This window comes from Xyrauchen texanus, chromosome 16 (genome assembly GCF_025860055.1).
Source record: "Xyrauchen texanus isolate HMW12.3.18 chromosome 16, RBS_HiC_50CHRs, whole genome shotgun sequence".
In the NCBI taxonomy this organism is placed as follows: Eukaryota; Metazoa; Chordata; class Actinopteri; order Cypriniformes; family Catostomidae; genus Xyrauchen; species Xyrauchen texanus.
Window position 1 is genome coordinate 26,050,363 of NC_068291.1, and position 137,207 is coordinate 26,187,569.

Here is a 137,207-nt window from a genome sequence, read left to right on the forward strand (position 1 = left end):
GCAGATGAGGCAGGAGCAGTCTTATTACTGAATGGGATTAAATGCGAGTTCATTTGAGTGCCAGAATAGCATCGTATGATTTTACGGTCCGACAGACCTGCGCATCACTGAATCCCACATCAGTAAGCAGACGTGTGTAATGAGAGAATATTGTGTAGGTCCCCCTCGTGTCGCCAAAACAGCACCAACCCGCATCTCAGAATAGCACTCTATGAGATACTATACTAACCACAATTGTACAGAGCGGTTTATCTGAGTTAGGGCCTACTGTATAGACTTTGTTCAAATCAGTCTGCCCATTCTCATTTACAGCAATACTCAAACCAGCCATCTGACACCAACAATCATCCATGCGATTATCTAATCAGCCAATCATGTGGCAGCAGTGCAGTGTATAAAATCATGCATATATGGGTCAGGAGCGTCAGTTAATGTTCTCACCAACCATCAGAATGGGGAAAAAAATGCGATATCAGTGATTTGGAGCGTGGCATGATTGTTGGTGCCAGATGGGCTGGTTTGAGTATTTCTGCAACTGCTGATCTGCTGGGATTTTCATGAACAACAGTCTCTAGAATTTACTCAGAATGGTGCCAAAAACAAAAAAACACCCAGTGAGCAGCAGTTCTGCGGATGGTTATACCTTGTTGATGAGTGAGGTCAACAGAGAATGGCCAGACTGCATTGAACTGACAAAGTCTACAGTCACACAGACAACAAGCTCTGTACAATTGTGCTGAGAAGAATAGTATCCGGGTTGGTGCTCTTTTGGCGGCACGAGGGGGGCCTACACAATATTAGGCAGGTGGTTTTAATGTTGTGGCTGATCGGTGTATCTGTGCGTACTTACGCAGGTGGTTGGCGCATGCGTGCTACGACTGCTATGAGACTATTTCCCCTCAGGAGTTTAGACCCATAATAATGTCTTTATATTCCTTCAGACTCGAGTTATACAAATGCAAGTATCTCAAGACCACCTCACACGAGCTCTTGGCTTGTACTTCCACTTTTAGCCTATTGTTTTAGATGTTTGGAAGCGAATACATCTTCTAGCACTTCATAACAGCAAAGGCTCTAATTTGAATGTTGCCACCTTGTAGACTCAATATTTATTGCAAATAACTCCAGGCGCATGTGCGTTCACGCATTTAAATATACGCTCTTAGAAAAATTTGGCCGTGCGCATTCAGTGCTCGAGCTCTCAGCTGATGACGATTAATGCTTAACGATTCATGTTACGTCACACCTCTTTCGCATCTGACCGAAGTATACTTTGGGTTTTACAGAGAATTTACCACCAATAAAAGCGTTTTAGAGAACACTCGGGTTAAAATCAATGCAATGCAACTGATTAATGTTCTCAACTGGATGACATGCTGTGTATGAATCTTCTTCAGCTTGAGATTGTTTCCCTCTTTCCAGTCATGAATGATCCGATTTCTCCTTCAAAGAAGTCCCCTATGAACACAAAAAATTAATACAGTAATTGTTTAAACATTAGAATGCCATATAGCAGAACTATAAATAGGGTTAAAGATGCTATGTCTACAGCCACTAGACTGTTCAGAAGAAAACTGACACTGCCAAATGACAATCACTGTTTATTTCAAAAACCAGCAACACACAAATTCTTGAAACTGGATGGTGTCATCTTGCACCACATTTGGGAGATCCAGAATTCTCACAGAGAAGGAAGGATACACTTTTGCCAGCTCACGTGCTGAAGCACCAAAGCAGCCTGCTAACAGTCTCAAAATAACATGCCTTTGAATGTGATTGCAGCTGTCTCTTGCATATTTTGTATGAAGCAAGAAGTATGGAGCACACACAAACCCAACTGGAGGCCTCTCAAAAGGTGAGAACCAAGGAATAAACTGCATTAATTCTCACCTTACAGATCTAAGATAGACTTGAAGCAAGAAAGCTCAAATGCTGTCACTATGTTTTGGCCGTCAATGACTCATGTAGAGTTCATTAGACCCATGAACTTCAGTATCTCCTCTTCTGACCTGAAAAACCCCCCACCCACACCTGTGTCAACATACGGATCCTTTCCAGCTGGATTCATTCAAAATACGGAAAAAAAACCAATCTTAACTAATGCCATCTGTCATCCAACATGTGCACTGACTCTCAAAAGATGCCAGGGAATAAAAATTTGAGGGTAAGATTAATACTAGGAGATTAGAAAGAATAATTTTACTCCCAATAACACTAAAACCTCTGAAAACACAAACACATACACACACAATTCAATAATCTTTACATGTATAAATGTGAGATGGGAATTCATACTATCAGTCTCAGTACATCATCCGGCCAAATGATCAAACCCTGATATGGACTTGTGCATAATTGCAGTACAACGTCACTTAAAAACATACAATCAGCCACACATTTTATTTACAGTTAATTACACAAGCTGGTCATTCTTTCACAATCACACACACATATTGCTTAGATAACACTTTAGCACTACACTATTCCTCTAAAAATGAGAACAGCCTGTCATAAAGCCTTAAATTTGAGCTCTATATTAGGGCTTAAAAGTCCATGACAGTACCAGCAGCTAATCGCTTAACACTGTATCACTGGAGTCAAAAAAATTCCTTTCAATCCACTGACTTCCTAAGAAAGCAAATAATTCACCTGGCAGCACAGCTAATATTATATAAAACTCAACTGAAAAAATTAATTGTCTATTAACCTGTATAAGGCAGAGAAAATCTCTTCAAAGAGGAGGTCAAATGTTTTTTCATTTTGGTTCTTCCCTTCCCTGTGACGTTTTTTTAGATATGTGAACACATTAGGTTTTTTTTTTTTTTTGCTTGTGAAATATAGCTAACATCCAAATGCTCTTTAGTTTCAAGAAGGTCAGGATATTTTTGGACCTCGATTTCATTGATAATTGATATTTGGAGTCAAATCCTGCATATAAACATCATCCAAATTAGAGGCACGAAATACAATTTTTGAAGTGCTGAAAGTATTAGTTCACCCAATAATAAAAATGTTCTCATCATTTACGCACCCTCACGCCATCCCAGATGTGTATGACTTTTTTTCTTCTGCAGAACACAAATTAAGATTTTCAGAAGAATATATCAGCTCTGTTGGTCCTTTCAAGTGAATGGTGGCCAGAATACTATAAATCTCCACTTTCACATAGATGTCACATGTGGCACCTGTTTAGTCAAAAACATGTGAAAGTGGAGATTTATAGTTTAAAAAAAAGACTTAAAGGTCGATCTGTATCTTACCAACACATATCCTATTGCTTTCAAGATATGGATTTAACCACTGGAGTTTTATGGATTACTTTTATGCTGCCTTTATGTGCTTTTTGGACCTTCAAAGTTCTGGCCACCACTTGCATTGAAAGGAACAACAGAGCTGAGAAATTCTTCTGAAAATCTTAATTTGTGTTCTGCAGAAAAAAGAAAGTCATACACATCTGGGATGGCATGAGGGTGAGTAAATAAAGAGAGAATTTACATTTTTGTATGAACTATCATCTAAGGATCAAGTGTCTCTTATCAAATCTAGTCAAACAGAAATATCAAGGGCTGGCTACAAACCAACACCTACCTAACAGCATCTACCAAATTATTCCAGAGAGGGTAGATGGTCTGAGAAAAATACATGATCAAATTTGCATCAAACCCACTGGTGTCCCTGCTGTCCCAAAGGCAAAGATAGCAGGAAAACCACCTTGGAGACCCATCAGGAATGCTCCACTTTGAAGTCTCCTATGACCTCCCATCATCATACTTCAAGGAGTCCAGCAAGGTCGTGATATGTATCCACTTAGGCAGCTGGAACTAAACTGAACTGGTGGGCTAAAGGCCCCTGCATTTATACCAATATTTATATCACTGGAAAGTTCTAGAAATTTCTAGAAGTTACTCCAAGTTTATTTAGCACTGATTCTATCTGGAGTGTTCTGGAAAATAGGTACATTTCAAAATATCAATGTCCTGGACACAAAAGCAAAGTTTTGAGGGAATAATAGCCATTTTCTATACCTTTGAGGCATAAGCAATAAGGAAATAACACTTACTACCCAGGAACCAAAAAAATAAAATAAAATAATAATAATTTGTTACACTGTTACCCGCCAAACGGCAAACAATCTAGTCTTGGGTTATTTGTAATTTAGGATACGGAAGAGTCTCACTTACAGGTGAAAAATAATCTGCCATTGGAACAAAGCAAAATACAATTTAGCTTCTCACGTACATTTCTCTTTAAGTATGACACTGATTAAGAATATAGTTTTTGCAGTGTATCTAAAGTTACTACAGGAACTGTCCTACCGGGGTTAAGAATGTCAAGGTCACAGCAGTGATAAGGGAGCTGGTTAATTCTCCAGTTCATGGATAACTCTTTTTTTGGGTTTGAAGACCTAGAGAGACCCATGGGACAACACAGTCCTAATTAATCTCAATGTTTGTTCCAGTGACTTGTAACAAATCAGAGGTTGGTCCCACTGGAGTCTAGATTATATCAGCTCTGTGAAAGTGATAAATGAGAGAGAACAGTCTGTGAGACATGTGACCAAGCTGGAGGGGACATGCCATAAATAACTTTTGCAGTCTCATAAAACAGTTATAAACTCCAAGAATAAAGCCATGAGTGGCAAATACTGACTGCCAATGCATTATTAAGATAGTAGGCTCATGATGCTTGAAGTGATTCCATGTTACAAGGTAAGCTCTTTGGAGATCTAGGAAAGCTGCACAAAAGTACTGATTTAACAGACTGATTGATCGGAGCTTGAAAGGGTAGTCCAAATCACTTTGGAATAAATGTTCAGCAATGTCGAGAAAAATCCTTCCTGTTAAAGTCAAAGCAAATAACACCATCAGCATTTTGGGTGAACTATCCCTTTAGCTCATTCCACTCTTGGTGGTACATAAAAAAATATTAAAGATATACTGTATATAGGAGGTCTATGTATCTTCTATGAAAAGCTCTTGCATACTTGTGCTGCATAAGCACAAGTTGGAAACATCAGTGTCAGAATTCATATATTTTTTTATTAAAATAAAATATCTTAAAGTAAATGTTAAACGATTAAGATGTTCTTTAACATGATTTATTGAACACAACAGCAAGAAAATAGATTTATATAGAAGGATTTGTTTAAGAGCGATTTTAACCATTTCACATGGTAACATCTGGTTTTCCATATTACGTGGGACATTGGTGTGAATGGGAACTGGAGATTGCATTTGTAGAGCAGTAATTTTTTTATTTGCAACTCTTAAGAATCATATGCTGATATGTGTAAATCACATACTTTCAGTTGCTTTTATTTCTTTATAATGAATAATGACTTAACTATAAAAGTTTGAGAAACTTTCTCCGACCAATAAACATAAAGTGAATGAATAATTATAGATGGGACACTGGTCTAGATGTTAGTCATACTGGCAGTAAGCATAGTGACCCGGGTTCAAATCTCAATCAGGGCAAATTGTAGCTTTGCTGCATATTATGATGTATTTTTAACAGGTCTATTGAAAACAATTTTGTAAATCACATACACAATTTATTATATTGTTTTAAATAGATTAATCAAAACTGCAACTGCATCTGACAGCCAGTAATTACAATATACTACACTGAAATTTCTGAGAATGGTTGAATTACTGAGAAGAATAAATAAAACTATTTTCTTTTAATTGCAGATTCACAAAGGGAACTGAACCCAGGTCTGTATGCATGGTTACCAACCACACTACCCCTACCAACAGACCTTCTACATGAACGGTAACATTTGTTTTAACAACTTTATCAAATCAAATCACTTTATTGTTTATTGTTTTAAATAAATACAAATAATTTAAGAGTATAGGTTTATTGTTGACACATATCACCCTATGATACTTAAGTGTTGCAAATAAAAGTCTTCCACATGCGAGTTAGTGCTCTGACAAGTGTAATCTCAAGTTCCCATTCAAACCAATATCCCACATTAACATGGGCAACCATGTTAAAATCGCTCTTAAACTGTCAAATTCATTTGAACAGACATCGATCCAACATTATTTTATGATGTGTAAAACACCTTTTCTTGGCTCCTTGGCAACTCACAATGAATGAATCTGCTGAAAATGCAAGTAAAATTATTCACGTGCACGTCCCCAGTTAACATGATCCCGAGCTGATCCATAACACCAGCGACAGTGAAACAATGTATTGTATAACCACAAATTCATTCATGCAAACAAACTCTCAACAAGACAAGTATGAACACTTATATTTAGGCAAACCACAATCGAAGACCTCAAGAAGGTGAAGATATAAGAATTAATTGATACATAAAACATTACAAGATTTTTTGCAAATGCAATTTCAATAATTATAACTAGTGTCAAATACCTCATCCAACCACAAATGTCCACCCATTTGATCCAACATGTAATTTGCACATTAAATGAATCACTTTGAAGGTGCAAAATCTTCCAAATGCAAAACTAATAATGCAGACAATGTTACGGCGTAACCTATGTTGCACATTCTAGGGATAGGTCACCCAAAAAATACATTCTCTCATATTAACTCAACCACATGCTATCCCAGATATGTATGAATTTTTTTTCCTCTGCTGAACGCAGCTCTTTAGATCCGTACAATGCAAGTGAATGGTGACTAAATCTTTGAAGCTTAAACACTTAGGCAGCATGAAGTCATCTATATAACTCCACTGGTTTAATCTATGTCTTCCTAAACTATCTAAATGGTCTTGGTGAGAACAGACCAAAATATAACTCTTTTCATCGTAAATCTTGCCATTGCAGTCTCTAGGCACGATCATGATTTCAAGCTCGATTACACTTCCTAGTGCATGACACATGCAGAGCACTAGATGGCGCTATAGGAAACGCAATCAAGCTTGAAATCATGATCGCCAAGGAGGCTGCTTTTGTCAAGATTTATAGTGAAAAAGTAGTTACATTTTGGTTTGTTTTCACCCCAAACAGATTAGATTGCTTCAAAAGCAATGAAATTAAAACAAAAAGTCATATGGATTACTTTTATGCTGCCTTTATGTGCTCTTTGGAGCTTTAAAGTTTTGGTCACCATTCACATGCATTATATTATATTGGAGGACCCCCTCGAAAACGAGATGCTTTATCTCAAGGGGTTAATCCTCGTAATAAAGATATGTTTATAAATAAATATGGTCCTACAGAGCGGAGATATTCTTCCAGAAATCTTTGTTCTGCTGAAGAATGTCGTACACATTTGGAATGGCATGAGGGTGAGTTAATGAGTAAATTATTCTTTTAACTAAATCAAACTCTCTTGATTGGGTAGAAGATTAGAGCATATTTCTGCTTTTAGTCATTGTAAGTCATGTGTTGCCACAAACACACTCCATTGTTTCTCAATGCGTTTGACATTTTAGTGGTTGCATTCTCTGCCAACACAGTTAGTTCTGTCATTTGAAATAATGCAATTTGTTAAAAATTTTTCCACTCAAGACCAACACAACAGAGGAGCAGAGAGGATAGTTATTATCCAAAAGTATTTATTTCTGCAATAACACGTTCTTGTTCTCCTCCCCTGAACGCGTGCACACACACACCCTTGCAAACTCCACATTTAAATACATGACGTGAGAGCCAGCATTACCTCACTGTTTGCTGCACATGCTTTAATAAAATGATACACATATTTACAGAATCCACAATTTGTTTGAATTTTGCCTCATCCCCCTCCCCCAGCAGACACAAAATATTCTTCCAACCTCATTGTTCCCCTCTCCAGAAAAAAAATTACAACACAAAAGGTGCTTTTGAAAAGTACCCACAATTAAAATAAATTCAGCAGAGAAAACAAACCAAAAAAAGATGGAGACAAGAAAGAGAGCAATGGATCTTTTGGCCAGTACAACACAGCAATGTGTGAAGTTTAATAACAGCGCAGATATAGCAGTAACACTGAAATAGCTCAAAGTCTATGTACAAGATCACGATACAGGCTGTCAAGCCTCCGTGTCTGACTCACTTATAGACACAAGCATGCCTCTGTCATCTGAACTGTGTGAAAATGGAGGAAAAAATGCCTTCCGTTTTCAAACAGCTCTTATGAGTGGGAAATAAGGAAAGGGCAGAGCAGATCACGTTTTTCTTAAACCTCTTATCTTCACCTCTATTTAGGACTGTTTTGAAGTAGAACGAAACAGAATTAAGGCACAATAACTACACAGTTTCATTAATGATTGAAGGGAGAGTTTTGTTGACCAATGTGCAGACAAGCCAATCCATTTAAACTGCAGATCTGATATTCCCTTTGCATCCCAACCAGCCATTCAGATTTATACAATTCAAACAAAACAAGTGTTTTATGGTGATAATGCTAACAGACACCCACTCAGACCACTCTTTGCAATCCCAACAGCATCCCAATTTTCTTACAATCGCATTGTGACAGAAATCGCTACAGACGTGTGCTGCACACAATACAAAAATTGCTGAAAGAGCACCCGCCCACCCCAGGACCTTTCCACCTTTGGATTAGCTGATGGCAGACACCTCTTGCTTTTGGACTGGTTACTATTTGACATTAACTTTGATTTAAAATGAGAATGTTCACAACTTGACAAACAGGCATGAGATTTAAATGCTTACGTGTTTGAGATGTGTCTTGTGGTACAAAAATAATTATGCACAAAAAAGTAACAACATGAAGAGAAAAAAAAAAAAATTACAAGAGACCCCAGTGGCAATTTTTAACCTACTGTGCACTCCCAGCATCTGCCCCTTTTTGCTTATGCAATGAGCATATGGCCACGTCTGCGGTAATGAACAGTGATGTCCCCAAAGAAAAAGTGAATAAAAATGTATGTGCATTCAGTGTTTCCTTCTTCCTCATTTGATTTATCGTTTCACATTTTCAGTCCAAGCCAGAACACATTAATGTGCAGGGTTCAAAAAAAGCCTCAAGTCTGTTTCACATTCCAATTGTGATGTAGGATAATATGGCAGAGTTTAGGGTACAGAATATGTGCTGGAGGGTTTAAGATGTAGGCTATACATTAGAGTTTATGGTTCGGGATTGAGCGTTTAAGGTTTAGACTGCATGACTGAGGATTTAAAGTGTAGATCTGATGGCTTATGGTGTCAAGTATATAAATGAGTGTTTTTAATTGAGTGTTTAGGTAGGCCAGGAAGATGAAAGCTGAAGGGTCAACAACACAGGAGCTGGAGAAGTATTAAGAGCAGATGACAACAGGAAACACTGACAGGCTACTGGTCTGTTTTGGTGGAAGGTGAAGAACAGCTGGGGCACTTCTAGAGATGTTTAGCCCCTTGGTGATGGCGCATTAATGAATGTATATGGCATTGACTGTTTTGGGGACACTGAATGATAGAGTTATATGGCAGATTCTCAGGGGTGTTTTGCTGGGGTTTAACAATTCTGGATGGTGGCCTTCTCAGTCCTAGGCTGTGATGATTCAGCACATCATTCGTGTTTTTGATGATCCTTCATGTCCTCCTCATCTGTGTACTCTGACGGCTCATCTCCCGGCTTCAACAAACGGCCAACGTAGTCATATTTTTCTGAGCGAAACAGAGAAGGAGAAAAGAAGAAATGAGAAAAGGAAAGAGAAAGAATTAATAAAAGGGTGGTAAGAGAGTGGAAAAATAATAAATAATTTACTGTCATCAGACAGTGTTCAAGAAAATTCTGTTACATCCACTTAAATCTTTTTTTCCTCTCTCCCCTTTTCTCCCCAATTTGGTATGCCCAATTCCCAATGCGCTCTAGGTCCTCATGGTAGCGCAGTGACTCACCTCATTCTGGGTGGCGGTGGACGAATCTCAGTTGCCTCCACATCTGAGACCATCAATCCGCACATCTTATCACATAGCTCATTGAGCGCATAACCGCAGAGACAAAGCGCGCGTGGAGGTTTCACGCTATTCACCGTGGCATCCACGCACATCTCATAACCTGTCCCACTGAGAAAGAGGACTACATTATAGCAACCATGAGGAGGTTAACCCATCGCATCTCTACCCTCCCTAGCAACCAGGCCAATTGGTTGCTAAGGAAGCCTGACTCAGCATGCCCTGGATTCGAACTTGCGACTCCAGGTGTGGTAGTCAGCGTCTTTACTTGCTGAGCTACCCAGGCCCCCCACATCCACTGAATTCTTCATTTTTCAAATCGCATAAATCTGTCGTATAGGGCTAGGTGGTATGATGGTATATACCATACGATGATAGAAATTGAAGAAACATGAATCAACGTGAAAATACAGGTGCAAGATGTGGATATTACTAATCATTTGACAATTTAATAAATGTCAGCCCATAGCATGTTTTACCCAGAGGGACACATCAGCCCATGTGGGAAAAGGGGCAGTTGCTCGGGCCACTGTAGCTACCCCCTGTGTACGTGCTTGGAACCAATTATACTACAGAGAAATTTTATATCTGGATTTGAGCAAACACTTTTTTACCAGCGAGCGTGAGCGTTACCTGAGCGGAGCGTCTGCTTGGGACGTGAGTGGTGCTCACACACACATGGAGCGGGTTGAGCAGAGTGTCACACTGCTCCGCTCACATGCTCTGTTCCACACTAAGATTGCAGCCTTTAGCAGTTTAATAATTCACACTAGGACATGTCATGATTTAACTTTGTTCACGTGCTCAAAATGAGCATTTTAAGCAGTTGTGTGTCAGTCATACTGCACACTGGGACCGGATTGATTCGGTTCTCGGTTCTACAGAAACACTGGTAGCGGTACTTTTGACAACACTTGTACAATTGTAGTGAGCAGAACAGCATCTTGGAATGCACAACACTTCGAACCTTGAGGCAAATGGGCTACAACAGCAGAAGACCACGTCTGGCACTTTAATGAGGACCACAGTCCTTTGAATTCATCTGGCTTACCCATGAATTGCATCTCCCATTCTCGAACACTCTCCATCTGAACAGCGTTCAAGTCTGAAAGATCATCGTACTCGTCACGTAACGCATCCTTCTCCAGACAGAATGTTGCCAAACCCCGAGAAGCATCTCGTCCTGCAAAAATCCCATAGGGGCCATCTGGAAGAGGAGAGATATGTTAAGTTAAGGGGTCACCCAAACAAATTCAAGAACATTGTGACATTACAGTTACAGAAAGCAGTTCTGAAAATGCCCTCTATTGCAATGCCACTGTATCGCCATCGCATCCTCCAAAATGGCTTGCTGTATTCAATTTGGGAAAGGAATACTCTAAATACAGGCAATAAAAAAAATAAAATAAAAACAATATCAAATGTCAACTGTTGCTGCTGCAATGGTCCCAGCCAAGAGTGGAGTAGCAATCAAAATCCCATATAGGGGTGGGCGATATGATCAAAATCCTCTTTCAAAATACGAGTAATTTTATAATCACAATAACATTATATATCACGACAGTGTTAAATTTCTCTGAAAAATCTACACATTTGTATTATATCTTAAGCCATGTCGCAATGTGTAATATTGAGTAATCCACTCAGTGAATTAAATACTTTATAAATGAAAGCTTATATAATTTTCTCTTTATTTTGAACTTAAACAGTCAAAGAAAGCCACATTTCAATCTGATGATGTGCACCAATTTCCTTTTTATAATAATTATTATTGTAGTCGTTATTGATATTATGATTATTGTGATAAGTTTCTTGAGGAAAGTTTAACATCTTCTCAAAGCAATGCAAAAAGTAAAACAAATAAAAATATCCATAAATAAAACAACCAGGCTCTGTGTTTTTAGCAGTGGCGGCCCATGCATTTTAAATCTAGGCTTTCAGTGTGATTCATGCCATTAAGAAAACACAGTTTCACAATAAGACACCATACATTGCGTCGCAGCCAACTAATAATACCAATTGACATTTTAAAAACACGTCCACACACGAAAGTTAAAACAAAGGAGCTCTACTATGAGGAAAAACCATTTAATATTTGCGATTTAAATGTTGCTTGCAATAAACGGTTTCTTTTCAAAGCTTGATCCGACACTGAATGCTATATTCAGCCTAATTTGCTTGGTGAAAATCAGCACTCCTTTCCTGTTGAATTAATCAATCGCACGATCATCTCAGGTTTTAAAGCCATAAGGATCTCTTTTTCAATGGCAATAACAGATCTTGTGCTCTTCACTTTCTGTGTGTTAGCCTTAAATGTCTTGCACCCTTTAAAAAACCACAAACAAGATTATGGGAACCAAAAGAAGAACCATTAACTGGGACAAAAATGGCTGCAATGTATACCTTTAATGTGGAAGCTAACTTGCCTGCATCTAAAAGATATTGCAAAAAACTCAAAGCTCTTGAAACCTCACAGTGTGTAGAATCCAACCAATGATCCCTGCACCATGAAGAGAAAAAATTCCAACGTGCAGCACGGAGCTGACGTGTGGATGATGCCCTAGCACTAGTATGAAAAACAGCAGGTTCACAATCAGTTAGAAGAGGATTGGACCCAGAGGACAAACCCAAAGCTCAGAAGTATGGGGAAAAAAGGCATCGGCATCGGGGTGCTACAAGAGCACCCTGTAGTTGCACAGGGAGATCCTTTGTAATGTCTCCCACAACAATGGAATAAGAGAAAATGCTTTAAGTAGGCAGTTCAGCCAATGATGCGACAGCGCATCATGCCCCAACGGGCTGGATGTTTCAGTCCTCGCAAACCACAAGCGACAATGGGTGGTCGCCTCTGACACGGAAAAAAAAATCCTCTTCTGCTTCGTGGAACTGATGCCATATGCTCTGCACCATATCCTGGTGAAGACTTCATTCACCCGAATGCAGAAGATCCTTTGATAGAGCATCTGCTACCCGATTGCTCGACCCCAGGAGGTGAATTGCCCTCAGTGATGCTAGTTGGGGAAGAGACCAGGTGAGAATCTTGTGAGTGAGATGCAAGGACTTAAGCGACTTTGTGCAACCCTGAAGCTTCAGGTGGAACACCATATAGTAGTTGTCGGACAGAATGAGCACATGACGGCCTGCCAGAACTGACATGAAATATTGCATGACTGTGCATAACTCCAGGTGGTTGATTTGGTCTGAGGACTGATCTTGAGAGCAATGGCCACAAATACCCCTGTGATTCCATATCGCACTCCACCCCATGAGGGAAGAATTGGTCGTGACCACCTCTCGACGAAAAGGAATGACCCCTAGGGGTATACCTGTCATTAAAAACTCCCGACGATTAAAATGTGTCAATACATGAACACAATGGTGGGAAACAACAATCAACCAATGACGATGTCTCATGGGGTTCAACTGCAAACTGTTGTTCCACCGCTGGAGGCCTGAGAAGGAGTAAGTCCAGTGGAATCACAAAGTGGTGACAGTCAGCATCTCCATAAGCTGTAGTAACATTCAGTATGGCAACATCGTTCCCAGCAGGAAACGAGCAAGGAGCTGCAGAATATTGTCTGCCTGTGAATGTGACAGAGTGGCAGACATTGCAAGAGAGTCATCCCAATGAAAGTAACTGATTGAATCAGGCAACTCTTTACAGCAAGACCCAGTTTCTGCACATGATCTGGTGTTTGCAGACAGCTTGATACTTTGTGGGGTCACAAAGCAGCCAGTCATCCAAATAATGAAGGATCCGCTTTCCTATGAACCATAGAGGATACAGAGCTTCTCTCAAGCACCTCGTGAAAACATGAGGGGCCCGAGACAGACTGAATGGTAGGACCTTGAATTTGGTAAGCTTAATAAGGTAAAAGGCAAAGTTTTCAAGAACAAGTTTAGATGCCTTAAAACGAGAATTGGACTTTATTCGGAACTAGAAAATAAGTTGAATAGAAACACTCCCTTTGAACTCGGGGATGAACCTGTTCCATGGCTCCCTCCTCCAACAGGTTGAACGAATTTCCTGAGAGCCACTGAACTAACTGCATCCCTGACCACTGTAGGGACAATCCTTGAGAACTTGGGGTGCCGGCCTTGAACCTGTAAAGCATTACCCCTGCTCAAGGTAGTCAAAACCCAGGGATCTACTGTCGTGCTCCTCCAGTATTGTAGGTGATGCATTGAAAAACACTCGACCGCAGGCCCAAGCACCTCAGGCTTCATGGGTGCGACCTTCAGTGTGTGTGGCCTTTCACGGGGCCTCTGAGGCTGTGGAGTAGGAAGCTGGCGGAAGTGTTGTTCTGGAGTTGGATTGCGAGCTCGAGCTGTTGGCACCTTAAATGCAGAGGTGCCCAGGAACGATTGGGAGGTCCAGTAGAGTCTTACAATCCTCATTCAGTTTCGCCTGAGCAAGCCACACTTGGTGGACAGACATCATGGCCGTCATCAGGGAGAAGATTATTGGGACACAGCTTACACGTCAGTTGGAGGCCGATGGCAATAGAACAGTGAGCCATGATCACTTTATTAAAAAACACCCCCATATAGAACCGAAAGGCTAAGGTGAGCAGAGCGGTAAATAGCTCAGGGGAGATAACGTGATGATGAACAAAGCAATACAATTCCTCTGGATAGATCCGGAAGGCAGTTCAGCAAGGAATGCTCGCAGAATAAACTTAAAAGAAAATATTCACACTCTGATAACTGACCATCGGATTGCACAGAAGAGCACAGCCCATCACAATAATTTGAATATAGATCATAGATAAAAAGTTAGCAGGGAACCACAAACTTATCAGCACAATAAACACTAGACACCGGATAGCAGAGAAGCACAAAGTGTTACCGACAAACCGTGAAAGTATATCCAATAAAAACAAAACTCACCAAACGACGAAATAATAAATGAATAAAATAAAATAACAAATAATCCAATCCGTATCCAAAAGGTTTAGGAGCAAGCTGTCACAGCTTGCAAGAACAATACTTCACTGCTCTAATAAGCTGCACTTCACAGCACAGGATCACACGAAGAATCACAACCTATCTCTATCAGGCGAGAAAGCTAAAGAGGCTGAATGCTGAGCTAATGAGGTCATTATCCTCTAGGCTCAGCCTGTCACTTTGTTGGTATATTCTTTCAAACCATCTAGCTGGCTCTGCGATATCCACTAGTGTTTAAGCACTGCCTCTGGCGGTCAGGAGGAATGCCAATTCAAAGCCTGCTAGTTAACGCCTGACGATTACTGGGCTGCTCTGGCATGTGAAGATTCTTAAGATCTCTTGAATGTCAGAAAGGGGGATGACAGAGACATTATTTGTTTAAAACAGACGGCAATATGAGAGGAAAAAGAGCCTCTTTTAATACTACTTTTCTGACTCATCATCTGACCACCATGTGCAAAAGCAGCTGAACATGTTGACACAAACTCTTTTCACTCTTACAGTTGTGTAATTGTCTTAAGGGGTGGTGATGGTGTAGTGGTCTAAAGCACATAACTGTAATCTCATAATCAGAAGGTTGCTGGTTCGATCCCCACAGCCACCACCATTGTGTTCTTGAGCAAGGCACTTAACTCCGGTTGTTCCTGTAATAAGTGCACTGTAAGTCGCTTTGGATAAAAGTGTCTGCCAAATGCATAAATGTTAAAAGAAATATGTAGGTCCAGCCAAACATTGACCTAAAAGGGTAAGCAGCCCTATGGTCCAGTGATAAAAAAAAAAAATAATGGCCTACAAACCAGTTAAAAAAGCAAAGCAAGTCACAAATGAATGGAGTAACAGGTAAAAATTGGTCTAAATGGACACACTGGTAAGAGTCTGGTCTACAGCTGACACCACACCTTAGCACCCATCACTGTCCCATAAACTCCTCAGATGGACAGATAACATATCTCATATACAAATATATCCATGAGATATCCGAGGCCCAATGTTATACTACAAATCAAAACCTGCACCATAAACGCTATCAAAAGCTGTGATAATACCAGTTTAAGCTCCAAAAGGCAAGTTTTATGTGCATTTTTGGTTTCACTTCTGTGCTGTCTCCAAAAATAGACTCAAGACGGACAAAAGACAGCAGTTTCTGCTTTTAGGAAAAAATATTTCACATATTTATGCAGCATTGTACTGCAGGGGGACAGAGAAACGAATGAAATGAGTGTTTGTTATCTTACATGCACTATACTTAGCTGACCTAGTATCCATCATGGCAAATCAAGCTGTTAAACATGCATATTTAATATTGCAACACAGAAGGCACACTATCCAGTTCCACTTGTACTGTACAAGTCTGGTGTGTCATTAGGAGATTTTAGGGAAAGAGGAGATGGGTGTGTACTCAGCACATGGCTCTAACCCTGTTTGTCCACGTCACACATGGCTCGCATTCAAAATATTCACAAAGCTGCAGATTGAAGCCTGGAAAGAGTTCTGCAAGGCAAATATACAACGCTTTAAGAGAAAAGTACATGCAAGCTGCGTGTAAATATGAACAGAACAGTTCGTCACCAGTGATAAATAAGCAATACACTAATAACAACTCCACCACACTTTTCAGTAAAGCTAAATAAATCTTGTTTAGAGTAGTGGTTGGCAAACTAATGCCAAACTCGGATAAGACACGAGTACAGCCTGTGTGCATCATCACAGCAGAAGTCTCTGGAGGTTATGTGCACACTGACCACTGTTTTTACCAGTATGAGCTGCTCATAAGCTTTGACTACTGTGTTTACCTGTATAAGCTGGTTATGACACAAGCTCTACTTTTTGCTTAAGCTAAACACAAGTTAGTCCAAGCACTGCAGTCTCATTGCATCCTTACCGCGTCCATAAAACGTTTTGCCGCTGGTCACGTCGAAGACCTTGGTGTTAACTGCCATGAGGATGCGCGGGTTCTGAACACCATCGTACTCGCGCAGCTGCTGCAGGGTGAGGTCGCGTTTTCTCATCTTGGGCAACGGCGAGGCCTCGCTGCCCCGGCCTGTCTCCGCTCCCACCCTCCTCCAGAACCGCGCGTAAATCACATAACACACGACCAGTACGGTCGCTAGAACGCTCAGATTGAGCAGCACGCCGCTTATACCGAGCCCGGGCCCCGGATCCAACTCCTCTGTCGTCCCTTTGCCGACGATGGTATCCGCCGCTGCACTCCTACTTTCCACATCGTCCGCCATACTGCAACGATAGCGCCTTCCCACTGCGCGCGCCCGCCCACCTGGAACGCAGCAGCGCGTTTGATTGGCTCCCCGTCGCCGGAGGAGCGCGCTCGCTGCCGGGATTTGTAGTTTTCTATCAGACTGGCAATGCCGTTTAAGATGTTACGCCTACAAGACCACCAAGCACATGCTTTCAGACAGATAAGAAAGGGAGTTAACAGGTCGGATTATTTTTGGTCATTCCATAGAAATACAAAAAAAAAATTAGACACAAAACATGATTTCTAAATTACCTGCAACTTTATACAAGTTCAACAGAATTCAGGTTTTATAATTAAATACACTGAATACACATACACTTAAAAGATTCCAGTATTTAATATTGAACACAAAATATGGCACAAATTTTGTTGTTGATTTAACGGCTTTAAATATTGCATGGCATGCTATAATATATTCATAATTACTAATTTAATTAATCCAAGATAACAAGATTTTGTAATCCTGTATAAAACATTTCTGTCTCCACAGTTATCTCCATAACTTGACATGAAGTACAACACACATTTTGGGGGTTTTATAAAGAGATTTTAATATATTTTGTATTTTTTTTTTTTACATTTTACAATTTATGGGGAAAGAATTTTTTTTTTTAACCGACATGCATACCAACACACAAGCGCACACAAACAAGAATATCACAATAAAATTAATCAATAAAAATGGATTGATTGAAATTACACAATTTCTTTATGTACAGTTTTCTTAAGCAAATATGATACAATCGAGACATCAATTCAGTGTCTGATTAAGGATTATAAGTGATAAAAAGAACACTGATTTAATGTTATCAGCCAAAATCCAACTTGGAAATAAAGATAGAATGTAAATAAAATTATTCTCCAAGCCACCACATTTGCAGTCATCTACACTCTCAGTAAAATCAATAAAAAATATATATATAATCAATTAAGCTTTCAAAAGAGAGGAAACAATAAATTAAACTCTAATAGAATTCAACATTTTTAAAAGAAATTCCTTTCAAAGAGATAACATTTCAAGTACAGACATTTTCCAATTTAAGTCAAAAAGAAAAAAAGTTTTCTCTGCACCTAATCAGGAGACATGGTGACTTTGAGATCACCACCTCTGTGAAGCGAACGGCACAATGTTTGTTTAAAAGCAGGAACATATTTAAGCTCCTGATGATGTTAACAATTTTCTGTTACAATCCCTCACCACTTTGGCTCGATATCTATGTACTTCTCCGATCTTCAGGTCAAACACTCAGCTAATCATAAAAGCATAAACAACTTAGTATTCCATCACTGTCATTTTTTCTACACAAGCTAAAAGATCAAAAATGCAATAGTCTATATAGTGTGTTAAATTGTGTCAACCTCAATTCAAGTTAGCATTTTGGATTGTCTGTTTGATGTCAAATTATATGTACTGTTGTCAGACACACAAATAGGTGTGATGTGCTGCCTGAGACAGGCACATGCACAAATTAAAAATACTTAAACAATAGAGATAAAAAACAAAAAACTAATAATTATGAATGTCGACAGCATTGTAAAATAAACATATGTTTGTTTGCTTTTTAAATGTAAGGCATTCAAAAAGGTTAAACTAATTTTAAAAGCGATAAAAACTGCATTCGCTGTAGGAATGCATCTTCTGTAAACTGCACAGGTTCACCATGCATACTGATGAAACTACAAACTGCGGGTAAAAACAAACAAACAAAAGAACAAAAAACTAAAATGAAAGATATTATGGAAGTTAACCTATCCAGAAGAGTCTTGAACAACACCAAAAAAAAAAAATTCTGGTGTACTCTTCAGTTTCTGAATACAACGGTATGACAGTTGCTCTTTGCTCTAACGGTTTGACTGGCTCAATTCCAAGGTTACGGTGTAAAAGGTTAGACTGAACCAGCACTGAAAATCCTTTCACAGCTCTAGTTACAATCACTCAAATACTGTATCGTGTAGTTAAGGGCTTCATTTCTTTGGCTGTTGGCTATCTTTGTTTTTGCTAGTTGCCGCCTCTCTTTTGCGAGCATCTGATGAGGTATTCTTTTTCACATTCTCTTTTGGTGCAGATTTTGTAGTATCATTAGCCATGCTGCTCTTGGTGGTCGAAGAGGTTGCCTTCTGATTGGCTGAGGCTGCCTTGGCTGGCCTAGCATTTGATGTTTGATTGGCTGTGCCGGTTTTCGTTGCGGTTGAGGCAGCGGTATGATCAGTTGAGGTTGTTTTTGCCACTCCTCCAGCAGCAGGTTGATTGTCTGAAGATGTCTTGGTAACTGGGGTCTGCTTTGACGACGATGAGGAGGAAGAGTTGTGTCGTCTACGTTTTGGCTCGTCTCCTGCAGAAGACGAGTGTGCTTTCCTTCTTACTCCTTCCTCTCCTATCGGTGGCTAAAAGTAGGGAAAATGGATTTAAATTGCAACATACTAATCATTTATAAATATTTAGAATGTGATCAAACATTATTAGGATCAATCTATGTATGGGTTATCCTGGACCAAAATTCTCATTTTCCTTTACAGGGCAGTTTACATTCACAACACCAATGTTTCTACTCACATCTACTCTGAAATCATCAACGCTCTTGAATTTGTTGAGGTAATCCTTAAGTTTGGGGTCAATAGGCTGATTCTTCATCTGAGAGTATTTCAAGAAAGCCCAGAATTTCTCCAGTCCATATAGCTGACCTATACAAATACAATCCCAAAAACAAAGCACACAGAGATACATCTTTTAGCAAGCAGTATTCAGATGCTTGTTTTTAATGCACAACTTCTATCAATGGCCTTCACGTGTGTCTCTTTTTAAACGCAGATGCCTGACCTTTCTCATAGTCAAGTATGGTCTCCTGCTGGAAGTCTTTAAAGATGTCAGGTCTGAACCTCCGTTCCAGCCCATAGCTATAGTACCGAAACAGACACTCCAGTCCATACCTGCAACGATCATTTGAACAGAACACATTAGGAAACTACTGTTGGCTTTTTCAGGTAGCACAGCCAAAAAAATAAAACAAATTTCTTTTTTTTTTTTTTTTTACACCGTTTACCAATCATTTGCATGTATAACAATTTCACAAATACAACACATACCCGGAAGTGGGGGATGTATAGTTTGCATATGTACATGCCTCAAGGCCTTAACCAAGTCAACCAAGGTTTTAAAATGAAACGTGTCTAAGTCTAGACATCGCCCGCTCAAGGCACTAATCGGGTCAATGGAGGTTTTTCTCCAGCACCGTCTCCATCCTATTATACAGTACATTCCCTGTCAAGCACCAGCTATATAAACAAAGACAGTACATTCATAAGAAGTTGGTATGGCAAATGGATTGTTTCCAATTAATTGTAAGAATAAAAATATGGGTTTACATTATTCTGTGCGTCCTTGTTAAATGGGAAAAGTTCCTTTGATACGCATGGAAAATGTGGTTCAGAATATGGATGTAGGCTCTGATAAATTACAGAGAATGTAAGTAATCTTTTTTTATCAACTGACAGAAATCATGGCTATTATTAACAGTGATTGTATCGGCACGCACTTCTACCAGTGTACATTGATTTTGAAAAAGGAGATATATTTCTTGAAACACAAAATGTTTTTATAAAAATTCAAAGTACACTTCAAACGAAATGGAAATAATCAAAATAACGTTTTTGCGGTGAAAAAAAAAAAATCATACCAAAACCATACATTTTACTCTCCTTCCAAAGTCCCCTTTTGCAGTGACTTAAACATAACAGTAAAAAAAAATAATAATAAATCATGACCTCTAGAAAATCCAACACAAATTTCATAAATTTTTGATTCAATCATTGATTCAACAAAAGGCTTCAACAGCGATTGTCAAGGAAATTTTTTGATGCTCTGTACTTTCAAAATTTGGACATTAACTTTATTACCACCTGCTGGTGAAATCTCTAAACTGCAAATGCAAGAAATGAATTTGGACTTTGCACTGAGTTAAGAGGTGGCATTGAAACGTCTCGGCGCAACAACCGAATTCTTAGGAAAACAAAAATTCTGCTTGGAATTAGCGCTCACAAAAATGGGATAAGACGCTGTGCACAGTCATAGTGGATTGCACTGCACTTTGCACACTCTCAAAAATAGAGCACTGTATTTGTTAACGTGTTAAATTCAACATATAATAACACGTTTAAAAAAAAAATGAAACCTCGGGGCCTAGGTAGCTCAGCAAGTATTGAGCTGACTACCACCCATACTACCCCTACCCCACTACCGCGAGCTCAAATCTAGGGCATGCGGAGTAAATCCAGCCAGGTCTCCTAAGCAACCAAATTGGCCGGTTGCTAGGGAGGGTAGAGTCACATGGGGTAACCTCCTTGTGGGCACTATAATACGTGGTTCTCGCTCTCGGTAAAGCACGAGTTGTGAGCGGATGCCAGTAACGCGCTCAACAAGCCACGTGATAAGATGCGTGGATTGACTGCCTCAGACGCGGAGGCAACTGAGATTAGTCCTCCGCCACCCGGATTGAGGCAATAGGCCACCACGAGGACTTACAGCACATTGGGAATTGGGCATTCCATATTGGGGAGAAAATAAAACGGATAAAAAAAAATAAACCTTGTACGTGTTAAAATCAATAAATGGGTTATGAAATAAGTGGCGTCAGTCGCAATTTTATATATATATATATATATATATATATATATATATATATATATATATATATATATATATATATTTTTTTAAATCGCGAGTAATCGCACAATCTTTTGTAATCTTTTTATATTGTTTATTTTTTTTAGTAAACGAATCTTGACCGTGTAACGGTTCCATATCACTTTGCCAAATTATTTCAAAAGAACCGTACAGGCTACAAAAGCAAAATAACTAAATAAAACGTTGGATAAGAATGACAAACAATGTCTATAATATCCTAAATGTATTTTAACATCTGTGGAAAGCACCCTCGCGCTCCCTCTCTCCTCGCATACCCACAAACAGACACTCACAGGCAACACACAGAGCGCGTAAACGCACACCCGCGACTTAAAACAGTTTAGCAATTGAAAAGGTCCATACAAGAATGGCAATGCTATCAACCTGCTGCTGAGAAGTGTAGTTAAACTAACAGCTTAGTGAGTTGAAGTGATAATACAGCTGACGAGAGCTGCGTCAGACGCAGGTAAACAACACACCCGAGTGCTCCATCTCTCGCCATTATCTCACACTCACACACACACACACACACACACACACACACACACACACACACACACACACACACACACACACACACACACACACACACACACACACACACACACACACACACACACACACACACTAAAGTGACGCATGAAGCTGAATCCGAATCGGAGTGTTTTAGCAACAAAAACCCCAAAATGCCTTGAGATAAAACCCTGAAAGAGGTCTTTATGTGGGGTAACCATTGTATAAGCAGATTAATTGACTCATTTAATTATTATTATTATTATTATATGCGTTGTGACCACATTTCTATCTCGGTTTGTGCATTATTTTTCAATAATTCAATTAACTATTCCTTACATAAATTAACAAAAAAAATTGCTGTTAAAAATAGTTAATTCTCAGTTCATTATATCTAATCCACTTACCAATGTTAACAAAAACAAACTTATTGTAAAGTTGAACCTATTTTTAGGTCTCTTAGTCTTTATGTGAACAGGCTTTAACTGTATGTGTCTGTGATTGTGCTGAATTTATGATGTTGCTGGCATTTAAAGTTCAAGTTTCTTTCAATAATGTTCATTTTATTACGTCAAGCAAGTGTTTTGTCACATTTTGCTAATTGTTCCGAGAAGTTCCTTATTTTCTCAAAGTTAAAACTAACCATCAATTCAATAACATTGTTCATGTATATTCACAGCTGGTCGCAGGTCTATTCGGACTGGATCATGGACATTAGGGACAGAACGACATGGTTTCCCTATTGAAGACATTTCGGCGGCGGCCGCCCAAGTGCTAGCCTATTTAGGACTGCACTTTTCGCATGAGTGTAATGGAACCAGCTCATGCTAATGATCTGCTCTGCTCTCTGACGCGTTCGTGCAACAACTGGCTTCCCTCGATATTTCAATTCTATTAAGACTTTTCTAGTTTAAAGCATTACGGAGGAAGTATAGTTGAACCTCTCAAACAGTAGGCAGCCCTGACATGCCAAAAAGCACTTGAGGAGGAAAAGAGCAACACTGTGCTATTTGCAAATTTTGAAAAAAAATAAATAAACCTTTACAGAATTGTTGCACGATTTTACTTGAGTAAAAGTAACGGTTATATTTTTTTTAACAAAAGTTATAGTTTCATATGAAATAATCTAAAGGTAGACCTCACTTTTATATCAGCAGTGGCAGTTGTATTTAAAGTTCAAGATGAGTTTTTTCATAAATACTATCATTTGTTATTATTATTACTATTATTTAAGACTAGCTTCACTGACCTAACCATGGTAATGAGGAGCCCTTCCTCCGGTGTAATATGAATGTTCTGTTTGAATTATGTTTGAAATTAGTAAACAAATGGGATAATAATGGGCTTATATAAGTAAATATGCTCTTCAACTTTTAGAGAAAACTTCCTGTAGATTTTGTTGTTGATGTCAACAACAAAAAAAGCTCACACAACTGATGTTATTTTTCATTTAGTAGTTAATTTAACATGCTAACATGTAAACTAGCATGCTTTAGTTATATAACATGATATAGTTACATGCATTTTTTTATCATGATTATAATTCTGTTTATTATTATAATTCCGTTAGCTTTCTTATTTATTCTATTTATTTTCTAAAGGGAGACTTTTGTTTTTATACATTTAAAAAAAACAAAAGTTTCAAATATAAGTGTTCACTCAACCCAAAAGAAATAAAAAAAAAAATACAAAAATAAAACACTTTTCCATTTTCACTCCTTTAAGGGTCATTGTAACTGATAATAATAATAATAATAATAATAATTATTGTGTAATACTGCATACCCTGGCATTAATTTTCTGAGACTGTTAGCGTACCATGAAAATCTCATAACGCTGCAAACCTACTATGGAGATACACTCGAATCCTTAACTACGAATACAAAATGATGTGTTAGTAGACAGTACCCCTGATACATGCACGGAAGGCAAAGTAGACAGACAGACCTCTCACCTCAGTGTAACTGTTCAGAATTGGCAGCCATTCTCAAGTGGGTTTGTGTGTGCATGTTGTAAAGGACAAACATTCATACCAGCTTCCCCTTAAAAACCTTTTCTAATGACACTTCTTAGGATTATTGTCTATTCTCTCTCTCCTTATTATCAGCTTTATTTTTGGGCTTTTGCCACTCTATTATTCAAAATGCAGAAGAGAAATACTAGTATAGCTGATGTATTAATAATTCAAATAGATTAAAAAAATATTATTTGCCTTTTTTAGTGCTACATTCTACATTTCTGAGAGAATTCTTAGACAATCACTCTCACCTGTAGTTCTCTTTGGCATCATCCAGGGCAAACTGCTTGAAATCCTCGTACATTTTCCTGTTGAAATTGTCTCTTAGGAAGAAGGACCAGAATCTGAAGAGAGTGTTCATCTCCTGAGACTGACCGACACCTAATCGCTTCCTCTCTGTGAAAAAAGGAAATGATTTAAAAGCATATAGTTTATACCAAATACAGAGGAGATATACAGAAGCTGATTGTATCATACAACCATTGTACCATTGAGGCAGCGACGGCGGTATTTGTGGTAAACTTGCTGAGTGAAGCCATTTTCTTTTAAAAGCTCATGGGATGGGTGCCAGAACTTGGGCAGGGACTGAGGGGTACAGCCGTAACTGCCCGACAATACCGGGGCTCCTTCTGATGGAGATGCATTAGAGCTGCTGTACAGATGAAGAGAGACAGCAAGAGGAAAATGGGAGAAAGAGAGACTGTTGAAAGGAACCAACTCTCCAGTAGAAGACTTGTAAATCAGTGTTATAACATCAGTATTAGAGTGCATGAAAAAAAAAAGCCACGGCCAATGGCACGTCCGTTCCATCAATGCAATCAAACTATTAGGGCTGTCAAATAAAAATTAGGCCAACAAATTATAGACAATTAAAAAAGTGCCTTCAAAAGTCAACAAATTGTTTGTGAGTTTGTCTGGGCAGGGGGTGTTCCCATAAAACACGTTGTTGCGTTCAACATCAGCTCTACGCAGTGCAACGCAATGAAACATAATGTAAGTTGTTTTTAAAAGTTTACGATCTTGTAGCTCAAGAATGTGTAGTTCGCTGACTGCGGACTCATAAAATCATGAAGGTTTTTAAATTACTCAGATGGTAGAAAAAGTCCATATGGAATTGATGTACGGATCAGGGGGAATGATTCATGTTTTGTTTTTTTAATCTAACATAAGAAAATAAGCAGCACTAACCTGATGGAGGAAGTGCGAGGTCTGTGCTCCCGTGAGTCCATCACCCAACCTACATGGCACTCTAGCGGAGGGTTCGAACTGTGACGAGTTTTCCTCTTTCTGGGGGTCTGAAATGGGAAGAGAGTAGTAATTGGGGTATTGCCCTGAGCAAACACACTTGCACAAATGTTTATGAATACTTTCACTTTCTGGCAAGCATTTATAGCCTTATGGTACACAAAAAGATGCAACTTGATGAAATTTGTTTGACTGGCACAAACATACTTTTCCATCAATGTTGCCACTGTCTTTGATAACAGGGTAGAAACGTGGAGTTTTGGTGGGGTCCTGTCTGCCAGGGGTGCGTGGGGTATGAGGGGTCCGGGGCATGCTGGAGGATTCTGGGACGTCCGTGGGTAGAGAATGAGCCATGCTAGACTCATCTACAGCACAATGCAAACAACATGAAAAAATAGAAATCGACATGATTATGAAATAAAACAGGGCATACAGTCATTTTTTTTTTTCTTTTTTCATTTGGCAGACGCTTTTATCAAAAGCGACTTACAGAGCCATTATTACAGGGACAATCCCCTCGGAGCAACCTCGAGTTAAGTGCCTTACTCAAGGACACAATGGTGGTGGCTGTGAGGTTCGAACCAGTGTCCTTCTGATTACCAGATTACCAGTTATGTGCTTAGACCACTACACCACCACCACTCCACGTCTGTACAGTGAATCCATGCGATCCTTTTTTATTGTAAAAAGAGAATGATGTGTGCATTCACCTGACTGGCATGGTGGAGGGGGTGGGATTTCTTGGTTGTTGTCAATGGGCAGTTTTGGCGTCAGAGTTTCAAACTCGTCTTGGCTGATCATGTTGATTTTTTTAAAGTTCTCCACTTCCTAAGAATGAAAAATAAAAAATCAAAAAATAGGGCTGTGAATAATTACTTTTTTTAAAACGTATTAATTGCACCGTTTACTGTGAATAATCTAGATTAATTTAAATTGTCTCGGCTGATCATGTTGAGTTTTCCACACCCTTACAATTGAAAAAAAAAAAAAAAAAAAAGCAGGGCTGTGAATCGATGACATTTTTAAACTAATTAATTAAACAGTTAATCATGGTAACTGGTACATTAAAACAAATATTAAAATGTAATCAGAAATATATTTACTCCATAGTTTGTCTCAAATAACTTGTAAGAAATTGGTTAATCAACATTTTAATTATTTAAATATATACACATGTTAAAATGTTCAGTTTTTTGCTTTGCGAATACAGAATATCTAATTAAATTAGATATTTTTTTTGAGATATAAATCTTTGATACAAGTATCTGTTTGCATTCAATAAAATCAGTGGACATGCTGTAATAAAAAGTTGGGCAAAGTCTTCTGCCGTTTTCCAGTTGACTTTTTAAAAATAGGCTCAAGTGAGCAGATTCAATTCATATCAAGCTTTATTGGCAAGATAAATTAAGTATTCATTGCCAATGGATTATAAGACTCTAAACAAAGATGTGCATGCGTAATGAATAAATGGCACTGCTCCACACAAAAAGACATGCCATTTAACAAATAAATGCCATTTCTGAGATAATTATTCATTTAAATACAAATATAAAAGCCTTTATTTAGACTTTACTGATTTGACTCCTCTAGAAAGTTTGGTTCTCAAACTCTGCTAAATAAGAGGGGAGGAAAAGAGTTTGCCCTGAGAGCACAATCTTCCAGCCAGGAAGTATATCCAATTCCAGGCTGCAGAAATAATTAGGTGTACACAAAACCAGCCACTAAAGGCTTCCTGTTTCTACTTCTATGAACAATGAGATCATTATTGCTCTCCATATGACAACAGGCAGTGCACTTCAATAGATCGACTGGTCGGGTATTACCTGGAGCAGTTCACAAAATGACATCTTTACAGTCCATCACCATCTCAAAAACTTTTAAGCTTGGCATTAATTGGCATCATGTGGCATTAAGTCAGACATCATGTGGTTTATTATACTGTAATGAGCAACTTCCTAGAACACAATTTACATTCCCAGTGGAAATGTATAATGTGATCCTCAAACAATGATGTTGCAAATTTAATAAGATCAATGCATTAGCCACAACCAAATCTATTTAACTTATGCATAATTTAAATGGCACACAGATAGCATTAATGCAAAAAGGCCATGCTGGCATCATTGCTCTCACTCATTTCAAAGAGAGATTCCAAAATGTGAAATCTTTTCATTTTAATTGAATAATTCTACCAAAGACAGAATTGACCTCATAAGTTCCAAAAGATTCTGAAGCAAAGCACATGTGCAGATTTCTGTTGTTGTGTGCAGCTGTTTATCAGGTGTCTGTACTTCGGACTTCAGACCAGTGTGTCATGGCAGACCTTGGCACAGTTAACACAGGTGTTATGACTCCCATGAATGAGAACAGATGACACAAAATGTACCCAAGATATGGTAGTACTATTGTACAGTGCAAACAAACATATATTTTGGCACATACATAAATAAAGCCTACATTTAAATAACAAAGACAAAAATTTTAGAAAGTCGATTTTCCTTCAAACATGGTTTTACATGTTAAATGCACCAAAAGAGGGGTACATGCAGGTTGCTATTGGAATCAAACTATTACAGTGAAACACATTAAAGGTCTAAGGCTGTGATAATGCAATTTTGTGTATGATGATTCAATTCGGTGTGTTGATTCTTATTTCAATATTTACATTTTTCTTTTAATATTTTATTTGTGATTTTCCAATGGAGTACAAATTATAATATACAGCTCTGGAAAAACGACCACACGAGACCACAGCAAATGTATCAGCTTCTCTGAATTTACTACTTATAGGTATGTGTTTGAGTAAAAATATTTTTTTTGTTATATTCTATAAAGTACTAACAAAATTTCTCCCAAATTCCAAATAAAATGATTGTCATTTAGAGCATTTACTTACAGAAAATGAAAACTGGTAGGAACGTATGCGATTAATACATTTTTTTTAATGTTGTGTTGGTGCTGGCTTGTGAATGGAGAGCTAGATCGGGAGATGAGAATGGTAAGGATTATCACCCGTCAATGATAGTCTCTAACACCTGTTTATCATTGCAGTGAGAATTGGAGATGGATTTAAGGGCAAGCCAGATGCCAGTGAGTGAGAGAGAGACCTACCCACACACAAACCCAGAGACTGTCCAATTATTGCTGCTGAAAAGCATGGTTTTGAGTTGTAAAATAAAAATACCTTTGAGTTGGATTTGCCATCTCCTGCTTCCTCCTTTTACCTCTTAGAAAACTTGTATTTTTCTTTAACGCGATTAATGCATTTACCAATTTTCACATTGGATACCAATTCAGCACCATTCTGAACACTGGCTAACCACACGATAAATGAAATGGGATAAATGTAGAGTCTGTCGATGCACTGTTCAAAGTTCAAACAATTTCAATTTTCAATTTTGAACCTATTGCAGCTGATCTTTCGAAGCGTCAGCTAATGATTACCGGACATTTCGGATGAAATATCATTACGTGGTCAGTGCCAGTGCTAACAGGAGGAGAACAAGACATTGGACTTGTTTGGAATAGCATACTACCATGCCACTCTTACCATTTCTGCTATACATAGATATGACAGAAACAGTAAGCGTATTATCGGTTGTATTGCCTTCAGCAGTTTTCATGTGGAGGTCAAAGTGGCGCTTAATTCTGGATCTCAAGTGGATAGTCACATCCTGTCAGTTGATTAATATTGTGGAGGATGAGGGTTTAAAAGGTTTAATGCCCACTGCAAAGGATACTCAACCTATGAGGACTTGTGCTTTCATTTAGTCAACCTTCCCCTTAAGACTTTGGGAAACATTTATTGTTGCTTGAATTTGGTGATATTTTAGTGCATCTTTATGTACTATAGAAGGCTTTGTGTGGAAAATGTTGGTCACAATTTACAATAAGGTTCCATTAGTTAACAACAGTAGTTAACATGAACTAACAATGAACAATACTTATTAAACATGCATCAATCTTAATGTTAAATTCAACATACAGGAATACATTTTTTTCAAATTGTATTTGTTAACATTAATTCATTAGTACAATGTGAACTAACAATGAACAATAGTATTTTTATTAACTAACATTAACAAATATTAATACATTATGTAAAAAATATATTTTTAATTGTTTGTTCATTGTACCTTATGCATTAACTACTTTTAATACATGGAACCTTATTGTAAAGTGTTACCAAAATGTTAATAAAATCGATTACATATTTAATTTTCCTTAGTAGTAAACAAAATCAATTTTACCAGAAAAAGGTGTATATATATATTCAGCACTACGATTAATCGCGTTTAACTATGAAAACTCATGCAATTATTCACAATGACATTAATACAAAAATAAATGTTCGCTTGCTTTCACCTTGGGATTGGTACAATCTTGCTGTCCTTCTTCCTCTGTCCAAAGATCCTGTTCATAGTAGAACAATCCGTCGTTAATAGCTTTGGCAAGGTCAGCTGTAATTCTGGCACGAGACACGTGATTCCCTGTTCTGTCACCTCCAGGGTGTTTCCGCAGGTGAGGGGGGGTCTGAGTTACGATAAGGATCTTGTTTACGTCTCGGTCGTCAAGTTCATCATCAGAATCGTCATCTGACCAATCGGTGAAGGTGTTCTTGCGAGGTGCTGCAAGGCGTTCCATTTCCTCATCGAACAGGAAGTCCAGTTCCTCCTGGTCTGCCTCAGGCTGCTGCTTTGGGCTGGACTGAACCAATTCAGAGCACTCCTGAAGCAAACACAACATTTTTGATTTTCTTCTCAGGTCATGCAACTAAGCAAAGATTTCTGCCACTTCCACACTAATCAGTTTCCAAACGTCATCGATTGCCAAAGTAGGCAAAGATTTATTGTCTCAGTTTTCAGAGAACTAAAATGGATTAGAGTGGACGTTTAAGAAGTACAAATTCATGGATATGAAAGACACTCCACCATATAATCATTTTCATTCACTATGCTAGAAGAAAAATCAGAAAGAGAGGGGGGAATACTCAACTGCAGATGGGGACAACTCAAGATGAGGAGGATGAGGAAGAGGAAGGGGAGGAGGAGGAGAAGTAGGAAGAGGAGTTACTGAAGTCTGCACACCCACAAGAGAGATGGATTAATGGATGGAGAAAGGAATTGATAAAAGGTACATGTAGGAGGAGGAAACGGGAAAAGGTGTGTGTGATTAAACACTGCAGATAGAGTTAGAATTCTACAAGCAGACTTGGGAGTTATTAAAGAAAATGGCGTTTTAAAGAATAAATAAGAGAGAGTAACAAATATACATCTGTTAAATGCTTGTAAATCAAATTTGCAATAGAGCCAAATACAATTACATAAATCTGAAGATGGATCAAATCAAACTCCACACTGAATCTGGAAGTACCTTGATTTTTCCAGAAGAGGTTCTATGTCGTTTCTCCACCTGTATCCACGGCTGGCCGTCTGGATCAGACAGACTGCTGGAGCGCCCTTTTGGGGAATACACATCATTGTTAGAGTTACTGTTTGACTTTGAGGGAAAGGATTCTTTGGACTGATGTTTGGCTGTGTCAATGTCAGTGGTATCGCTTAATTGGCCGTTCACCACAGCGGGTTCATCCATTTCCTGACTGACTGGGGAGGATGACACTGTGAGATGAAGAAAAGAAAGACAAAGAGAGGTTACAAGTGAGTGAGTTTCTCTCTGAAACTGTTTTGATGACTCACTCACTCACTTAACTGCAGCTTATTATGTCCTGACTGTAAATGTAAAAATTGCAGATTTGAAAGGTTAGGTCAGGGATACACGGTGCAAGTTCTGACACTCGAGAGGTCGTGAGCCCTTGCACATGTTACAAGTCAGTTTATTTGATAATTGTACAGGTGTGCAATCATATACGACACAACCTGCCAAATTCTGGAGCAATCACGCTTTTTATCATTACAAGACATAATGCCAGAGGAGGACATTGCTTTAATTCCTTGTTGCTTGCGATTTAGAAATAAAAAAAGTCTGGCATAAATCAGTGTAATTACCAAATGGATGATCATATAACAAGATGTAGTCTGCAAAAGAGTCTTGTTGCAACAAATGGAATTAAAAAAAGAATTCTGCAAACATAACATCTTGTAAGAAACAAATACAATAAAACAGAGCTAAAATAACAGAGTTGAACCTGTGCTGAGAGAGGTGAACATCTGTCCTGGGACAAACTCTGGGCAGTTAATGAGTTGGGAGAAATCTGTGCGCAGGGAGTCCAGAGGGGGGCCCGGAATGGGCCAATGCTCTGGCTCAACTTTCCTACGAATCTGTTCATCAACCAGCTCCACAACTTCACTCTTCTTCACTGCCTGTGTATACATAAAAAAAACTAGATATAATACGTGTGTCCTGAAGGTGGGGTAGATCAGAGGTGAAGGGTAGGGGTTAAAGGTCACCTCCTTAATGAGGTTGATATCAGTGGTGAGGGCCTGAACTCTGTGGAAACTGGCAATGAGAGAGATGGGCAGGAAGCCTTTGGAATCCATTTTCCTCCGCAGGAAGAAGTCTCGCTCCAGGTTTGGGAGACTGAAGTAGTATTCACTAAAAACATACAAAATAGACATTGTAAACTCCAAAATTTTAATTGCATATTAAATACACAACTGTACCTTTCATGAAAAAATGTATTCATAGTTCCAGTAAGGCACTCAGTAATTGAATCGGGCCAGTCCACAAACATTAAAATAAACACTGATTGAAAAGAACAGCCACAAGATGTAAACACGATTTGAGTGTTATAAATCTCTTTTCTACATGATTTGAGTGTGATAAAACGGCACCCACAGGGTTTACTGGCGTTACATCTTCATGACAATGAAGCTGACAACTTTACATAGTTAGCAAGGTTAGCAAGCAATTTTATCACACCAAAATCATGATAACATATGTTTTTGTCATGTGGCTAAACTGGCTATACTTTTTACAACAGTTTTTATTTGAATGTTATTGGACTGGCCCCATTAAAATCCTTTGCAAGTAACCACAGATCAAATTAAAGTAAAATACCTGAGAAAAAAAGCTTTTAAGAGTTTATAAACTGTAAAACAAATATATTTTGTCACGTTTCGCTTGCAACGTTTCATGAAACACAAACAGAACAAAAACAGCAGACACTCCTGATAGAGACAATTGCTTTAATGGTCCCGAGTTCAAATATAAATATATATATAATGGTTAAATGCGCAGTATTTTTTTTTTTTTGAAGAGGTGCACATAAGGCTATGTTGTAGGTTCAATGCATACATATAAATCGGCTTTAACACTAGCACTAACCCATAATCTAACCCCAATTTAACCCCTACCCCTACTCCCAAACCTACCACACCTCAACCTCAGTAGCAGCAAATGTAAATCTTGTAAAAAAAAAAAAAAAAAAATTGCAGAACAACATGCAGTTACACAATAAGTACATTGTAACATTAAAATACATACAATACATAATAGTTAAAGACAACAAATATTAAGAGGGACCCATTTTCCCTTTGGTATTACAAAAATGTAGGGCTGAACACTTTGGACAAATAAATCTAATTGTGATCATTTTGAAAAATATTGCGTTAGCAATTTGAACTGCGATATGATTAACACACACACGTGCAAAAAACAACTAGTAAGTGTTTCCTTTTGAACAAAGGGTAAAGTCATGTGCAAACATGCTCTACCACAAATAGAAATACTGTTCAAGAAAGGGTGTTCACACTTTCACAAAAAAAAAAACAGAATGTTGCCTTATGAGAACACATTTCTTAACTCTTGCTGCAATTGTCATAACAATGGCAAAGTTTATGATGGCTGCTTATTTAATCTCCAGCACACACAAAAAAATTCCACCCCTGCAAATGATGAGTACAACTGGATTCAATTGAAGCGTTCAGATTTACATTCCTTTACCAGCAATATTTTGCCATTTTTAAAACCTAAATCTCAAGGTGGGCTAAAAGAAGACTTTGTTGTGCGCTGCCCATTGCTGATAAGCATGGCTCACATTCTCTAGAACTACAATACCCATCAGGCACACACTACAATGCCCATGATGCACACACACACACATACTACTACATCATTGAACATCTCTAGTAAGATTCCCACTCTCTAGAACTACAATGCCCATTATGCCCCTCCTCGAAGTTTGCACAATTTTACTCCTGATTTATCACAATATGGGGAAAGGAGAAGTGTACAAAAGCAACACGTTACTTAGTTTAAAAAGTAAATCTAGTTAAAAAGTATTATGGTCTAAAATAAAAAATATTGTGTTACTATACTCACTACTCTAAATAAGTTATCTGATTACGTAACACAAATTACTTCTATTGCGTTATCCCAAACACTGAAGGAGATCATAGGCTAATGATCCAAGGCATGCCTTGGTAACCATTCACTTGCATTGTATGAAAAAAGGTGCAAAGAGAGTGAATGGTGACTGAAGCTGGCGCTCTGCCCAACATCTCTTTTTGTGTTCTAGAGAATAAAGGCACAGGTTTCAACAACATGAGGGTGAGTAAATGATAAAAAAATTTGTTTAAATATTGTTAGAATTTTTAGAATGTTTGTCCGACTCTTCATGCCACACTTTCAGCACAAAAACTTCTGTGAGTGGCATATTTATTCTGGGAGAAACGGTGAAGCCTCCACCCACAACACACCTCACATTCCTCCAGCTTTAGTCAGATTGGGTTGAGATGCCACATGTGCTACACTGCAAATGATTCTGGGGTGTTTTACTGGAGATGTTGTGCATCACACAAACTGGCATGTAAAGCTTTGAGAAAAACTGGACGAGGAATTTACAATAGTGCTAAGTGGACACATTTTCCACTTTTTTTTCAGAGTTATATTAAAATTCCCTTTTCATATAAACATAATAAAAAAAACTGATAAATATATTTAAAGACAATAAATATAACAGCAAAAAAAAAAACTCCATTGAGTTAGTTCCTGTAGCTTTTAACCAATCCATTTTCAAAAATTTTTCACTTCCAAGTTTTTTTATATTTCTTTCTTTGGGGGTATTTACACTTGCATTTTTTCTTATCAGATTGTGCACCAATCATGAAAAGATCAAGTTTAAATAAAAGCACTCCAAGACGGATTCGAAACAGATGAAAATCTGATCCCTCAAAGCACCTCCAGAGGTTTGTGACACATTCCACTTGAAACTCAGTCAAGTGTAAATGCATCTGGCAAGCCACATATGTAAAATCTTAAACATATCAGCTGTTACAGAGTATTTTCATGCGTAATAAGACCAAATTAAGAAACAGTTGGACATTGTGGGAAAGACAGAAATTTTTTCGTGGTAGATCGGCGTTCAAACTGAAATTAAACACTGATAAAAAGTGTAGCATAACGTATCTCATAACGGCCGCACACATAGCTACCCGCACACAGGGCAAAGTCACTTGTAATCAAATAATGAATCACACCTTTTTCAGTTGCCCTGAATTAGCATAATCAAAGAAAAACTATAGCGCAGAAATTGAAGATCAGATTTTTACATCCGTTTGGAGGAAACACATTTAAGTGTAAATTAATAAGCTTATTCAATCTGATAGCAAGCCAATCAGTAAAAACTAGGGCAGTGAAAATAAATGCATGTGATTAATAAAAAAATTTTAACGTGTTATATATCACAAGCCTATATGGGACTTGTGATATTCAGCCTATGTAAGGTGTATTTTCATGACCACAGAAGCATGGCAAGTTGTGACTATCACCAAAACGCAGAATGAGAAAAACATTTCTGTAAGTGCTTTTCATGTGGAGCTCAAAATGGCGATTGATGTTGGTGCTGAAGCCCGGACGTGAACCATGAACGCAGCTTCATGATTTTTGCAGGAAAAAGGATAGCCACAGTGTACCGGCTAAAATTTGTTTATAGAAGTATATTTAGAGTCAAATTTCTGCCCTTTCAAAATCTGTGCTGACAGCACTAGTAAAAACACATGGAATGACCAAGTGTAAATACCCCCATTGTTTCCCTCACTCCTCAACCTACAAATGTTTTGCCTACCTATTTAAAAACAAAAAATACTCTATAACCTTTCAGCCCCAACAAAACCTTTTTGTAACAGGAGTGTTGTTGCCCTTTGTGACCAGTGTTCTCTCATTTAACATTGATCTTAAAGGTTCTAAAGACAAAACAGCAATCAACCACAGAAAAACATGTATATGCTCACTTCAGTGATCTTGGATGAACTCAGAGAATAAGATTATACTGGTAAAAACACACACACAAACAAAAAATAACCCTATGCTGTAGAGGGAAAACATGATAAAACCCCACACAGATTTACATTTTCATTCACACACCGAATACAAAATAAAATATATTATTTTGTATAAAAAAAAAAAGGAGACACTCCCACACAACACACCCAGTGTCCTCTGCCCTAATCTCTCTGACCCAGATCAACTGACCTCTTCCCCATCATCCATAAAGCACACTAAAAAAGCTAAATTAAGGACTCATCGACAGTCAGTGTTAGGCCTCCCCCGATGCAGCAGCTGCTGGTGGTAATATGTGAAGCACATTTTTAAAAAGCACGGTTGATTCAAATGTAACTATGCAGATTATTACACTGATCCAAGCATAAACCTGGAATAAAGTGTCTACAAAACCTTACACTCTTTATTTGTCATGGCATTGCCAAAAAAGGCAAAATCTTCAGAAGTGATTAAAGATGAGATGGGAAAGCTTGTGCCAACTATACACAGTAAATTAGTACAGTGCCATGCTGGAATTTTGCTTAAATGGAAAGAAGAACTGAACGTACATTTGCCGTTTGATGTATTCTTTAAGTAAATTCTCCTCGATAGTATACATCTGCACGCGATTACCGTCATCATAGTAATAGACCATGTTATTGCCGAATTCAGCTGGAACCGTGGACCCATCCTGGAAAGAGTCCCGGTAACTGTGGGAGTAGTCATAGCGACCTGTGAAGAAAGAGAAAAAGAAAAGGAGAAAAAGGTAATAAAGTAAAGTTTATAACTAGGCTCTCGTGAAGAATCTTTTCTGATTGGTAAAATGTGGGATTCTGCAGGCAACTATTTGTGTACACCATTCAGCCACAACATTTAAACCACCTGCCTAATATTGTGTAGGTCTCCCTCATGCCATCAAAACAGCGCCAACCCGGATCTCAGAATAGCACTCTGAGATACTATTCTTCTCACCACAATTGTAAAGAGTGGTTATCGGAGTTACCGTAGATTTTTTCAGTTCGAACCAGTCTGGCCATTCTCTGTTCCCATACAGGAACTCAGATAACCACTCCGTACAATTGTGGTGAGAAGAATAGCATCTGAAGGGAATCTACACAATATTAAGCAGGTGGTTTTAACGTTGTGGCTGATCGGTGTAAAATGACCGTTAAACTGTATAAAAGTTCCAGACAAGCTGTGCTACATTTATGTCTCTTGTATGTCTTTGCAGTCTCATTCTCTTCACATAATAAAACTCAAATCAATATATCATAACAATACTATATATGGATAAGCAGCTATGTAATAAATGGGATAGTGCACAGTCATGTGGGCATTATCGCAAAATTAACCCCGACAGGTTGATGAGAACCCAATGAAAAGTGGAGGGGATATGTTTCACCCTAAAAGGGTTATAATGTCCGGCATATTTTGGGAGCCTTTTCTTTCGCTCAATACAGACAAAAATAAATATTTTATTTTTTACCTGGGCTCCTATGGGAAAAAACACATACAAATGAAAATCAGATTTAAATCACCATCTCTGAAATTGTCTGATTGGTGAGATGAGATGTTAGGTTGTTAACAGATGTTTGTTGGTTACCTCGCCCACGACCTCTGCCCCGGCCGCGACCTTTCCCCCTGCCCCTTGGGCCTCCGCGGACATTGCTGCCCTCGCTGCGAATACTTGCTGTGTCATCAAAGAACTCTCTCTCTCGTCGCCAGCCTGAGGACAAATAAAATAAAATTACAAAACAAGAGCTGAGATTACCAGTGCAATTCAAGGTAAAGGGCAACTGCTGATAACCCTCTCATTTTGAGGGACAATTTGTCCAATCTTTGGTCTACACTGAGTGACTGGAGTCCATCTCACCCTCGTTCATTCAGTCGTTCATTCAGTCATAACTGATCTCAAGAGCAAAGCACTTCATTCACCAATAATTTGTATTGTAAAACGCACTAAAAAAAATTATTGTTCAATACCTTTCACTCGGGAATGTATCACATTATGAAAATAAACAGGCTGCAAATGTAATTTCATGTGGACTTCAACAAATTAACGACTTTAGATAATGTAAGAAACAGAAAGAAACTTTCTAAAAGCAGATGGGGGTTTCTTGTATGGCCATGCCATAACATTCATAAATAATAATTCAATGCCAATTACCTCACACTAAAATCTAAAATCACATAACTAGAGCTTTTTAACTAATTAAAGAACCATTAAATTAAGAAATCTGTATTGTAAAATAAAAATGTGTGTACAGTTGAAGTCAGAAGTTTACATACACTTAGGTTGAAGTCATTAAAACTAATTTTTGTAATCACTCCACAGATTTAATATTAGCAAATTATAGTTTTGGCAAGTCATTTATGACATCTACTTTGTGCATGATATGAGTAATTTTTCCAGCAATTGTTTACAGACAGATTGTTCCACTTTTAATTGACTATCACAATTCCAGTGGTTCAGAAGCTTACATACACCAAGTTAACTGTGCCTTTAAGCAGCTTGGAAAATCTCTGAAAATGATGTCAAGCCTTCAGGCAATTAGCCAAAAGCTTCTGATAATAATAATAATAATAAGTTTTATTTATATAGCGCCTTTCCAGAGCTCAAGGACGCTTTACAATAGACAAGCAACAATAAAGGCAGAGGACAAAGACAGCAGACAAAACAACAGCAGGTAGATAACAGTGAAGGTACAGAAAATGAGAAGGTTAGGTAGATGGGGCAGCACCCAGCGGAAAAAAAAAAAAATACAGTACAAATAAGAGTTATGACATTCAGCAAATAAGTGAGTTTTGAGCATGGATTTGAATTCAGAGATAGTGTTAACAGAACAGAGTGATCGGGGTAGAGAGTTCCATATTTTGGGTGCTACAACACTGAATGATCTGCCCCCATCGAAACAAGGCGATGCCGAGGGACGACTGAGAAGGCTAGAGTCGGAGGATCGTAGAGAGCGAAGTCGGTGCGTAGGGGTGAAGCAGATTACAGAGATAGGAGGGAGCCAAGCCGTGCAGAGATTTAAAAGTGAGAAGGACAATTTTGAATTTGATACGGTAAACCACAGGAAGCCAGTGAAGATCATGCAAAATTGGGGTGATATGTGCAGAACGCTTGGTGTGGGTGAGTATTCTGGCAGCAGAGTTTTGAATGTATTGCAATTTGGAAATGGAGCTAGCAGGAAGGCCAATAAAAAGTGCATTGCAATAATCGAGACGTGATGTGATAAATGCATGGATGACAGTTTCAGCGCCTGAGATACTGATGAAGGGACGGAGCTGAGCGATGCGACGTAGATGAAAGAATGCTGATTTAGTGATAGAATTAATGTGAGAATGGAAAGATAGAGAGGAGTCAAAGATTACACCAAGACTTTTAACAGTACTAGATGGTTTGATGTGAGAGCCAGCAAACTCGCAGGTGAAGTTAGTAGGAATTTTGTTAGTGAGTGACGGAGGACCGGTAAAAATAATCTCAGTTTTGTCCATGTTAAGTTTTAAAAAATTTGAATGAAGCCAATCTTTTATTTCATGCACACAAGCAGAGATTTTGTCAGTTGTGATAGATAGAGTCGATGTACAGGTAGTATATAATTGAATGTCGTCAGCGTAAAAATTATAATTAAAACCATGACGGCAGAGGATCTGACCAAGAGGTATTATATAAATTATGAATAGTAATGGCCCTAAAACGGATCCCTGTGGGACACCTTGCTTCAGGGGGACAGTAGGTGAGCGAAAATCTTGAACTGAAATGTAGAACTGTCTATCAGAGAGATAGGAAGAAAACCAAGAAAGAGCAGCACCAGAAATACCCACATCCAAAAGACGAGAAATGAGTAGTTGATGGGAGACAGTATCGAAGGCAGAGCTGAGGTCCAGCAGCAGGAGCATAGACAGAGAACCAGAGTCACCAGAGAGAAGCAAATCATTGAGTACCTTAACTAGTGCAGTTTCAGTACTATGTAGAGGGCGAAAACCAGATTGAAGAGGATCAAAAAGATTATTTTCGACTAGAAAAGACTGAAGCTGGGAGGCAACAGTACTTTCTAGTAATTTAGCTATGAAGGGTAGATTTGAAATAGGACGATAGTTAGATAATACTGATAGGAGGTGTACTGAATTGGAGGTGTACCTGTGGATGTATTTTAAGGCCTACCTTCAAACTTAGTGCCTCTTTGCTTGACATCATGGGATCATCTAAACAAATCAGCCAAGATCTTATAAAAAGCTGCTTTGAAACGATGTGTGTTGTGAAAGGCGCTATACAAATAAAATTGACTTGAATTGACTTATAAAAAAAAATGGTGGACCTCCACAAGTCTGGCTTATACTTGGGAGCAATTTCCAAATGCCTGATGGTACCAAGTTCATCTGTACAAACAATAGTATGAAAGTAAATACACCACAGGACCACGCAGCCATCACACAGTTCTGGAAGGAGACACATTCTGTCTCCTAGAGATGAAAGTAGTTTGGTTTGAAAAGTGCAAATGAATCCCACAACAACAGCAAAGGACCTTGTGAAGATGCTGGAGGAAACAGGTAGACAAGTATCTATATCCACAGAAAAACAAGACCTATATCGACCTGAAAGGCTGCTCAGTAAGGAAGAAGCCACTGCTTGCAAACTGTAGTCTGGCATTTTTTATGGCAGTTTTGAAGTACACATGGGGACAATGATCTTACTTTTTGGAGAATTGTCCTCTTGTCTAATGAAACAAATATTGAACGATTTGGCCATAATGACAATCGTTATATTTGAAGGAAAAAGGGTGAGGCTTGCAAGCCAAAGAATACCATCTCAACTGTGAAGCATGTGGGTGGCAGCATCATATTGTGGAGGTGCTTTTCTGCAGGAGGAACTGGTGCACTTTACAAAATAGATGGAATCATGAGTAAGGAAAATTATGTGGATATATTTAAGCAACATCAAGACATCTAGAAGGCTACCCAAAAGGTTTGACCCTACTTAAACATTTTAAAGTAAATGCTACCAAATAATAACAAAGTGTATGTAAACTTCTGACCCACTGGGAATGTGATGAAAGAAATAAAAGCTAAAATAAACAATTCTCTCTACTATTATTCTGACAATTCACATTCTTAATATAAAAGTAGTGATCCTAACTGACGCAAGACAGGGATTATTTTTCAACAACTAAATGTCAGGAATTGTGAAAAACTGAGTTTAAATGTATTTGGCTAACATATATGTAAACATCTGACTTCAGCTTTGTGTTAAGACATGAGTGTCTAAGTGTCTGAAACCTGCCCAGATATCAGAAGAGCTTCTAAGCTCTCAATCCTTTGAATGACGCTATCGGTCTCTTTTTGGCTGGAGGCTGCTGTTAGTACATGTGTGATCATGTTCAAGTTCTCACGTTTTTTTCCTATGGTTTGCATGAGAGCTGAAAATGAGCACAAACTTGTTCTGATTTACACCTAAAGTAATGAACTGACAAATGTGTTTAAAACAATGAAAATTCACATGAGATGAAGACTTACAGAGTCATTAAGTGCCCTAGAAATAGCCGCTTTATTCTAAATAAGGGTGGCCCACTCTCATGGTCCCTTCCACTTTGAGAAGGAATTTGTTGGTGAGCCACAAAACTGATGCAAAACAAGGGACACTACAATTTTCAAAATCGACTAGTCAGTTGGTTGATTGAACGACTAGCCGTGTTAAAGATAATAAATAATAATAGCACTTCAGCATGGTAACTAACAGATATTCAACAAATAAATAGGCTTAATAACTATAACATCTTATTGCCCAAAACTATCAAAGAAAGAAATAAGGCTCCAAAAAAAAAAAAAAAAACTGTACAAAACTGCTTATGTGCATCCTGAACACAGAATGATGTGCTTCAAATGTAAACAGAGAGCTAGGAAGTCTCAGGGCGTTCCTTGGAGCGGATTCAAAAGCGCAGAACTGCAAGATGATGCGGGTAAACATCTAGTTCACAACATTGAGCAGTTTAACCACTAAAAATATTAATGTTAGTAGTTGACCCTACTAATCGACTAGTTGATTATTCGACCCCTGTAGCAAGTCACAAATCAGGGTTCCTAATTGATTTTCCATGACTATGGATGTTTTGACACAAATCGAACATCACTATGGCTTGTGAGCAAATTTTAACTCAACACAAGAGCAATATCCAGGTGATTCAATATTTACTTTTCCATCATTTTTAAGGGGGGGTGGTGTATTGCAGAAACCAAAATATCCTGGGGCTTCTGTGTAACTTATAGATATTACCGGTAAAATAAGATGAGTGTGTGAGAGGGTCATCACTTATGCTGTGTGGAACAGAGTGTGTTTGTATGCGCTGTGAATGTGAGAGCATGTTTATATGTATTTGTATTGTGCCCATCTCACCTCCTCTCCTGCGGGGTACACTGCTTTGCATCTCCTCTCCATCTTCTGCTTCCTGATTGTTTGAAAGTCCTTTGATTGGATATGAATTCGCCTCCTTGTTCTCCTTACTGTCACTCCCATCACTTCCACTCTCCTTCTCTCTCTTCACTCCTCTGTGATCCTTCTTTCTTTCCCTCCATCCAGACGTACCCTGTCTCCCTTGTGCGTTTATCACATTCTGATGCTGCTGAGGAGTGCAATCAAATTAATTAGTCAGTGAATTACATCTCAACAAGCCAGCAGTGCGGTCAGTGAAACCAAGAAAAAAGACATTTCTGTAACAGGTCTGGAGACACTGTTCATGAGGGTATTGATAGGATCACTGACCTCAAAATGAAAATATACCCATCCTCATGTAGTTCTATATCAGTAACACATTCTTCGGTGGAATTCTGTCAGGCAGAATTTTGATAAATGAATGTCAGCATTCATTTATTATTTGCAAAATGATGGAATGAAAGAGAATGATGACTGAGGCTGACATTCTGCCTAACATCTCCTTTAGCGTTCCACAGAAGATAAAAAGTCAAACGGGTCTTGAACTACATGTGGTTGAGTAAATGAGTAAACTCTGATTCTGTTTATACATTGTGTTAAGATGTGTCTCGGGTAGAGCTGGGCGATATGGACAAAATTGTTATTCAAAATTATTTTCATATTGTTGAATATGAAGATATTTATCACGATATACATTTACACATTGCACTTTCTTTTTTTTATTTCAAAATTGACAGAAGAAAAAATAAATTCTAAACGGTCAAAATAGACTCTACAAAACTGCACAGGGGGTCCAGAGATGGCCAAAGCAGTGGGGTCCGGGGGTTCTTTTACCGTTTATCAATTGAAAATGAATGTTAAAAGATCATCTGTTTGATTTGAAGCATAGTGACAGCAGTCTAGTATTTGTTGGAATATTTTTACATTAAAATGAAATATTTTTTATTTCATTAGATTCAGATACACAAGTATAGGGCATATAAGCCCTTGTGACTGTGTGCTGAATGTGGGTTCAGGGGTGTCCCGAGAGAAAATTGAAAACGTTTTTTAAAACATTTAAAAAACATTTGTATATTTTCATTAAAGTGAGAGACTAGTCTACCAACTAGTAATTTTAGTCTTTCCTTATCCATTCTACATGAATTAATTTTTCACAAAATTAGAACAGAAATAGATTTGTTTATTCGATTTGTTTATTCTTAAAAGCTGATTAATAAAGATACATTTAGAAGGGAAAAACTTTATGGTTTAAAAGGTGCTTTGAAACCACGTGCAGCGCTTCATGTCTACACACATGAAGGGAAAAGAGGCAACACGTGCGGAGTGGGATAGAGCAGAAATGATGCATGTTTGTTGCTAGAGAACAATATTCAAGATTACAGCGCAGAAAGATCAGAGCTGTTGTCCACATCACTGTTGTTCTGTCACGCTCTTCACTAGAGAGGATGAGAGGGTGCAACCGTTGTCATGAAGTCTTGCGGTGCGGATGGAATCAATCCGGTGTCCGACATAACCTAATTGTTAGCAAGGCAGCTACTAGCATTAGCAAGTTCATTCAGTTTGACCCTACGTTACCACTGGCACGTTGTGAGCAAAGCTGAGAGCGTTTTCAATTAATTCCTATGAAAGCCGAGCATCATGCTCACAAGGTGGATCTTAGGATTGGCAGCGGTGTGGAGCAAGCTCTCTCCTAGCGCTGTGAGCGCCTTTGAGCGGATTTCGTCCGCCCCAGTACAAACGCAGAATGAGAAAGCTGAACTGCTTGTGTTTTAGGTACACGCAGTAAATATAGAAAATTCCTCAAAACCTTATCGTGGATTTTCTTTATCATGATATATATGGATATCGTTTTATCACCCAGCCCTAGTCTTGGGTGATCAATTCACATGTGGTCAGGTGAGACACATCGCTGTTTACACCTGGCGCTTAAATGAGTCTACTGTGACTACTTCTGTTCAAATCACAAGTGTCTCTGATTTCATGAAGACATACAATTCCCACTACTTTAAGGTCCTTGTGGTGGCACGGTTACTAACCTCAATCCGGGGTGGTGGAGGACAAGTCTCAGTTGCCTCTGTCAATATGCGCATTTTATCACATGGCTCATTGTGCATTCAGGCTCATGCGACTCTCCGCGATTCACACACAACTTACCACGCACCCCATTGAGAGCGAGAACCACTAATAGTGACCACGAGGAGGTCACCCCATGTGACTCTACCCTCCCCAGCAACCGGGCCAATTCGAACTCGTGCCTCCAGGGCTGGTAGTCAGCATCAATACTCACTGAGCTACCCAGGCCCCTGTACTTATTTGCTTTTTAAACTGTTCTGATCTGAATTTTTTCTTCTTTCAAAGCTGCACTTATGACTAGATCACCAGAAATGAATCTTTATACCAGGTGTAAACGTGGTGTCTAACTTGATAACAGACAAACACACAGGGAGATGCTAGAGGCAGGAGAGAGATACTTTTTAAAGGTATAATTCATGGAAAATGTACAATTACTCCTTCGAAACCTGTATGCTTTTTTTCGGTATTAATCCACAATTTGCACATGGTTTCTTCTCATTCTACTAATATGCTGGGTGTCTAGTTTCAGCTGTATGAAAATAAATACGTTCTCCCATGTATCATGAACGGAATAAGCCGAAGACAAGATTTTCAGGACACATTTATTTCGATATATTAACACCTCCCTTCCACACTAGAATGGTGCTTTCCTCTACTGAAAATGGAGCATTTTCAAAATCGCTCTCCAACATCGCAAACTTGGAAAAGAAGACATTAGGAAATTGAAAACGTTGAAAGTTTTCCAACACAAATGGTTTAGAGTGGATGTGCCCTTGAATTAAAAACATTTCTCTCTCACCTCCTTATTGGCAAGTTCTCCTGGGGTGGGCCAGTTTGTGATGTCACTGAAGTCACCAGACTGCAAATGAGAAGGGTTTAGAGAGAAAGAAAGAACATGAAGGTTAAAAGAAGAATCTGAAAGAAGGTATAAAGGCCTGCTCACACCAAATTTGTATGTACATCTTAATACATATCATTAAATTTGATTATTCAATATATCAGTATTTTATCAGCCATCAACCACCCTCCACTGGAGGTACTGGTATTAGACATGGAAAAATTATAATTCTAAAATCAGTTTGACTTATTTATGTATACCAGTTGCTCCTATCTACAGAAGTACGCGAGTAAAATACTCCTCAAATGGAATTTCCACCCCACACTGCAACTTTGACACTATTTATCACATAAAGCACTATTCAGACACTATGGGGGAAGTGTGGCTGTCCCTTTCTCTGTGATCAGCTCTCCTTCTATTACTGGAGGAACGTCAATCATTCCTCACGCCGCAAAGCAACTCAGAACTGCAAGTGCCATATCGGATTTCAGTACCGTCCTAAAAATGGGTCCTGGGTGTCCCAGATGCTAAAGCTAGATGGTACAGTCTGCATCCTGTGAGGTAGTGTCTTTGAGTTTAATAGTGCAAGACATAAGTTGACCAACTAAACTGTAACTTTTCACATGTGACTTAAAAACGGTGAAGTATAAGATTCAAACACCAACAAATGTGCTGGGGTCAAGAATGTAAAGGGGAATCTGTCAAGTGTTGTGTGTCTGTGTGTAAGTGGAGACAAACTAACATGCCTTGGAGTCAGTCATGAGGACGACTCTACTGCCCACGTTAGGACTGAATTTGAGCCCTCTATGTGCTCTCACTGGAATGTCCCGCTGAGGTAAAAGTCAAAAACTCTTGTTCTACTCTGTAGACTATCTCGCCCACACAAAAGACTGAACAGAGGGAACAAATATTCACTTAAATGCAAACACAAGCAAAGGCTGCTCTATGACTGGCTGCTGCTGACCCTAGATCAAGGACACCCAGACACTAGACTCTGTTAAAAAAACAGAATGCTGAAAAAAAAAAAATGCAGATTTACACAAACCGACAGAAGAACAGAAATCTGCATCTGCCATCTGAATTCATGTATTTTCTACATTAACAGCGATTTATTGCTTATTGTTAACCATTTATTACAGATAAGGCAGTTCAAATTGCCTTACCTTGCCCATCTGCTATGCAAGAGTGTGTCTTACCTTGCTGGTCTTTCTGGACCTGGGTTTGCTGGCACGGACAACTTTGGCAGGACTCTGGGGATCTGTGGACACTAAACAAAAACAAGAAAATGTGACTATTTGATTTAGTTCATTAGAGATGGAAAATGAGAGAGGGTTGAGAGATATGATGCCTGTGGCATGAACTATTCAGTAATAGGGTCACTGACAAAAAGGACAAATCTATTAAAAATCTAAATTAATACACGCACATTAAGTTTGTACAAATCTAATCTTTTTTCCAATTTGGTTTCATACATTTATAGCCTTTTCCTGAAAAAATAAAATAAATACAAATACACATCGACTCATGTAATGTGGTGCAACCATCAAGTAAAAGGTATTAAAGTACTTTCCTTGCACCTTGAAAGTGTACGCAACCCAATCATTTATTACAAAAAAGTTTTCAAACATATTTTAAGGTATAAATATTTCTTACAATATCATGAGATTTTTAAGTACAAAATATAGAAGGTTCTCAGGGATACACCACATCATCTGAACAGAGGGGTATTGAGGGTCTCTCTGTTTTATAATTTTAGTTAACATGAACAAATTGGCTACATATTGGTTACACCATGTGACTAATGTGGTGGACAAGAATTTCAGCTTTTAATGAGACCATTTTTTTTACTGTCACTGGACAGTTACATCACAAGACATGAACTCACGTTAATCATAGAAGAGGTGTATTCAAGTAATTGTTTTGTGTGAATTGCATTTATTATGTATTTTTTAATTATTTTATCTATCTGGACAAAAAGTTTGCATCACATCATTGACCCAATAGCTAACCTTTCTAAGTTTAAAGGGATAGCTCACCCTATAATTACAATGATCTCAACATTAAGGGTATCTTCACACTTGATTGCTTGTTCAGAACCATAGTTTGATTCTTCCCCTTCTCACTGCTTGTTTCAGTTCACATTGTATTTTTTGAGTCCACCGTACGATTGCGCCATCAACGCAAGTACCAAGTAAGTAGAGCACAGACTCAAATTATACACCATCAATAGCAAGTTCACTTCCACAATTTATGACAGATTGCGCTTATAGCAGCAGTGAACTGTACCACAGTTCAGATGAACCATAACCCAGTCCACCTTTTTAATTGGACTCGGGTATGGTTCACTGGTGGAAACCAGTTTGGAAAACAGCATTTCACACTAGTGCTGGCATTGATACAGATTTCCTGTTATCTATCTCCCGATTAGATTCTGATCCATTTGGGTATAATTTTTTGTAATAATATCAATATTGCTTAAATATGAAAGAAATTATCTTGCTAATACTGTTAACTATACAAGGAGCCTTCTAACTTGGTACATTTTTTTAAATAATTGTTTTACTAATTTTATATTTCATCATGAATTTTTTCATTATTTTTGTCACATTTAAGCTTTTTAAATTAACAGCTGATTTAAATCGACCAAGTTACTGCGTTCAGTAAGCCCTTTGGTGTCTAGACAGGGGACCATTCATCCTGTTAGATCTTCAATGTTGATCTTGTTTATGTAAGATCATCGTTAGATCATTTTTGGCCTCAGTGGTCAAGTGCTCAGTGCACTTTGGAAAAACAGTAATTTGCTTTCGGAGTTTGTTCAATTTGTGAAAATGTTAAATCTACCAATCTGCGTGGCAAATGGGTCATATTAGAGCAGACGCAATAACAATGATGTTGATTCCTGACATATGCTATTCATGTCATATTCTTTATGTTGGCTACACCTCCAAAACACACAACAGTTAAGCTGAATTACTTTATTGCTATTTTGTACAAATCAAAATTCACTTTGGCCCACTTATTAACGTGACAAAACTATTATTACATTTTTAATAAATTGTACACAGAAATCGCGCAACGTGACAAACTCTCCCATTACAATGACTGCTGTCACTCACTGCATATTTACACTGTTTGAAACCTGCATTTTGACACAAGTTCACGAAACTCCGCTCTATGTTCTGCACTTTCATGAATGCTCTCATTAAAAACAAAGCTGTCTAATCAGCATAATAAATCAATTATTTACACCGTGTCTGTGCCTTGATTAGAACAGGATCATTTTAGTTTTGTCGTGTTTCTCATTTGCAGTGTATTTAACATCTATGTTCAAAGCGAGCGGTGCAATATGCAAAGAATCCAAAAAATTTACAAAGTTCTTTTTGCTCTTGTTCTACGGCTTATTTTCAAGTGGCAGGTGATGTTTCTTCAGTATTCATTTTCGTGTGCTGCGCGAACAGAGCTAGAACATAAAGCAAGCATCTGGGCATTCAGACAGTTTAAAACTTGCACATTAGGATCAGTAGTCATTACTGATAGGACGGAGGACTAATCTAAGTGGCTCTGATTGCCCATTGCCTTTTGACTGCTCAACGGACATGTTAGTGATTGATTAGAATACTAAACTGCTGCAAAAACACATTGTAAATAGAAACCATTGATGCAACAGGAGCAGACTTCAATCGAAAGCTGTAATTGTCAGTTTTCATGATTATATAATCAGGCTGGTCAGGGTTGAAGGAAAGCTGAATGCAGCAAAATACAGAGATACTCTTAATAAAAAACCTGGTACAGAGCACTCAGGACCTCAAAATGCGAGGTTTACCTTCCAACAGGACAATGACCGTAAGCACATAGCCAAGACAATGCAAGAGTTGCTTAGGGACAACTCTGTGAATGTCCTTTAGTGGCCCAGCCAGAGCCCGAACTTGAACTAAATCAAACATTTCTGGAGAGACCTGAAAAATGGTTGTCCACCGACAGTTCCCATCCAACCTGACAAAGCTTGAGAAGATCTGCAGAGAAGAATGGTAGAAAATACCTTTTCGTTTTCACATCATACCCTAAAAGAATTGAGGCTGTAATTGCTGCCAAAGATGCTTCAAATAAGTAAGAGTTAAGGGTTATGTCATTGTGATATTTCAGTTTCTTTTTAATACATTTTTAATGTTATCAAAAATATTTTTTTTGCTTTGTCATTATGGGGCATGGAGTGTAGATGATGTGAAAAAATGATAATTTAAAGGATTTTATCATAAAGCTGCAACATACAAAAATGTGAAAAAGTTTCACATTTGAATACTTTCTGAATGCACTGTAAATGTCCACATTTTTAGGCACAAGAAGCAAGATTTCAAAAAAGCTGGTGAAAAAATATATATATATTCTACAATAAATGATTACACATAATTTCAGTTAATTAATAGCTCCAAGTAAATCCTTCATATCAATGCATGTGACATAAAGGACAGCACATTTTTGCCCTCTAGATATCAGAGGTCTGCCAAAGTTTGGAAATGTAACAAATCAACAAACATCCCTCTCAACAAGCTCTTGGTCTCTACTATGACAGCTCAATGCTGACTAAGTGTTGAGGTCAATTATCAGGTCAACAGCTACATTTCGACAGATTGTAAAGCCACACGCCAGCACATGTACAGCAAGGTCATATATCCACACACGTAAAACATTAACTTCCTCTGCAAGATGAACACAATTTCTAGGAGGGCCAGTGAATGTGGAGTGATCCATGGTATTCAGATCGCCCCCAACACAAATGACATGGCCCCTATGGGTATTTGTGCTTCGGTTCACACAACCAACAAAGCATTAGGCCTTGTCCCCCACTCCGTCGATAATAGCAGATCTACCAAGTCACAGGAGCAGATTTAGACAGCGATTTTTAAAAACGGCAAAAGTAATAATATAGCTGCAAGCAGCGTTAATGGGCCCAAGCAAAACTTGTCCATTTCCAAACTGTCGTTTTCGGAAAACAATGCAAGGTGCATAATACAAGGTGCAATTGGCATTTGACATTATTCTATACAATTTTGAAGCAATTTAATATTAGAGGACTATTTTAAAGTCTGTTTTAAAAGCCACACTTCCTGTTACCAGGTGGTGGCACAATAATTACATGTAATTTTGATCTAAATTACACACAGAAGACATGAGACACTTCCTGTTTCCCATTTTCACCATTAATTTAATGCCTCGTCAACAACTTTTTGCATTTTAGCATCTTCAATGTCTTTGTATAATGTTTTCTAAATATGGTGACAGTCTCATGACTATATACAAGTTAATAGACTGCTAAATAAAAAATTAAAAAACTCTCCCTAGACTTCCTATTGGACGGACCTAAAAACAATATTTATGAAAGTTGTCCAGCTTGATGAGAACTATATATGTACTGATTTTGGTGACTGTACATGAAAATGGGGGGTACTACAAAGGCAGTCTTACACACCCATTTTAAAGAGGGTGCTACCGGTGCTTAAGGACAAGAAAACAGATTAATTGTTAAAATAGAATGAAATCATAGTTTTACTATCAAAATGCTTCATCTGTGATCATATTTTTAAAAGACATGGCCAGATGTGCTGTCCACCAGTAACGTTAGAGCGACAGCGGTAGGAACTCCCACTAGCGACTTCACTGTACAGAGACTAGCGACATCAAGCGATAAAGTCACTGCATGCATGTACGGGGCTTGAGGGGGACACAAAGATCCTTTGTTGTTAAATTGCCAACAAAACCAGTTTTTTTTACTTTTTCTTTTTGGCGAAACACAGAAACTGTCTGGATGAAACAGGAAATAGAGAGGGACGCCCATTTTTCTGGGAGTGTCTGGGGTCCTTTATCATTACTGAAGGGATGGTCTGTATGATAAGGTACTGGGCGCTTGCTGACAGTGTGGGGTGTGAACAAACACACAGACTCACTGATACTGTCCTGATGACACCTTTCTGTCACTTAAGTGTCCCCTGAGGAAGAATAACTTTAAATTATGCAAATAATCATTTAAATCACTAAATGTTAAACCAAATTAACATGAAACAAAGCCAGTTCGATCTCTATTCAAATCAAAGGCTGCAACTGAATAAAAGCTAAACAGAGAAACGTAATAACGACTGCAAGAGAGCAAAAACGTTTCCAGATAGTTTAAAGCTGTGGTGCCCAAAAGTTTTCCTAAAAAGGAAAACTTGACTGAGAGCCATGGGTCAAAAGACATCATTGCAGTATAATAGTGATAATTACACCGAAACAAATGCGATAAACCACCTCTTGATTTATGAAATAATTTGATTAGACACCATTTTGATGATGAAATTTAATTAAACTTTAAAACATGGAATGAAAACAGAATTTATTGATTTTTGAGTGGGGTGGGGGAATTTAAGGGGGAAAAAAAAAATGTCATAAAGTCCTACTTTAAAACAAAACTTGAAACAATGTTGAAATACCTTAAAGACAGACTTCAAGGAAACAAGCAAATGTTTTAATTATGATTATTTAATTATTATTTACATTGATAAATTTAACTTTGTTAAATGGGCTAAAGGTGTGTTCAATAGCATATTACCTTTACCATTTATTACCATTATTTTGTGGTATGAAAATTGGTATCGAGAATCATGAAATTTTACTGGTATTGGTACAGAATACTAATATTTTGGTACCGTGATAACCCTAGTTTTTTAAATTCCAATATAATTAATCATCACCTTTGTTGGAAGCATTTGTGTTGTGTTTGAATATAATAGAATATAATACTGGTGATCAGTCACTACCACAGACTAAGAATCCTCAAGTACCAACTAAATATGGACTATTTTGTTTTTACACACTTTGCCTCCCCCAAATGTTTTTTTTTTCTTCTTCTTTGTTTTGTTCTAAATGAAAAACTGGATGTCAGAAGGAAAATACAACTACATTTGTTTTGTAACATGTGCTAATGTATATGCTGCAACACCAAAATAAATAATAATAATAATAAAAAAAATAAAAAAAAGAATACTGGTGATATTTCAGTGAAAAATTCCAATTTAGTTTCTTAGACTTGTTGACAGCTCTAATCTTTTTCCTATTATACTCACTACAAATGCATCTAGAACTGGAAAAAGTTTGAAAATGTGACAATTAAACTAACCCAGACAACTTTTTAAACTGATGGTAAAGTACCACAGACAGGTATCACTGCAGTCAAAACACAATTGTGCTTACAATAAAGATGCGGTCACAACACAACCCCCATAGTTGTCTGACAGGGTGGCTGTCTTTTGTCAAATGTTAGCGGGCGTGGAGGGCGTGGCTAGGCTGCGAGGGTGCAGGCCGGCACTGAGAGAGGGACACATACATGGATGTTCATGTTGTACTATAACCACACATGGACATGTTTTAATGTTAAAAAAAATTTATTTTTTATTGTAATAGTGTTTTAATATAATGTTTTACATGTTTGCCTATGTCCGTTATATCTTCCTTATAATTGCATGGTATGCCTTTAAATATTGTTGGTCTACCTTTAACATGGAAGTCATGTGACATGAATAACAAAGTGTTTGATAAATGGTATACAAGGAACCAGCACTGAACAAGGGGAGGCAATGGTAAAGTGATCAATGGACTAAGTTTGGACTGTGGAGTACTATCAATTGAGGATCAAACTCTGTGGAAGTACTTACCTTTTCCAGGACTGTTCTCCTTTGGTTGGATTACGTTATGGCTGCACAATTAATCAAAAAACTAATCACGATTACGATTAAGGCTGCCAAGATTATGTAATCATGATAACTGACGATTACAGCATTAAATTTAAGTCTGCTCCTGTTCCATCAATGGTTTCTATTTACGTGTTTTTGGGTTTAGTATTCCAACCAATCACTAACATGTCCGTTAAACATTGAAAAGGCAATGGCCAATCAGAGCCACTTAGATTAGTCCTCCATCCTATCTGTAATGACAACTGATCCTAATGCACAAGTTTTAAACCATCTGAATGCCCAGATGCTTGCATGATGTTAAATACTCTGCAAATGAGAAACACGACAAAACTAAAATGATCCTGTTCTAATCAAGGCACAGACACGGTGTAAATAATTGATTTATTATGCTGATTAGACAGCTTTGTTTTTAATGAGAGCATTCATGAAAGTGCAGAACATAGAGCGGAGTTTCGTGAACTTGCGTCAAAATGCAGGTTTCAAACAGTGTAAATATGCAGTGAGTGACAGCAGTCATTGTAATGGGAGAGTTTGGCACGTTGCGCGATTTCTGTGTACAATTTATTAAAAATGTAATAATAGTTTTGTCATGTTAAAAAGTGGGCCAATGTGAATTTTGATTTGTACAAAATAGCAATAAAGTAATTCAGCTTAACTGTTGTGTGTTTTGGAGGTGTAGCCAACATAAAGAATATGACATGAATAGCATATGTCAGGAAACACCATCATTGTTATTGCATCTACTCTAATACGACCCATTTGCCACGCAGATTGGTAGATTTAACATTTTCACAAATTGAACAAACTCCGAAAGCAAATTACTGTTTTTCCAAAGTGCACTGAGCACTTGACCACTGAGGCCAAAAATTATCTAACGATGATCTTACATAAACAAGATCAACATTGAAGATCTAACAGGATGAATGGTCCCCTGTCTAGACACCAAAGGGCTTACTGAACGCAGTAACTTGGTCGATTTAAATCAGCTGTTAATAAGTTTGAATATTGAATATGCCATATTATTTACTGTATGTGGACTAATAATTTGGCAATAATTCAATTTATTCTATACCATAGATATCAATTTACACTAATTTTAATTTGCCTTACCTTAACAAACATTATTACAATATAAAATACAGTACAATATAATGCTTAAAAGAAACTGGAGCGCAGCTCATATCCACCATTGAAATCTGCGACTCTGAAGAACCACATGGTTGCTTTGTGACGTCACAGTAATTTAATATTTTAATAATCACTATTACAAAAATTGACAATTATGAGTTTTGCTATAATCGTGCAGCCCTAGATTACGTGCACTATTTTGGATTGCAAATACACTGGTGGTGAGCTCACGTTGGATTACAAACACTCACCATCTCAATGACTGTTAGTTGTATATACACTTAAGACTCAGCATGTATTTTATCGGTCTGAGAAGTATTGCTGTGTGTTATGAAGTGTTGTCATATACACCAATCAGCCACAACATTAAAACCGCCTGCCTAATATTGTGTATGTCCCCCTCGTGCCGCCAAAACAGCACCAACCACATCTCAGAATAGCATTCTGAGATGCTATTCTTCTCACCACAATTGTTCAGAACGGTTATCCAAGTTATCGTAGACTTTGTCAGTTCAAACCAGTCTGGCCATTCTATGTTGACATCTCTCATCAACATACGTTTCAGTCCACAGAACTGCTGCTCACTGGATGTTTTTTTCTTGGCACCATTCGGAGTAAATTCTAGAAATTGTTGTGTGTGAAAATCCCGGGAGATCAGCAGTTACAGAAATACTCAAACCAGCCCATCCGGCACCAACCACGTAGGGAAATACTTAGAAACATCACAAAATAACTTTGCAGAAAGAACAAAGACCACAAGTTCAGTGAAATCTGTTCATTCAGCTGCACAGGAGCTAGTCACAAACTTTGAACACTGTTTGCCTTAATGAGTACAGCGAGAACAACACGTGCAATGCATATGGTTCTATGTATAGGCCCAACTCATATAACAAAAGCCTGTGTTGACTTGATCAAACCACAATGAGGAAATGGTCACATACTGTATGAGAAGTCTCCATTCAAACCCAACACTTAGGTCATGAAGAGGAAGAATCAGGAAATGGATCAAGATCAAAATAATTTTAGATGCTCTGTATTTCACTGAAATGTGTCATAATCCAGAAACTGATACATATGAATTTAATCACCATACACAGCATTGATTGCCCCAAAGTGGCTTGAAATATCTGCTCTACTTGACAAAATGATCATCACCCAATATGGATACAAAGAACAAAATAAATATTTAATTGGTGTACTTTGAAAATGTCTTTCCACATAAAATAAAACATCCTTGGCTAATGCTACCTGTTGAAAAAGTTATTGGCAAAACTAAATATTTACATCTCCCTAAGAAGAATACTTTATGTAAGAAGAAATTTGCAAAGAAAATCATCATGCCTATCTACTGAGGGCCCACAGAATCCTGTAGCGATTCTGATCAGACACTGAAATTATAACTTCAACACCCAGTTTATGAACAAAATCTGCAGATATGGATCTTGGCCTTCTGGTCTGCAGAACTGCAATTGTTCTGCTTTCAGTGACACTCAAAGTTTAACATTACGGGGCAATATTTGCACTAGGCATGTGACGATATTCAGAAATATGCCACATCAAGTAATTAACATGCGTAATATTGTTATCGTGAAAACCGTAAATCATTCTAGATAAACTTTGACAAATTGTTTAGATTTTTCTGATCACACAGTTGTTGTTTTTCCCCATCAAAGAATCAAGATTCACAACACTTCATGTATGCAGCATAAATTACACATGTGTACACTGATGTACACAAACCAACGTGGATGAGAAACATGGCTTAAGGAGTAACGCAGCAGACCCTTTATCCACCTTCTAAAATTGTTAAGTTAGAAGTGTGGAAGTATTTTGGGTTCCATAAAAAAATTGAGAAATTGTTGGTTGAAGACGTTTCACTTTGTGTAAAACAAATGGCTGAAAAGTGTCAGCTAAATACAAACACCTCCAACATGTTTGCTCATCAGCAGGACAATAATTCTGTACAGTTCAGTGAGATAAAAGGAGAGTTGTGACAGTTCTGCTAGCTTTTGTTTTTGAAAACTGAGAGACGACAATAAAAGACAACTAGCTAAGTGACAACCAAGACAAAAAAAGTGAACTGTTGTTGCCTTTTGCAGATAATGTGTAGCTTGATTTTAAGTGTCCGAAGAGTAGTTTGCTAAAACTCTGCTAGCTACACAGTATAGTTTACATCTCGTAGTAACAACTGTTAAATTTGTAGCTGGTGCCTAGCTATATCTTAGCCACTAGCTTTCGATCCAGAAAAAACATGCATACTATTGTTGTAGCCAATTAGATATTCAAGAAGTTTTTTTTAATGTTCAGGGTTCTCATAAAAGGTCTTTGTTATCTGTTCATTTAAAAAGGCCAGTTTGGTATTGAAAAAGTAGTTAAATTTGCTATAATTAGAATAACAATAAAATGTGTTTACATTTCAACCCCTTATTGTAATGTAATTCAATACCATGATAATACAGCATACTGTGATAAAAGCTTCAGCAATTATAATTTTACTCACCACTGTGTTGTTATCACCCTAGTTCTTTCTTTTTCTTATCACAAAGGTAGAAATTGGGGGGAAAAGTTTTTTTCTCAGTGATGTCATACAATGGCAGTTTATGGTGACCACTGCTTTAAGCTTCAAAAGAATCCAAAAGTATAATTTAGAGGTCTAATAAATGATTCCATGAGACTTATGGTTGTTATGAAAGCATACAATAAGCTTTGGTGAGAAACAAACCAAAATTGAATGTATTATTTAGTCAAAATGTTCAATGTCCGTTGATCTCCTGTGCACGATTATGATAGGGCACGAGAGCAACAGTTCACGCAGCCCCCTTGCAACATTGGGGCATTCAAGCAATAACTTGTTTATCTAAAAACAAGTCAAAGTGCAATTCATAACCTAAAACAAGTACCCGCTGTATTCTCAGTGTTGCCACAAGGACACAACAGTAGATTTTCTTTTTTCAATCAACAAATGTCTTGGCGGAGCAGCAATTTGAGGAGAGTCTTGCCGAACAAGTTAGATGATACAAACATATTTTTCTGTACTCTTATCAGCAAATACAAAAGCAAACACTCCTCAAATGTCGACATGTTGACTCCACCACATCCGGTTTTATGGCGCCAATAAACTATTTCGCCCCCTTGTGGTTCAAAATTTGTAACAGCCAAAGCAACGCACAAGCACACGTTATGCATGTACAACGGGACCACACGTTGGTGAAGCACTCGTGTCTCCGTTTGTGTACTTGCGTTAAGTATGTTTGGGCCCTTATCGTATGCTTTCATAACAATCATGAGTCTCATGGAATAATTTATTAGACTTCTGAATTGTACTTTTGCATTCTTTTGAAGCGGTGGTCACCATAGACTGCCATTGTATGAACATTTTTCACAATTTCACCATTTGTGTTAAGAAAAATACAAAAGTAATATAGGTTTATAACAACACATGGTTAAGTTAACAATTACTGAATGTAAATTTTTGAGTGAACTATCCCTTTAACATAAATTCTCAAAACTGAGAATTGAATACCCTTAATAATTAAATCAACATTAACTCATAACATAGCCTAATATGTACAAGTAGGACTACAATAAAATATTAAGAACTATATCAGATGTTACAAAAATGAAACAGAATAATTTATTATGAGGGTATTTTTTGTCCCCACATTTTGAATTTGGGGTGAATTCTTGGTGGCACTTTGCCACAATTTTTTATTTCAGACTCTGCTCAAAACAACATTATAAAAAATAATTAAAAAAAGACAATGATCATACAGTCCATTTTCAGGCAAGTTCCAAAAGCTGTTGTTGGGTGATCAACATTAATCAGACAGGTCTTATCAGTGTACACAGTAATTTACAGTTGTAGGGAGTGGTCCAAGTGCGTCATAATTCATTAACTTCTTAGTGTTCATATTTTAATCATAAAACAAACAACTCAACAGGTGAGCAGGCCATGCATTTCTACAGTAGCCACTAAGGGGTCTTAAAAACAAAACAAGTGTTTAGCAGGAGTTTGAGAAGGACTGAAACTCCAGTTCACTGCTACAGGGTTGAAAGGCCTCCCATCAGCTCCTGTTGGAGTTGCAGTGCTCAGCACTCCACGTGCTCCCGTGCAACTCGATCAGATAGGGTGGGGAGGGGTTTTTAAATCTGCCAGCATCAGCAAGTCTGTCCATAATCCAGGCACAAAAGCGTCTGCAGGCCGAATGATGTGGGAACGGGCGTTTATTCCCAATACCACCATATTTGGTCATATCACAAATGGCAAGCTTAGAGCTTCCTGACAGCAACAGGTCGTGTTTTTAACCTTTTAATGGCTTAATTAGCCTAAACTGGGTTAAATTACCTTTATAATCCCACATGAGTGTCCAAAGAGAATATTTAATTTGTGTGCATTATGTTTTTTCCAACTTTGACAAACAACCATGTTTTAATCACGCGATTTAACACAGCACAACCATGTTTGCCAAACCGCCCATGACTAAAATACAAGTCTAAAATAGAATAATGACAGTCACAACAACTGATGCAACATTTACTCATACATGTGAATAAATCCGAGCAATCTGATTTTGAAATGCTGTTATAAACTCTTTTAAAGGATTAAACGGGTTATCGGGCTGTTAGGCTAGCGCTGTGCTAAAGCTAACAGACCACGCCCCCGCCTCTGATTGGTCAGTTTCTCTGCCCGTGTATGAAAAACACACTACGGATATGGGCATAAAGTTTCTGAATTTATATTAAATTAGAAAACTTCCCGCCGTTATTATATGTTTTAAAGCATGGATGCTCGAGCAAGCTAAAGAGCTCGTGAACGTGAGTTGGCCGGTGTTGAATGAGTTTATGCACCGCTGCTGGTTGAACTAGCACGTGCGGGCTAACCGAGCACGTGTGCACGAGAATAAATGCTGTTAGAAACATAAATCTGTCTGTAATCCGCATAAACGCAGTTACGTGCATACATGCGTGGCGTCTAACCTGTTTGTATGGAGCTGTTGGGGGCATTATTGGGAGGGCATGCTTTCTTCGTCCACGGGTTCACTTTCGGCGGAGGAGCCTCGATCACTTTCTTGGCAGAGTCTGTGGCTTTGTCGCTTGATGCATTCTGCTCGTTCTCCTTGTCATTCGTGCTGTCCGTGTTCAGGCCATCCACTTTGCAGTCCATGACCCCGTGTTTTTGATGTTTCGAGTCGATTTGAGGAGGATCCTGCTGCCCCTCCTCGTGGCTCGCTCGATCGGGTTTCATGGGTCCGTCTGCGTCTGACTTGTTTTGGTTCCCTTCGTCCAAACAACTAAATGTCACGTCCAACTCGCTCGCAACCTCGGTGGACATGGTTCAAAAGAGCAAACGCCCACACGTTGCTATGATTTTTCTTCACTAGTCCCGTAAAAGTTATTTCCCCAGTCCTAATAAAGAGAGCAAAGCTGTTGCAGCTCGAGCGCAAGTTGACAGGCTGCAGCTTGAAACACGGCGGAGAGCTACATCGGACTTTTTACTTCTTAAATGTCAAAATGCTAGGTCTCTTAAAGAAGCCATGCCGTGCAATCACACCATCTGATAATTATAATATTAACGTCAACAGAGGAATAGAAACGTTGCCAATGTTTTCAAGCCACTTCACGATTTGACTGATCAGCAGCTCACCTAAATAAAAGGAAATACTACGAACAGCCACGAGTCATTGGACGAGTGTATAGCGTCTCTCTGTTGCCCCTGTCGGCCAAACTGCGGTACTGCAGGAGGGGCAGTAGAACGTGGTTTATCAAAGGCTGTCTGACGTGGCCTTTCCCCCGGTCAACACACACACACTCACGCTACTGTTACAAAATCCGAAAAACAAACACCGGGCAACGCACAGATCAACGGATTTAAACCGTCTGTCGAATTTTGAATAGTTACAAGTTTAGAGTTAAAATGAGAGAAGTTAGAAGCAGCACTGGATTTCGTTGAGTATCATAGTAAGAGGAAAACATACACATATTGCTGAAGAATAAAGTTACTAAAGGGATTTGTGCCTTTAATGGAATAAAACATTTAATCCCAGGTCTTTTAAGTGGGATTAAAATGGTTATTCATGTTTTGTAAACAGTGTTTCACACCAGATGGTGATCTTTCACTCCCCTGAGCAAAAGAAAATTATTTATATGTTGCTCCTAAGTGTTAAAAATACATAACCTAATATACTCAACAAATTTTATATATATATATATATATATATATATATATATATATATATATATATATATATATATATATATATAAATTAACGAAATTAATCGCATGGAAGATAAGAATAAGGAAGATTACTGAGAAATGCAAGCTTGTAGTACCACCTGTTTACTCCAGAGGGCAGTAAGTGAAATTTCAGCTGTATGAGCAACGCAAAGTTTATACAGTGAAGAAAACATTACAGTAGGCAGAACAACACAAACATGTTTTACATTTTTGCGTTCAAAACATTTGATGGAGCGCAAATCCGAACTATGGATCTCAAGATGTGTTTAAAGATTGAGTATTAAACTATATTTAACTTGAAACCGTGAACTAAACATTTTATGATGCAAGGCACCCGAGACGCTACACAAGCATGTCTGACGTAGGTGTAATTTGACGTGCCCTTAAACAAGCCCTCATAATAAATCTGGAACTGATTGACAAATTCACTTGTGAAATGGATTGCTGTGAACTGGATGCCAATGATTGACTTATGATCAGTAATATGGTAGTAAACAATACATTGTATTCTAAAGCCGCTTTTTGTATTGTCTTATTAATGATTAACTCTTCTGCTACAGGAATGCAATGTAATTACCTGAATATGTTTTATTTTATATATATATATATATATATATATATATATATATATATATATATATAACACACACACACACACACACATGTGTGTGTGTGTGTGTATATATATATATATATATATTTATATAATTTTGTAATATTTAAAGATAACTATGTATAATTATATATTTATATAAATATGTATAATCATTATATATTGAGTTATTGTTATATGAGGGGCTTTCTCGTCAAATATTTGTATATGTGATTAATCACGATTAATTAAACGGGACACCATGTACTTAATTTGATTAAAAAATGTATCGATTGACAGCCCTAATATATATATATATATATATATATATATATATATATATATATATATATATATATATATATATATATATATATATATATATTATTATTATTATTATTATTATTATTATTATTATTGTTATTATTGATGATTATTTAATTTGTGAATATTTAAAAAATGCATATTTCATTTTTATTTTATAAATATATAATATATTATAAAAAATAATCATGCATTTGGCGTTATAATAGTATAAAAACATTTAAATATTTGTTAAAAGCCTAAACTAAAAGGCCAGTAAATAAGATGGCATTTCTGTGTTGGCTACGAGGAAAAGCCTAACAATCGAAAGGTTAATATTTTCTTACAGTATTTTCACATTTCATATTTTCCTTTCTATGGTTGTACCTAACAGCATAGCAACTGGTGTGACATGATATGTAGAAAAATATAAGGATAATTGAAGGCAAAATGAAAATTCTCTCCAGAGAATTTGAAGTAAAACTTTGAAGAAAATAAAAAACACATAAAGGCAGCATAAAAGTAATCCAGAAGACTCCAGTGGTTAAGTTCGTCTTAAGAATTTATATGATTGGTGTGGGTGAGAAACAGATCAATATTTAAGTCCTTATTTTACTATAAATTCTGCCCAGTAGGTGGCAATATGCAATGCGAATCGACAAAAACAAAAGAAGTGAAAGTGAAGATTGATAAAAAAAAAAAAAGGACTTAAAAATGTACGTTTCTCACCCAAGACCTATCATATCGCTTATGAAAATGTAGATTTAACCACTGGAGTCTTATGGATTACAATTATGCTGCCTTTACTTGTGTGTGGGTTTTTTTTAGCTTCAAAGTTCTGGCCACCATTCACTTGCATTGTAGGGACAAACAATGCTGAGATATTCTAAAAATCTTCATTTGTGTTCAGCTGAAGAAAAAAAAAGTCACACATCTGGGATGGCATGATGGTGAGTAAATGATGAGAGAATTTCTATTTTTGGGTGAACTATTCCTTTAATTATTTGTGTTTTATTTAAAACACAGTGTGCTACTCTGTGGTCATACTCTGCAACTACAGAGTCTGGAGTGTTCCATTTTGTTACGTTTAATGCACATTTTCAGGCAAACAGCAAAAACAAAAAAAACAGCAACAAAATTACAAAACGTAATGCAGCATTACATTAGAGTACATCATGTGTTCAAATAAGCAGTATATTAATGAGCACTACTGATTTTCAAGTATTGTATAATTATATATATATATATATATATATATATATATATATATATATACACACACACAAATATACACAATCTTTTAAAGATTTTCAGTGTGTTAGTCATGAAAGTTAATGATAATTATTCAGATTAAGTAATTATTCACTGTACATTGTGAAACATGATAAGGAAGCTGGTTTGGGACTAAAGGAACCAGAGTGCTTGAAGAGAGCTTGCAGATGAACTTTCTTTAGGTCTTGTGTATGTAAAGGTGATCCTAGTACAACACAAGATGTAAATATTTGTTTTTGTGTACTGAACAATAAAATTAAATTGACCAAATTAAGTTGACATTTTTGTGTATCTTACAGGAGGCGGGCAGATGAGTTGAATTCGTTCTGAGAAACTGTCAGAGATTGTCTTCTCTCCCTCAGGTTCAAACTGTTGGGAAAGAGGTAACATGATAGGAAAGTGTCAACTTTCAAATGGCATACTTTACATTTAAGCCCCATTAAAGTAAAAAAATAAGACAGTGAAAATGGTCACAGCTAAATACATTTATTTAAATTTGAGGTCTGAGATCAAGCAAAGATGCATGGAGATCAGCAAAGGTGTCCCCTTTAATTCTGGAATCACAAACATTATGTGTTCTGTAAAAGAGTGATCAGGATATAAGCAGCAACAGTGGTTGATCCTTAACATGTTGTTCCAGAGCCCTTTTGCAAACTCATCATGACCTTTCACGGTTAAGTGAAAACAATCAGTTGTGAAGAAACTAGTGTCAATTGTGCCATTCTGAAAAAACACCAGTAAGATGCTGTTTGATAAAACCTCATGAGACAATATATCATGCATTCTTAACTCATGCAATCTTACAAGATTTTGTGTCCAACAATTTGTGCACTGCACAATCACACAAATACTAGTTTAGCTTCAACTGAAAACTTTATGCTAGAGGATGAACTCACAGGCAGTCTGGGAGACTTGGCATAATCAGTCTTCAGCTGGGTCAAAAGACAAAAACAGCTGTCGACCAGCACCAACATTTGTACGAGTGTCCCAACGTCTTCACGTCTACTTGCACACTAGTGGCCAAACACCAGAAATACGTAAGACAAGTGGGTAAGTAGGCAAGACCAAAACCGCAAGTGGGGGTATTGGGACAGGGCCTAAGTGTCATTTCTGCAACCCTAGCATCACCAAACAAAATAGCAAAAATAACAATCACATACATTCAATGAATGTTTAAATTTGAGACATAAAAAAAAAAACACCTGTAAAGTTTCAAGGTCAAAATGCACCAGTAACTCTTATTTGAGAAAAAACATGTTGCCAAATCTGTCACAAGAAAATCTATCCCGGACTCTATTCAATGTACTTTAACATTTGCATCTTATTTGGAGACTTGTTTTTACATAACGTTCATTATATATGTTTGACATGTAATGTATTGTATGTTACAAGTTCACGATGTGGCTGATGTTCATAAAAAGACCACTGATAATGGTATATATGATCATGTCATAAAGCCTTACAGACTTTACACTATGCTACTTTAGCATGACAGCACTTAAACAATTACATTTATGAACTTCTGCTGGTAAAATTGGATTTTGTTTCTGTTATAATCAGTGTTGGGTGTAATCCAAAGTAATTAGTTACTGTAAACTAATGCATTTTTGGTCAGATATTAGTTAAATGCATTACATTTCAAAATTCTTACTAAATTCTTGTAATCAGTTAACAGTTACTTACTTTCAAATAATTGAATTACTTTTCAGTACATTTTAGGGTTATGCTAATTTCTAATATATTATTTAAGAAGATACATAAACTCATACACCAGCACTTCACATTTCTCCTTCAGAATGATTCATTATGTGGCGATAATTATTGTATTCAACATAAATAATATATTAGAAATAAGCATAACCCTAAAATGTACTGAAAAGTAATTACATTAATTGAATTCAGAAACTGTAATCTGATTACAAGAATTTAAAATGTAATGCATTGCACTACTTTTTTTCTTACTAAAATTTTTGTTTCATTACAGTAACTAATTACTTTGTAATTGGATTACACCTAACACTGTGTAAAATACATGAGTTATGGCCCCGCAACGAGTCATTGTGAAGGAGAAATGTGAGGTGTGACTTGTGTGTAACAATGAACAATAAATATAGACATTATTTAGAATTTGTTGAGCAGAAAAGTGTTTTAGAAAGTAACTTAAAACATTTACATTTACATTTATGCATTTGGCAGACACTTTTATCCAAAGCGACTTACAGTGCCCTTATTACAGGAACAATCCCCCCGGAGTAACCTGGAGTTAAGTGCCTTGCTCAAGGACACAATGGTGGTGACTGTGGGGATCAAACCAGCAACCTTCTGATTACCAGATTACCAGTTATGTGCTTTAGACCACTACAACACCACCACTCCAACTAATAAAAGTAACGTAATGAGTGATTACTTTTTCAATAAAGTAATTAGAACTTAGCAAATGTATTGATTAGTTAATTAACTAAATAATTAGGTAAATCTTTGAGGAAATAATTTGTAATTTGCAGTGGATTACTATTTTTAAGTTACTTACCCAACACTGCTTATAATGCATTAGACTCTTTAATGTATAACTATGAAAAGGTTAAGTTTTATAATGTATTATAACTGTAGTTACAATAACTGAGTTATAACATATTATAAGGTGTATTATGAGAAATTATAAGTATAATGCATTTATAATGCCTTTACAATGCCTTAAAATAATGGGCTTCATTGACAGTGTAAACTAAGACATTTGGCTACATGTGTGATCAACATGCATATTTTTATTATTGAATGAGAGTTACTGGTGTGTTTTAACCTTGAAGCTTTGCAAGTGTTTTTTCTTAATGTCTCAAAATTTTCACTGAATATGTGTAAATGTTATTTTTGCAATTTTGTTTGGTGATGCTAGTGTAGCAGAAATTACACACTTCGAATCGGAAGTTTACAAACTATTTTTGTCCAGTAGAGGAAATTTTATACGATTACATTTATTAACTTCTGCTGATATAATTGGATTTTAATTGTGTTATAATACATTAGACTCTTTAAGGTACAACTACTGTATAAATAGGCTAAGTATTCAAATGTATTATAACTGTATTTACAATTATTTATAAAAAGTTATAACATATTATAAGGCATATTATTGGACAATAGGAATGCAGTATAATAAAATAATATTTTTAGTGTCTTGAGTGTATGTGTGCACTTCAGTACACATACTTCTGAAGTATACAGCCAATGATGGGGATCTCAACCTCTCTGAGTGGCTTCATGGGGAAAATTTGAACAACGTTCACTATTAATAGGGACGTTAAAACAAAACAGATGTTGAGTCTCTTCCTCTTCCTCTATGTCATTCATTGCAATCAAGACAGTTAGGAGTTTCCAGTCTTCTTTGAAATGTATGTCCTGTAGAGAAAAAGTCAAACCACAATTAATGTGCATAAACACATTTAATCCACATTAAGCAGCCCAAAAAACAATAAACTAAAAAGGGATGACCTAAATGATAAATTATTTTACATAAAGACAATATATAGAGGGAAAAAGGAGAAATAACTCTAATGTACTGGGTACATCTTAAACGTGTTGATCATGTGCCTGGTCTGCTCAGAGAAATTTTTGTAAAGGAAATGGTCATATAGAATATAAAATAATACAGACTCAAACACACAACATCCACATGGCTTCTTTTGGCTCTAAAATATTCTGGAAGGCCTTTGTCATGTTAAATTGACTATGAAGTACAAAGCGTGGTTTAGTGTTATTGTCAACCAGAAGCATGTCATTCTTTTCATATTTGTCACATTAAGTATTAAGGAAAGATGTTGACAATGTATTGTGTCCAGTAACTGCAAAATTGAAGTTGGTGTCATTAACTGTTGTTGGGTGTCCATGTAGGTTCGGCACAGGTGATGGTCCTAGAAAATTGGGGTTTAAAAGTTTCACAATGTCTGAGGGAGTGAGGGAAAGTTAGACAGTGAATAAGAGACAGTGATAAAAAGAAAGAATGAGAGAAACAGGTAACAGTGATGACAGATTAAAAGTGGTCAAAATTATTGCAACATTTTCAGAGTGATGTATATTAAACATATTTACAATTTCAAGTTCAAATCTTACCCGCAAGAGTGATAACATCCTGATAGGTTCCATATCCTCCAATACTGCACACAAACAAAAACATTAGGCCCCCTTATTACATTCATGTTTCTGGCAGATTTACAAGAAAGTGCCTACACTATTACAATTTACCTCAGAAAATAAAGGAAGATTCTGGGTTTAATCGAAGTTAAGCTCAATGGACAGCATTTGTGGCATAATATTGATTACTAAAAAAATTATTTCAACTCGTCCCTCCTTTTCTTAAAAAATAAATAAAAGAAGCAAAAATCGAGGTCACAGTGAAGCACTTACGATGGAAGTGAATGTGCCAAATTTTGGAAGGTTTAAAGGCAGACATTTAAATTAATTCTTCTATTAATACTCATGTATTATTTAAGCTGTAAAGTGTTTTAAATCCTCATTTTTACAGTCATTATAGGGTTTGTTGACATTACATCATCATGGCAATGAAGTTGTAAAGTTGGCTATAACTTTACACAGAAAAGGTTAATAAGTGATTTTATCCCAATAAAATCATGTTAACTCACAAATTGTTTATGCACTTTTGAAATACTGAGTATTTTAAAGTTTACAGATTGTCCAACTTTCACTTCTATTGTAAGTGCCACTAAAATGGAACCTCAACACACGTATATGAACAAAGTACCATTACACTTAATGTGCTGTATAATACATGAGACAATTATGTTAATACGATTAACAGCTTTGTAAAGTCATACAAACTATTAAACTAAATTACTGCAATGAAAATGTTTTGATTATGACAAAACCATAATCAGTCAAATTAACCTTAAAGTTGATCAGCAACTATTCAACTGATAAGCTTTCACAGATTGTGAAGTATTAATAATAAGGTAATCTTTGTGTTTATGTATGTGTGTTGGGGGGAGGGGATATTGACAGAGAGGGTGTGGTACCTCCATGAAATATGATGATACTCAATTGGAATTTCCAAAACAGTAGAACAATTGGCACCATAGCACTCTGACAGTCTTTGAGAAACAAGTACAAAACAATAATAAAAAAAGTGTTCTAGGCAACACATAGTGAACAATAACAAAACAACAACAACTTAAAATTTACATTTTCAGAAACAATTTAATTTATGTATGTATCAAAATAGCACCAAGAATATATGGAATATTTCAACATGAGCGATTTCATACATCATATCATGGACAAACATAATTTTATAATTTCTAACAAATTATCTCTGAACATGTTTTTGAGAATGAATCTATACTCACAGTCAGTGAGTCTCCATACTTGTAATGTCTGCTGGTTTCACTTTCTCTACTGCAAAGTACATGACACGTTAAAGACAATTTTCCAGCAAAAACCACAACATCCGTTAATAATTACGGTTGCTGTTGAAAATGTTTCCTTCATTCAATTCAGTTTTTCCTGTTAAATTCTATAAGATTACACCCATAATTCCAGTGTGCATTAGTCAGGGAATGCTGGCTGCATATAGACTGGGGTTTAAATATGAATCTCGTAACTTTCTGCTTTCTGATCAGATAACAGGTTGCAGCAAAGCACCTAGATCTAATGCAGTGTATGGAAGGGGCGAAGTCTGACCTGAGGTGGGGGACTGTGGGGGACGGATTCATGTTGGGGCAAGCTGGAAACCCTGCAGTCTTATCTTTTCTGAATGTTCCTAAAAGAGAATAATCACACCGCGACTCAGTCATAAATGCTTCAGCACAGATAAACAATTCTTAATGTAAATCCACAAAATAATATTTTATTAATCTGCTGATACAATGGCAGTGAAATCTTTGGTTGTGCATAAGATAATAGAACTGAAAAGGTTATTCCCTATTTCTTTTCAGTAATTCCTAACCCTGTATTTATGCCATACTAAATGGAAGCATAACATCATTTTATAATTACATTTAATATCCTAATCATTTTCTTTAATAGTTTAATCTGCAAATGGCAATGCAATGTCGTTTTGTGAATATAAACACCCATGAATTTGAATTCGTTGATGTCTGTTTTGCTCTATTTGTTGATGTATGTGTTGCTCTGTTTATCTTGTCTGACATTGATTAACGTTTTCCTGTTTATTCCTGAGATTGTCAAGCATCCTTGAGCCATGGAAAGGGGCTTTATAAATTAAACATATTATTATTATAATTGTATTGTATATTTATTATTACATAATTTATTCTCCCGAATTTCCACTTCCCTTTGTAGTAATTTTACACTTTCGTTGTTGTTTTTATTTACTGATTTGTGAAACCATTTGAGCTATTTGATGAATGGGAGGTGCTACGCAAACCAAGTTTATTATTATTATTAATAACAGATTTATTGTTTGCGGTTGTTGCTGTTACTATTGTTTCAGTCTGTTTGGACAGTAAAAGCATCACAGAATTGTGTACACAAAGAAGCATCAAACCTTATGAAGCTCTTCTTGGCTATAATTCTTCAAGACTTTATGATAGTTCTCCCAGCAGTTTCCTTAAGAACACAAATAACTAATTTATTACAAACTTAAACATAGCCAGCAAGAATAATATTGAATGAAATAACCCAGCAGATCAATGATTGAATACATCAACAGAAAGCCAGACTGATAAATTAAATAAGAGGGGAAAAGTCAAGAGAAGTTTGTGCATAGAACACTAACCTTTCACACTGCAGTAAGACAAACATAGTAATTGCAAAACTGAGGATCTTCAAAGTTTAAGCAGAAAAAACAACAACGCAAAAAGTAGGGCATAAAATATAAACAACATTGCTTCTGCTAATGTGATATGTAGTCTTTAAGATGAGGGTTTGGAAGGTGATATGGTATCTTAATACAAGCGCTGCAATTCATTATATGTCAAAAACCTTCAATCTTTGCTCTTTCAAAGTCCTTCTTTTAACCTCTCATGCCCCCTTCACTCTTTGCTGTTTATGCAATAAATGCACCCAAAATTAATGAAACTATGACCTAGAAGAAATTTGTGTTCCTGTATCAGAGTTCAGAATGATATCAGAAAATTATTAGATTCTCAGCATTTTACTGTCAAACAACATAACTCAGTTAAATTGCACTGCATATTGATTATGGCCCAGACGACACCTTACAATAGCCATAACTAATAACAAACATTATTATATTATTAATAATATATAATGCTTAATAGTGCATGAGTTTAAGTGCATTAACACTAACAAATTACAAATGTCATGAGACATTAAAAATCTGTTTTCATACACATTCATATTTGAATACATGAACTACTGATGTATTAAAGGAATATTCAGGGTTCAATACAAGTTAAGCTCAATCGACAGCATTTGTGGCATCATACTGATAACCACAAAAAATTATTTTGACTCGACCCTCCTTTTAAGAAATGGAAAATCAAGGTTACAGTGAGGCACTTAAAATGGAAGTAAATGGGGGCCACTCTGTAAACATTAAAACTCTCACTAATTACATGACAATGTAATGTCAACAAACGTAATGTAAAAATTATGATTGAAAAAACTTTACAGCTCAAATAATACACAAGTTTTAAAAGAATAATTAATGCAAGTGCTTTTATAAAACTATAAGCTTCATATTTCTGCCTTTAAGCCCTCCAAAATGTGGCCACATTCACTTCCATTGAAAATGCCTCACTGTAACCGAGATTTCTGCTTCTTTTTTTTTTTTAAGAAAAGGAGGGAATCATTTTTATGTGGTAATCAAAATTATGCCACAAATGCTGCCGATTGAGCTTAAATTGTATTGAACCTGGAATTTTCCTTAAATATTATATAATGCTTGTTAATGACTTTATCAGAAAAAAAATTATCACCCAGGATACTCAGGTAACTGTAATAAACTAAACAAGCAATGATAATGCAAGCATTTGGTCTTATTTCATAGTCACTTCATTCAAATAAGGACATACAACTTAATATTTCAATGAGCTCTCATTTATTCCCAAACATACTGGAAAAATACATTCCACAAAACACAAAAAAATAAATCTGTAGTTTTATTTTTAATGTACAGTTCTTGTTCAGAGAATTCTGGTGGTTTTCTGGTAGGCAGCAAAGATTGGAATGCTCTAGTTCCTAGTGCATTATGGGAAGGGTTTTGATGGCTAGTCCTCCAGCAGTATGTCCACCTCCTCCGCGGTCACTCTCAGATGCAACTCCTTCTCAGTCATTAGGTCTAAAACTCCTGTACGTGCTCTGGAAACAGATGCACAGCGTGCATGTACAAACCCTGCAAGTACCCACAGATACTTTTATCTAAACACTCTATGCTGCATTGTATGTAATTGTTAACAACAGTCTGAAATATATAGTTATCTAGCAAGTTTTACACATTATAATGCTGTAGTGTTAGTTACTTCTCAGGTATTTTTTCATCTAAAGGAATTTATAGAACAATAATGACAGGATTGCATCTGCAACATCTGCAGAAGAGAAAGCGACCTTACCTTTACCAAGGGCACTTCTTGTAAAACCTTGTAGAATATTCCACTGCCCCTCTCAGCATTTCCATCAATTTCCTGTGAAACATCCACAGGGCATCAGTACACAATCAAGTGTCTGTTTATTGCTGGGAATTTCTGACCATATCTAAATCATGCTTTGAGGTTTCAACTTTACCATGAAGTTCAGATATATTCTCCACAACAAAGGACAGTGTGCCCCATGTTCTGTGCCTTGGCAGTTTCAAACAGACATTGGATATGGTTGCTGAGGCCATTTTCCAGAAGGGTTGGGAGGGCTTCTCCTGGAAGACCAGACCTTTAGATGAATGAATGAACGTTACATTTATATAGCACATTTCTGACATTACACTCACTTTACACAGTGACATTACACTCGCTTTACACAGTGAACAGGGGACTCTCCTCAACCACCACCACTGCGCAGCATCCACCTGGATGATGCGACGGCAGCCATAGAGCACCAGTACACTCAACACATACCAGCTATTGGTGGAGAGGAGAGAGTAGAATTTTAGAGCCAATTAGTGAATGGAGATTATTAGGAGGCCATAATTAAGAGGGGCCAATGGGGGGAGTTTAGCCAGGACACAGGGGTTACACCCCTACTCTTTACAAGAAGCGATCTAGGATTTTTAATGACCACAGAGAGCAAGGACCTCGGCTTAACATCTCACCCGAAGGGTGAGCACACCCTGCTGGCCTTATTTTATGCTGTATTTATATGCTTTATGGAGCTTAAAAGTTTTGGTACCCGTTCTCTTGCATTGTATGGACCCACAGAGCTGAGATATTCTTCTAAAAACCTTCGTTTGTGTACAGCAGAAGAAAGTAATACACATCAGGGATGGCATGAGGGTGAGAAAATTATGCAAATTTTCATTTTTGGGTGAACTATCCCTTTAAGGAAAAGCAAAACTAAGAGACTAGGGAAAATAAAGCAAAGCAAAGGAAAATATCAGGGAACAGAAAAGGAATAAGCAAGAACAGAAAAGGAAAACAAACAAAAAAGTAGGGCAGGGTACAGTAAAGCAAATGAGAGATAATTTCTCTCTCACCTCTGCACATAGTCCAGCAACAGGTTGAGTCTTTGCTCAGCTGTGACTGCAAACAGTAAGCAATAATGTGAGGGTATCAGTAAGCGCCAGTCTCAGCCGGGAGAGAGGGAATACATTGGTGCTGGCGTGGTGGCGTAGCAGTGCTATGTGCTGGATGGCAACAGACTCCCAGTCTGCAAATGCTTTGGATCTCCTGAATGAGCATTTAGTTACATCTGAATTCACAGTATTAGGAGTCAGTCTTTGTCTGGCTTGGCTGTACACAGCATCAACAGCATCTATTCCCATTGTCAGGTACTGAAAAAGGCCAAAACATGCAACCAGACAGGACATTCTTTGGACCTGCACTCAGCTCAGGTAAAGAGCTCAACAGGGCCCACTCATAGGCCTTTCTGGCCTTCAATATGGCCACTGGGTTGATTTGGCCTGAGAAAGGGGGTGTAGGCTGCACCCTCCATTAATGTATTAAGAATGTAAACAGTTGGGGAGGAAGTGAGGACCGTCTCACTCCTAAAGACCTGCTCTACCACTAACTGGGTATAGAGAAGGCAGAGGTATCATAGGGTGGGGTCATTTAGACTGTTTAGTCATTTAGATCTAATACTTTCAGTGCCTATTCCAGATTACCCAGGATAGTCACCCCAGATTGGCTTACTAACCCCCCATGCACCCCATAACAACCATGCAAATACAGAAGCAATGCAAAAGTAAAAATGACGATTTAAACAACTTTACAGCTCAAACAATAAATTTGTTTTAACAGAATTCGTTTTTTTTTTAAAGAAAAGGAGGGACGAGACAAAATAATTGTTTGTGGTAATAAACATTACACCCCAAATCTTTCTATTTTAGCATAACTTGTTTTGAACCCAGCATATTCCTTTAATGACAATTTGGTGGGGAAAAAGCAAGCGTATCTGTCTGCATCCCACAAGACTACAAGGAACACACACTTCACGACACGCACACTACACGTAAAGCCCCCTTGGATCATCTAGTGATTTTATTGGTCATAAAAACTTTAAATTGCAATATGCAATAGCTATATGATTCTGTGGCAGGGCGGAGGGTGGGGCCGGGTCGTGATTCTACACACCCGGTCCCTTATCAGGCTAATCAGGCCTCCGAGAGGGATAAAGGCTGACTGCGGAGGATAGTGCGGGAGAGAGAGTTCATTTACGGACATGTCCGTCGTGTGTGTTTGTGTCTTTTTAAGTTTATCATTAAAACTATTATTTATATTGTCAAGCCGGTTCTCGCCTCCACCTTTCCATTGAACTACGTTACAGATTCATTTTCAACTCTTTAAATATGACAAAGAATAACTTTTAAATTATGTCACATATCACATTATTCAATGTAAGATGTAAATGGTAAATCGAACTTACTTGTTAAATGTGAGATTTTTTGGAAGTGCTCTTTACTTTATTCCTGAAGGTATTTGTACAAAAGATATACATGATAAGATAAACATTTATCTGTTCTGGTTTGTCCAGCTAGCTTAAAGGCTAATTGGTTAGCCAATTAGCTTAGCATATGCTAGCTTCTTCTGCTCTTCACTTTCATTAAATGTATCCTCACTGTTGCCACCAGGTGATCCGGCAATATGAATACATTTAAAATAACTTTTAATTTGCGGTATTTTACTAACTTTTCATTTTTTTTAATTATTGTTATGGTAAGGTTTATAGTCATGTATAGGTAAAGGGTGAAGGGCTGCTGCAGGACTCCAAAAATGTGGCATCTAACTGATCCAAGACTTAAGGATTTCACTGGTTATTTTGAGGGGACATAACTTGTAGAGGGCTTGTCTTGTAGTAAGTAGTGTTGCAGGAAGCAGACAGACCCCTTTCAGGACATGTGCTAAAATATGTCACAATGCAAAAAATCATTGTAATTGTTTTTATGGTGAAATATGACCAGGACATTTTTAACCCTAATAATACACAGAATCAAGAAATGTAAATAAATGCTTTTTTTTTTTGCTTTCTCATACAGACCTCGAGTTTCTCATACTGCAACCAGCAGAGTGCAATGACAGCTCTCTCCTGCACTGAGATGAGTGTGAGAGTTTGCTCCAGAACATTCCGCGGAAACTCCTCACCTGCCTTACACGACCCCGCCTGCTTCCTGCGGTCACTTAGAAATGTCATGTGACCCACCGCACAGATCCCAGCTGTTGGTAGGTCATAGGAGGTCAGAGGTCGCTCTGAAAAGGGCCTTCTTCAAGGTAGGAGATATCACCCAGTAGTAAGATGGAAGGTGTAGAGAACCAGCCAGAAGGTCCAGCCAGACAAAGAAACTGCAGGAATGACAGCATTCAGCAGAGGTTATAATGTGAGTATATGAGACCATAAGTCTGAGTGGTCGTCCATGACATGCAGAGTCCCTCAAGGTTCAATTCTTGCGCCACTCCTGTTCAACCTGTATATGCTCCCAATGAGCCAAATAATGAGAAAGAACCAAATTGCTTACCACAGCTATGCAGACGACACACAGATCTACTTAGCCCTATCACCTAACGATTACAGCCCCATTGACTCCCTGTGCCAATGCATTGATGAAGTTAACAGTTGGATGTGCCAAAACTTTCTTCAGTTAAACAAGGACAAAACTGAAGTCATTGTGTTTGGAAACAAAGATGACGTTCTCAAGGTGAATGCATACCTTGATGCTAGGGGTCAAACAACTAAAAATCAAGTCAGTAATCTTGGTGTGTCTCTAGAGTCAGACCTTAGTTTCAGTAGTCATGTCAAAGCAATAACTAAATCAGCATACTATCATCTGAAAAATATTGCAAGAATTAGATGCTTTGTTTCCAGTCAAGACCTAGAGAAACTTGTGCATGCTTTCATCACCAGCAGGGTGGATTATTGTAATGGACTCCTCACTGGCCTTCCCAAAAAGACCATAAGACAGTTGCAGCTCATACAGAACTCTGCTGCCAGGATTCTGAGCAGAACCAGAAAATATGAACATATCACACCAGTCCTCAGGTCTTTACACTGGCTCCCAGTTACATTTAGGATTGATTTTAAAGTATTATTACTGGTATATAAATCACTCAATGGGCTAGGACCTCAATATATTGTAGATATGCTCACTGAATATAAACCCAACAGAATACTCAGATCATTAGGATCACATCAGCTAGAAATACCAAGGGTTAACTCTAAGCAAGGAGAGTCTGCTTTTAGCTATTATGCCAGCCGCAGCTGGAACCAGCTTCCAGAAGAGATCAGATGTGCTCCTACAGTAGTCACATTCAAATCCAGACTCAAAACACATCTGTTTAGCTGTGCATTTACTGAATGAGCACTGTGCCACTGTGTGTCCGACTGTTTGTACTGTATTTTATTTTATATTATAAACTGTTTCAATTATTCTTATTTATTTTTTTTTATTCTTATTTTAATCTCTTCTATGTAAAGCACTTTGAATTACCATTGTGTATGAAATTTGCTATATAAATAAACTTGCCTTGCCTTGCCTAGCATCCACTGCAGCTGAAGATTTGGCCTGTCCACACGGATCATAGATGGGCCGATGTCATCAAACAAGACCTGCACAGAGAGAGACAGAGCATAATTCAGATTAAAAGTGCTCATCTTTCACTCATCAGCAAGCCCACACAAAAATTGTACCCAAAACGAGAACACCTGTCATCCATAAAAAAGGGCTGGGCAATATGTAAAAACATTTTTTTAATCTTTATATTTTTCAAAACGATCATGACTTGATATGTTTCATGATTAGATTTTTAAATGTACTGAACTAAACAGTAACTCCAACATGATTCAAATAACATATTTTTATTAATGCAAGACAACCTGGTTAGAGAAATCAACATTCTTTTCATTATAGGAAACATAGGTGTGCAAATAAAATCCACAAAAAAAAAACTGCACCACACAGCATGAACATGAGCAGTTTTTATTCTTTATCTCATTACATGACAAGCAATCCATGTTATCCTATGCAAATTAGTAGGAAAAAGGTATGAGAATAGCCAAACATCAACATGCTTTTGTACCCATTGCCCAAACACAAGCTAGACTGTAGTGCATTATCCAGGATGATGCATGTGTATGGTTTGATCACCTGGCGCCGGTGGAAACACCTATCCTCCTCTATCCTGCTGAAGCATCGAGGCCTCCAGCCCCTTGCTCCCTGATCCTAGGTTCTCCACTGTCCCAAAATGGCTCTAAGAAACACACACACACACACACACACACACACACACACACACACTTGTTGTGTTTCCATGTTTTATGGGGACTTTCCATAGACATAATGGTTTTTAACTGTACAAACTTTATATTCTATCCTCTAAACCCAACCCTACCCCTAAACCTAACCCTCACAGAAAACTTTCTGCATTTTTACATTTTCAAAAAACATAATTTAGTATGATTTATAAGCTGTTTTCCTCATGGGGACCAACAAAATGTCCCCACAAGGTCAAACATTTCGGGTTTTACTATCCTTATGGGGACATTTGGTCCCCCACAAAGTGATAAATTCACGCTCACACTCACACACACACTTCAGTTTTTGTGTGTAACACAACAGCATGTTATTCAGTCAAGGCATTAACAAAGCAAAGGCACAAACCATGTAAGAGTGTGCTCAGCTGAACGATGAATATTGTTCAATTTGAAGTGATCACTCAAAACTTAACTTAGCGCCAAATCTGCTTCACACTGCAGCACCAAAGCAAACCAGCATTGGGAACCGGCTCAGCCAATCACAGCAAGAGAATGGCAGCAGCCAGCCCATTACATTCTGACTGTATGATTAATGCTGCAGTGATGAGGCACTCTGTAAGTTTTGAGGACTGAGCTGTATTATAATAACTCGAGCAGCTTTAAAAACAAACACAACAAAAATATACATCAGAGAAACTCTGAAGTTAAATAGCCTGGCATCTCTCGACATCTCCTTTTGTGTGCCACAACAAGAGGTTGAGTAAATGAAGACACTTCACTTTCCATTTTGGGTGAAATATCCTTATTATTGGAATCCCCCAAAAGTGAAAGCAGAAATTCACAGACCTATAAAAGAATTTAGTTTTTAATGTGGCCAATACAACCAGCTTCCAAATGTATCAAGTTCATGTTGAACTTGTCTTGGACAGAGAGCATTCGAACTCTCTAGGTTTCTGTCTTACTCAGCAGAATGTGTATGTGGCTGTCAACGGGACAGATATTTTGCTGCTAAAGAAAAAAAGTTTTTTTAAAAAGCAACAGTGCATGTGAAAATGCCTCTTCAGCAATTCCTCTGACCTAAAAGGAAACAGACAGAGGGCAGAGCGAACACAGCTTCACATGAACACATAATTCATACACATCTCATGAAACAGTAGAATTAATTGAACTCTAATCATACAAAAAGTTAGTCTACATAATTTTTTAAATGTATAACATTTTTACAAATCAGTAAATCCCATGTTTTATGCTTAATAATTAAATGGCATCATGTGGAAATGCAGAGTTATCTTTTATGCTCTACAGCAGATAATCATATGTTGTTGGTCATCTGCATGTTAAAGAAGTGTCAACATATGTCTGGTGGGCAAGTCTTTCACACTGTCTGGCTTGAAGAAAGTGAAGTCCAGCAAGGCTTGGAGGAGACACACAGCTTTCTCGGTGTGACCAGCCTGCCGCAGGAAATGGACCTGCTGAAGGGAGATCTCTGCCAAAGCAGAGAAAGAGCACAAACTGCCTGTTAGTGTTTTACATTTACGCATTTGGCAGATGCTTTTATCCAAAGCGACTTACAGTGCACTTATTACAGGGACAATCCCCCCGGAGTGCCTTGCTTGACACAATGGTGGTGGCTGTGAGGATCAAACCACCAACCTTCTGATTACCAGTTTACCAGTTATGTGCATTAGACCACTACACCACCACTCCAATTAAATAAAATTGAGTTTGTGAATTTCCTAAATCAGTATAATATTCCAACTTGTAGCAAAAAATAATTTCAACAAAATCAAAGAATTCAAAACAGAGTAACCTAAAGATTGTCCAGTATAATGCTAATCTTTGACACTGCACTGCCACCTTTGATAACAAGAGGGCAGCACAGAGTCAGAAAGCCACTATCTTCTTTGAATAGTTCTGTCAACATCAACCTCATCCTGACTTTCCAAACCCATATGACTTTCTATTCTTGTGAAACACAAAAGGAGAAGTTTAGCAGAATTTTAACACTTATCTTTTTACACAACAAAAGCATATAGTGACTACAGGCTCCTTAAAAGGTCAAAAAGCACCTTAAAAATTGTGATGAAAGTAGTCACCTGTGCGCTAGATTCCAAGTCTTTTGCAGTCACACAACAACTTTTGGTGAAGAACAGAATGAAATATCAGTCTTTGATGAAAATCTTACCCTCACCATCGCTCTTGAATTTTATTCACACTCCTGCATATAAAAATATGCATGAGAACCAATTAGGTTTATAAACATCGACATCAATTCTGGTCCAGCTCTTCTTCATCTGCATTTCTGAATATATGCAAGCACAAAAAAAAATCAGAACTGTGGCATGAGAAAGATTAACAGGAAACAACTTAAATTTCAGCTTGTTCCTCATACAAATCTGTTGAATGGCTTCAGAAAATCAGAATATATTCATATGGACTACTTTCATTTTTGGAGATTGACAGCCCATGCTTACTGTATGCTTTCATTTTATGAAAAAGAGCTGCATCAATATTCTGCTAAATTTCTTTTGTGCTCCACTGAAGAAATAAAGTAATACGGGTATGGAGCATCATTTTAGTTTTTTTACTAACCCTTTCTATGCATCCCTTTAGAGGACAGGGAGGCAATTTATTTTCTGAAATAGTTTTGCATTCCTTCGCAATTATTGTGGGTTCCCTTGCAAAGTGTTATCTTTCCCTTACAAAAAGTAACCTTGGTTTTAATATTGTAACATCATTGGTGTAGAATTGGGGGAGATGGTGGGAAAATAAATTCCCTCCCTGTCCTCTAAGAGGCTCTGTACCCTTTCAACTCAAGCCTTTCGCAAGCTCACTAGATCTCTTAATCTCACAGTCTGGTCCAATCTGTGTAAAAATCATTGCATGTAAGCCCCTGAAAATTTTTGCTACGTTCAGCAAATGTTGGCCCAGGGAATGCTGATCCAAACACAAACATGCAAAACAACAGAACCAATCTATTGAGGTAATTGTTTATTTAGGCTAACTGAGAGCACAAAACAGCCTGGTTCAAAATCTGACCGATGATTAACACACACACTCTGGAGTCACAGAGGTGTCACAAGGAAGCCTAGAACAGTGATGTTTGTGTTCAGAGTCACTATCTGCCTCTCTCTAAACAGATCCATACAATACAATGTCTAAACTAGCTGACAAACAACATGCCAATCCACTTCAAAAACACCACATCTTCACCTTTAACTGCTGCCTGTCAGTCGATCTCTGGCACACACACACACACACACAGACAGAGGGCCACTCCAAAACACACACACACACGCCCAAAATATGACAAAGAGCTGAGGACACTCCAGTGCATAACTTCATTGTAACATTCTGTGATCAGATTTGTCTTTCAAAGACTCAATGAAATAAAAAATTGGAGTTTGTGGCTTTTAGTTCCTGTCTATTTACATCGAGGCCACTTATATGCATTTAAAATGTACAATTATTCTATTCAAGGTAAACAACCAAACATATTGATGACTCATCTTGCACTACACAGCTTTTTGTCCAATCAAATGCTCTCTAGAATGGGAAAGTACCATCTGCCTCTTAATAGCAAGTAGTAAATCATAGATCATGGTTGTGATGTAACTAAAGCAGATTGGCTATTTAAGTAAAAAAAAAAAGAGTGATGTTAGCTTCGATATGTCTCACCCAAACTTCCTGTTTCAATAGAAAATACGTCAACACAGAAAAGAAAACAAGTGATCAAGTGATTTCATGGGGTCTTTGAAAATGTTAATAACACTATCCACATTCAGTATGAGCATCCACGGAGTCAAAAGATGCTAAACGTTAAATGTTTGATGTGTACATTCAACAAGTATCAAATATAATTTTACCCAAAATGTCTTCCTGTGTGCCTGGCAGTGGAGGGTGAGACACCATACTGCCATCCTGAACTGCACTGAGCATGACACTTTCCGTACACACTGTTGACCTCTGACACTGAGAAGGTGCTGAAATGACTCTGCGTGAAGAGGAGATATTTCTTCCATAAGGGGGCACTGTTTGGGAGTACGAATACAAGTTTCTTCTACTCTTTCAGCAGGACTGCAGGCTCCCAGAGTTCTTTGCAAAATGAAACAGGTACACTCTCTGTATATCTTCCTTCAACTAACCAAAAGAACATGCATTATACCTCTCTTTGTTTCAAACTACTGCTGCCCGCATTACAGCATGCTTGCAAATTGAACATCGAACAGTCGAGTATTAAAATCACTACTCGATATATCGCAATAAAATGTTTTCTTTGCGTATTTGTGTGACGTTGGCAACACTGAATTATCCTGCACTTTACTCTGGACCGCTCACCAAATCTCGCAGTTACAATTGAGTCCACTGGGGGCACTGTGGATGTGTTTCATCGAGATGTTGGAGACAAGATGCTGTCTTTGTGTGCTTTGAAGCAAAGCCAAGTGTAGAAATACTTGTAATATTTTAATTTTTATTTAATTCTACTCTATTGATATTTGTTTCTTGTTGGAGTAATGCATACCAATGGACGAGGATCTGCCTTTATGGTGGAGAGAAAATGCTAAACAGTACGAGAAACTCAGAAGCTTATCCGACCAGTATCTGCGTTAAAGTCGGCATGAAAATTCACCCGATCTATTTTTTAAATGCATGTTATTGATCTTATCGTGAACGATTCATCCATGCAGATGTTTTATTTATTTTTTATGGACTACGTAATCTTTAAAATTTCACAACTTGATCTTCTGTTGAAACCACAACTTGATCTTCTGTTGACGAATGCAGGATTCTCCAATCATTTAGTCCGCTTAAACCCTGCCCCATTGTTATTAATACCACAGCTTTCAATCAGTCGCATGTTGGTGAAGACAGTAAGGTGTATTTTAGTCTGTTCTCCTTCAAAACTATCGTTCCTTAACCCAAACTTCCTTTGTTACGGGTCAGCTGGCTTGAATTTACATTTCGAATGAGGAGAAATAACGGTGAAATCGCGGTTGTGTTCGAGACATTTCATGCCTGAATTGCTGAGGAGATCACTAATGAATACAGCTCTTCAGATGCACCAGGAGTTTATTTATAGTTTTGAATGCAGTTATCCTGGGATGCACAGCACGAGTAAGTGTTTTGTGATTCAAAACGTTAAATATGGTTATCTTTTACTCACTCATTTCTCAACGGCTACAGCCTCTTCATAAGCAAAGACCGCGATGTGCGTTTATGTTGTCATATTGATAAATCTCATCATGTTGAGATCGATGATCAATTTCACTGATAACCGGCTCTGACTCAAGCAGCATGGTGGTAAGGGTGTGTCCACTGCAAACTCGCATTTAGATCTGCCTCCGTTCCGCTATGCAATGCCCATATATTCACAATCCAATCAACAACCAATGGATAAACTCAAATCCCGCCCTGTGTTTTTTTTTTCTTGTTCGATAAGCTGTTTCACTCGGAAATACGTCAAAATACGGAAGTAAATTCTGTCTCAACATCCGTTTCATGCAGACTTCAAATATCTGAACTGGGGCAGAGCACATTGTATAAAAAGCTAACTTACACCACTTGTTTTTCCTGAATAACATGTGAAATTATTAAAATGTGGTAGCCTTTATGTAGATTCAGAGTTTATTTATGTGCATTACCCCAATGCCACCATTACGATAATGGTGTCATTAGGGAGCTTCGATGTAAGCTCTGGGAAAGTTTAAATCTTTTTTACTGTTATTTTTAAATCTTATTTTTTAAATGTAATTTTATTAATGCATCATGTTAATTTCATTTTTTCCCCCCAAAAGAAAAGCATAGTTTGTTGAAATTAGCTTCCTTTGAAACAACAACAAATCATAAACTTCACATACGTGTCATACTTGATATTTTTAACTGATACCATTTAATTGTTTATCAGCCTTTTCCACCACCTTAGCTGTTGTACTGACAAAATCGACTATCGTTCAAACTCTAGCCTAGGAATGAGCATTTTGTAGTAATTTTGTAGCCGAGTACTCTAACCAACAAAATCAAAATAAAATTGGATCGATTTCAAAAATATTATTTTACACAATGAAGGAGATGATGGGGGATGTTTCCATATAGTCATATTTTTATTTGCATGCCCACACTCCAATTTAATACACTTGATTATATAATCAAAATAACAAAATATGCATTGAAGTAATATGGATGAATATTGTCAATGCTAATTTTTTAGAGACAGCAAATCCTTACATGATTGTATTTATTTCACCTCTAGATGACGCTGTAATACTGTAGAACCAAGACGTTCTACCTGTAGACTCCTCCAGCACTGGTCACAGAGGAACACGGAGAGGGGGGAAAAAAACCTAAGGGCAATTATAATATATATAGGTTTTTTTTCCATTAACCGATAGTTTCAAAAAGCACCGATTTATCAGTAAAACCGGAATATCGGTCTATAAAAGTGGCACAAAATCCCCTCCATGAAATTTCACTGTACCTTAATTGTGGAATGATCTTCCCAACTCTATCAGAACACCTGAATCACTCTTCAAAAAATGCCAAAAGACACAATTCATGCTTTGGTGTCTCACCTACAACTCTGTACAAGATTATACTTTTGTACATTGCTGATCAATTCTGGGTCCTTCTCATTTCAAGGTTTTCCATGACCGTGGGAACCCTAATATAAGTGTCTGCTAAATGATTACATGTAAATATACCTGAAAGCGTACAAAATCCAGCCACATTTGCATGTCTGTAGGATTCTCCCGCAGCTTCCTGTTAAATTTCTCCACGCAAGCATTAAGTAGGGTGCTGATGCTTCCCTGAGCCTCCACACCCTGCTGATCTCCCTTGACCTCTGGCTGGCCCTTGTCCTCCAGCCACAGATATGTTCCTGGGTCATAGATGCCCAGTAGATTGACCCATGTTACAGGTGCCTGGGTGGATGAGTCTTGTTCCTCAGTGCATGCTGGGAGCTAGATGTAGGAATCAGAGTTGATCTCAGTGCCCTCAGAGAGTGCAGGCAAAGCCGGCTGGGCATCTGAACGCAGCAGCTGACGGGTGGAAGAGGAGAAATAGCGCTCAGGTTTCTTATTTGGGCCCCTGTCGACCCAGCTCATGGCCTGTGTCTTTAAGTCCAATCCGAGGCATGAGCTTCCCTTCCTCTTATATCTTTAAAATGGAAACACATTACATAAGAAAAACTGACTCCCAAAAAGTTAAGACTTTCAGTTGGTGGAGAAACTTGTTGAAACAGCTGCTAGACTTTGGTTGCCAAGGCGTCCCATAATGCCATTCAAAACAAAAAACTTTTCGTAAGCAATATACTGTATACATTTTTAATTGATCAATTATATTACAGTATATGTTTTGTCTGATCTTATTTTTGGAGTGCTCTTAAAAGATTGAAATTGACTGTCTGCTGACCTCACAGCAGATGCACAAGCAAGACTGTCACTAGTGAAAGGCTTGGAACAGTGCACATTATTATGATGTCATCAGTGTTGTCATTACATAATTTTCCTGCAGCTACAGAGTGATTAGTTACTTGGCATTTATGGCTCAGGTCATTAGCCCATAAAATGTGTGCCCAGAATGGAGAGTCCATGAGCAAAGATGGCAGCAAGAAGAAGCAACATACATCCACAAAAAATTTACAAATGCCACGCCCATTGAGTTTGTTTATTAAATAATTTGACAAACTTGATTATGCTTTTAGCTAACAATAAGAATGTAGTACACTAAGCTTTAACATATTTTAGTATGTTGAAATGCATTCTGCAGAATTCTGTCAATTTTCTCCCAAATGAGCACTGAAAATGCCTAAAAAGTCTGCACATTTCATCTGGGCCTGGTGGCAGGTGAAGGACAAAGTAATAACAGGATCTCTCAGGTGATTGTGGGAGGATGAGATAACATGAGAAAGTAGCAGTGAGGAGGCGATTGACGGCAAAGGATTTGTATCCTCATTTGAGCAGCATTTGACTTTCTCAAGAACTGTGCAAGGGTGCACCTCTGCAGAAGACACACTCTCAACGCATGATATGGATCAGCTTTAAAAGAGTCTGTATGGGGGATCTTTGTAAGAAGGGGTTGTCGGGAGAGAGAGACAAAGAGAGAGAGAATCTGAGTGTATTGATTGTGGTCTCTTCAGTTACAGATGGCAGCTCTGACACCAGATTAAAGCTGATAGGAGTTGGTGAACTGCCAGGCATGATATTTGTTGCCTCTGAGCAGCTAATAAACCCTTCACTACAGCCTACAGTGCCAGAGCACTTGGAGTAAATAAGCCCCAGAACAACACTAAAGAGAGTAGGGGTGCAGAACTTTAACTACAGAGCTGCATGCTGATATCAAGGAAACAGGCAGCAAAAGAATAGTGTTAAAAGATTTAGGGTGATTCTATGTGAATAAAATATACAATTTATATAAAAAAATTATAAAATCTCCACTTTCATTTTCACATTCTTCTTATTGTCATTTGGCGATTCACATTCTTTGTGCATATCACCTATTGGGCAGGGAGGAACATTTTTTGTAAAAAAAGACTTTTTATTTTGATCTGTTTCTCACCCACACCTATTATATCGCATCTGAAGATGTATTGTAGATTTAACCACTGGAGTTTTATGGATTACTTTTACACTGCCTTTATGTGCTTTTTGGAGCTTCAAAATGTTGGTAACCATTCACTATTCTTATAAAAATCTTCGTTTGTTTTCTGAAGAAGAAAGACAGTCGTGTAAAATCTGGAATGGCATGAGGGTGAGTAAATTGAAATTTATAGGTAAACTAACCCTTTAATTAAGTAATTTGTTATGCGTTAATGTCTGCAATTAATAGTTGACTATTTAATGTGTTGAAACTATTAATGCAATTAATGCAGTATACATTTTTTTCCACTTCCTGAAACGTCACTAATATTTTTTATTTCCTAGCCCTAATAATAAAAAAAAAAGCGTAAAAGATTTTTTGGACAGTTCAACATTTATTCAGCCCAAAAACGTTTTTAGTCAACATGACACAAGACCCTCTTAGTAATGTAAAGGTGGTAAAATAGAGGAAAAGAAACGATCAATTGCAATTCAGTGTGTAGATATTATGATTTTATTGTATAAAGCAGTCAACGGAAAGGAGGAGGCGAGAACCGGCTTGATTATATAAACAATATTTTAATAATAAACTTAAAACAGAAGACACAAACACACATGGCGGACATGTCTGTAAACTATCTCTCTCTCCCGCACAATCCTCCGCAGTCGGCATTGATTCGGAGGAGGCTTGTTTAGCCTGATAAGGGACCGGGTGTGTATAATGCCCTCCGCCCTGCCACAGATTGCTTAACATGTAAATCAAGAAACTTCATCCTATAATTTTATATTTGATAAAATATTATATCTTTAAAATATATCTTATATATTCTACAGACAGTGACTGTCAAACAGTAGTGGCACATAATCCTAAATAACTTCTTAAATAAATAAATCCTAAATAAATTAGAATTCTATTGGCTCTGAATGAAATAATGTAACAAACATGTGAATTTGATGTGAAAATAAATATATATTATGCGTTTTGTCTTTTTGTCAACAATTTCTAAATAAAACAACTAGTGGGTTTATGGTACATGGGATTAATTGGGTCACTTCCCCTAGATAGCAGGCTTATAGGGATAGTGCACACAAAAATGAAAATTCTGTCTTCATTTACTCACCCTCATGCTATTTCAAACCCATATTACCCTTTTTCTCTTGTGGAACACAAAAGATGTTAAGCAGAATGTTAGTTACTGTTTGTGAAAAAAAGTGGTGATTGAGACTGTCGCTGCCTAAAATCTCCTTTTGTGTTCCAAAGAAGAAACAAATGTCATACAGGTTTGGAACAACATGAGGGTGAGTAAATTATAGGGATGTCATAAAATATCGATTATTGATCAGCATGTTATTTTATTGATATATTTTTGAGGCATCGATATATTAAAATAAGAATCCTAATTTGTGTGCTTTCCAATTCACTCAGTTAGCCTTCTGTTTAATAGTCGGGCTTAATAGCGTTGGGAGATGCTATTATAAGAGGGTGATGTAACATTTACTGAAGCTGGAAGCGGTCAGGAAAGGCACAGATATCACACACACAGGACAAACTGATGCAGCGCAAAAGTCCAAATTTATGAAGGTTTTTGTACTTCTTCAGAAATAACAAAGTGAAGTTGATGAGTTTGCAGGTTAGTGTATGAAACGGGTGCAACCACTATAAGAATTATACATATACACAATATATCATTCAGCAATGGCTAAAGTAAATAATCTTTGTCCTTTGATAATGATTTGGGTACATTTTAATGGAAAACTATGTGAGTTGCGCTCCATGGCACAGCAGAATTTGAGAGTTGGCGATGTGTGCGTACCTTTGTATAAAATAATTGCTTAAAATGTTGGAATGCGCCATGTTGTCTGCTAGACACATCTGGTGCGCGACTACCTTTAATATACCCTGATGATCGCACTTTACCAAAGTGTTGAGAAATATGTTTGAAAAGACAAAATCTATTGTGCAACAAGTAGCCCTATTTATATCTAAAAAATTATGTCTATATATATCGATAATCTTCTAGAAAATGTTCTGACTATCAATGCGTGAAAAAGGCATTAATCCCAAGCCTAGTAAATAATGATAGACTTTTCATTGTTGGGTGAACTTTTCCTTTAAGGCTAAAATTACCTACAAAACAAAGTTTAAATGAAGTCTCATTATGCAGATTGAGGTGAATTAATTGCAGAAAATGTTATGAACATTTTAATACAGTGCATGCCTTGCACTAAAAAATGGTGTGTGCGCCAAAGGCAGGTAAAAACAAATATGATGCTATTGAAGGTGAAACATAGAAGATTTAATGTAGATTTTTATGTGGCAAACAGAGGCTGGGGATGTAAAAGCAGCTCAAAGAGACAGATGACCATAGTACACACCACATCTCACTCTCTCTCTCTCTCACACACACACACAAACACACACACACGCACACACAAGCACAGTCGCAGTATTCCCCTGCATTATGGAGAATCTGGCACCTGCTGCAGCTGAGACTGGCTGACCTTCAGAGAGCCAAAGAAAGAATGTAAGAGGAGAGCATCTGTATATGTGAGACAAACACAGAGAAAGTGATTCAAGTAAAGTTACCTGGCTATGTCTCCCCTATAAAGGGGATTTGTATTCCCAGTTGGCACAGTCAGCTCTCCTGTTGATACAGAGTGGGAGTCTGGAGGTCATCCAGCCACATAAATGTCCCGCTCACCTGAACATGAGCTTCCTGACTGCAATCAAGAGGACGAAAACAAGGACATTATAACACAAATGCAAACACCATCAGCATTCAACGCAGGGTTAAAAGTGTTTTATGGACTGTTTAGAAAAGTGGTGAAAGATCTGTGCATTTCAAAAAAGACAGGCACTAACTACCAAACAGAAACTCTGCAGAAAGTTTAATTACTTAGTATGCCGTGGCCTGGGTAGCTCAGTGAGCAAAAACGCTGACTACCAACCCTGGAGATGCGAGTTCAAATCCAGGGTGTGCTGAGTGACTCCAGCCAGGTCTCCTAAGCTACCCTCCTCGTGGTTGCTATAATGCGGTTCGCTCTTAGTGAGGCGCGTGGTGAGTTGTGCGTGGATACCGCGGAGAATAATGTGAAGCCTCCACACGTGCCATGTCTCCGCGGTAATGCACTCAACCAGCCACGTGATAAGATGTGCGGATTGACGATCTCAGATGCGGAGGCAACTGAGGTTCAGTATCTGCCACCTGGATTGAGGAGAGTCACTATGCCACCACGAGGACTTAGAGCACATTGGGAATTGGGCATTCCAAATTGGGGAGAAAAATAAATAAATAAAAAATATCAAAATGTACTTAACAAGTCTTTAACAATAATGTTAATATGTTCCTTTAAAAATCCTTTTATCCAAATAACTAGATGAGATGAGGTGATGTGATGTGTGTTTTACTTTAATAGATATGTTCAGTAATCTAAAAAAAATCACTGTCACACATAAAAAGCCAGTTGGGTGATGAAGGGAATTTATTGAGTCAGTAAATGCACTGCACTTTAGAGATCAGATGACCTTGTGTCTGCTGGAACCTCAGCCTCTGCTCTTGCTCTCTCTGTGGCATACTGGTGAGTCTTCAAGGCATCTTCTGTGCTCAAGCTCTGATTACTCAGCCATTCTGGATGTGCAGGAGCTGAGAGGAGAAACAATCAATTAAATCAAATTAGCTCTGCTGGCCTCAAAGAACTGAATAAATCAGTCAGTCATGACAGCCTGTCCAAATGAACCAAACATCAGAGGAGCGCATCTGATGTGAAACGCTGTTGGTTCAAAAGGGCTGATTCCCTTATGCAATGAAAAAGTCTGCAGATAGTCTGGGAAGGAGCCAGATGCGTTGCTGACCTGGCCGATATTCTGCACAAATTCTTCACGGCAGCAGAGGTGATCTGCACGCAAGAGCAGTTTGTTCTTTTCTACTGTACTGCTCGATGTGCAAACAGTCCTTTCCCAATAATTTGATATTGATTAGTCAGGATGTGTGTCTTCATCTATCTTATTAACTGTTTAAAGATCAGAACAACTCATATAGAAAACCTGACAGATTACAGTGAGTTGAACTGCAGTCAAATCCATAAAAGAGATATAAACACATTTCACATAACACATCTATTTACAGCAGATGGTAATATGTATATGATCTGAATAGAAAATAAATCTGTGCTAGTTTACACAATAACATTGTTTTTTAAAGGACAAAATAGTACACAATTGTTTTATAGGCTTCAAAATAATAAATTCACATTTTAAAATAATATCTATATGAGACTGTTTTTATTTTAAAGTGGGGAGCATGACATATTTTTGCAGAGCCACTATGTAGATCATTAAGAAGTGGTTAAGGACTCACTATAATGTAAGCATGAGAGGCTTGTGTTCTACTATAGTACTTTAATTTCTGTTGCATTTAACAGTAGAAGAAATCTGCTACACATTTTGTTAGTTAATCAAATGCAGTACCGGGGCGTATTGTTGCAGTACATCTACAACACCCAGTTATTTATAACCAGTTGTAAGAAAAAATTAACATAACTGCCAGTTTTCCTATTACACTGAGACTTCTTTCAAAAGTTATCTTTTATTGATGAAACATCAAGCTCACATGACCTGATTCTATGTGGAGCTTGTAGTAGATAAATTATCTTTTATTGTTGCTATTTTAGTTCAAGCCGAGATAGTTTTGACCGCTTTTATCTCGGATGAGCCGTTAATGTCTGATATATCTCAGCGCAAAAGGGGAACCGAGCCATGCTGCTGAAAATAGAACAAAACAGACGCGCGTCGATTATGTCATCCAACTGCGACCTAACAGCATGGGCTTTAGAGGTTGTATTTTGAGGGAAATCATAATATCAATTTATCATCTATTTTGATTAAAACATTTCTAAATTCACACTTTTGTGCGATTTAGAAGCTTATTTTACGGCTGGACAAGAACAGAAAGACACGAAATTTCAAATAATTTAATAGTTTTTAAAAAGTTCTCTAAGATGATGTATCTAGCAAAATTTGGATTTATAAATGTATTATTCGAGCTTATCCATATAGCATGCTGATTTATTTATTTCCTTTTCAAAAAATTCATCAAGTCATGTTTTTTCACGTTTGCATTAATAATAATTTATTTAATATTTATATTCTAAATTACCTTTATTTGGGGGTAAATATTGATATGTGATTAATTCGTTATCGGCACTAAATTGCATTGATCGATAGCCGTAAATATGACCAATTTGAACTTACCCAAAGCTGCTTCAATTGAAAAGATGGAGCAAAATGTCATAATTCTTTATTGGTCCATATGTAAAGTTGAAGGACCCATAAAAAAATAACTGGTACCATTAGATTTATTTAAACTTTGCATTTTGATAGTCCAGTGCACTGGTGGTTTGAGCTCACCCTTTAAAAAGACAGCTAGCAGTATTCAATTGGGCATTGTAATTACTGTCACACCTTGCATTCACAAGGCAATGACAGAGACTCAAAAAGAGCTTTATTGCCAAATACACACATACACGTTGTCTTTGGGAATAGAAGATTTTCAGTGCAGTGGGAATACAACAAGGCTAAAATACCAATAAAAAAACAAGACATTTATTTAAAAGAAATGCAGTCGTGTAACACAGGCCTACATAACATTTATATAACAGTAATGTGTATATGTAAAATAATTAAAAGTTGCCCAGCCTGCCCGAGAGCATTAAAAGATGACTGCAGAGTTGACTGACTTGCCTTGAAAGGGACTTTGATATATCAACCAAGTACACTGATAAACAAGTGCAAGTGACTGCCCTACAAAAGAGACGGGGCCATTGTGAAAGCCGAAACGAAACGCGTTGCTGATGACCCACTCATAGAGTATGTGTGATTCCGGCCTGAAACGGCAAGGCTTGTGGGGTGCTCCTGGTCAGCTGTGGTCCGAGGAAGGTCAATCTACAAACCGGCGACAGTTCGAAACCGACAGACGGTCTACTGTGGCACAAGTCACAACATTTTTTAATGATGGTTAAGGAAGGAATATGTCATAACACACAGTGCATCGCAGCTGCAGACCAGTCAGAGTGCCATGATGAACCCTGTCCACCGTTGAAAGCACCTACAATGGCCAAACTTGTGTCAGAACTGGACCTTGCAGCAGTGGAAGAAGGTTGCCTGGTTTGATGAGTTCCATTTACTTTTACATCGCATGGACAGCTGTGTACGTGTGCGCCATTTACCTGGGGAAGTGATGTACCAGGATGCACTGTGGGATGACGACAAGGCAGTGTGATGCTTTGGGCAATATTCAGCTGGGAACCCCTGGATCTGGCCATTCATGTGGACGTCAATTTGACGTGCCACCTAGGAACATGGATGAAGAGTTCAAGGTGTTGCCCTGGCCTCCAAATTCCACAGATCTCAATCCGATTGAGCATCTGTGGGATGTGCTGGACCAACAAGTCCAATCCACGGCAGCTCCACCTCGCAACTTACAGGACTTGAAGGATCTGCTGCTATGTCTGGGTGCCAGATACCACTGGACACCTTCATGGGTCTTGTAGAGTCCATACCTCGGCAGGTCGGCACTGTTTGGGCGGCACTCGAAAGTATACTTCGGATGTGTGCGTTGCGGATCCCTCTGCACAGAGTATGTGTGAAGCAAACTGCATCATCAGCACAGCTGTTCAACTTGACCGTGCAGTGCCTAGATTTTCTGTGCACAGCGTCTGCACTTGCACTGGCCATTGATTGTACTAAAAGAGCTCAAAGCAGTTGTAGTGCGCATGCATTGAATGTGTTCCTATATGTTCGTATAAAAGTATACTCACAAAGGCAATGCGGTAGACCAGGCGTGAGGTGATCTGGTACGTGCAAAAACAAAGTACACCTGGGCCTTAGGCACACTACAACTATTTTGTGACACTCTTTTAGTAGAGTCAATGGCCAGCTCAGACGACGCACACAGACAAGGACCGCGTGCACGAGTCGAGAAAATCTAGGTGGTGTGCAGTCAAGCGGCTGTGCTTATGATGCAATTTGCATCACACATACGTACGCGGAGGGATTCGCAAAACGCACACTGGAAATATAGTTTGGCGTTTAACCGATGTTTTCTGAACGCACATTCTGCGCATGCGCCTTGAATTTTTTGCACTAATTATTGGGTCCACAAGGTGACAGCAATCACAGTTGAGTCGTTGTTATCATGAAGATGCGCTAAAAGAAGATGTAATCGCCAATAAATAACAGGAGACAAAGGTGGAAACAACAACAGTGGATGTTCACGTCAAGAGTGCATGTGTGAGGAGGTCAGGAGAGACCTGCATATGTATATGAAGGAGATGAAGGAATAAAGACATATTTATGGGTCTAAACTTTAAAGATAAATAGTCCCTTCTCTCATAGCAGTTGTAGCGTGCATGTGCCAATCACCTATGTATGCGCACAGTGAAATGAAGTATACTTTAAAGGCTAAAGGCCCAGGTTTTTCTGCATTCCGTGTTTGATCGAGCCTGGTCGACCACGTTTAGAAAAGATGTTGTTATATTCCTTCAGACTCAAGTTTTTCAAATGCAGATATCTCCTGACCTCCTCGCACACACGTGTTCTTGATGTGCACATCCACTGTTTCGGTTTCCACCTTCGTCTTCTGTTTAGTGGCGATGACATCTTCTAGTGATTCTTCCTGACAGCAACATCTTAAATGTGATTGTTGCCACCTTGTGAACCCACTTATTATTAATTCCAGTTGCAGACTGCACATTCATAGTAAGTGCTGTTAGAAAACAGTGCTCGAGCACTCTGCTGAATGCGAAATTTGCATCTGACTAAAGTATACTTTGGGCTTAATGAGCCTATGTTCTGATAGTGAGGGTAAGTACAGACTAATTGCATGTTAAACTCAAGTGAATTGCATATTAAACATGTGATGACATTGTGCAATAATACATCACAGGGTCGAAAGATTGCACTCATGAGGTAGTTTAATCGTTCTTGAGATAAATAAAAAATAGGGCTACGGCCCCTTTAAGAGAGACCACGGAAGCGTCGCGTCTTTTAAAGAGGAATACAGCCTCGTTGGAAACCAGTTGATATGTAAACAAACAATACAGAACACTAAGCTTTAACAACCCTCCTAAAGAAAATGTTGTATCTGAACCTCCATGGTGTAAAAACAGCCTCACTGTAAGTCTATATGTGATCTGATCCCGGGAGATATATTTAATCAGCCCTGTCCTGTAACCGAAGGGCTTGTTGGCCGGTAGGCTCCAGTACTGCGTGATCCGGGACACACAGAGCGCAATGGCTTGACGCATTGCAGGTCTAACGTAACCAATCAGAGACGCTCTTACAGTCACGAGCGGATTGCAGGTCTCAGCTGGCCAATGAGAGATGGTGTGACATGCTGAAACGAAATCTCTCTAGCGTCAACAAAAGACTTGAAATAAGTAATCCTCCGCCAAGAAGAAATAGTGCCTTTTAGAGAAATATTCCGTATAAATGTAATGTTCGCAATCGTTTTTTTTTTTTTTTCTTCAGGACTGTGACTACCAAACTATTATATTCCATTTTGTTGTTCTCCCTTTCTACATACAAGTGAAATTTTATTTACAGAATGACCCTATAATTGAAGCATTCCCAAAAACATACTCTTGAAACTCTTGTGTTTAAGAACGAACATTAATAACTTTTCTATTACGTTTGAATAACGTTTGTTGTCCTGTTCATTTATTTATTTTATAGCTAAATTGGCATTACTGATCAATAAACTTATTTTCAACATCAATTTAAACATGGTTCACTGCAAGTTTAATTTATCTTCAAATAGACTCATTGTTTTTATATCCTTCTTCTATAGATTTTTTGTCCTAATATTTGATTTCCAGGAAAATTGTATTATTTTTTGGTTTTTATATATTTGATAAGGTTATTCATAAGGTTAATAAGTTGTAACAGTTCCAGAATGTTAAGGAGAATTTTCAATGTGACCAGTACATCACACAGATCTGGCACAATCAATAACAAGCTCAAAGTCTGACAATAAGTTTCCAATTAAATAATTACAGTCCAAATAGGCTCCTTTTATCGAATATAATTTTTAAATCCGTGACCAATTTAACATCTATGAAAACAATTAAATATGCCTTAGACTTTATTTTACTCATAATAGCAATTTTACATTTTTATAGTGCCCAGGGTCCCTGGTTTAGGGCTCCGAAGGGGCCACACTCCTCCTGCAGGTGTTATTATAAGTAGGTGGGCGGGGCCTACGGCGGGAATACGCGGAAGTGAGTGATAGGGTTCTGTACGGCGGAGGGATACGCCGATGTAAATAGAACCGGATCACTTTCTGCACCCTGCAAGCAACAGTCGCAAAGTAGAGCTTGAACTGAGAGCGGAGCAGCGCTGCGGTCTAGTGCAAATTAACAAACCACTCCACTCTCCACCTTCAGATATGGTACGTATAGGCTTTTATCATACACCTATAGTTATTTGATGTCTGCTCCATTTTAATTTATTCAGGGTTGATGCATAATATAAATACAAGGACATGCCACTTGCATCTCTGTTGGGTTTGTGGTCCTCGAAACAGCCAATTTGATTTGATGAGCATTAGTCTTGAAACTGTATAGCACAGTGCTAGATATCGCGTGCCTGTTTATTATTCTAAACATGTTGCAGTGTCATTGTTATACAGTGTTACTATTGTCATAGTGCGGCAGGATATGTGGCATATATGCGTTTTATTCTGGTGTGATGTGCTGGACAGTAGCAGCAGCAGGCAGACCGGTGCTCCTCCTGAGCACATGAACGCATTGTGGTCTGTGATAGACATGTACAAACTATAGCATATATATATATATATATATATATATTATATTATATTATATTGTGTGTGTATTATTAGTCAGTCAGTCAGTCTCTGTTCTAAAGCAGCCCATACTGAATAAAGAGTATGAAACCCCTTTGAATGTTTTCAGTCTAATGAAATGAAAGATATTCTTTAAGCAGCTGTCATGTGGGTTGTGTTGGCTGTAGAAAGTCAATGTTAAACTTTTAAAGGAAAATGCGTAATTAAATGAGTACTTATGAGTATGAGCTGTTCTTTTATTGGGCTTCATAAAATTATTGCTTGCATAACTGTACAACATTTGAGCTAATATTGAAATAAACTGGATTAAGCATTATTAAATTCTTTATACACACACACACATTTCGTTCAGGTCTTGCTTAATTCGGACTGCTTACTACTATAAGTGTTTAGGGTTTGTTGGTATATTGTTAATCTAACAGGTTTGTTATCTTTCCTCAGTAGTGCTTTGAGTACATTGTAAAGCAGGATGCAGAGTATCCCCCCCAAGATTTTTTTCATATAGCATGGAAAGAATTTCAGTTCCAGAGCGAATTTAACAAAGCATGAGTCAATACCGACTGAATGAGTCCATACAAATGTTTTTGCTTCAGCCTCTTCTGCTTTTCCACTGCACACTGCCAGAAGGATCAGTATTAAATAAAATAAATTCTGAGTGTTATTTAAGCCTGTTCTGGGTCTCAGTTCACATGATAAACAATGCATGGTCTGTACTGGTGAGGTTAGTTAGTGCGTGAGGTGTCTGCCCCATTGGCCTGTTTCCTCCCTGGGGTTGCATCTTGTAATCCAGATCTTCTTCTGGCCAGGTTGCAGCTCTAGTTTCGTCGTCCCGCCTGGGTTTTTTTTCCCACCATGCAGAAGGTCTGTGCTTCTCAATATGGGTGTCTCTGTAGAGTAATTCAGAAATGACAGTTGTGCTGAACTGATGGGAAGACTGGCCACACGCTCTTTTACCCTGTAAATAAAAGTGACCAGTTATCAAGTGGTCCAAAAGATTTTTAAATGTGTCAGGATCAATTGATTGGGGAAACCTTGGAGCTAGCTGGAAACTTGGAGCTATTTCAATGGTTGCTGTCTTCACAGCACACAGATGGTGTCATTCATAAGGAAGCTGCCTTAACAGATGTGGTCAGGAGTTTATGTTGTCGTCTTCTTGTCTTAGGTGCAGTAACTAAGTTGTGAGTATATTTTGTGGAGTACAGAACTAGACTCAGCAGAGCATTTGCTCCAGGTTTACTCGCATCTTTCACATGTGCACGCCCTTTATCTGTCTGGCATGTGTGATGATTAAGGGCCTTGGGGACTCCCTGTTAACATGGTGTGAATGTGGCAATACCACACTCATTATCGTACACTGGGCGTGAAGAGCGCCAGGCCAGTCTTTCAGCTGCTGCTGCTTGGCGAGTCCTAAATCAAGGCAAGATTCCAGGCAATGCTGTGCAGTGTGCGCCGATCCAGGCCAAATTCCTGGCAGTGGTGTGTGATGTATTTGAAACATTGCTGGATGGCATATGGCCTGGAAGGCTTCCAGTAATGGTGCAGGCTCCGAGACTCATCCCATCAGCTGGCGAGGGGAAAAAAAAAATCACCCTTTATTGCAGACCCAATCGGAATCTAAAAAATTATGTGGATGTTAGTGTGGTAAAATATAGGGCTGCTCAATTAACTGCAATATAAGCATATGCAGTTTTTAAAACTTAGCAAGCTGTTTTTTTTTTACTTTGAATTCTGTAATGTTTAATTCAGCTCATCTTGCTCATTCTGTTCATCTTGCCCACTGACACGATTTGAACGCAGTGTGCAAAACAAGTACCTGTAAATGGGCAGTCACACTAGGCTTTGAGCACACACATTAGTTTTTTCGGTCAATGCAGCAGACCAGGATACAAAGTCACTCGGGATAGCTTCTTGTGCAAGTAAATAATACATTACAAAAAAAATAAAATAATACCATATTTAAAATGTTAAAATATATTGTCTGCTCTCTTTTCTGCAATAAAACATGAAGCTTTGAAATATGTTTTCTTTGTATTGAGCCACCAGCATGTAACCTTTCGATCTTCTATTGGTCCAATACCTTCTCATGAAAAAAATCACTTGCAGCACCTTTAAGATCACCACACTCTTGGTGGTAGCTGAAAATACAATACAATTAGACAAATATTTATTAAAGGAGTAGTCCAGGTTCAATACAAGTTAAGCTATGCTTGGCTGCAAAGAAGAATTGAGTACAACAGTCTGGTTTCAGATGAAAAAATCTAATTTCTTTTTTAGGGGAGTTAATTTTTAATAATAACTTAGAAACATTAAAGACAGACCTGCCATAAGCTCTGAGCTCATTGTTAATTTATGTCCACTGACATACTGCACAGCCAATGACGCAACATAAATAGTCTCCCGACACTCTCAAACTACTAATCTATTTCGCAGTAAACTTAAAATATATTGATTATATACTTATATTTAACAACTTTAAATCGGTAGATTTTTAATTCTATTGCATCATTTGCAATGCTTAGTGAGACTGTAGTCCATTCCCTCATTAAAGATGTTAAGAACACAGTCTTGTACCTTTTGTCTTTTTCTCCAATTTTTGAATATTTTATTTCTTCAAATTAAAGTTTTTAATGATTAAATCCTTGTGGAAAGAAATTAATGGGAAAAATACTTCCGGAACCAATACGGCTGAATGACATGGGTGGGAACTGTTTCACTTTATAGACTAGAGGCACACTTTTGCAAATATTAGCCTAAATAAAAACATTTGCAATGAAAGTTTGTTGTTAATGCTAATAACCAAGGACTAATGTAAAGGTGAGTGGTGATAAGCAAAGATAAAGTTAAAAGAAGGCCAAATGCTCTATTTAGGTTAAATATCTAGGGAGGACATTTATGGAGAGAACATAGAGTACACTAATTGCAGGTAAAGTCCCCTTGGAGCAACCTGTACTTGTATGCCTTACACAACACCATAGTCATAATAAGGTAGAAGGGGGGACCTTTGTAACTCTCCAGGTCATAGTTTGTCCCTACCTGGATTTAAACTCGCAACCTTTGGGTTAGCAGCCCAGATTTTTAACCCTCAAGCTAACAACTCTCCCAGGGAGGAACAAAGATAAAGGGAGAATAATAAACCTGGTCACAATGAGACTGTTACTTTGGGGCAGGTAAGATAATGCAGCTGTGCAGACAGGGAAAGGTAAAACCTGCTATTGTACTCCGAGCTGCAGAGAGGTGTCGGCACAATTAGCAGACGTAATGTCACTCAAATTATCCAAGAGATATGAACCCAAACCCATGGCCAGGTGTAAATTGAGATGACCACTGGAGAAGGTAAAGTGTCGGGGCAGCTGATTTAGTCAGACGGACATCCCAGGTGCTTTGCTTGTGTCATCCGATGGAACCCCCATTTGAATAACCTAAAATAATGTAAACAATCCCTTTATCTTTGTAAACCTAGTGTGCCACTGACAGCCCAGATGATGGCATTGTGGTAAAAACCACAGCTCAATCAATCACGTCAGGCTAAAAAATTAGCCAGATTTCTTGCCACAGGACACCCAATACAGCCCCAGTCCTGCACCCAGGAGGTTGATACAGTAACATTGGCCTCATGTTGGGTGACGTCTGCTCTTTGTCCCTTTGTTCATCAACCTCATCAGCGAGATTAATTTGCTGGAGGTAGCGTCTGCTCACATAGACCAGAATGCCTCCAAAAAGACCTGTGCTTTACCCCGAGGAGGACTCCGTCTCACTCTCCATGGACTATGATCTCCTCGACCAGCAACAGTTCTTTTATAAAGAACTGATTGAGCTACAGGAAAGAAATTACAAGTCCTTCTTGCATATGCTGGTGGACTCCGCCAACATCCGCATTGACAGCATGGTGCGAGATGTTCAGGACTTGAAGAACAACTTGCAGCAATGCCGAACAGAGCTTGGCGAGGTCAGGTGGCAGGGTGTGCAAAACACCAATCGGGCTGAGTGCCTGGCTGAAGATCTGATAATGGTCAGAGGAGCAGTGAATGGCCTGTCTTCTTTGAAGAGCCCCACCGCAGAGGTCAAACCCAGGAAAGCATGAGTGAAAATGGACAACGGACATGATTTGAAGAAGACTGATGGCTGGGGCAAAGAACCTAAGGTGAAGAGGCTGGTGGCTGACTTGACTGATATTCAGCTAGATGGCATCAAGGTTGTGTTAGCAAAATAGAACGTTCTTGAAAACAGTCATATGTATTTGTAGTGGCCTTTTAACAGAACAGATTTACACCATTTGCTTGTTGCTTGTCAGGGTAGTACTAATAATACTAATCTAGACTGTTGACTCTTGTGCGCTGGCATTGTCAATTGGTTAATCTGGCTGTGTGTGTGTGTGTGTGTGTGTGTGTGTGTGTGTGTGTGTGTGTGTGTGTGTGTGTGTGTGTGTGTGTGTGTGTGGATATGTACTGTGCAAAAGTCTTAGGCACATAAGATGTTTCACAAAAGCATTTGTCCTAAGATAGTTATTTATATCTTCAGCTTTAGTGTGTCGATACGAAATATAAATGTTAGACTCCCAAAAATGTATTTTGCAAATAGAATAACAGGGAGTCCTGCGACAGATGGCATGGCCCCCACACTGAACATTGTGTCTGTCTGAGATTACATAAAGCGATAGAAGCAATTGAAACAGCCTAAACAGTTAGAAGAACTGTGGCAAATTCTCCAAGAAACTTGGAATATCCTATCCGTCAACAACCAAGAAAAACTGTGTTCAGGTGTATTTAGGAGAATTGGTGCTGTTTTGAAGGCAAAGGTGGTCACACCAAATATTGATTGAGCTTTAAGTTTACTGGACTTTGTATGACATTAAGTGATAAATGAAAACCATTTGTCATTATTTTTGAAGACATCCTTACAATGCAACATTTTTCACAAGTGCCTAAAACATTTGTACAGTACTGTGTATATAAAAATGGTTAGGCTAAACGGTTCTGAATAAAAAAAAACATTCTTGGCTCCCTACCCTAGTTATGGACTTCCTGACTGGGAGACCTCAGTCAGTCCGGATCGGGAACAGCATCTCCACCACCACCACACTGAGCACTGGGGCCCCCCAGGGCTGTGTGCTCAGTCCACTGCTGTTCACTCTGCTGACTCACGACTGTGCAGCAATGCACAGCTCGAATCACATCATCAAGTTCGCCGATGACACAACCGTGGTGGGTCTCATCAGCAAGAACAACGAGTCAGCATACAGAGAGGAGGTGCAGCGGCTGATGAACTGGTGTAGAGCCAACAACCTGTCCCTGAATGTCGACAAAACAAAAGAGATGGTTGTTGACTTTAGGAGAGCACAAGGTGAACACACTCCGCTGAACATCGACGGCTCCTCTGTGGAGATCGTCAAGAGCACCAAATTTCTTGGTGTTCACCTGGCGGAGAACCTCACCTGGTCCCTCAACACCAGCTCTATCACCAAGAAAGCCCAGCAGCGTCTCTACTTTCTTCGAAGGCTGAGGAAAGCACATCTCCCAACCCCCATCCTCACTACATTCTATAGAGGGACTATTGAGAGCATCCTGAGCAGCTGCATCACTGCCTGGTTTGGGACTTGCACCGTTTCGGACCGCAAAGCCCTGCAGAGGATAATGAGGACAGCTGAGAAGATCACTGGGGTCTCTCTCCCTCCATCAAAGACATTTACAAAAAACACTGTATCCACAAAGCAACCAGCATTGTGGACGACCCCACACACCCCTCACACAAACTCTTTACCCTCCTCCCGTCTGGCAAGAGGTACCGAAGCATTCGGGCCCTCACGGCCAGACTGTGTAACAGCTTCTTCCCCAAGCCATCAGACTCCTCAATACTCAGAGACTGGTTTGACACACACGTGTCCTGAGTTGCACTTTAATTACTGTCACTTTATAACTGTCTGCTACCTCAATAACTGCTATGTGCATAGAACATTATCTCATAGTATGTTATGTTTACATTTTTAGAAACTGTCATCATTTTGTACTACTGAGTACTGGTCGTGCTGCACTGTCTATTGTCCTGTTCATTGTCAGTAATTTGTTGTACTGTCCTGTACTTTTTGCACATGTTTGCACGTGCACTTTATATAGGTATATATAGGTAGTTTATATAGGTATTTTATTCCGTTGTGTAGTCTCATGTGGTCTTATGTTGGTCCTTTGTTGTTTTTATGTAGCACCATGGTCCTGGAGGAACGTTGTCTCGTTTTGCTGTGTACTGTACTAACTGTATATGGTTGAAACGACAATAAAAACCACTTGACTTGACTTGACTTGACTTATCATGGACAAACTCTGCAGGTCTTCTGTTTACCTTTAGTATATTTTGTTTTTGGTATTTTAGAATATGGGTGTGCTATGGTTTGATTCGTTTCTCTCTCTCCGTAATAGAACATCAGTGCCATTTAAGGATTAATCTGGTTCACCATAAAGTGCTTTGCACAATAAAATGATGACTGTTACATGTTTATGACACTCATTTTCTCTCTTCCCATCCCTACATTCCTTCCATTTTTCTCCTCCATTTACAGGCTGATCAACTCACAGAGGAGCAGATTGCTGGTAAGCGGAGCTTTCTCTGTATGTTTGTGTGGTGCAATCATGCCTTGAATTTACAGTAGTGTCCTGAATGATGTTATGAGTCAGCATTTTTCAGCAGAAACATTCACATTGCCCTCCAGTTACAAATGCACTTCCAATTACATTGGACTTCCTCCAATAAGACATTTCTCACAAGTGTATCTGAGAACAAGAAGTTTAGCATATTTTAATGTTTTTTTCATCTGTTCCCTTACAGAGTTTAAGGAGGCATTCTCCTTGTTCGATAAGGATGGTGATGGTACTATTACAACTAAAGAGCTGGGCACAGTAATGCGTTCTCTCGGGCAGAACCCCACAGAGGCTGAATTACAGGACATGATTAACGAAGTGGATGCTGACGGTAAGTTTAGTGGGCATGCACTTCACTAGGTAGGTGCCACGGTGGTCGACTTATCATCCTACAACTGACTAGTCGATTAGTGGGGTCGACTAATAACATTAATACTTTTAGTGGTGATGAATTTAATGCTTTGAAGAAATTAAAGTCATTGGCTGATTCTGTCTTACACTGCTTAAATAAATAGTTGCCGTAAAATATGTAATATGCACAATTAAATTATATTTGATAAAATGACAGCCTGGTTGGAATATAATGCTCCATAAAATACATTCTGCATATTCTGTTCACAAATGATATTTAGCTTGATTTTTCTTTTGTTTCCTTTTGTTTTCAGACATCTCATCATCTTATGCAAGCTCTTCACTGACACTTTTGTCAACTTAGTACATTAACTTTTGAAACAAATGAATAGGGGCTAAATTGTCAGGTGTGGTGAAAATGACACTGCAACTGTGGGTCATAGGACATTTTTACACTAAATATTGAAATGGTTTGTGTAACGTAGATCAATGGAAAGGAGGAGGCGAGAACCGGCTTGACAATATAAATTATATTTTAATGATAAACTGAAACAAAAGACGCAAACACACACGACGGACATGTCCGTAAACAATCTCTCTCTCCCGCACAATCCTCCGCAGTCGGCCTTTATCCTTCTCGGAGGCTTGATTAGCCTGATAAGGGACCAGGTGTGTATAATCGCGACCCGGCCCTGCCTTCCGCCCTGCCACAGTTTGTTTTCAGTGTTTGTTTGGAATATAATCATTTTAAACATGTAGTTATTTTAAAAAAATATATATATTATTTACATAGTTTAATATTAAAAGTCTGGGACAAAGTTAAAACGGTAAAATTTATACATAAAAGGCATTTGAAAAGTTTCAAAAATAAATGAAGCCCTGGTAAAAAACAATTCTAAGACAGTTTTAATGTGAGCTTCTTATAACAACCAAAACATTTTGAAATCTTTTCATTTGAATAAAAATCAACCCATGGGACATTAAATTGCTAGAAGTTGAAGAAACGCCCAACGTTTCTGGCTTGTAAAGGAATTCCCTTCGACTTGTCTCGCACTGGCACAAGCTTCTGGAGGCTTTCTTAAAAGCTAGTTGAATTAAGATTAAACTGTTACAATCTGTAATTAAACCGTTATCTTGTTGTGTAATTAGCATGTGTACAAGCAAGCTTTCTGATATCAGCAAATGTAAAAAGCCTGGTACATCTTATTACAGAGGTTAAGATGTCATTAAAACATGTTCCAGTAGTCTATGATATCTGTGTGAGAGTGTCTTTTAAACGCAGTGGTATCGTTGTAATGCAAAATGCTATCATAGGAAGATGTGTCTTTAGATCATGCAGAATGCTTTGGGTTTCTGATGAGATGTAGTTACTATCAAAAAGATGGGATCCTGTGGTATGGAGTCATTGTTGTAGGTCAGTAAAGCTAGTTGAATAACAGCAGGTAATAAAGACCTCATGAAATCCTTTAAAAAAATCCACTTTGGCGGTGGAATCGAGAGTGTTTGCGGCTTGTTTGTGAGAAACTTGAGCAAGAACGTGACACAACACACGCAAACACCCACACACACATACAAGCATGTGTATGCACCCAGATTGTCAGATGATGCACACAGTGTGCGCCCCCTGGGAATGGCTGTAGTGATAATTTTCACACATGCATACACACTGGGGGGGGGGGTCACATTTGTCCCGTCTAATGGAAATATTCCACCTCAGCTTGCTATAAACTCAAGGGAACCAAAACCACACACATTTCAAACTGACAAACCCAGAACTGTCTTTTCCCCTCCATTGGGAATGTGTTTGTTTGGAGATGCACGTTCAGATTCAAATGTGTTTTTTATGCATCCTGGTTAGTTTTTGCTCATGGCAACTATTTAAAAAGCAAGATTTTGAAATATTTTTTTTAAATATGAAATATGTTATTTAAATGTAATTGTGACAAACTGTTTGAGATTTCAATCTTTTCCCATTCAAGTAGATAAGTGTTGTACTTTTTATGCCAATTTATTTTCATAGGAAATTTCTGCCTGGGATGTTAAATTAATATTCTTGGATCAATACAATTGAACTCAATCAACAGCATTTGTGGCACAATGTTATCACAAAAATTGTTTTGACTGGTCCCTCCTTAAAAAAAAAAAAAAAGAAAGAAAAGAAGTTTCATTGAGGCACTTTTAATGTAACTGAATGGGGCCAATCCATAAATGTTAAAATACTCACTATTTCAAAAGTATAGCCACAAGATATGAACAATATGCGTGCTACCATGATTTTAGTGTGATAAAATCACTTATCTCATAGCCACATTATCGCCAAGTTTACAACTTCGTTGCCATGACGATGTAATGTCAACAAACCCTGAAAATGATTGTAAACATTTTGATTTAAACAACTTCACAGCTCAAATAATATGTAAATTATTTTATAAAAATCATAAGCTTCACATTTCTGCCATTTAAACCCTCCAAACATTGGCCCTATTCACTTCCATTGTAAGTGCATCACTGTAAACTCGATTTGTGCTATTTTAAAGAAAAGGAGGAACAACTTTAAATAAATTATGGTAATCAACATTATGCCACAAATGCTGTTGATGGAGCTTAACTTGTATTGAACCCAGAATATCACTTTAATAAGATGGCCATCCAGTGAACTGACTTGGCTTACTTGAGCTGTGCTGCCATAACTATTTCTCATAACTATTACCCCCCAGGTAACGGAACCATTGATTTTCCTGAGTTTTTGACAATGATGGCCCGGAAAATGAAAGACACAGACAGCGAGGAGGAGATCCGTGAGGCGTTCAGAGTGTTTGACAAGGTCAGTGCTGAAAACAGGGTTATTGTGGGAAGATTATGTTTTTGCTTCCATGGAAACAGTGAAGAGGCAGGAGGAAAAACAAACCAATCCTTGGAAAAATAAATAAGCTAGTGGTCCACATAAAGCTGCAGCTGGTTTTTGAAAAAATCACAACAACACTGCAATTCATGGCACAATTATTTCCATAGTCGACATCTGCTGATCAACAAGGTCTGGAATAATCACAGCTCTACATACAGTTGTTTTTTCAGGCCAATTTCATTGTAAAAATCATCCAAAGTTCACCCAAAAATGAAAATTTCATAATTTACTCTTTGTTTTCAAACCTTAATGACTTTCTTTCTTCCAAGGAACACAAAAGATGTCAGGCAGAATGTTTGCATCAGTCTCCATTCACTTTCATTGTATGGAAGGAAGATGCAACAAAAGCGAATGGTGACTGAGGCTAACATTCTGCCTAGCATCTCTTTTTGTGTTCCATGGATGAAAGTCATACAGGTTTGGAACAACATGAGTTGGGGTTAGTAAATGTTAATTAAAATTTTTGGATTAAATTGTTGAATAGCTATGATTATGCCTTTTTAGGTTTGTTTCATTTATTTTTCAGTGTCACCAGGAGATCAAATTCCTGTGCAGTCTCTCGTTCATTTTGATCATTTATTGTTTTCAAAATCGCCCATGTTGGATTTAATGCTTTAATATTTAAATGGCATGACATGGCTGACTTTTTGATTGGACTCTGTTAGGACGGGAATGGCTACATCAGTGCAGCAGAGCTTCGCCACGTCATGACGAACCTGGGCGAAAAGCTGACAGATGAAGAGGTTGACGAGATGATCAGAGAAGCCGACATCGACGGCGACGGTCAGGTCAATTACGAAGGTATGACACAGCTGTGTGCTGGGATTACCTGCAGTGAAAGAGGTCACCTTTTTAATACAGATTAGAAATTACTTTGCCACTCTAATTAAAATAATGTAGTCTGGATTTGGGTCACAAACGTTGATGTGCGTGTATACCGGAAATGAAAGGAATTTAAAGAAGCACTCTCAATACATAGAAATTAAAACAAATGAGTAGTTGATGCATAACATGAACAATGAACTGAAAATCAACATCATGATTTAAGGTTAGAAATTATGGAAAGTGTATATTTTAAGTGCTGTAATTGGTCACCATTTGTTTTTCAATGCTATTTCTCACCTTTTTGCCTACCATAATAGACTTTTAATTAATATAGTCATTAACGCAATATGCATAGTTTTAGATTAAGACTATAGCATGTCACAACGCAGGACATATCAACTTCCCAAAAGTATTTAATGTCAAATACCCCATATTCTTAATAGATTTGAATACTTTGAAATGCTATTTCTTATGTTTTGCGATCTTTTCAGCATCATATTGATGTGTTCACCTCTGTTTCTGTCCACAGAGTTTGTACAGATGATGACGGCAAAGTGAAGCTCTTCTGTTCTCACCTGACCTCTTTAGAAGACATTAAAAAAAATCAGTCAAATGTTTTACTTACCTCTTACGCAAAAATATTCATTTATTCATACTGTTTCTGTATAGAAAATACTGAATGTTATAAAAAGGAAAATGTCCATATATATAAAAAAAATATATATATAAAAAATAAATTAAGAAAAAAATAAATCCACACAAAAACCCACATAAATGACCTGCATGTACTGGTTAGTGATCCTATTCCCAAAGAGCTGCTTAGACATTTTCAAAAATATCAATTTAATTCTGATATCAAACCTTCAGAAACTAAAGTAAAAGCATCTGGTGAACTGCTTAACTGGTTCCATTTGCTAGTGGCGATGTTTGGGCTGACCAGCCGTCTTCTACTTCCCGTTTCTGTTCCACATGCATGCAGCTTGAGTCTGGAGCCGCTATTAGGCGGAAACCTCTGCGATGTCTGTTAGAGCCTTCTGAGGGGTTCAGAACAGTCCGAATTGAAAAGAGGATTGAATATAGTTCAGGAGGATGAGGGGTGAGCTTGGAATCTACAGAAGATGAATGAATGGGTCCTTTGCGGTTTGCTTCGATAACTTAATAAAGAGATATTTTTAAGAAAAATTTGCATTTAATGAGATTTTAAACTATGTTTGGCATGTCAGGATATTTGGAGTTTTGTTTCTTTGTGCATTATGCCCAATAGTAGGGGCGTTTAGTGGGAGGGAGTGGCTTGGGAGTTTCAGGGTGTGACCTTTCACCATATGTGGAAGTGTTTTTAGGGTAAGGGATGGTGACTGTAACATAAATGGTTTTTATCTTTTGTTCTTCTCTGGGCCCTGACCATGAGCATGTCGATCTTTCTCTGGAGTGTGCAGAGGGCTTTTGCAATCAGGGTTTTGTTTCAACTGCCCAACTTCAGTTCTGTTTATGTTCATTCCAAGTTGTACATGCTCGTCTTTTGATTTGATTTTTTCTTTTTTTTTTTTCAATAAAATAACATTAACTCAACACTTTTACCCTTGTTTGTCCTTTTTTGCCATCAGTCTGCATTTCTAGAAATCACCCCATCCTTGGGCCAACATTTAGGTAAGGTTTTGCAGCCAACCTACAGAAATCGCCATGGCAACCACTTTTTTTTTTTCTTCTCCTATGTCTCACTATATATGTGTCATGTAGCATGAGCACTGATCTATCCAAGCAGAGGATTGAGCGTGTCTGTCTTTGGGGATTTTAGGGGTTGCTTGGCAACCTCGATCTGTGGCTCTGGTGAATGAGGGGGATATCAAAAGCCATGTGGGAGCTGGAGAAGAGACACTGGAGAGACCATGTGAAAGTCTACAACCGATTAAACCACAGAAACGAGATCCACCTCCTGTAGTCAGGCAGAGTTTGTTAACCCTACAGCACATCAGATTCACAGTATACCCTTCTAAGGGTCTTTAAATGTGAAGTGTATATTATCTGTGCCAGCAGCACCAAAGTAAATTAAAAAAATAACTACATGGGTTGACAAAGCCTTGTCTGAAAGTTTTAACTTGTTTAAAAAGTTTGGAAACTGATAGTTACACAGACAGTTGTCACATACATTGATAATCCATCAGATAGATGTAAAAGTATAACAAAATCAAACAAATTATTCCATGTGACTTAAGCATTTTTCTGAAAGCATGATAAAGTTTGGTGATAAACAAATTGAAATGTTATTTATTAATTAGTTAAAATCTTGACCGACAATTTCTCTCCTGTGCACATTCTTGAGTGGGCGTTCAAGTGAGAACTTCCTTTGTTTCGGTACAACCGGGCCCACAGCGATAGCAACAACAGAACACATCACAGCTGCATGCAAATCAGAGAACTGAACCTACAAAACATGTCTGAAGAGTTTGAAGTGGAAGAGGAGATGCATTTATTTTTCCGGCCTTATTCTGAACTGCAGTACTCGAAATCAAACAGGAAAGCAACGGGCGGTCAAGATTTTAACTAAATATTATATTAGATTTCAATTTGTTTATCACCAAACCACATCTTATGCCTTCAGAACAGGGCATGAGTCGCACAGAATAATTTTATAGCCTTCTGAATTATACTTTTGCCAAGGCTGTAACCATATCTTGAATATTGGGGGGATGAAACCATTTTCACAGTAACGAGCAGGGCTGCATTAATGCATGGGCTTAACTGGGCTTAAGACCCGGGGAAGCAGGGGGACCCTGAATTCCCGATGGGGTTGGGGAGAATATATTACACTGTCCTTGCCCAATTTAAATGTACAATAGAAGTAACAAGTCACATGTCTCACCATATTCTAGTTCTCATCTGTGTGATAACACTCTACTTTGATGTTTTTTTTTTAATACTGTAGATCATTTTCTAAAGAGCTACTTCAAAAGCCTGCCAGATTACCACATTCATTCAATTCCTTTACAATATACACACATTCACTATTTAAGACTGATTAGCTGAAAACTGCTCCATTCATATTTTCACACTTATGAATTATATACAAATTACGTACTATACAAGACATTTTAAATTCAAAACCGTGAATTTCACCAACTTGTGAATAGTTTGCACACTTGGAAATTGCTGTCAGTCGGTACAACATTTTAATCATAAAACAGTGGTCAAATATTGCATGTATAGTTAGATATTTTCATCATGACACAAACACTCCTGAACTGCTTGCTGGTGCACTGGAATAATCCATGAGGTTTCTGTTTAGTGTCTTAAATTTAAGTCCTGCCTTCATCAGTTTGATTGGCTATCTCATATGACATTGACAAGTGGGATTAAGACTACTCAGCACAGTAAAAATGTAACTTTTTTAAACCATGATTTTATTCCTGAAACAACTTAATGGCAATTAGGCAGTGGTGCATAATGGACTGCAGTAGAACAACAACAAGGATATAAATTATTGCGGGGTACAATCTGGCCATATCTGATTACATTTCATCAATGCAAATCTGTGGGATTTACTTTTTTTTTATTAGCCACTTGTGAATACAGTAACACTGTGTCCCAAATGGCAGACTATACACTATGCACTTACAACATACACTATGCCAGAGGTGCCCAAACATTTTCTTATGAAGGGCCAAAAATCAAACTTGATTGAGGGCAGTGGGCCTAAATTAAACGTTGCATATATCAAACTGTATTATCTTATAATTAAATATGAATACTGCAAAACACACAGAACTCTAAAATTCAAATCAAGTATCCTATACTTGCACAATGCACATACCTGATTTCAATATCAATTTTTATGTATGTTGTGTCTCTTTCTCACTTGTGAGTCACTTTGAATAAAATGTCTGCTAAAAAATGGTTACTGTGTCTTTAAGAAAAGTTTTGGAGAGATGAAGATGCATTGGCAGGACCTAATACTATCAAATTGTTTTGTGACAGACAATATTAAATAATAAAAATATTTCTTATCATAGACCTAGGCTACACATTGTCCTGGATTTCACTCAGTATTACCATTTATTGGGACTGACAAATGTAATAGTATTATTTAATTAAACAATGCTGTAAAATGTTTTTGCGTAGTTAATGCATTTAGCCTACTTAGCCTACTTTTATTTGACAGTAAAAACATTTCCTGTTGTGATATCAAAAACTTGAATTGTACTTTTGCTTCTTTTAATAAGAGACGATGGATTAAGGCTGAATGCATTACATTACGAAAGGAATAAAATCTACGAAGCACATTTCTGCACATTAAGAAATTGAGAGGCCTACTAATTTAGTTCAATCCAAAATATGATAATGATAAAGAACCAGCCGAAATACGGCATTGTATCTTATGGTTTTTAATAAACTTGCAGCTGTTTATAGGCAGATAGTTGCAAGTAAACGAGATATCCTCACGTTTGACAAACGAATAACAGTATGATGCACACAGATGTTATACACACCGCAAAACGGGTTTTAGTGAGATAAGATGAAATATGATGAATTAGTTTACTACTGCATTGCCGGTTTTGTCAAGGTGGCAGAGCAGAAAAGGGATTTTTGAGAGTCCTGGTCTGTTCTTGTCGTAATGTTGTGTGGTGTTTGTTGACTTTATCAAGCCCGCTCCACGGGTTCAGTGGCCTCGTTCACGCGGATATGAAATGCTGCACAACGTATAGTACGCATTCAAGACATTTAATTTCAGGTGACTGTACGCACTGTTGCGCGAGTCCACCTTTCATGTCACTTCTTGACACTGGTTCAGTTCCCGTTCCGTTTTAAACCAACTAGCTTCTGGCTGGCTGTTTTGAAGGCACACCTCCTACTTTGTAGCTGGCCAATCATAGATTATATATTACATAGATTACGATCATAGAAGATTTTGGGGTGGCACCTGGGATGTCCAATGGTGCAAACTTTCAGACAGCATTTATTTAAAGGCAACTGAAGTACGCATCTACTTCAAAAAAAAAAATTAAAACACTTACACTATCTACTTTTCAAATAAGATTTTTATTATTATTTCTTGTCATCTACTGGTGCTTTTCCACAGCACGGTACAACTCCACTCCATTGCTTGCTTTTTGGGGGTTTCCCACTGTGGATAGTACCTGGTACCTGGTACTTTTTAAAGTACCACCTCAGTCAAGGTGCCAAGCGAGCCGATACTAAATGTGACGTGAAAACCCTGCAGATCAGTGATTGGTCGATTTGCGACACAGGACTAGTTTTAAAGTTAGCTACAGCGATAGCAGTATAATTTGTTCAGGTGACTTTCGAATTGTAAAAAGAAATGGCTGTGTGCAAAACCACACCGTGGTCAATAAATGAGGTGCAGACGTTCCTTTCGTTAACAACGAACAAAACGTCACGATACGAAAAAGTATTTCAGGAAGTGTCTCAGCGGCTGCACATGGCTACCACCGGACCTACCAACATTGTTTTATAAAAGTGACTACAGAACCATCAAGGAAAAGTGGAAGTGGTTCAACCAAATGCACACTATCTAAATTGGTGAGCAATGGGAGGGAGAGTACCCTGGACTCAGTCACGGCTGTAGTCCATAATGAAGGATGGTATGTAAACTCTATACTCTGCTTAAAAGCTACACTTTACTTAGTTGAACAGCTACTGGAAAGCTTGCTTCTAAAACAACCAGACTAATTTAACTGTTACACTGAAATCACCATGCAACAACTGCTTTATGCAGCACAATGAGCTAGTAGCTAACAGTCGTGTTATTGTTTATTGTTTTGTGTCGCGTTTAAGATGATGTCATGGCAGTAGAGGCGGCGAAGCTATGACAATCAGCCTATAATCCCACCAACGTTGAGGCAGCACTAAACAGCAGTGGAAAAGCAAGCTCAGAAAAGTAAAGGGAGTAGAGTCGAGTTGAGTCGAACCGTAATGTGCAATGGAAAAGTGCCATATGGCAAGGCGGGCCAAATCAAAGGTCATCACGGGTTTGTAGTGATGGGAAGATCGGATCATTTTACTGACTTGGACCTTTGAGTCTAATTCAGCAAAATGAACAAATCTTTATTCAAGTAATTTTGTTTATTTCGTTAATTTGAGCAGAATTGAATTAAAATTAAAAATTTTCAATAGCCAAATCCCCCCGACACATCTACTTATGTAAACTTTGATTATAGTCCCAATAAGGAGAAAATGATAATGCAGCAAAGGACAAATTATGAGATACAGAAAGATTAGTTCACCTCTGGATTGAATCTTCTTGTCCAAGTGCTTTTTTTTTCACTTGACAAAAAAACGAATGACTCGTACCAGATGACTCGAGAGGTGAACTAATCATTTCTGTCTCCTGTGTGAGCAATGCATAGCATATACGGCTGTCACGTGACAAAAGAACGAACGACTCGGACCAAAAGAGTTCAAAGGTAAACTATTCATTTATTTTTCCTGTACAGCGCCTATTGTTACTGTTTTCACGTAACAAACGAATGGAAGATGCGCAATGCGCGGCCAACACAAATTGAATGAATCACTACTCGTTCTTCTGAGTCACATAAAAGATTCATTAAAAATGAACAAATCGTTCATGAACAACCCATCATTACTAGTTTGGGCACCTCTGCACTATGCAGTGAGCCATGTGGTGTATGAATTTTCAAAGTGAAGTATCGGCCCAAATTAGCTGATGGAAGTGACGTTTCAAGCGCATGTGATGCGTTGCACTCACACTTATATTTAAAAGCCAACATAATGACTGTTTTCAAATACATTTCCCAAACACTTGTCTTCCATTGGTCAGTCACCTCAAACTCACATCACTGGTTGAGCCAATGCTGCTGTATTGGATGCTCAGACAAACAGAGCAGTGTTTTGATTCTGCTACTTTGTTTACAGTATTTGGGGTAATAATAATAATTCATTTTATTTATAATGCTCTTTTCTAGTATCGAAAGCACTACAAACACATGCAAAGAAGACAAAAGTACAACATTTCTGTAATATGTACAAAACAATAAATCATTCTAAACAATACAATAGAACTAATCAATACAATAAAATACCAGTCATCTCAATCTATATAAGCAATTTGAAAAAGCTGGGTTTTTAGTCACTTCTTAAAACTGTCTAATGTGGGAACATCTCTTACAGCAAGAGGAAGTGCATTGCATAATCTAGGCGCAGCACCTGAAAAAGCTCTCTCACCCATAGATTTTAGTCTACAAAGAGGCTGCTGAAGAGTAAAAGAATCAGCAGAACAAAAAGATTGAAAAGGCATGTGAAGGGTAACTAAGTCATAGATATAAGAAGTGGCCGTTCCATGCACAGCATTGTAAGTTAGAGTGAGAGTTTTAAAATAAATCTCCGACTGAACAGGAAGCCAATGCAAACTATTAAGCATGCCTGTGATGTGCTGACGTGATGGAGGAGAAGTGAGAACACATGCTGCTGAATTCTGAATATATTATAGCCGTTTGATAGATTTAGCAGGTAGACCAACAAATTGTGCATTACAATAATCAATCCTGGAAGTAACAAATGCGTGAATAAACCTTTCAGCATTAGGCAATGTAAGGAAAGGCCTAATTCTAGCAATGTTTCTAAGGTGATGGAATGCAGATTTTGTGATACTCTTAATGTGTGAATCTAATGTCAAATGAGCATCAAAAATCACAACAAGTTTAGGAGCATGAGTAGATGGAACTACGATACTATCAACCATAAACACATTGAAATTGCTACCTTTATGAATAGCTTAGAAGAACTTCTGTCTTTGTGAAGTACGTCTGTCTTTGAACAATTCAGTTTTAAAAAATGATGGTGCATCCACATTTTTATTTCCTGCACACACTCAGAAAAAATTGTAGAGGTAACATTGATATCGGACTTAGAGCTGATATAGATCTGAGTATCATCAGCATAAAAGTGGTACCCTAAGCCATAATTCCTAATTATTTGCCCCAGAGGAAGCAGATAAATGATAAACAATATAGGACCCAAGACAGATCCCTGAGGAACACTATGACAGACTTGCCCAATGTCAGATTTGTTGTTTCCCAAAACAACAAACTGGGAACGATCAGTAAGGTATGATTTAAACCATTTAAGCACATTATCAGAGATACCAAGCCAACTCTATTGAGCAGAATGGAGTGGCACACTGTGTCAAATGCTACACTCAGATCTAGCAACACCAAGATGGTAGAGGCTCCAGAGTCAGCTGATACAAGCAGGTCATTCATGTCACAAACCAATGCAGTCTGTACTGTGTCCCTTTCTAAACCCAGATTGGAAAGGCTCAAAAAACTTGTTGAGTGACAAGTGTGAGTATAGATGTGTCGCAACAACATGTTCGAAAACCTTAGCAAGAAAGGGAATATTTGAGATAGGCCTGTAATTTGTTAGATCAGACTTGTCATACAGGTTGTTTATGGACTAGTGTAATAGCTGCAACCTTAAGAGCTTCTGGAACAATACCAGTGGTGAGCGAGGTGTTCACAATGTTCAAAATGAGGGGACTTATTGATGGCAGACATTCCTTAAGAACAACTGTTGGGATAGGGTCAAGAGTACATGTAGTTCATTGGTATCACTAATTTCAGAATACAATCAATAGTAACTGTTTCAAAATTAAAGAATGTAATTTCAGAAGAACTAGGTTGGATAAGTCACAGGAATTGCAGAACAGGGTGTCGAACAAATAGACTTATGAATGTTCTCATTTTTTTCCATGAAGAAATTGAGAAACTTGTTACACTCATGTACAGAGGAACAAATCGGTGGCTTAATAGGTGTAAGAATTTTGTTGATTGTTTTAAGAACAATCTTACTTAATGTCTTACTTACAGTTATGTCTTCATAATAAACTGAGATGGAGAAAGTTGTTTAAAGGTATAGTTCACACAAACCAAGGTTCTTTCATTATTTACTCACCATCATGTCTTTCCAAACCTGTATGACTTTCTCTCTTCCATGAAATGGAAAGGCAATTTTAAGTAGAGTGTATATTGGGAATTGGAAATGATTGGAAACAGAGCAGCATCGACATTCTCTCTTCGGTCTCATCATGTGTTCCACAGAAGAAAGGCTTTAGGTAAATTATCCCTTCAGCATTTACTAGAATTATTTCACTTTTGCATGTTTCCTCTGTCTGAAGCTTTATCACAGCATCATATCACATGACGTGAGAGTTTTGCATTACATTTTCAGACTCGCACTTAATTTAAAGAGATATTTAAAGACTGCGCTCCTAGCAGCCCCAGTGAGAGTGTGCTTGAGGCATATGGAAATGATTGTTCATGTACTACTGTGCTGCTGAGCACTGAAGCACAGGATACAGTGACAGTGTGTGGGAGGAGAGAGAGAGTGCTAGCAGCCCACGTCTCTCTGATGAGCCGCACGTGGCCGAGCGTGTGTGTGTGTGTGTGTGTTTAAATGCATTACTTCATCCAACAAGATAGAATCAGGGAATCTATGAAGGCTTCACATGGTTCAACAGTAAGGATTTCTTAATCTTGGCTAGTCAGACCAGGAGTTCAAATTTGTACTTGCTCTGCCAATATTGTCTTTCGCTGTGCCACAAAAAAAAATTGCAATGTGTGAATTTTTGTTTTGCATTAAATTTAATAAACAACAAATGTTGTAACAAATAACGTATACAGTTTTTAATTTGCAATAATAGCTGGCAATAAGGTACAAGAATCTGTGCTATATTGTGACTATATTCATGACTGAAGGGTATTGTTAGGCACAATGCAAAGCGGAGTTCTTGCAACCCCTTCAGCCATGACTATATTCACAATATGCTTTTAGAAAAGGGTTATTGTGTGAAAGGAAGGACCACAGGCGCTTAGGAGGATATAGTTCCCACCTTGGGGTGTTGGTCAGAACGCAAGACAGAGGCAGGAATTATTTCAAAAGACTTTACTGAAGACTAATTAGTTTAAAAATCAACTTATAATGGTGATTCGGATGTAAGGTTGGATATGGGTGTATGCGTGTGGCTGCAGATAAACATAGAACAATAATAATGTTACATGTAAGGTTAATACAGCATGAATAAAGTTTAACATAATGCCTGACTCAATATGACAATACAAACAGATTTGTTTACACAATAAATCGGCATGCAACTCAATATAAACATTCACTGACCAAATTACTGCATATTCACGATTAATAGAATATGAACTGCATTTAGATACAACTCCATTTCCAAAAAAGTTGGGAGAGTAAACTATATTCACCCTTTGCTATATTGAAAGCACTACAACTTAACATTATATGATGTTTTACCTTGTGAATTACCTTTTTTTTTTTTTTTTAATATACAGTAATTTCAAATCAGATGACTGCAACACACTCCAAAAAAAAAATTGGGACAGTCGACTGTTTACCACTGTGAAACATCACCATTTCTTTTAATGACACTTTAAGTTTAAAAAGTGGAATTTTCCCCCATTCATCTATTTTGCAGGTCTTCAGCTGCACATCTTAATTGGAGACGGTCAGGACTGCAGGCAGGCCAATCTAGCACCCACACTCTCTGCTTATTCAGCCAGTATGTGGTTTGAAGGTGTCCTGTTGATAATGCCGGGATGTCCCTGGAAAAGATGAATGGCAGTATATGCTGCTCCAAAATATTGACATATCTGTCTGCATTAATGGTGCCCTCACAGTTGTGCAAGCTTCCCATGCCATGGGCACTGACACACCCCTGGTCCATACAGACACTGGCTTTTGGACCTGATGCTGATAACAGCTTGGGTGGTCCTATTCCTCTTTGGCCCAGAGAACACGATAGCTGTGTTTTTCAAAAACTATTTGAAATGTGGATTCAAGAAGTTGGCAGCGCTACACTGTTGATGTAGGGCTTCTGCTTTCCATAGTAAAGTCTTAACTTGTATATGTGGATGCAGTGGCAAATGGTGTTGACTAACAAAGGTTTACTAAAGGAATCTCAAGCCCATGTTCATGATAAACATTACAGATGAATGATGTTTTTTAAGACAGTGACGTCTGAGGGATCAGATATCACACACATTCAAAAGTGTTTTTTGTCTTGCCCTTTATGCACCGAGATTTGACCAGATTCCTTTAATCATTTAACTTTATTGTGCACTGTAGAGGGTGAAATGCCCCAAATCCTTTTGGGAACACTGTTTCCAAAGTGCTGGATTATTTGCAGAAGCAGCTGTTGGCAAATTGAAAAGTCTAGAATCATCCTTGTTCTTGAAGCACTAGGCCATTTTTGGAGGCTCCTTATATACTATGACACAATTGCCTCACCTGCGTAACATCTCCTGTTTCACGTTGCCTTGTTATATTAACTCATCAAATTGTTATTAGTCTTAAATTGTCCCTGTCTCAAATTTGTATTTATTCAATAGGAGAGCAGGGATGATGGTGTTGAAAGCAGAACTGAAGTCCACAAATAGGATCCTTGCCCAAGTTCCTGGTCTGTATAGATGCTGCAGTATTTAATGCAGTCCCATATTGACTGCATCATCCACCGGCCTGTTTGTTCGATAGGAAAACTGTAGGGGATCCAGAAATGGTCCAGTGATGTCCTTCAGGGCAACATGTCTGTAGTCATTAAGTCCTGCAATCTTGGGTTTCTTTGTGACAGGGATGATGGTGGAACATTTGAAGAAGCTGGGAACTTCATAGTGCTCAAGTGATGTGTTGAAGGTCTATGTGAAGATGGAGGCCAGCTGGTTAGCACAAGCTTTTAGACAAGTGGGTGAAACACGGTCTGGGCCATGTGCTTTCCTTGTATTCTGTTTCCGGAAGGCCTGGCACACATCCTCTTCACAGATCTTATGTGCAGGTTGAGTAGCAGGAGGGGGGTTGCAGGAGGTGTTGGTGTTTGTGTGAAGTGAAGTGAAGTGAAGTGAAGTGAAGTGAAGTGAAGGTCAGAGCGGGTGAGGGTGTGAGACTGAGCTTTTCAAATCTACAGTAAAACACATTCAGGTCATCAGTCAGTTGTTGATTCCTTACAGTGTTGGGGGATGGTGTCTTGTAGTTGGTAATGTCTATCAGGCTACTCCACACTGATGCAGGATCTTTAGCTGAAAACTTGTTTTCTAGCTTTTCAGAGTAGATTCTTTTAGCTGCTCTAATCTCATTTGTCAGTGTGTTATTGTCCTTATTATACAAGATTTTATCCCCATTTTGGCCTGACATGTAATGTATGTAATGTGGGGCATGTAATGTGCTCTTTGTATTTGGGCAGTTCATGTGCGAGGTTTGCTATGTTAAAATCCCCCAAAATAATAATAAGTGTGTTGTTGCTCCATGTCTGTGATGTGATCAGCCAGCTGTTTTATGAAAATATTTATGAAAACATTGTTTATGTGAAAAAAATACACAGAAACAGCCTGTGCGAAGCCTCCTGGTGAACACCAGCAGGGTGGGGAAGTGAACAGCGTGTAAATGTGCGTGTGTTGAGGATATGCAGCGTGAGCAGATGCATCAAGCATTTTTCTATTATGTGAGAAGATTGTTTATGTGAAAATCATCACACAGAAACAACACATGTAATCTCCCAACAAACTCTGGTGAGGAGGGGAAGTGAACAGCGTGTATTTGCGTGTGTGTGTCAAGCATGTGTAGCGTGAGCAGACACAACCAGTGCTTTGTTTATTTTGTGAGAAAATCAGCACACAGAAACAACACACATGTAATCTCCAGCGAAATCTGACGAGGAGAGGAAGTGAAGAGCATGTGCTGCGTTAACAGATGTAACCAGTGCTTTCTCCATTGTGTGTGAAAATCATCACACAGAAACAACACACCTGGAATCTCCCAGCGAACTCTGGTGAGGAAGGAACAGTGTGTAAATGTGAGTGCGTTGAGCACTTGCAGACACAACCAGTGCTTTCTCTATTGTGTGATAACATTGTTTATGTGAACAAAACACAAAGTAACACACTTGTCTACAATCACAGCTTTTCCGGCAGGGATGAATAACATGTGAATGTGTGCGTCTCGACAGCGAGCGGATTTCTTTTTTTTTTTTTTTAGAACAAAACACACAGAAACACATTTGTCTATCATACCAGCATACCCAGCGAGGAATAGCTGCGTATGAATGTGGTGTCTTGCAGCGAGCGCGTTTATATTTCTTGTGAGAAAATTCTCTTTATAACACAACACAAACTATTAGATGGCTCAACTGTCTTTAATGGAGCTAAAGCAGCAGGGGTGGGGTTCACCACTGGGTGCTGTTCTGAAATAGAGCGGTGAGTCATCGCTTTGCATTGAGTCACCTGTGAATTTTTGCAACCCGCAGCGCCATCTTGAGGCAACCATGAAATTTCGTGTCACATCGTGTATGAGCTCTTTATGTGATACATAAACATATTAATATATATGAAAATGATATAATATCTCCTGCCAGAATGCTGTGGGATGTGGGGGTGTCTCGATGAAATGCTGTGTTTTTCAACAGTGAGCATCTGAAATGAAGAACCTCTTCACAGAGAAGCGTCTTTGACAGCGAGGCAGAGATTCTAGAACACTGGAACACTGCAGGGGAGGGGTGAGTCTTCTCACTGCATGCACGGAGTGGTACAGGTGGTACTGTTCGTGTCTGCAGAGAAAATCCCATCCATCTCGATGGCAAAGCAAGGAGGGCTTTCAAGACGAGAGATAATGTCGCTGTCTTGAAGGAAGAAAATTCAGAAGAAATGGTGTTCGCACACCCGCTTATATAGGCCAAATGTGCACCTAAACGGGCAGGGCTCAAACATCATTGCCAATCTCAGGATTGGCGTAATTGTACAAGGGCTTCAACTAAGTCGTCCAAAGGAATTCCCCATAGTGATTCTTGCAATGTCTAGTGAACTGAATCGAAAGGGAACTCTTAAGTCTCGTGCACATTTCTGTAGAGTGCGCCAAGCAATTGCCACTATATGGCGCATTCGCACTACCTTTGTAACAGTTACCACATAATAAAAAATAACATTTTGATAAACATTTTTGGCATTATTTTTAAGTAAAATCATTAAATACAATCCTTCTGTGTGGAGATTGACACTAAACAGTGACGAAACATAACTTGTGATGAAACGTAACAAAAATAACGTTATGCTGTTGGTGCTCTGTATGATAGAAAATAGTAGCTCTGTGAAGAGGTCATAGCTGGGCTTTCCCAAGAATAAAGCATGGCTATCGACCAGTCAGCATCCAGGACTGGAACTGTCAGTTTTATAGATTTATTTATTTTTATAGAAATTCACAAGAACACTTTTGCTTGAAAAAAGGCATACATTGATTTATAATTTTCAACCTAACTGATGCTATCAAGATTGTCACAAGTCATTCATGCAATTTTGGCAAAGCATTATTAATGTTAGTCAGCAAGATAACCTTATCTTGGTGGCATTTAAATCAGCAGATTTTACAATAACAATGTTCTATACATCACAGAAAATTAGTTTGATTTTGCAAGGCATAAATCACAGTGAGTGCATTTATTAGCATGATCTTACATGATTATGCTCAATGCCTTAAACGGTATTCTGTTATCGGGTTAAGGATGTTTCACAAAAACACACTTAAGATGTTTCACAAAAGCATTTGTCTTAAGATGGTTATTTATATCTTCAGCTTTAGTGTGTTAATAGGAAATATACATGTTAGACTCCCAAACATTACTTAGGCAACTAAAATAGAATAGAAGAACAGGAAGCCCTGCAACAGATGGCATGGCACCCACAGAGCCCCCCACTGAACATCAAGTCAGTCTGGGATTGAATAAAGAGGCAGAAGGATTTGACACAGCCTAAATAAATAGGTGGTGAAATCTCCAAGAAGCTTGAAACATCCTTTATGCCAACAACAAAGAAAAACTGTATCCAGGTGTATCTAGGAGAAATGGTGCTGTTTTGAAGGCAAAGGTGGTCACACCAAATATTGATTTAGCTTTTTTGCTGGATTTACTGGTTTACTGGATTTTGCATGATGTTATTTGAAAAATGAAAACTACTTATGACATTATTTTTGAAGACATCCTCAATATGCAACACTTTTCACAAGTCTTTTGCACAGTACTGTTAATGTGTTAAGTTAAAAAAAACAATTGGCCCATGTATATTTTTGCTAATTACCCAGATTTCAATTTGCTTTAATTTAATTTGCTTCAATTTGCCTGAAACTAACCCTCAGCCATCGGACCATCCTTATTGTTGAGCCCTGCTTCAGGAAATGCCCAACTGGACCTGGCTATCACTAATGAGAATATGCCTCTCAAAAATGACTTTTGTTGTTTGGATATAGCAGTTCACCCAAACATCTTTTCAGTTTAGTTTCAGGTGCTGGTTGGTCACATTCTCTCTGCCCTCTTAGGCTTTATAGGAGGAATTTCTGAGCAGGAACAGAGAGGCAAGAACAGCCAAAACATCCCACATTCAGTGAGCACTTACATAACAGAGCTGAATGGCACCACACAAAGATATAACACACGTCATATATCCCTGTCCTTTGCACACAGACTTCTGACGGCACTCAACAGGGATGAGGCCTGGTCTAAGGTCAAAGCAGTGAACATATTTCAAGCACAACAAATATGGTGAAATGTCTTTGCTCTCACTTTGGACCCTGTTTTTCCTCTTTTATATAAATTTTTAGGTATGATTTCAATGCATCAGTCTCTGTCATTCAACCGCCTTATTTTACATACTGTGGGTGTGATTCGTGGGAAAAGTACACAGGGCTCAAATTGAGCAGGGATGTGAGGGGATGGCGTCCCCCTTGTTGCAAGAAATACCAAAAAGCATCCCTGTGGGGATGGGGGCGTGGTCGTGTGTCTGTCTGCAGGTGAGTGAGAGCGGTGAAGCTTGTCACCTGGGTTTTCATTATCTCTAACACCTGTTTCTTGTTGTTGGCAGAGGGAGACCTGAAAAACATCAGAGTGGCAGAGAGAGATAGCAGAGAGTGTTGACTGCATGTGCATGTGTCAAATTATAGAGAGAAACCTCAAGACTAGTTTGTGTGTGTTCGGCCACTAAGTTTTGTGTGATGCTGAAGGAGTAAATAAAATACTTTATTCTGGGCAATAGAGTCCTCCATTGCCCAGAAATCATGAACCTGTCACAACCCCCCTTACCCGCCTTTAGATTAATTGTGTCATGTATTACTTAGAAATAATCATGCAAGTAAAATATACAATTTTCTACATTTGATAAGTAACAGACTTTAAATAAGGGAGATCAGATTTTATTTCGACGTGTGAGGTTGCCAGATTTCTACAGGTGAAATCCCCCAATGAGATCTTGACACTTTAGTCACGCAACCTGGCAACCTTGATTGCGCGAGCTCTCTCTCCACTTCTTGTCCTTCCTAGTGTTCACATGAAACTTACACCACTGAAGGTTTACAAGTTTGCTTACATTTTGCACACTTTCAAAAATGGTTGTACATGTTTTTATTTAAAAAATGTTCTGGGTTTCACCCATAACACACATTTGTGTGTAGAACAACTTTTTTACCCCACTGTTTAAGCATTCTTCATAGAAACAGCCCAAACTTAGTTTAGTTCAGTTCCCTTATGATTCAGTTCACTTGACATTGCATCACTAAGCTGACTCTATGGGGGAGTGTCCTTCTACATTTATTTACATGGAAATTTATACATTTGGCAGATGCTTTTATCCAAAGCAACTTGCAAAACAGGAAAACACAAGCAAATCAGCAGTACGATAAAGTGCCATATTGCAAAGTTTCACTAGCATCAGAATAGTAGTTTTCAAAAGAGATTAAAGAGCAACAAGAATTTTTATTTATTTATTTATTTTAGTGACTGGTTAAGTGCTCATGGGAAAGATTTGTTTTTAGATGTATTTTGAAGACAGAAAGTGAGTCAGCTTCATAGATGGAGTTGGGAAGGTCATTCCACCAACGTGGTGCGATGAAGCCAAAAGTCCAGGAAAGTGTTTTGGTCGCTCTATGTGTTGGTACAACAAGGTGATGTTACTTAGCCGACTGCAGGCTTCTAGTGGGTGCGTAGCTCTGCAGAAATTATTTTAAGTATGATGGAGCAGACCCAGTGAATGTCCTGTAACATGCGCTCTCTTTGGTTCATTAAAGATCAGATGTGCTGCTGCATTCTGGATCTTTGCAGGGGTCTTATTGCACATGCAGGGAGGCCTGCAATGAGAGAGTTACAGTAGTCCAATCTAGTTATGACAAATTACTGAACAAGAAGTTGTGTGGCATGTTCAGAGTGGAAGGCTCTTCCTGATATTGTAGAGTGTAAATCTACATGATATTGCTGTCTTTGAGATGTGGTCTGTGAAATTTATTTTGTTATCGATGGTTACCCCTAGATTTTTTTTACCGTTTTGGAAGGCGTTACTGTTGTTGAACCCAGCTGCATGGTGATGTTGTGTTCAACAGCAGGATTGGCTGGAAAGACAAGGAGTTCAGTCTTGGCTGGATTAAGTTGCTGGTGGTGTTCCTTCATCCAGGCCGAGATGTCTGCCAAACAGGCAGAGCTTCCAGCCGTCACTGTGGTGTCATTGGGCTGGAAAGACAAGTAGAGCTGTGTTTCATCGGCGTAGCTGTAGTAAGAGAAACCATGTGCCTGAATGATGGGTTCCGATGATGTTCTGTATATAATGAAGAGAAGAGGCCCATGCACAGAACCCTGAGGTACCGCAGTAAGTAGCTAATGTGGCTTGGACACTTAAACTCTCCAGGCTACCTTAAGGAACTACATGAGAGATAGGAATTAAATCAGTCAAGCACAGTTCCTGTGATGCTCAGCGAAGAGAGGGTGGAGAGTAAGCTCTGATTGTTGACTTTGTCAAAGGCTGCGGAAAGGATGATCTGGATTCAGCTTTTGCCTGTCTTAGCCACTCAGTGACAGACAGCAGTGCAGTCTTGCTGGAGTGTCCACTTTTGAAGCCTGACTGATTGTCATCAAGCAGCTTGTTCTGTGAGAGATTGAAAACTAACTTTTCAAGTGTTTTTGCCATGAATGGGATGAGAGAGACTGGTCTTTTGTGTTCTACTTGTGTGGCGTTAAGTACAGGTTTTTTCCTGCTTAAATGTAGTGGGAAAAGTGCCTGTAAGTAGAGATGTGTTAATTCTGTGTGTGAGTGCAGGTAGGATGGATGGAGAGATGGCCTGGAGAAGGTGAGAAGGAATAGGGTTAAGGGAACAGGTGGTGGGGTGGTTGGAGTGGAAGAGTTTAGAGACCTCAGTGTCAGTCAGAGGAGAGAACATAGTTGCTTCCAGGGTGTGGTGCTGAGAATATTACTGATGGTTGTAACCTTATTAGTAAAAAATGTGGCGAAGACATCTGCTGTTAGTGATGTGTCAGTGGAGGGGGAGGACAGAGAAGTGTGTTGAATGTTTTAAACAAGCTGTGTGTTTGTGGTGCTGTTGATCTTGTTCTAGTAAAAGGAAGTTTTTGCAGATTTAACGTTATCTGAAAAAGTTGCAAGCAGAGACTGATACTTACTTAGATCTGCTGAATCTTTACATATCCACCATCTCCTCTCAGCTGCCCTGAGGTCAGTCCAGTGTTCATGAAGGATGTCAGAGAGCCAGGGCCTGGGTGGTGTAGTATGAGGACAGATGCTGTCTAGGCAGGTTGTAAAAGTAGAGTTTAGTGTGTTTGTGGCAGTGTTTACATCCAGGGTGGAAAATAAATTTTGTGTGGAAAGATAGGTAGAGACAGCAGTGGAAAAGAGTGAGGGTGAAAGAGAACGGAGATTACGGCGAAAGGAAACCAAAGGTGAAGTCTGTTTTAATGTAGATGGGAGAGTCATGTTGAATTGAACAACGTAGTTATCAGAGACATATAAAGGAGAAACAAGAATATTTGAATTGGTACAGTTACGTTTAAAAATTATGTCCAGCTGGTTGCCCGATCTGTGAGTTGCTGTAGTGCTTAGTCTTTCCAAGTAGAATGAGGCTAGAAGATAGACGATAGATGACAACAACATGTATTTATGTAGATTGCATTGTAGTAATAGTATGGAATTCAAAAGAAGTATTGTGACATAGAGAAGAGTGTGCTGAAAAATTCCAGTTGTTTGGAATGATTAAACCTGTTCCCCTACCCCTACCGATGTGTCGAGGCGTATGAGAGAAGGAGAAGTTATTGGAGAGAGCAACAGGTGTTGCTGTATCCTCTGGAAGTATCCATGTTTCTGTCAGTGCAAGGATGCTGAGGGTGGACTGTGTGGCAAAGGCTGGAATGAAGTCAGCTTGGTTCACAGTTGACTGGCAGTTCCAGAGTCAAAGTCAAAACAAAGCACACACACACACACCAACACACATTTAAGTGACGCAAGTTCAAGACAGTAAACAAACAGACAGTCTAGCAATGAATACTACTCTACAACAAAGTAAAACAATGGAATAACACACGTACACAACTGCAGACTCCTGTAGATAGATCGCTTCAGATATATATATATATATATATATATATATATATATATATATATATGTATACACTGGCAGCCAAAAGTTTGGAATAATGTACAGATTTTGCTGTTTCGGAAGGAAATTGTGACTTTCATTCACCAAAGTGGCATTCAACTGATCACAAAATATAGTCAGGACATTACTGATGTAAAAAACAGCACCATCACTGTTTGAAAAAATGTCATGTTTGATCAAATCTAGACAGGCCCCATTTCCAGCAGCCATCACTCCAACACCTTATCCTTGAGTAATCATGCTAAATGGCTAATTTGGTACTAGAAAATCACTTGCCATTATATCAAACATTGCTGAAAGCTGTTTGGTTCATTAAATGAAACTTAACATTGTCTTTTTGTTTGTTTTTGAGTTACCACAGTATGCAATAGACTGGCATGTCTTAAGGATGTCTCAAAAATGGAAAAAAAGAAATGGCTTTCTAGAAACTCATCAGTCAATTATTGTTTTGAAGAATGAAGGCTATACAATGCTTGAAAATACAAATGCATACAACTTTGTATGAAAAAAAATATTTCATACAAAGTTGTACACTACAGTCTTCAGACATTGTGATCAGGTGAATGCCACTTTGGTGAATAAAAGTAACAATTTCCTTCCATAAGAGCAAAATCTGTACATTATTGTAAAGTTCTGGCAGCCAGTGTGTGTATATATATATATATATATATATATATATATATATATATACATAAAAGAGCAGCTTACGTGTTCACATCTTTTTAAAGATGTCGTTCCGTAAGTACTCTTTATGTGAGGGGCACGCATGCAAGGATAGCTCTCATGAAGACAGACAGCCCTCACTTTGATGGCATGAGTCTCAAGACGCTTTGATCGCAAACCGCTCTTGTTCTGAGGGACAATTCAGGCTCCTGTTCCCTCCCATCTGTCTCTTCTGTGACTCCCGAAGGAACACATGAGGAGGCACGTTGGGGTCGCGAGGTTGAGCAGGATGAATTTGAGGTGGACCTTGTGCTGGCACATGCCCTGCGAGCCCTCAATCTCCTCAATCTCCATGTACTGCATCTATGACGATACAGTGTGTGACAACCTCATCACGTTCGGTGGTTCTGACACTGGGATGATGTTATGTCTCTCGCTGTATCTGGTGAGTGGTCAATGGAGGACGTCGTCGGTCCTTCCCCAGCAAGGGTGAGGAGTGTTTTCCCCTCTAAAAGAGAGTATTTTCATAAGTTAAAGAGCAAGACACAGCAGGTGTTGAACGTCCTTTTCAGGACGTGTCTTTTTAAAGATGCCTTTCCTGGATGCGGCTGTTTTCTCTCCGCTTCTGACAGTCATAAGCGCTGCCTTGCGTGTCTGGGCTGTGATCACACGGAGGCAGCATTTATGAATGGTTTATGTTCTCATTCCGAAAACATAATCATGGCAACGTTGCGATTGCGGCTTTCTTCTTTCCGAGGGAAAGCCACTTCAGCCACCTCCCGCACCACGCTTTATTCCTATGGGATAAATGCCGGCGAAAATGGCGATATGGGGAGAGCAACGGACTCGGTTCCATCGGGTAAATACCCATGAACCACCCGCCCCCAGCACCCTCGTTTGCTTCCGTCTGGGTCTGACGCAAGACCGGCTCACCTCACGGCCAGTCCATTGTCTCCCTCGGACCCCGCGAGCTGGATAATGATTTCGCCGCTGCAACGGAGAGCGTCACAGTGGTGTCTGGTGCTGATGACTCGTCTGGGCTGCCACATTTGGGTCTGCTCACCCAGTCTGAGGCTGACGCGTGGATGTCCGCTATGATTTCCCAGGCCGCCATGAGCGATCCATCATCCTAAGACCACGACCGGGCTATGTGCCAAAGTTTCCTGCGACCCCCTTCAGGGACCAGGTCGTGAACCTTCAAGCAAGCTGCTTTGTGAGGAGGCAGACCCAACCTTCGTTGCTGTGTCTGGTACGTGCTTTGCGTATCTATTTGGACCACACGCAGAGCTCTAGATATTCTGAGCTGCTCTTGTCTGCTTTGGTGGACAGCGGAAAGGGAACACTTTCTCCAAACTGAGGCTGCCCACTGTGTTGTCAACGGCATTTCCTTGGCCTTCCAGACCGAGGCCGTGCCCGCCCCTTGCGGGATCGAGCACACTCGACGGGAAGTGTAGCATCCTTGTGGGCACTGGCCAACGGCACCTCCCTAAGTAGACATCTACAGAGCAGTGGGCTGGGCAACACCCCATACCTAAAGGCGAGATTCTGTAATCTCAGGGTTGAGTCAGTCTCGTCCCGTGTTTTGTCAGGTCAGAGCATGTAGAACTCAGTAATGCGGAAAAACTGACTGGGTGTTCCACTTGCACCTAGCGCCCTTCACCAAAGTGACCTGCGAAATTCCACAGGGATTTGCGACCAGACCCACTACGAACTTCAAGTGCTTTGTACTGGGGTAGGGCTCCACAGGCCTAAGTCCCTTTACAAGCAACTCCCCGTGATGTTTTTTCCTGCTGTTAGCAGACCCACGTCTCCCTTGGGCAGTCTCTCTGCCCCAGGTCGCTGTGTTTGTAGAGCTCCTCCCGTAATAGGTAGGACCTACCACCGTGCCACTTCCACATGTGGCTTGACAACCCATGTGACGTATTGGCCACATGTTACCTCCCCCCAGCCTGGGCAGGATGTGGTCTCCGAACAGTCTTTTCCCCCCTGAAAGAATAGGAATGTAAAAGAACGCCTTCCCCGATGCGTATTATAGCGTTAAGATGGCCGGCTTGCTTACATGATAGTCATGTCGTTTGTTCCCCCCTCAGGGGTGCTACAATCGACACAAAGTCTCGTTCCCGGAGGTTACAACAGTAACCATGACGTTTTCAGTATACATGCTCCATACTGCAGATATGATATGAGTAGCATTGAAGTATTTTGTTCTACACATAACCACACACACAAAACACTTGTAAAGAGCTTGTTAGTGGTGTAAACAGGTGAAAGGTCAAACTGAGTCACAGTCACCAATGATGATGAAGGAGCAACAGCCATCTGCTTTTCTCCAACACACACACACACACACACACACACACACACACACACACACACACACACACACACACACACACACACACACACACACACACACATGCACACACACAAATGCACACACATCCCATTCCCTTGCCTCTGATTGCACAGTCAGCTGCCTCTGAAATTACAAGCGATCTTGTCGTTCCAAACCCATAAGATGGTTTTGAAGAATGTTGACACTGCTCCATGAAATTACATTATAATACAATGAAAGTGAATGGGGACTGAGGCTATCAGTCAGTCCCTTACAATCTTCCTAACATCTCCTTTTGTGTTTCATGGAAAAACGAAAGTTATACATATATGGAACAAGATGAGGGTGAGTAAATAATGATTTCCCCCCATACTATTCCTTTAAACTCTTTCTACATGATCACACAGACTGCTCTCAAAATCCAAAACACCCACAGTCCTGTCATTCACTCATTTGCTCTGCATTCACATGGTGCCAACAAGGTCATTTTATCCTGATGGCTTCATCTTGACCCCTGAGCCAGCACATTATCCTGCAGAGGATTTTTAATTTATATCTGACCAAGGGTTCAGCAACTCCTCTAGTCTAGAATTCCATGAAGAGCAAGGCACTGCAAGTGCAAATAGTTTTAGATACACCACTCAAAAAAATATTTTACACCCAAAAAATAAAACGTGTATTTTAATTACAAGTAAATAATCCATTCAAATAAATGACATAAATCCAATGAAATAGTTAACATAACTATTATGTTTTCAGATTACATTCATTTCACAAACATTAATAAAATAAATGTTATAATTGATGGGAACTTGGATTTATGTATGTGTATATATATATAAACTATTCAAATTACTAATTGCTACGTGCTGTATTCATTAGCTTTTTATAAGAATCTATCAAATAACTGGGCATTCACAAAAAGTTCATAGGTTTACAAAAATATTTATGTTCCAGTTGCTCCAAATAAGACCCATCAAACATGTAAGCTGACAAAAAAAGGACATAGAAATAAAATAGTTGTTTTGCACAATGCAATACTTTAGAAATAAAAGCAGCCCAACTGTTAAGTAAATATTCTCAATTTTGTGCCTCCTCAAACTGTAACATCCAATCCAATATGTATTTTTTAATCACCTAATGTAGTTAAAAAACAAACTAGATGCTTAAAATGTTATTATACAGAGATTTTTTTCACAATCGCAGTTAATAAGGAATCAAACAGAAATTATTTTTCACATCATGGACTAATCAGCCATCACTCACATTAACATTCATCAAACACTATTTATTCTCAATGTCGTGCCTCCACCAAAAATGGAAAATCCAGTGCAATTGAAACAAATGGTTGATTCACTCCCACCAAAACTAGTTTGAGGAGAAAAGAAAAAGAAAAATGGTGTAATAACATCTTTAGAACTCAATGTTATACAGTGAGTTCACCCAAAATCGGAAATTCTGTTGTCATTTACTCACCCTTATGTCGTTCCAAACCCATTCAACTTTTTCTTATTTGGAACACAATAGATGTCGTTGGGCATAACGTTTGGGACTGACAGACTGAGTTCCTATTCCTTTTCATTGTACAAAAAAGATCCAATGAAAGTGAATGTTGACTATCTGGACCATCGCTATCAATCTGTTCAACATCTCAAGCACTGCACTTAACAATTGCTGTACATTTTCAATTTTGCACCAACTTAAAAACCAACACTAAAAATACAGTAAAAATGACACAACAAAACAACAAATAACAACAGTTGATCGATTTTTGTTTTTCATTTGAACATTTTAGCTAAAAATAGTATGCATTCAGACACATTAATTTTTGCTTGTTTAACTAATTAGACATCAAAAACATTGCAAATACATACCTATCCATATCTTAAGTTAGATCCGATATTAATTGTAAACAACAAACATTGTGCAGTTTTATATTTGCATAAATAGTATGAAAATGTAAACTAAGCTAATTCGCTTTAGCATGTCAAAAATAAAAACGGCAAAATGTTAACATGTTGTCACAACAAATCTAACACAATGATTAAAATTAGTTACATCATAAATCTGTTTCTTTAAAATGAACAATAGTTGTTACTTTATAAAACTTCTTTCCTGGAAAATTACTTCTCGGTTACGTACATACCCTCGATTCCCTGAGATGAAGGGAATGAGACATTGCGTGCTAATGAATACGGAGAGTTGTCCTTCCACACAACCTAGTTGAAACCTCTCTACAGTAACACCAATATTCTAATATTGGCTATGGTGTTTGAGCCCTGCCCTTTTAGGCATGAAGCTATCCGCTATAAAAGCAGGTGCCAAACAACATTCCTTCTGACTGAGGGACAAGGAGTGCATTGCTCGCACGCCGCATTCCCGAGGGATGGTGACCGACATGAGTGTGCCACAAGTGAGTGACCCTCATGTTGGGCCAGGAGGAGAGCACTCAGACTGAATATATGAACTTTAGTCATATAGTATGAATTAACCCCTTCTCAAATCCAGTCAAGAAGGGAGTTTATTTATAATGAAAGTGCTTTTGACTTTATGGTAAATTACAACGGCCTGATATAGGCGGTTGTGTAAAATGATGGGGATCCCATACTTATGCAGAATGGGCATAAGTACAGTACTGCACAAAAGTTTTAGGCACTTGTTGAAAAAGTTTAAAGTGAGGATTTCTTAAAAAAATAATGACATAAATACTTTTTATTAATCAATTAACATCATACAAAGTCCAGTAAACAGAAAAAGAGTTTGACTGTGACTTATAAGCCAGGGCAATAGCATCAATGATCTTGTGAGAAAGTATTTGCTTGGTGACGGATATTCCTTTCGTGCGTCCTCCATAGCACACAAGAGCTGATCAGACAGTCTGAAGTGGCGGGTGCACTACACGTCAATACGTATAGCACCCACACAGGGCATATCCAATGCAAGGATTGTTCCTCATCTGAAATAAATGGTGGGAAGAAGGTTTGAAGGTGAACCACCTGTACTCTGAAGTGTGTTGTTAGAAGCTTAGGTACATAGCCTTTTCTGGTTTTGACAGTGGTTTTTGAAAGACCGGGGCCAAACTCCAGACATTAATTTTCAAAGAAATTTCAGAGACCAAAGGCTTGAAGGGGGGCGCTCTGAGCACTTATAGGACCAAAGTTAGGTCCCAAGTCAGGACTATAGCCGGCTGAGGTGGATTTAATTGTCTTGCTCCTCTAAGGAACTTTATTATTTAATCATGCTTGCCAATAATGGTGCTGGCTTCGCTCATGATAGAATGGAGGAGCACTGGTGCCAGCGTGTTATGGCAATATATATATATATATATATATATATATATATATATATATATATATATATATATATATATATATATATATATACCTACTACTGTTGTGTTGTATAAACAAATCAGAATGTCGTGATTCACAATATCGGAATGAAAATCTTTCAAAGCTAGAAAGACAGCCAGTAGCTTTAGGCGGTTGACATGTCATGGCCATTTCGAACCAGGTGTTGAAAGTTGGGCATCCATTACACATTGCGCCCCAACCTATGTTGGATGCATTTGTGGTCAACACATGCTTTCTGAAAACTTGACTGAGCATAACACCTTGTTGGTAGAAGGCTGTAGCTGTCCATGGTGCTTTCTGCAATGCACAGGAAAATGAAATTACTTCAGTGGTAATATGTTTTCAGTTTGAACTGAAATAGACACAGAAGAATGATCTGTATGCACTCGTTCATGAGGTGCGCACGCATTAACACTTAAAAAGGAGATTTACTGGCTGGCCAGTTGACATTAGACCAGATTTTCCACAGCAACAAGTCTCTGTATTCGCTCAGTAGTGCCTCTGATTGGTTCGTAATAACCAGTCGCTGAGGTAATTCAAAACACACACACCATTCATTTTCAATGGGGCGATCACCGCATCGATACATTTCGTGAACGAGCGAGGAGTCAGAGATAGACTAAAATGAAGGACTTTAAATCAATACACAGTTCCCTCGAACACGAATCTAACCACCTGTAACACGGTGCAATTGGTACGTGAAGTATGCATCCTTCAAATCTGTTGACGCAAATCACTCCCGAGGATGGATGTGCGATAAGATCTGTTTCTGAGTTAACATTTTGAATGGGCATGTCAGGAGCGTGTGATTCAAGCGGCTCAGAACTAGAATGGGCCGAAGCCCGCTGTCCTTCTCCAGAATGAGAAATTAACGGCTGTAAATCCCACTGTGTGTGTCAGTGCTAGCAACACCGGCATATCGTGTGGTCAGACCACAGATTGTGCTTGATCATTGTAAACACCAGCTCTGACACGTCCGTAAGGACTTGCCACGCATTCGTGCTGAGGGACAGCAGGCTTATTAATTCATATGAAACACCTCTATCGCATTCTTTGCGAGAAGATTGTGTATTTCAGCTCGTAACACTGGTGTGTCTTCGGACGGAATCATGGAAGACAGAACACTGTTGAACCGGGTGGCCGATGTGCAAATTGAATCATATAACCATGTTTGATTTTTTTTAGCACCCAGTCGGAATGACAGTAAGAGCTCGCCACACATTCGTGTAATGGGGCAGAGGGCAATTTGTTATGTCCATAACATGATATAATGTGCCATTTACCATTGGGAAGCGGTTGCGCATACTGTGAGGCTTTGAAGTGGGAAAACCCTTTATTGAAATGTGTGTGCGTCTCGTGCATGTGCAGTGCAATAATAGTTTTCTTTGTAGTTTATTACAAGATATAATGCGCTGCTCACCATTGGGAAGCAGTTGTGCAAAATATGTGGGCTTTGAAGTGGGAAAGCCCTTTATTGAAAAAGTGTGAGCATCTCGTGCGAGCACTGTACTTTGTTACAATCTTTTGCCACTTTTCCACTGCACGTTATGGTTCGACTCACCTCAACTCTACTCGCTTTACTTTTATGAGCTTACATTTCCATTGCAGTTTAGTACCACCTCAACGTGGGTGGGATTATAGGCTGATCGTCATAGTTGCGCCATCTCTACTGCTGTGACATCATCTTAAACATGACACAAACTGACTAAATCAATAACACAACCGCTAGCTGTTAGCTACTAGCTCATTGTGCTGCATAAAGCAGTTGTTGCATGGTGATTTTACACAAGTGTAACAGTTAAATTGGCCTGCTTGTTTTAGAAGCAAGCTTTCCAGTAGCTGGTCAACTAAATAAAGTGAAGCTTTCAAGCAGAGTATAGAGTAAATGTAATATCCTCCATTGTGGACTCCAGCCGTGACTGAGTCCAGGGTACTCTCCCTACCATTGCTCACCGGTCTAGATAGCGTCCATTTGGTCGAACCACTTCCACTTTTCCTTGATGGTTCTGTAGTCACTTTTAAGTTTTTTTTTTCACTTTTAACACTTCCTTGCACTGAGGTGGCTGCCTTTGTTTTGGCCACAGCTTGCCTGGTTTTACCAGTGGCTCAGCGTAGACATTTGGCGTTGCTGAGGCAGCTGGTGTGGGGTTTTTAGCCAGGTGCTGGACCGAGACAGAGTGGGAGTGAGCCGGTTGTGATGAAGTACTGCTCCGTTTCATCAAATGTCTCATAGCCTGTGATTGTTGCTGAGTCGTAACGTAGCGCTCAGCACTTCAATTGCTGAAAACAGTTTTCATCCCCATGATCCATTTTAAGCTTCATTTAACGAACCAAATAGATTTCAGCAGTGTTTGATATAATAACAAGTGATTTTCTAGTACCAAATTAGCCATTTAGCATGATTACTCAAGGAAAAGGTGTTGGAGTGATGGCTGCTGTAAATGGGGCCTGTCTAGATTTGATCAAAAATTACTTTTTTCAAATAGTGATGGTGCTGTTTTTTTACATCAGTAATGTCCTGACTATACTTTGTGATCAGTTGAATGCCACTTAGGGTGAATGAAAGTCCCAATTTCCTTCCAAAGCAGCAAAATCTGTACATTATTCCAAACTTTTGGCTGCCAGTGTATATACATAAACTCCCCAAAAGCCCCCATAAGGCATTAGGTACCCCCCATAAGAAGTCAAAAATAGACTTGGGAATACAATATTTGTATTTACTAAATATAATAATTACAAATACTATTTAATTTACACAGTTAGGAAACGGTACATTTTGTGAATTATTGACAATAGTCGTGGCTCTACTGTACAGTGCAAGCGTTCACCGGCACAAGTAAAAGCTGATCTAATGCCCAAAATTATGAACTTATTATTGCAGCCTACCATCAGAATTAAAACTACCTAATGTATCTTCTTACACCAAATACTTTTAAAAGCGCCTTTTTCACTATCACATGACTGTGATTCCTGTCCTCTCCCTCTCTCTCTTCCTTTCAAGCACACGCAGAGACTGAGGGAGCGATATTCCCAGAAATCATTGTTTTATAATAATAGTCTTGCATTTCTCATGGCCATTGATGATAGTGCTCGCTCTCGCACACACACGAGCAAACACACGCGCATCCATGGCAGTGATATACTGTATGTGTAGACTTATAAATAAATAGAGGGGGCTTTAAGGTAAAAAGTTTGGGCACCACTGGTCTGGTGCATATTTTCATATAAAAACAACAACAAAAATAATAATAATAAACAGCATATACAGATGCAGAATTGCTTCTTTGCAGTATTTTATGTCATATAAATATATCATATAACTTTCATGAATACCCCATTACGCATTATTGCAAGTGAAAATGCAAGTGAATGGGTGCCAAATTTTTACGCTCCAAAAATCACATAAAGGCAGCATAAAGGTAATCCATATGACTCCAGTAGTTAATCAATAGCTTCAGATGTGATATGATAGGTGTAGTTGAGAGGGAAATCAATATTTAAGGATATCTTTTCTAGAAATTCTTCTCTTCCCTTAAAATTGTGTGTTTCTATTAGACTATTGGATTGCAAATAGCCGTGCTGTGTGGCAGGTGCTTTATACACCATTTAAGTAATATTTTTAGGTTCTATACAAGTAAAGCTCAATCGACAGCATTTGTAGAAAAACACTGATTACCACAAAAATCTATTTAGACTTTTTTTTATAAAGAAAAGAAGTAAAAGTGTCACAGCGAGGCCCTTACAATGGAAGTGAATGGGGCAATTTTTAGAGTGTTTAAATACAGTAATGTAAAGCTTGTAATTTTTAAGAGCACTTACATTAATTATTCTGTTAAAATATTATTTGAACTGTAAAGTTGTTTAAAACGTAATTTTAATACCATTTTGTGTTTATGGCATTGCATCGTCATGGCAACAAAGGTCTATAGAACTTTGTACAAAAATGTTTGGTAAATTAATTCATCACAACAAAATCGTTAACATTTTGCTTTTTTTTTTAAAGAAAAGGAGGGACAAGTCGAAATAGTTTTTTAATGGTAATTATGCCAAAAGTGCAGTTGATTGAGCTTAATTTGTACTGAACCCAGAATATTCCTTTAAAATCTTAAGCACTCTCCAGCTGGACAGAGTAATGTGCAGAAGAGAGGCAAGAGCATGTGTCACACGCTTGTGACAGCTCACATTACAACAAGGAATGTTATGTATCAGGAGCTTTTGTCATCTGTTAACATGCTGATTAGCTCAGATAGTTTAAAGGGATTATTAATAATTGGCAGGCCCAAACGGAATCTGTGCCTGCAGAATTATGCAGTATTTGAACACACATACATGGGTTTTATTGACTATATTTGCTTTGGAATATCATGTTCGATTTGTTCTGTTTTGTATGTGTGTGTGTGTGTGTGTGTGTGTGTGTGTGTGTGTGTGTATGAGTAATTCACATTTACATTCTATAAGGAGAATGAGTTAGTAATGAGGTAAAAAAAAAACGAACTGAGAACTTTTATAATATTAATGTGGAAATAATGGTTATAACATTAATGTTGAAATAAATTGTTTCATTGTTATGTTTAGGTTATTATTTAAATTATTAAATCATTGTATATACTTTTGTGATGTTTATATATATATATATATATATATAAATTATATATATTATATATATATTAATTCACTAACGTATACAGTACAGAGAAATTCAAGATTTCTGTTCTATGTTTGGCATCTAGAAAATTAAACAAAGGACTATTAATCTCTTGAAAAGTCTTAAACTCAAATAAATGAAAACCCCAAGCAAAGTAAATCTTTTGTATAAATGTATCCTTTCTGCTCATATATTTATCCTTATAAAGATTTCATGTCAACACAAAACACAATATCTCCCAAACCCACAGTAAATCATTTGTTAAGGCTATTTTTGGTTCTTCATACTTTTGAGTGTGCAATATAATGAGAATTCTTGTTTTCTGTCTATCTCTTTGTCAAGCTCACACACTCATTGGTTCAAACTCCACAGAGCATTGCTAGGGTTGAATGACCAGACATTGTGCAGTGTATGAGTATTTGGCAGAATTCCAGAGTGATCTGGGAAAGACTCAAAGCCAGCAGGAGTGTGTGTGTGTGCGTGTGTGTGTGTTTTGGAGATGGGAAAGTCCATATGGGGGAAGAAAAATGTACAGCAGGAGGGAATGAGATATGAGTAAGTAATGAGTGGGCTGTTTTAGAATGCACCCATCAGCATTTGAACTGTTCCACCTCACGCCTGTGTGTGTGTGTGAGAGAGTCCCTGCCGCACCATGGAAGATAGTGAGATAATTAATTCTAAGGAAGGGTGGAGGAAGGTGTGATGCTTATTGATTGACAGGCACTCTGTGGGGTTAAATGATGCTGAAGTGAAAAGCTGCATTAATATTTCACACACACACTGGCCAACGAAAGATCACAGGCTTGCATTACAGTAACATGAGTAACCGAACACATACACACAAACAACTTGCTATCTGGTGTCACAAAGTGGGTTCGCAGTTCATGATACATACACATAGAGTATGTAGAGTAATAATAGCTTTTGTTGAATAATCATGTAAAATGTATCCACATTTAGAACAGATCGCAAGCCAGTATGTCTTTCTTTCTTCTGTGAAACACAAAAGGCAATGTTTAGTGAATGTCCTGGCTACTCTTTTGCTCACAATAAAAGTAAATGAGGACAAGGACTGAAGAGGTTATGCTCCTAAAATTAAAGAAAAAGTAATAAATAAATAACACCATGAAAGTAGTCTAATATTTCAAGTGTCCTGAAGTCATATGATAGCTTTGTGTGAGAAACAGACCAAAAATTCAATAGTTATTTGCTGGAAATTATCACTCTCAAATCCCAGTAGTCTAATATGGCACATCAGGACACATCATGCTAGGTTTGACGTCAATGACAACCTGGCATGACATCAATTATACTTTATGGGCTGTCATATATAGGACAATGATAGCACATTTCAAAAATATTCAATTTCACATGGAAAAGAATGACCAAGTCATTTAGCCTTAGTTCTCCTTTTGTGTTACAGAAAAAAAGGCTTTGGAACAACATAAAGGTG

At 38.2% G+C, this 137,207-nt stretch overlaps 3 protein-coding genes, 1 long non-coding RNA gene and 1 pseudogene across 8 annotated transcripts; 1 reads left to right on the plus strand and 4 right to left on the minus strand.

Moving 5' to 3' along the window:
• Window positions 1-7,523: 7,523 nt before the first annotated feature.
• On the minus strand, window positions 7,524-17,064 carry LOC127657306 (membrane-associated progesterone receptor component 2-like). Its single transcript, XM_052146039.1, has 3 exons — window positions 16,696-17,064; window positions 10,918-11,073; window positions 7,524-9,575 (listed from the first exon to the last, which is right to left on the minus strand). Exons 1-3 carry the CDS (start codon window positions 17,045-17,047, stop codon window positions 9,478-9,480), a joined length of 606 nt encoding a protein of 201 aa, XP_052001999.1. The 5' UTR covers window positions 17,048-17,064; the 3' UTR covers window positions 7,524-9,477.
• A 537-nt stretch (window positions 17,065-17,601) lies between these two features.
• On the minus strand, window positions 17,602-59,600 carry LOC127656860 (la-related protein 1B-like). Of its 3 annotated transcripts, none has more exons than XM_052145379.1 (19): window positions 58,915-59,600; window positions 46,282-46,352; window positions 45,047-45,106; window positions 42,139-42,361; window positions 37,348-37,470; window positions 36,314-36,476; window positions 31,934-32,078; window positions 31,672-31,846; window positions 30,900-31,144; window positions 30,522-30,605; window positions 29,892-30,254; window positions 26,237-26,354; window positions 25,734-25,891; window positions 25,470-25,576; window positions 24,770-24,933; window positions 24,533-24,677; window positions 19,889-19,998; window positions 19,625-19,752; window positions 17,602-19,455 (listed from the first exon to the last, which is right to left on the minus strand). In XM_052145379.1, the coding sequence occupies exons 1-19, from the start codon at window positions 59,267-59,269 to the stop codon at window positions 19,036-19,038; spliced, it is 3,357 nt and encodes a 1,118-aa protein (XP_052001339.1). In that variant the 5' UTR covers window positions 59,270-59,600; the 3' UTR covers window positions 17,602-19,035. The 3 variants fall into 3 exon arrangements, with proteins under 3 accessions (XP_052001339.1, XP_052001338.1, XP_052001340.1); XM_052145378.1 differs by having other exon boundaries at window positions 42,139-42,364; window positions 58,915-59,599; XM_052145380.1 differs by lacking the exon at window positions 30,522-30,605 and having other exon boundaries at window positions 42,139-42,364; window positions 58,915-59,599.
• Window positions 59,601-62,392: 2,792 nt separating this feature from the next.
• Window positions 62,393-68,919, minus strand: LOC127657228 (uncharacterized). Of its 3 annotated transcripts, XR_007972256.1 has the most exons (7): window positions 68,857-68,919; window positions 68,031-68,109; window positions 67,697-67,745; window positions 67,367-67,441; window positions 65,547-66,490; window positions 62,637-63,352; window positions 62,393-62,544 (listed from the first exon to the last, which is right to left on the minus strand). It is a non-coding gene; the product is annotated as an uncharacterized LOC127657228 (long non-coding RNA). The 3 variants fall into 3 exon arrangements; XR_007972255.1 differs by lacking the exons at window positions 68,031-68,109; window positions 68,857-68,919 and having other exon boundaries at window positions 62,637-62,708; window positions 63,236-63,352; window positions 67,697-67,957; XR_007972254.1 differs by lacking the exons at window positions 68,031-68,109; window positions 68,857-68,919 and having other exon boundaries at window positions 67,697-67,957.
• Window positions 68,920-70,457: 1,538 nt separating this feature from the next.
• Window positions 70,458-91,295, minus strand: LOC127656750 (nuclear exosome regulator NRDE2-like; annotated as a pseudogene).
• Window positions 91,296-94,071: 2,776 nt separating this feature from the next.
• Window positions 94,072-106,874, plus strand: LOC127656837 (calmodulin-1). Its single transcript, XM_052145324.1, has 6 exons — window positions 94,072-94,185; window positions 101,150-101,180; window positions 101,416-101,559; window positions 104,297-104,403; window positions 105,150-105,285; window positions 105,839-106,874. The coding sequence occupies exons 1-6, from the start codon at window positions 94,183-94,185 to the stop codon at window positions 105,865-105,867; spliced, it is 450 nt and encodes a 149-aa protein (XP_052001284.1). The 5' UTR covers window positions 94,072-94,182; the 3' UTR covers window positions 105,868-106,874.
• Window positions 106,875-137,207: the final 30,333 nt, after the last annotated feature.

What these genes read in the sequence shown, in the direction of transcription:
- LOC127657306 (XM_052146039.1), bottom strand. Translation starts at nt 17,047, where the DNA reads ATGGCGGACGATGTGGAAAGTAGGAGTGCAGCGGCGGATACCATCGTC. An exon ending in CAAAACGTTTTATGGACGCG is followed by an intron (nt 11,074 to 16,695) that starts GTAAGGATGCAA and finishes CTCCTCTTCCAG; the next exon opens with ATGGCCCCTATGGGATTTTT. An exon ending in ATGGGAGATGCAATTCATGG is followed by an intron (nt 9,576 to 10,917) that starts GTAAGCCAGATG and finishes TGTTTCGCTCAG; the next exon opens with AAAAATATGACTACGTTGGC.
- LOC127656860 (XM_052145378.1), bottom strand. Translation starts at nt 59,269, where the DNA reads ATGTCCACCGAGGTTGCGAGCGAGTTGGACGTGACATTTAGTTGTTTG. An exon ending in CCCTCCACCATGCCAGTCAG is followed by an intron (nt 25,892 to 26,236) that starts GTGAATGCACAC and finishes ATTGTGCTGTAG; the next exon opens with ATGAGTCTAGCATGGCTCAT. An exon ending in GTGGCAACATTGATGGAAAA is followed by an intron (nt 25,577 to 25,733) that starts GTATGTTTGTGC and finishes TTCCCATTTCAG; the next exon opens with ACCCCCAGAAAGAGGAAAAC.
- LOC127656837 (XM_052145324.1), top strand. An exon ending in TAACGAAGTGGATGCTGACG is followed by an intron (nt 101,560 to 104,296) that starts GTAAGTTTAGTG and finishes ATTACCCCCCAG; the next exon opens with GTAACGGAACCATTGATTTT. An exon ending in CGTTCAGAGTGTTTGACAAG is followed by an intron (nt 104,404 to 105,149) that starts GTCAGTGCTGAA and finishes GGACTCTGTTAG; the next exon opens with GACGGGAATGGCTACATCAG.